Genomic DNA, 137840 nt, shown 5'->3' with positions numbered 1-137840 from the left:
TTTTTCTAAAAAACCCTTGATTCTTATCAAGGAATTTCCCTTTCTTATTTTCTTTAATAAAAACTTTAATCCATTTCAAACATATTTAAACTTTTTTCTTAAAACTGAAAAAACACTAAACAACTTTCATTTTGCCTTTTGGCTTTTATTTTTTAAAACCTTTTCAAAAACGATTAAAAAACATCGAACAAATCACTCGGCTTTTTACCCCGAACTACGTGATTTTAATCCTTCGCGGGTACGGAGGCAAAAGACTTCGTCTTTCCAAATCAAAAAATATAACAAAATATTTTCTTTTTTTGTTATCTCACTAATCTTTTTCGCAAGCAAATAATAATCAATTTTAGTCAAAAATAAAAAAATACAAGAAATTCATGTAGCATACTATAGACGTTTAGTGTACTAATACATTCACTTTACGTAACCAACCCCAAACCTTAAATCTCTTATTTTTGAGTGGCTTGAAGTGCATATAGTAAAGGGTAGACTCAAGAACACTTATATGAATGGATAACATTATTGTTTTTCAATGGTTAGGTAAGAAACAAAATTTGAAAGCTGGAAAGCAAAAGCTCAGCAGTGGTTAATATTTACTTTAGGAAAGTGATTCAAATATGCAATTTCTCGTTAAAGTCCTCTCATATACTAAAAATAAACGTAGCATATGTCATTTTTCTTATCACCTGTGTTAAAATTAAAAATAAATATATCTGAGAGTATGTTGATAACCTTTCTTATCTATAATATGTTGATAACCCTTTCTAAATGTAATAACTGATGAGTATATCATTACTGAAAATTATAGCATTTACTAAATGAAAGTTTGAACGTAAATGATATTTCAAAACACATATTAGAGATATAGATTAGTGGCATATTAGTTCTAGTAGAGAGTAGTATAAATAACTTGTAACCACCTTATTAGATGGTTACTTCCACTCATTTGTAATATTTCATTTCCATCAATACAAAAAGTTTGTTAGTTTTCTCTCCTTCTTTCCATGGATGCCATGTTTCCTAACAACACACTTTCAATTATTTCCTATAATATCTTCTAAATATTTTTTTATGATATTTTTTAAAGATATTTGAAAGTTAATATTTACCACAATGAAGATTCAAGGAGGAAAGAAAGTTAAGAGCAATGAAGATTCAAGGATATAGTAGTAATTGCAATTAAGGAGTTAAGACTCAATAATGGTAGTAATAACTAATAATAGTACTTGTTTGTTGGCTCAACAATGGTTGTAATAACTAATAATAGTACTTGTTTGTTGGCTCAATAATGGTTTATGGAACTACATCTGACAAAATAATAAATATACAAAGAAATGTTGCACGCATAAATTGCAACTTGCATCTTTGAAATATCTTGGACATCTTGTTATTAAATATGTGGTTAATTCATTTGTTGATAAAGTTGCACACGTAAATAGCAAAATTTTGAAGGTAATTAAGAGCTATGGAGATTGAATCTATATCTATATAAATTTAGGACCCATTTCATAGACATTTATGGAAATGAATTATTATTGTTTTGGTGTTGCCACAATTTCCTTTCTTTTTTACAAATGTTTTCACCATATTATTCCTCACAAAATGCTCTCACTACATTCATCCTCACAAATTTGTATTTAATGCTTATGAATAAAAGGAAGTTTTTCAAATTCAAATTCAATTTTATTTCTAATATTTCATATTAAATTAAAAATCAAACATTTTGAATTCAAATAATACAGATTTAAATCAAATAATTTTAAATTTAAATATTTAATTTCAGATATTATATTAAAACAAATAATAAAATTTAAATATTTTAATGTCAAAGAGATCAAACAATTGATATATGCCAAATAATAAAAATACGATTTAATATAGCTTATATAAGTTTTAAACTAAACAAAAAAAAATTGAAAAATAATATAACCTTATCAACTCATGTTTCTTTTTAACCAATTCACATTTTTATGCTTTTATGAATTAATAAAATTAACGAATTAATGAACTTAACTAATTTTTATTTTATTTTCATAATAATAATAATATTGTCAGACAATTTTAATTTTTTTTTAAATAACATCATATTTTTCATTGAAATCAATATCTTAATTTTTATTTTCATAATAATAATAATGTGATACAATTTATTTGTTTAATTTATTCAAAAAATATATATTTTGTTTGAAACTATGTCAAACATATTTTATATGTAATTGCATTAAAACAATTAAACACGATATGTTTTGATTTCCTTAACAATAGGGAAAAAAATTAAAGAAATATTTATTGAGGCAAAAAAAAAAGAAGAAGAAAAACTTCTAATTTTGATAGTCAACTATATAAAAATGTACAATCAAAAACGGATTTTCCAAAAGAGAAAATTTAGGTACAATTCCTTAGGTGCTTTTCGTATGGTTCTTAACTAAATTCATCATGATTTTCTCAAATCCATAATTTTTTCAAAGTTTGTTATATCCAAAAAAATATGTATTTTTAGTTAAGAACCATATGAAAAGCACCTAAGGAATTGTACCTAAGTTTTCTCTTTTTCCAAAATCAAAGTGATTTTTTTTTTTAGGGAAAAATCAAAGTGATATAAATGTGAGGATTTGTTGAGAGGCAAAGTTGTAACCGAAAAAAAATCAAAAATGGATGAAAAGCCAAAAAAAAAAAAAACAGTTAAGGAAACGTCCATATGTAAATGGTGAGGCAATAAAAGTAACCGAAAAAAAAAAAAAAAAAGTTAAAGCAAGACAAAAAAAAGTGTGAAATTAATGAATATTTGAAATTATATGTGATCATTTTACCAAAATATCCTGTAAAAATTACTATAAATTAGACCTATGGTTTAACAATTTTTTCACATCACAACTCCATATGTCTTTCTATTTGTTGTTTCTTCTTCTTATTTCTTTACAATCCAAATAACACCGAAAATTAATTTCATGTCTGATATTTCTCATTCGACTTTGTTATGTTTTTAGATCTTTTTTATATAGTCGATAGTTTGTTTGAATTAGTTCGTGGTATCTTCATTCGCATACGTTCCCAATATCTCCATTTGCATAAAGAAATTTAAAGAATCAATGGTCGAATCATATATCGATCATATAGTTGATCTTTTTTAAATCTTTTATATATATATATATATATATATATATATATATATATATATATATATCGTATGATTCAATTATTTGTATAAATAAAAAATGTAAAGATTGCATTATAAGCTTAAACATCTTAATTGGTTATTTATAACAATTGTAATCAACAATATAAACAAATGAATATATATTGATTTGTTCAAAAAAAAAATGAATATATATTGATTATTGTACTGTTAATGCTTCTCTAAGATTTTATTCAAAAAACATGATCGCATCATTTTGGTTTTATCTTACGAAGAATAAAGATGGCTCAAAATAAATTTCATGCAATTGCTAAAATAAGCCGAAATAAATCAAATCAAAGTTTCGCCACATAAGCCGAGATCAAATCAATCCATTTTTTTTTTTTGTCTTTCACAACGGTTTCTCATCCATCAAAAGTGGGTGATTAATCCGACTCGTGCGTAGCATAAGTTGTGCAATATAATTGTATATTGTGTCATCTCAAAATCATTGTAATCATACAATTCTTTGTTGTAACAGTGACCGATTGATACTCTATTAAATTGATTTTTTTTTCCAATCCATAAACTTTTTTTATGAACTAATGAAATCTATATTATATAAATTTAATAATTATTTTTCTAATACAAAATATTACTGTAACATTGCCCGATTGATACCCTATCAAATTGGTTTTTTTTGAACCAATAAAATCTATAAATTTAATAATAATTTTTCTAATACAAAATATTATTGCAACATTGACCTATTGATACCCTATCAAATTGATTTTTTTTGGCCAATCCGTGATTTATATTATATAAATTTAATAATATTTTATCTAATACAAAATTTTATTGTAACATTGATCGATTGATACCTTATCAAATTGTATATTTTTCTCATAGATGTGTAGCTTTTTTATTTGAAAAAAGGTTTTGGACTTTATTGGGATTAAAATCAGATTAAAACTTTTTAAACTCAACAACCTATGATTTTGATTTGTGTGGTTTATTGAGCAACTTTATTTGCAATCTGAAGCAATAAAAATAAAACATCATGACCCATTGATTTTTTATTTTCGGCTAAAATATTTTGGAATTTATTGATATTAAAATCGGATGAAAACTTTCTAAAACTAAATAACCTATTGATTTTGATTTGTGTGGTTTATTGAGCAACTTTAGGATGCAATCCAACACTTAATCAAAAAAAAAAAAGGATGCAATCCAACACAAAAAAAAAAAAAAAAAACCTAATGACCTATTGAATTTTTATTTTCGGCTACAAGCAGATTGATATCATTTATCGAATTGAATGTGGTTATTTTACATAATTGTCCTCTAAAAATTATTATAAATTGTATTGACAAACATTTTCCTCACACCACAACTCCAATTTTACAGTTGTCTCTCTATTTTATTTCTTTTTCTTTGCGTACTTTTTGTGTCTCTTCATTAAATCGAAATGGCCCCAAAGATTGACTTGATCTCTGATATATCCCATTACAAAGAAAACTGAAATATCAGGTTCGAGTCGTTCGCATTTGGTTTGTGACAGATATGAAAAATGACCAACTTCCTTTCTCCTTAGAAATGGTTCTAATGGACAATAAGGTTGATTAACTTAATTTTTTTTTGTTCATATTTTTATATCCCCTTTTCTATTATGTCTTATTTTTTTCAGTCTTTTTTTTTTTTCTTTTTCTATTCTTTTAACCACAGTTCTGCCATCTTACTGGTCGTAATGCAACTTCATCACCCATGGTTAAGATTTTTTATTTTAATACTCTCTCCGTCCCGTATTATAAGAAAAATAAAAATCACACTTATTAAGAAAACTAAAACATAGTAGTTTGTAACATAATTGTTTGTATTATCTTTGAAATAAGTTTTATAGGAAGATGTAAAAACAATTTTCATTGGTAGTTGATTATAGAGAAAATGAAAAATAGAGCAAATTGAATGCACTTTGCTTTTAATTTTCCTTTGGAAAAGATAATCTTTTGAAAAAACATAATTAAATATGATAAAAGTTGGTATTTTTTGCTTATAATTTGAGACAAAGAAAATGAATTTTTTTTAGTTATAATTTAGGACGGAGGGAGTATATTTTTTAATTGGTTTCTTCGTAATAGTTGATTTATCGACCCACCTGAATTACTAATATATTCTCTTTTATTGTATTAGAAGATTCTATATGATTTTATTTTTGGAGAATTCCTGAAAGAAACATGTCTTACATATCTCAAACTTTGTGGACCCTCAAGTTGTACCGTTCTTGTGAGGTTAATATATCCTGAAAAGCTTACGTCTCGAAAAGGGTGATGTACTAATCTTCAACCTTTTGCAAAAAGGGTTTGTCATCGTCTCGAAGCGTTCACAATAAGGATACCTTTTCGTATTAGGCCTAAGATTCATTGATGATGTGTAATTTATTTGCAATGTCAAGTTATATCATATATGAAATTCTCTATTAAGTTTTCATAAATAGAATATTTTTGGTTTTATCATATTTAGTGAAGTATTGATTGATGTACCGAAAAAATACAAGGCCTTTTTGTGGTCTAGAAAAAGAAAAAAAAAAGGGGGAATTTTCTGGTAGTACTTGAAATATTGTGTCAATAAATTTCATATTGTTTTATACCGTGACATTAAACATTTACAATATAATTGGGAGATTGCAATTCAAAAGAGATTTCATTCTTAACTATTTACACAGAAAAAGCTATTCAATAAATTAGTTTATGTGCACCAATCTTTCCCGAAGAGAAATTGCCATATGTGAATTTAAACAAGAAAATTGTCTGCATTAATCTTTCCCAAAGCTATTCATTCATCTCAATTGTTTTGTATTCCGAGTTTTCATCTATATCCCTGTTTATTCCAAACAAGAAAATCTGAGTTAAGGAATTGATTTCGTTGAGACGTTGCGAGTAAATCTTTCACTTTATACATCAATCATCTGTTTTAATGATCTAACATAAAATGAAGCTTTCTTAAAAATGTTACATGACAACAATTAACCCTGAAGATTTCTTAAACAAATTTAGATGAATATTTGTCAAAAAGGTTATATGACCTGTCTTTTTGGATGAAACAGAATAATATTCTAACAACCAGTGGCGGATCTTGCTCATGAGCAGCGAAAATTTAAAAATGGATTAACCAAATCTCAGTATTATACATACATAAAATATTTAAATATTTATATAGTGTTCATGTCATATAAAATGCATTGAAATAAAAAAGTGTCACTACGACGTGATCGTTTCACGTGATGGAGATTATGCTACAATTACGTAGTGACTTGAGAAGTAGGCTTAATGAGAGATAACATGTTCACAGTCGCAAAGGGTGAGCGGTTGAGTGCTGCATTTGTAGTAGTATACGAAAGTAATAAAAAATATTGGAGGGAGCAGCGGCTACTTTACGCTCCCGAGATTAATTTGTTCACATTTTCTGTTCTTTAATCGATTAATTGTATTGAATGCTACATCCAGCGGTATAACGGCTCTTCTATTACCAGGTCGAAGAACCGCGCACTCGACACTAACAGTCCCTATTGATATTAATGAGGCATATCTGGACCAAGTATATAATAGTGTGAAACTGGGTCAATGCGTAGAAGAAACACGTTGTATAGCTCAAATACAATGTTAAATGAGCAAGGATCGGTACATCACCGCCTGAATGCAGTAAAAATTAAGCAATGGTCTCCTCATCTTTGTGAACGAGTGTGGGTAAAGAAGTTAGTTAATGAGAGTATGATCCGTTTTAGAACATGGAATAAAGGTACTCTTACTTGAACATATATGAAAATAGTTTTTTTTTTTTTTTTGAGATCACATATATGGAAATAGTTGACGCTATGACTAAAATGAAGATTAATTTTATGTGCCAGCAAAAAACTATGTGGGTAGGTGAAAAGACGAAAGAATTAGATAGTTCAAGATATAAGCATTGATAAACTGGAAAAGTTAGATCGAGAAATGATGTGGGCATTATTGTGGATAAGGAATTGAAAAAGGATATTGTGGATGTAAAGAGGATGTGAGATTTGATTGTATCCCACAAATTTTAAGTTTAATAAGACATCTTTATTTTTTATTTTTTAAAGGAAATAAGACATCTTTAATGTTATGAGTGTTTATCCATCTTAGGTGGATTTGGAAGAATATTCTAAAGTTAAATTTTGAAAGGTTAAATTCAAGATATACCACAAGGAGAAAATGTTTTTCTAGGAGGGGATCTAAATGGGCATGTGATGGGATAAAACCGCAAGTGCACGGTCCTATCGAAGTAGTAAAATAAGAGTATCGTTCCGACAGGGAGTTATGAATTCAATTAACTTTAGATAATGATTAGACTAAAGTTTTATAAGGTAGAAAGTTTTGGGTTTTTAATTGAAAGTAAATAATAAAAGAAAAGATAAAAGCCTTGGGATCGTTGGTTTCATCTAAATAACAAGTCCTTCTCAAACCAAAACTATAAGCTTATAATGTTATGTTAGACCTAATTTCTCAAGACAGTTTCTCTTATGTTCCTCTAGCAACCAAGCCTATTTCGCTGACTTGATTACTATTAGATTTTGGTTCCTCTAACAACCAAGCCTATTTCGCTGACTTGATTGTTATTAGTTTCCTTGAAGATCGAAACTATATGTCTCAAAGATTGCAAAACCTATTTCGCTGACTTTACAATCCTTGTCTAAATTCACTTGTTCGAATATCAAAGCTCCACTTTCGTTTTATGAATTGATATTTGGAATAATGGATAAACAATTATCAAACCCTCCACTTTCGTTTCCACAGTTTGATAATGGTTGGTCCATGTTAAAGCGGTGAATTTAGATAAGAAATTATGGTTACATAAGATTAAGGCTTAGAGCTTGGCTTGATTAGGATTATGTCATTTAGACTTATCCAACAATCCCAAGACAAGATAAGTCTACTCACTAATGTTCATCGTAGACAAGGGGAAGAGGAGAGAAAGCATAAAAGTAAATAACAATAAACTAAAATGAACTTTTATTAGAAAGACAATTGCCACATATTGCATTCCAAGAAAAGATGAATATTTGTGATGGATGACTACTCTATTTATAGCATTCGATCGACTTAAAATCTAAGCTATTACATTTGGGCTAAAAATAGAGTAGCTTAAAATCTAAGCAAAAGCAACAAAAGGCACTCTAGAGGATGGCACGGCCGTGCCAAGGCTAGCACGTGTAACACCCCGTTTTCCCAACATAAAAATTTCGCATAAATAATCAGAGTCTTTCAACATAAACGGAATGTCACATTCTTTTCTTAAAATCATAAACTGAATAAATAATTATTTATCCTTTAAAATTCAAATAGAAGATCTTTAATACTTCGCAGCGGAATTTATTTCAATAACTAAAACAGTCTTTGGCACGAAGGACTCTTCATAAATGTCTCATAAAAATCCAATCTAAAAACATAGTCATAAATCTTCAAAAACAATACGTAAGGAATAGAAAAACAATAACAAAGTTCTCATCCCGTTACGTATCAGAGCACCTAAGACACACGAGAAGGAAAAGCTCACACGACATCAACTATTCTTGGTTACCTGTTAGTTACCCATGGTGGGCAAACAGAAGGGGTGAGATTTCACAAATAATAATATTAAGCATATAATTCATCAATTACATTTAACAACATAAGCATCATCAATCATAGTTTAACAACTCATAGACAACATCATGTAATCATCATAATATTCATCATAGATAATAATATATCATAATTCACTTCTTTAATAGTTCATATAAAGAATCACAGCTTTCAACAATTTCATGATTTAACAACTTAACAACTCGACAACTTGACAACTTAACCTCTTGACTATGCAACTTAATCTTCTAATCATGCATGTGGTACCAATCTTTGAGCGTAAATAGGCTCCAGGGCATCAAGCCCTCAACTTTATTTGAGCGTAAAAAGGCTCCCAGGGCATCAAGCCCTCAACTTAATTGAGCAAAGGCTCCAGGGCATCAAGCCCCCAACAATGAAATGCTAATGCATGGACTCGACCTCGTAATATCTTAAATCGACAACCTCTTGTATAATCCAATAATTTGGAACTTCATCATCTTAATCAACTTAGACCGACTCATACAGCTTAGTTAAATAACAACAGCAGCACAACAGTATACAAAAACAGCATGACATAATAATATCAAATGCAAGTCAACAACGTCTCAATTATTCACATATAATTCAAGTAATGCATATACAATTATATCACAATATAACAACATCAAATAATAATCAACATCTTAAAACATCATATATACATATAACACTTCATCAATCATGGACAATATCGTATTCACAACATATACATTCATATACTAGTTGATCCATCATATTCAATTATTCACTCTGACCTACGTGCAGTAATTTGAGTATAAATCAAGTTCTATAAATCATTTTGAAGTCAAACCAACGGCATTAGAAAGCTAACATTTATACCTACAACTTTCGTGTTTACACCTAAGACCAATTCTGTACCAATCAATACCAGTTTTCATTTCAAATTCGGACAAAGTTGTGCTGAAATTCATAAAAATTCACTAAGACCTCCGTGCAGTAATTTGACCATAACACATAAACCAAAAATCATTTTCAAGTCAAACCGACGCCACTGTAAAGCTAACGCAATTATCTACAACTTTCATGTTTACACGAAAGGCTAATTCAAAACAGAAACGTGTGAAAAAGACGCAAGAACATGAAACAAGACATGCTGTCAGAGAGCAACTCGGGAAAAAACACACTTTTCACCCCAAAATCCCAATTTTAACTTCCCTATGCCCAAATTTGATCCCAAAGTTTGTCTAAACATTTATATACATCAAAAGAGACTCGAAACCATATAAAATTTGACCCAAAATATTATTTTAGAAAATCATCAAATAATCACTTTTAACCCTAATTTCCAAATTCTCAAAAACTAAAACCTACAACATGTTAAATCCAATTTTCAGAATCAATGACTTAAGATTATTGAATGTTAGTCCCACCCTTACCTTATAGATGAAAATCGCAGCACTCCTAGGTCTTCCCCCTCCTCTCGGCTTTTTCTCCCTTTTCTCCAAAATTGATCGTACGTTATGTTTTTTCTAAACTAGGTTTCTCCTATTTATAACCCTTTTTCTATTTTATCTTATTTCTCTTTCTCCCCCAAAACTCTCTAAAATCTCATAACAAACTCTCAACTCAATCTTATTTCTATTTTCAAATCTTAATCTATTAAATAACAACATAAGCCACTTAATAAATCACATAATCAAATAAATATATTTTAAACTCTTCTTAATAAATTTTAGACTCAATTAAATAATTAAATAAATCAAATAATTCAAAAAGGGCGTTACAGCACGGGCCGTGCCAAGCTTCTGACTTGTGGGAGACATATTTTTGTCTCTCAATCTTCGTATTTTTGCATCCAATCGGCTCCAAGTCCCTTTCTTTTGCTCCAAGATTCAATCCATCCAATATTCTTTCCTGAAATATAATAAAATGCAATTTAAAGTAAACTATCCTAAAAAGGAAATAATACTAATATAAAATCATATAAAATCTAAATAAAACTAAACTAAAAAAGCATATTAAAATAGTCAATAAATGACTCATCAGCATGTAAGAAGTGCTTGATAAGTTATAAAGGCTTGAATGAGGGTATAGCCTAGGGGAGATAAATGCATTGGGTAAATTCATCCTAGATTTTTTTGTTGTCTTTTAATCTTACTTTAGGAAAATAAAAAGGAAATTTATTACATACAAGAGTGGGATTTCATGTTCTCAAATAGATTTATTTCTTATTAGGAATTATGACATAAATATTTGTTTGAATTTAAAGTTTTACATGGAGAGAGTTTGATCATCCAACATATAGTATTGGTTATGGATGTAAGGGTTAAGATAAGAGCGAAGATGAAGGCCATGATTGAGAAACAAGGATCAAGTGGTGACATTTAAAGGATCAAAACCAAAGTGTTTTCCTGCAAAAGATTTGAAGGAAGGTTGTGTGAAGCTACATAGAAGTGAAAATGATACGTCGAACAAGATGACATATGAGATTAGAAAAGTAGCAAAAGAGACACTAGAAGAATTAATAGGTTTTGGACCTAGCTAGGAGTAAAAAATCTTGGTGGAACCAAATAGTTCAAATTAAAGTGAGAATCAAAACAGTACTTCACTAATAAAAATTAGGGATAAGGGTGATACATATGAAGACTATTACACATTAAGAAATTTAACACATTCCAACCTTGATGACAGGGTTGTTTTCAAGGGGTGTGTTTTTTAGGATATAGTAAAGGCTGATTAGAGTAGTTTAAGTAGTTAAAAGATACTTTTTTTAGGATATAGTAAAGAAAAAACTAAGAGTTACTAAATCTACGATACCATTCAACATTTTCTACATTTTTTAGGCTGATAAGTTTAAATATAAAGGATTCTCATATAAAGCTAATATTTTTTCTTTCTCTTCAACGTGCACGCAAATGCATGCAAAGGTGTTAATATTAATTTCATGACTTTACATTTAATATACAGATCTGCGTATCGGTGACGATGACTTGAAGAACCTTTGTTTGATTGAAATTGAAATGCTGCTTCAGGAAAACGAACAGTCGCTTACTGACTTCAAATCCATACCCATACAAAACGCAGCAGACATGCCAACTTTCACAAACAAGCTTATCGTTGATGAGCTAAATTACAACAAAGATGAACTGGAAAAGACACATGCTGATATGTTACTGATGCTGATTGATGAACAAAGATATGTGCATGAAAAGATCATGGAGTCCGTTGGTTCTAACGACGATGGTTTCTTTTTCTTATATGGTTACAGTGGTATTGGAAAAACCTTTATATGAAAACATTGTCGGCTGCTGTTAGATCGAAGGGGTTAATTGTATTGAATGTTGCATCTAGCAGTATAGTGACTCTTCTATTAGCAGGAGGAAGAACCGCACACTCGACGCTGACAGTCCCTATTGAGATTATGAGGCATCATCTCTTACGATGTAAAAGGATAGTGTTGGAATATTTTATTATTTAATAATATTTCAATATCATTATGTGGGCAAATATCGTAATAATAATTATATTAGCTATTTATCAATTGTGAGCCTTAATTGATTAGTGTTCAAATTAAGTAATAAGGCTAATTAGATTTCTATTTTGGATAATTAATTATTTAATTAGTTGATATGGACTCAACATGAGTGGATGTCCGGATGGCCCATTAACGGAATAATGGGAAACCCTAATGGCCATCCAATATAAAAGAGGCTATGGTCCCCAATACACCGTACACGGCAATACTCTCTCTTCTCCCCATCTGAAGAGAACTTGAGGCATAAATGTACCGGTTGAGGAAGAACCAAATCAGCCGCCGCTAACTCTATTGTGTGTTTCATATCATCTCCTCTCTTTGGTTATCGTTGTTGATGAGAGGGCTGTCTTGAAAGCTTTATCCAGGTATTCCTAATAGCCTAATTCTTAATATCCTTGATAAATCAAACATGTCGTAGATCCGATCATAATCATGTTCAATGTTTTGTTTGCTTCCGCTATTGATTCATAATTGTTGAACATGTTTTATGAAATCTGTTTATATTAAGAGCTAAATTTCCAACAAGTGGTATCAGAGCGGTCTTCATGTTTGATTTATTAGGTTAAATTAATTTTTCGTTTGAACTTTGCTTTGGTAAGGAGTTTTATGTTCTTTCTCCAATCTTGTGAACCCTAATTTAATTTTGAGAACTATGAAATTCGATTGGCAGTTGCGCTAATTTTTATTCTGTTTTGGGTTCCGATTCAGAATTACAACTTACTTTTGTTTGAAGTAGAATTACAACTTACTTGAAAACACCATTTAATTTTGATGTGATGCAATTGTATTTTATTCTATTAAAATTGAATATATGTATGTGCATCAATTTCTTTGTTTTGTTTTGGGTCAAAACACATATAATGTGACCAGTATGGTTTCTCATATTACCCTACTGTCAATTGTTTGTGTTTTCAATTTTGAAAGGTGAATCGGTGCTAACGATTTCTCGCTACATTGAACTGATTAATCGTTTTAGGATTATTTTAAAATAATAAATTGATTCAAGTCTAATTTGTTTCCTAAACTTGAATTTGAAACAAATCCCAATATATTTGATTTTGTTTCCAAATATATTAGTCGGTTTATTTTATTTTTTTTATTCATTCCTAAATTAAGGGTTCTGGATGGCATTTTTCATTTACATCAAGAAATCACATTTATTTGATTTATTCAGATTCTTTTGACTGATTATATTTGAATATCACATTTGTAATTATTATTTATTTGTGAGTCATGATATTAAGATAAAGTTCAAATTTGTCTTCCACGAATAAGGATCATTTTTTATAAGGTTTATCATTCTCAGATTACATTTGTGATACTATGGTTTATAATTCGGAATAAATATTAATGCTATAATATTATAATTATATTTAGCATATTTGGATTTTATTAATGCTATAATATTATAATTATGTTTAGCATATTTGGATATATATATCAAATAAAATTTATATTTGATTTGACATGGTATTTTAAATATGATTATCAAATCTTGCAGCTTAATTTCTAATTAAAATTAGTTTTGATTCACAAAGATTTTGTACAATCTAATTTGAAAAGTAGGCACATAAAGGTTAAAATATATTTGTGATATATTTGTTGCCTTTTAATAATGAATCTCAAAATATTATGAACTTTTTTTTTTTTTTTTTACATAAGGTAAGAATTTAGTTCTTTAAAGTTTGAGAAATAATAATTCTAGTTTTGTTTATTTATTTATAAACATAAAGTATATTTCCTTATTTAGAAAATAATTGAGTCTAGAGTTATTCATTATTTTATCTAAAGAATCATTTGGTATATGTGAATCAATTGTGGCATGAATATTTTGGTGTATATATGATTCAATTTTCTTTGTTTTGAAATTGAATATTTTTCTTATAGCATGATTATGGTGTTAGAGTTTATTGTTATTAAGTTTTCTACAATAATATTTTTTCTTATCATGCATTTTGAATATATTTCATGCTATGTTTGTTGTTGCTTTTATGCGATATATGTAAATGTATTGTCATACACACATTGGTGTGATTTGTGACTTACATCTTCTTTCAAATTCGTGATTTTGTCTTCACACTTAAGTATTGCCATACACACATTGGTTTGATTTGTGACTTTCATCTTCTTTCAAATTCGTGAATTTGTCTTCACACTTAAGGGTTGTCGAGTGACCTTATGGTTACTTAGCAACATAATGGACTAATTCAGCCTACATTATGTCAGTAGTGCTTTGTAAATTTAAGATCATTCCCATTTAATTTGTTGTGAAATGTCTAGTAATTGCGGTTGTTTTGGTTGAAGCAACATGTTGCCAAAGTAACCTCTGTTGCGTAGATTTGATTCAACTGAACTTGCAACAGACGTAGTATGAAATTATCCATGTGCGTTGTTGTCGGCCCCAAGGAAGGCACAACTTGACCGGATAATTACATACATATGATAGTAAATGTATGGTGATTATAAAGTAATTATCCATGTGAATAATAGGATACCTCAATGTGACTATTATTTGACAGGCTTATCACCCAATTTAATATATATTAAGATTATCTAGTAACTGCAGTTGAGTCGGTTGAAACAATAATGTTGCCCAAGTAACCTCTGTTGCGTAGATTCGATTCAACTGAAGTTACAAAAGATGTAGTGTGTAATTATTTATGCGAGTTGTCGTCGGCCCCAAGGAAGGCACAACTTGGCCGGATAATTACATACATGTGATGGTAAATATGTGGTGATTATAACGTAATTATCCATGTGGATAATGGGATGCCCAAAGGTGACTATTATTTGACAGGACTTATCACCAATGTTTGATCATTACATTGAGAGTACCGCTTGCAGTTAATTCTTAGCAATCCAAAGATTGTGTTTTAATGGTGCGCTTGGTATCTTGTTAAGGTCTTTTATTTACAAATAAAGAAGCACGTTTCTTTAATATTTTACTGACATGTATGTTGATGTTGTGTTAGTGTAAACTTATTTAATTATTTAAGAGTTTACATTCACATATATTACGATAAACATATGACAATTATAAGAATTTATTCTTTGTCAAAGAAAATTGTCATTATTTGATCATTGTTATAAAATACCACTAGAAATTGATATTATTTTTAAAGACTTGATATTGATGATGCACTAGGTATTTTGGTGACTGCTTTTGCTACTCTTGTTCTCTTTAAACTAATATAGTTTATGTATTTGCTAATCTGAGTTGAATTTTTTTTTTTTTTTTAACTCTTAAAAGTTCAAACTTTTAGGAATTAAAGAATAGTATTAACATTATTCTTGGATCTAGACCTTAGATAAGGGTGGTGAAACTCACATTCTCTCACAAATTCAGTATCTAATGTGAGAATCAAGTTTGACAAGTGAGTATACACCAAATCTCATAGGTGAATGTGATCATAAAGTTAAAATCTCATATGTATTAGAAGTATTGTTTAAGATGACATTTTTTTGTCATATTTTCTTTGCTTAAACTAAGGTGCTTTTAAAGCAATATAGAGAAAGACAAACTCTCATTGGAGAGGGGGTATTTCATTAAGGTTATTAGGCAAAGAAAATGTTAGGAACACATTATGTAAACATTTAATCTTTCTAAGACGCTAAAAATTCGACTATCATATGACTTGTTCGAAAATTCAGTAATTTCGGCTATCATATGACTTGTTCGAGAATTCAGTATTTTGTATTATCTTTGCACAATTAAGTTTATAACTGTTACAGTTAGAAATGATCGTTTAAATGATCAATTCATAAAGTGTGCAAATAAGGAAAGGCTGAAGCAAGAGAAAATAAAATAGTGCTCATTCGGAAAATACCTCAAAAGATAAGGGCAAATAAAGAAAGGTAGTCTTGACTGACTTATGTCCAATGATGTTGAAAGATATATCAATTTAGAATGGACAAAGTCGATAAAGATTGCTTTATTCATTTTTTTGAACCAATTTTAGATTGTCGTTACTAGTTTTTTTTTTGTATTTAAAAGACAATTTGGTGAATCATCGTTTGAATTTTATTTATTTATTTATTTTTCTTTGAATAAGTCAAGATATTTTGAGTTGTATTTTCAATTGATGATTCAATGTGTCTTTAAAGTTCAATTATTAGAGTCAATTCAGTTATGACTTGTGACATTCTATATTGTTTAAGGTTTTGAATACTATAAGTTTTTCGTCCCACAAATTAAGAAATTTTTTTGAGACATAAATTGTTAAGCTTTCTTGAGGATATTGAGTTTGGGTGAGAGATATGGTTTTAGAACAAAATTGAATGAGGAAGAATTAGTTCTAAACTAATTCATATAGTTACTATTATTATAGTATATTTGGATCCTCGTGAGGACATTATTGTTCTTTCTCTCAATCAAGTTAAATTAATTCATATAGTTCAAACTCAACACCCTCAAGAACTAGAGCTTCTAGTGTCATAAAGAGTTGACTTGAAAGAGAAATTCTATTTAGTGTAATTGAAAGACTCTATTAGGACAGTCATGACACTAGTTTGCTTGTTATAGTTTTGAAGCTACATAAGATGGATGTCAATGCATTGTTTCTTAATGATGACATTAATGATGCAATATGGTGCAACTGAATCAAACTTTGAGTCAATTGATACAAAGTAGATGGTTTAAAACGGCATGAAATCCACTTATAAGTTAAGAAATTTGTCTTTTTTTAGTGTTACCACAAATTCTCATGAACCAATTGTCTCATTTGGTTTTGAGATAATATTATGGAGAGTTGTGGATTTAACAAGTTCAGTGGGAGTAAGTTTATGTTCCTAGTTTAATATGTCAATTTTATTTTTAGTCAACATTGATATATGTTTTTTATGTGAGACCAAGGAAATCTCTAACAAAAGTTAGTGATGAAAGATCCTTGGGACACCTCTTTTGTATTAGGCATTTCAATACTTAGAGATTTTTCTCAAGGTATTATTTGAATATCACAAAAGAGTTATTTCAATAAAGTTGAAAATAAAATGACATATTTTTTTGGATGACCCCAATCACCAAGAGAGACTTTTCAGTCTCAAATATTGCCTATTAGAAAATTTATGAATTCAAAAATATAAGTATTTTCTATGCTTTGCCTATATGATTTTTATGTATGATTTTATTATACACATTTAGAAATAACGTATATAATAAGATTGTTTGGCAGATATTTGAGCAATTCAAAGTTTGAATTGTTGAAAAGGCAACCATAAGGATTATTAAAGAGAACAAGAGAGCTTATGCTCATGCAAGAGATCTGACAATTTGGAGATCATTTATGTGTCAGACTTTGGCTTTTGGATGTAAGTAGATAATACACATCCTAACTCAAGAAATGACTGTAAGTATTTATGTCACTTGGTTGCATATTGTTAAAGGTATTGAAAGACCGCTCAAGTTATATAGTGACATAATTCAGTCGTATAGTTGTTTAACAACAAATTTTTAAAAATTCATTACCTTATAGATTATTGTTGTTAAATGATAGAACATGCAGAGACAAACTTTATGCTAGCTGATCCACTAATCAAAGACATGACACATAAGGTCTTTCATATGGTTGTTGTCATTAAGGATGTCTTGGATTAGTGGTAGTCTCTTATTTTATGTTCTATACTTTATTTTAGTATCGATACAGACTTTATGGTATGATTTTCTGCAGAAATAAAGTTCATAAGGTTATTTTGTTATAACCATTTCTGTATCATTTTGAGCAAATATTGAATTTGCAAACTTCAGTTTGATCTCACTAAAGTTTTCAGTTGGACCAGTTGGAAATAGACATGATTTAGAGATCACATTACATGAAATTTCCATGTCACTCATCCATATCGATCTATGTCATCAAGTGCATTGATATGGTGGTCGTCGGGGTTCCGTCATGTTATACGTCAGTGACGACAGCCGCGGTGGTCCCATTATTAATGTATGAGGTGGACCAGATTGTAAAGTTGAAATTTAAAGATAAATAGCATTCAGTTGCGCGCCTAAAGAATTCTGATATAATTATTAAGATATGTAGCCCAAGTGGGAGATTGTTGGAATATTTTATTATTTAATAATATTCCAATATCATTATGTGGGCAAATATCGTAATAATAATTATATTAGCTATTTATCAATTGTGAGCCTTAATTGATTAGTGTTCAAATTAAGTAATAAGGCTAATTAGATTTCTATTTTGGATAATTAATTATTTAATTAGTTGATATGGACTCAACATGAGTGGATGTCCGGATGGCCCATTAACGGAATAATGGGAAACCCTAATGGCCATCCAATATAAAAGAGGCTATGGTCCCCAATACACCGTACACGGCAATACTCTCTCTTCTCCCCATCTGAAGAGAACTTGAGGCATAAATGTACCGGTTGAGGAAGAACCAAATCAGCCGCCGCTAACTCTATTGTGTGTTTCATATCATATCCTCTCTTTGGTTATCGTTGTTGATGAGAGGGCTGTCTTGAAAGCTTTATCCAGGTATTCCTAATAGCCTAATTCTTAATATCCTTGATAAATCAAACATGTCGTAGATCTGATCATAATCATGTTCAATGTTTTGTTTGCTTCCGCTATTGATTCATAATTGTTGAACATGTTTTATGAAATCTGTTTATATTAAGAGCTAAATTTCCAACAGATAGTCCTAGGGCAGACCTGGTGCGTGCTGCAAAGTTGATAATTTGGGATGAGGCTCTAATGATGCACTGATGGTGTTTTGAGGCAGTTGACCGATCAATGTGTGGTATCATGTCCAGGAATGATTCCCTAAACGAGTTTAAACCATTTGATGGAATGACAATAGTTTTAGGTGGTGATTTCAGGCAGATATTGCTTGTTGTCCGAAAAGGAACGAGGCAGGATATTGTTGATGCATCAATCAATTCATCAAAGATATGGGCTTATTTTAATGTGTTAAGGCTTACTGTTAATATAAGATTGGATGCATCTTTGGTACCTGCTGAGCAGAAAGAAATTGCTAATTTTGGCAAGTGGATACTCTGAATTGGAGACGGCAACAACGCTTCGGAGGGAATGGTGAAATAACGGTAGAAATTCCTGAAGAATTGCTCATATCAGACGCAACAAATCTGTTGATGTCACTTACAGACTTTGTGTATCTCGATTTGAATGATAACCTTGGTGACCCGCTATTTTTTCAAGAAAGGGGAATACTCGCACCAACGCTTGATTCAGTTGAGCATGTTAACGAATATATGATGTTACTGATTCCAGGTGAAGAGAAAGAGTATTAAGCTTTGATTATGTTTGTTGATCGGGTGAAAATTCTGATGTCCAAATCAAGTGGTTCACAACGGAATTCCTTAATGATATTAAGAGCTCTGGAATTCCAAATCACCGGTTGAAACTAAAGGTGGGATGTCCGTTATGCTGATGAGAAACATCGATCGGGCCAATGGACTGTGTAATGGTACGAGGCTGACAGTTACACATCTAGGGAAGAGCATGATAGCTGCTACCGTAATTACAGGAAAAAGGGCAGGTACCAATGTAACACCCCGTTTTCCCAATATAAAAATTTCTAAACATTTATCAGAGTATTCAGCATAAACGGGATATCACATACAAGACATAATACAAAATTAGTTAAATAACAATTTAACTTTAACAAATATTTCAAATGTTGCAGCGGAAATTAGTTCGTAATCCATAAATCATTTTGGCACGTAGGCCCCATCAAAATATCTCAAATGAGTTAAATCAACTTCACAAAACATCATAATTGTTCAACGTCATAAAACATAAACATGATAGTCACGTAAGAGAATGAAGCATGCAAATAACCCCATCCCGTTACGTATCAGAGCGACCTAGACGACACAGTGAAGGCAAGGCCACTCACGACGACAACTGCACACTAAGCACGATCACCTGCAATTTACCCATACGAAGGGCAACATTTTCAAGCAGAAGGGGTGAGATTTCATAACAAAATAATGTCAATCAAAGTAATTCGAATCATAATTAACATTAACATCATAATCATTCTTAAATAACTTTGCATATTCAAATGACAAGTATCACGTATTCATATATTCAATCGTCATCAACAACATAGCATCATGGACATGACAATGTGACAATGCTCTTAGACTCCTTATATGCATGTGGTACCAATCGTCATCATAAGTATTAATATACTTTAATCGTGCGGAGGACAAAGCTCCTATAAATCGTGCGCAGGACAAAGCTCCTAATAATCGTGGTGAGGACTAAGCTCAATGAAATGCTATGCATGGACTCTTATGAACAAATCACCGTAATCAACATATCAACATGCATCCAATAATTTGGAGCTAAACGTCATCAGTTCATCATATAAATACACCATGCACTTAGTTAAATAACAGCAGCAGCATAAACAAGTCACATAACAGGATGATATCATTATATCAATAGCACATCAATTGTATCATAATTAAACTTTCATATCTTACATAATTGCACAATACATTAACCATACTCAATTAAATTCCAACATATCTTAAACAGCTTTACAGACTGCATTAAACGTCATCATTAGGTCTCATTATCATAAGGGGGTTCACTCTTGATCCAAACGTGCGACACAGATCGCACAAACACTCAAGACACTCAAAGCTGGAAGTGCTCGCGAGGCGAGAGTTCTTACTCGCCATGGCGAGTACCAAACATTTCCCAAACTAAAGTTGTTCTGGGTCCAATCTTGTCCTACATTCATCCTAATCATTACTAGGTATGTTCAGGCACTCATAGGCACTCAAGGTCCAACTAAAAAGTCGAAAACACAAAATCTATCATGCTCTATGCCTTAGCTCGCTATGGCGAGTAAGGTTGCTCGCTATGGCGAGCGATATCAAAAGAACTCACGAGGCGAAGGGAAAGGCTCGCGTGGCGAGCGATGAAGATCATCCCTCGCGAGGCGAGGTTCATAGCTCGCCGTGGCGAGCGATGAATGTCGCTACGGCCAGGCTTCCTATTTTCACAAAAATTCGACGATTCTCAGGGTTCTAAGCTTAGTATTGATTCCAAAGTTTTTCCTAAACATTATCTAAGGTCCAGGAACACTTTCTACACCAATTTAATCAATTCCTACCGTTTAATCATCAATTTTAGGGATTTGACCTAGTTTTCGTTTTCTCCAATTCAATCCTAATTCTTGCTAACTAATCATCAGAATTACATTCAATTAACAATATAGAGTTATTAGTCTCACCCTCACCTTTAATTGCAGAAAATCGCAGCTTTCCCTCTTGATTTCTCTTCCCTTGGCTTTTTCTCCCTTTTTCTCCAAAAATGTACGTACAACAATGTTTTTCTAAAGGTAGGTCTAACCCTTTTATATCTCCTCTTAATTACTTATCTTATCTCACTTTCTCCCCCAGAACTATCTAAAATATCAAAACAGCCCTCAACTAAATATTTTATATTATTTTCAAATCTTTATTTTATTTAACAATAAAATAAATCCCTTAATCTTATCAAATCTTCCAAAACTCATAACTTAACACAATATCAACCAAACCATCAATATAGTTGTCAATCATTATAATCATATCAAAATCATGCATATATTATATAAATATAATATAATCGCCTAAACTCGATTAAATAAGCAATTAACAAAAGTGGGCGTTACAACCAATGTATTCATTCCCAAGATGAATCTTATTCCGAGTGATCCCGGACTACCCTTCAAATTCATGCGCAGACAATTTCCATTTACGTTTTATTTTGCAATGACAATAAATAAAAGTCAAGGTCAATCTTTATCTCGAGTGGGAGTTTATCTTCCTAAGCCCGTGTTCACGCATGAGCAACTCTATGTCGTTGTCTCTTGAGTTACTTCTAGAAAAGGTTTGAAACTGCTCATCTTGGATGAAGATAATAATGTTTTCAAGGAGACCATAAATGTTGTGTATCGTGAAGTTTTTTAAAAAGTATGATCATTGGTTATGTTTTAGAATTGTTGTTGCTATAATTTAGAAAACTAAAGTTGCGTATTGATTGAAAGTTATTTTTTTTTTTAATTTCTTTGTAAGGCGTACTGGTCATTACAGGACATGCAATTTCTATATAAGCAGATCTTCTTGCTTTTGACTTTTAATTGATGCACTTTTCAGGTATAACAATACGCGGAACTTTTTTTTTACATCGTTAATACAATATTTAACTTAGACCATTGGTTTTGTAAAAAAGAAAAATAAATAACAATCGGCGTTTCTGTAACCCAAACTATATTTATATACACCCGTAAAAAATTTAACGTTTGCATTCACAAACTAGATGTATACATCTGACACTCACTATTATATATAAAAAAAATACATTTTTTTTTTTAGTTTTTATGATTAATATACATTATGTCAACAAATAATAATATACAGTACGTCGGCGTATTTTTGCAAAAATATTACATATGCTAAGTTTAACAATGAGTACATCTTATACTACAAATAATTAGTATAAATATAATAAATCCAAATACTTTAATCGCTATGTGCAATGTTTAGATATTTCAAAATATATACAAAATTAAGATGATATTTTTTTTCCATATCAAATGTAAATTATAACAACACTTATAACTTTAAGATAACATAGTATAAAATCTATACATTTGATCAAAAAAGATTTTTATTTCCCGTGCTTGGCACGGGTCATTATAGACATGCAATTTCTATATAAGCAGATCCTCCTGTCATTGACTATTAATTCATGCACTTTTCAGGTTTAACAATCCGCGGAACCTTTTTTTTTTTACATCATTGTTACCCTAAAATACAATATTTACATTAGACCATTTGTTTTGTAAAAATTAAAAACAAATAACAATCGGTGTTTCTGTAGCCCAAACTATATTTATACACACCCGTAAAAAAATTAAACGTTTATATTTACCGACTACGTGTATGCATGTGACAATGACTATTATATAAAAAAATACATATTTTTTAGTTTTTATGATTAATAAAATACATTTTGTCAACAAATATTATTACACAGTCCGTCGACGTATTTTTGCAAGAAAATTGCATATGCTAAGTTTAACAATGATTGCATCTTATACTACAAATAATTATTACAAGTATAATAATCCAAATATTTTTATCGTTATATGCAATGTTTAGATATTTCAAAATATATACAAAATTAAGATAATATTTTTTTCATATCGAATTTAAAATCTATACATTTGATCAAAAAAGTTTTTTATTTCCCCGTGCTGGCACGGGTCACTATATACTAGTTATAGAAATGATTGGAAGTAAGAGCTATGTGAATGCAATTAAGGAGTTAAGACTCGAGAGGATATTAGCATGTGCATATAGTAAAGACTCATATGTGAATGAAATAATGCTTGTTAATGGACCCACATCAGAAAAAATAATAGATATACAAAGAATAGTTGCACACTTTAAAAGCAATTGGCATTTTTGAAGTTTGAATGATAAAAAAAATTTTGACAAAAATAAAACGATATTCATTCATTCAAATCGATAGAGTACATCAAATACAAACATAGATAAAAACATAAAGGGTGAATGTACGAACAAACTCACAGCACCCAAGTTAATAGCATACAACGGCAAAATGCCTACAAATAATATGATAAAACTTAAGTCACCGAAATACTCATGTTTCTGGATCTGCAACGTTATCGTCTAAATCATTGGTTGAATTTGTAATTGACTGATGTAGATCTTTCAAGAGGAACTGAACAAACACCGCGACAAAACGCGAAATCAAACGCCGCACAAGACGACGAACAACACAACGCCGCACTTAGACGACGAAATCACAAAAACACAAAAGGAAAAACTTGATAGACGTGAAAACCACTTATTTAGATTGAAAGAAAAGGGGAAAAAAGATGTAGAGGGGTGATTCTAGGTCAAAAAATGACCTAAAACCACCCCTCCTTGATGAACGAAGGAGAAAGAAAGTTTAGAGAGAAGTTGGAGTTTCTCCCACTAGAAAACTAGGGTCGGCTAACACTTGAATGATAAATTTTATTGTGGAACATTTCAATATATAGTCTAACTATGGATCGGCTAGTATTTTAAAATTGTTCAAAACTCTAATGACCATAGTTATTGGGTTTTAGAAATAGAAGTTTACGATTCTCTTTGTCTTTACTGCTGAGATAATGACTTGATCGATATAAACTCAAACAAAAAAAGAATTAAATTAGTCCTTAAATTTATTTTCCCCTTGGCTATTCAAAATGAAGCTGAACTGCTGGACCCAATGATAATAATTGAGGGCAACCTCTTTCCTATTAATATACTCCCTCCGTCCCTTAATACTTGACCTATTTAAATTTTTTTAATTTTAACCTAAATGACTTTGACCGTATTTTTCAACTAATATACAAAGATAAATAACATCATATAAGTTGTCGTTAGATTCGTCTCGATGAGTATTTTCAAAATATCAAATTTTCATAATTTTTCCTAATATATTATTCAAGATATTTAAGTTCAAAGTTATGCATTGACATGCGTAATAAAGTCAACTGTGTCAAGTATTAAAGGACGGAGGGAGTATCATTTAAGGATATTTAGAACAATATGTTATCGTCAGTAACAAGTCATTGATGAATGGTTCCAATGTACAAATAACAAAAGAAAGACAAAATGAAATATTGGTGTGGAGACAAGATTTTAATATTTTGATGTGTTTCTCTGCCCTTGAAATTTCAGTTTAGTTTCACAAATCTAAATAAAAAATATTAAGAAAAGTCTTCGCTAAGGATTCTATATGATATTTAAAAACTTATGTATTAATGCCAAGTGATGTGAGCGGAAGGTTCAACCATTAATGTCAATTGTATTTGGCTAAGACAAGGATTGCAAAGTCAGCGAAATAGGCTTTGCAATCTTTGAGACATATAGTTTCGATCTTCAAGGGAACTAATAACAATCAAGTCAGCGAAATAGGCTTGGTTGTTAAAGGAACCAAAATCCAATAGTAATCAAGTCAGCGAAATAGGCTTGGTTACTAAAGGAACATAAGAGAAACTGTCTTGAGAAATTAGGTCTAACATAACATTATAACCTTATGGTTTTGGTTTGAGAAGGACTTGTTATTTAGATGAAACCAACGATCCCAAGGCTCTTTTATTATATTGCTTTTTTAACCGTTTAAAAACCCCCAACTTACAATTCTCTTCTCTCTTCTAATCATCTCTAAAGGTTAATTAAATTGAACTACTCCCTATCAGAACGATACTCTTTTATACTACTTCGGTAAGACCGTGCACTTGCGCTTTTATCTCATCAACTACCCTTCAAATTCATGCGCAGACAATTTCCATTGACGTTTTATTTTGCAATGACAATAAATAAAAGTCAGGGTCAATCTTTATCTCGAGTGGCAGTTTATCTTCCTAAGCCCGTGTTCACGCATGAGCAACTCTATGTCGTTGTCTCTCGAGTTACTTCTAGAAAAGGTTTGAAACTACTCATCTTGGATGAAGATAATAATGTTTTCAAGGAGACCACAAATGTTGTGTATCGTGAAGTTTTTTAGAAAGTATGATCATTGGTTATGTTTTAGAATTGTTGATGCTATAATTTAGAAAACTAAAGTTGCGTATTGATTGAAAGTTATATCTTTTTTTAATTTCTTTGTAAGGTGTACTGGTCATTACAGGACATGCAATTTCTATATAAGCAGATGTTCTTGCTTTTGAATTTTAATTGATGCACTTTTCAGGTATAACAATACGCGGAACTTTTTTTTTACATCGTTAATACAATATTTAACTTAGACCATTGATTTTGTAAAAAATAAAAACAAATAACAATCGGCGTTTCTGTAGCCCAAACTATATTTATATACACCCATAAAAAATTTAACGTTTGCATTGACAGACTAGATGTATACATCTGACACTCACTATTATATAAAAAAAATACATTTTTTTTAGTTTTTATGATTAATATACATTATGTCAACAAATTATAATATACAGTACGTCGGCGTATTTTTGCAAAAATATTACATATGCTATGTTTAACAATGAGTACATCTTATACTACAAATAATTAGTATAAATATAATAAATCCAAATACTTTAATCGCTATGTGCAAGTTTAGATATTTCAAAATATATACAAAATTAAGATGATATTTTTTTTCCATATCAAATGTAAATTATAACAACACTTATAACTTTAAGATAACATGGTATAAAATCTATACATTTGATCAAAAAAGTTTTTTATTTCCCATGCTTGGCACGGGTCATTATAGACATGTAATTTCTATATAAGCAGATCCTCCTGTCATTAACTATTAATTCATGCACTTTTCAGGTTTAACAATCCGCGGAACCTTTTTTTTTTACATCATTGTTACCCTAAAAAGCAATATTTACATTAGACCATTTGTTCTGTAAAAATTAAAAACAAATAACAATCGGTGTTTCTGTAGCCCAAACTATATTTATACACACCCGTAAAAAATTAAACGTTTGCATTTACCGACTACGTGTATGCATGTGACAATGCATGCCTATTGTATAAAAAATACATATTTTTTAGTTTTTATGATTAATAAAATACATTTTGTCAACAAATATTATTACACAGTACGTCGACGTATTTTTGCAAGAAAAAATTACATATGCTAAGTTTAACAATGAGTGCATCTTATACTACAAATAATTAGTACAAGTATAATAATCCAAATATTTTTATCGTTATATGCAATGTTTAGATATTTCAAAATATATACAAAATTAAGATGATATTTTTTTCATATCGAATTTAAAATCTATCCATTTGATCAAAAAAGTTTTTTATTTCCCCGTGCTGGCACGGGTCACTATATACTAGTTATAGAAAGTATTGGAAGTAAGAGCTATGTGAATGCAATTAAGGAGTTAAGACTCGAGAGGATATTAGCATGTGCATATAGTAAAGACTCATATGTGAATGAAATAATGCTTGTTAATGGACCCACATCAGACAAAATAATAGATATACAAAGAATAGTTGCACACTTTAAAAGCAATTGGCATCTTTGAAGTTTGAATGATAATTTTTTTTTGACAAAAATAAAACGATATTCATTCATTCAAATCGATAGAGTATATCAAATACAAACATAGCTAAAAACGTAAAGGGTGAATCTACGAACAAACTCACAGCACCCAAGTTAATAGCATACAACGGCAAAATGCCTACAAATAATATGATAAAACTTAAGTCACCGAAATAATCATGCTTTTGGATCTGCAACGTTATCGTCCAAATCATTGGTTGAATTTGTAATTGACTGATGTAGATCTTTCAAGAGGAACTGAACAAACACCGCGACAAAACGCGAAATCAAACGCCGCACAAGATGACGAACAACACAACGCCGCACTTAGAAGACGAAATCACAAAAACACAAAAGGAAAAACTTGATAGACGTGAAAACCACTTATTTAGATTGAAAGAAAAGGGGAAAAAAGATGTAGAGTGGTGATTCTAGGTCCAAAAAAAAGACCTAAAACCACCCCTCCTCGATGAAAGAAGGAGAAAGAAAGTTTAGAGAGAAATTGGAGTTTCTCCCACTAGAAAACTAGGGTCGGCTAACAATTGAATGATAAATTTTATTGTGGAACATTTCAATATATAGTCTGACTGTGGATCGACTAGTATTTTAAAATTGTTCGAAACTCTAATGACCATAGTTATTGGGTTTTAGAAATAGAAGTTTACGATTCTCTTTGTCTTTTTTTTTTTTTTTGGTAGATAGACGAAATGGCAAAGCCATTATAAACTCACACACACAAGTGGAGGTACCGGGGTTCGAACCCCGGTCATGACATTCGGCCTAACAATTTTGGCATTTTGCCAGTTGAGTTAAGACTTCTGGATCGATTCTCTTTGTCTTTACTGCTGAGATAATGACTTGATCGATATAAACTCAAAAAAAAAGAGAATTAAATTAGTCCTTAAATTTCTTTTCCCCTTGGCTATTCAAAATGAAGCTGAACTGCTGAACCCAATGATAATAATTGAGGGCCACCTCTTTCCTATTAATATACTTCCTCCGTCCCTTAATACTTGACCTATTTAAATTTTTTTAATTTTAACCTAAATGACTTTGACCATATTTTTCAACTAATATACAAAGATAAATAACATCATATAAGTTTTCGTTAGATTCGTCTCGATGAATATTTTCAAAATATCAAATTTTCATAATTTTTTCTAATATATTATTCAAGATATTTAAGTTCAAAGTTATGCATTGACATGCGTAATAAGGTCAACTGTGTCAAGTATTAAGGGACGGAGGGAGTATCATTTAAGAATATTTAGAACAATATGTTATCATCAGTAACAAGTCATTGATGAATGGTTCCAATGTACAAATAACAAAAGAATGACAAAATGAAATGAAATATTGGTGTGGAGACAAGATTTTAATATTTTGATGTGTTTCTCTGCCCTTCATATATTTCAGTTTTTTTTTTTGGTTACCCTTCATATTTCAGTTTAGTTTCACAAATCTAAATAAAAAAATATTAAGAAAAGTCTTCGCTAAGGATTCTATATGATATTTAAAAACTTATGTATTAATGCCAAGTGCTGTGAGCGGAAGGTTCAACCATTAATGTTAATTGTATTTGGCTAAGACCTTTAATTTCTTTCAAATGTTGTATAATGAACAGAAGTTTATAATGGTACTAGTGTTCACTTACAGATATGATTTGAGAATATTACAATGTAAGGAAGAAAGAAAGTTAAGAGCAATGAAGATTCAAGGATATAGTAGTAATTTGCAATTAAGGAGTTAAGACTCAAGAAGACTTAGCTTGTGCATATAGTTAAGAGTCAAGAAGACTCACATGTAAATGACTAGTAACAGTAATAACTAATAATAGTTGTTTGTTGGCTCAACAATAATGGTTTATGGAACTACATCTGACAAAATAATAAATATACAAAGAAATGCAACTTGCATCTTTGAAGTTTCAACCATGTACTATTTCGATATATTTTTTTTGAAGTAGTACAATTCTCCTTATCCTCTCTGTTAAAATAAAACATATTTATAGATCATTTTGATACATGGTTCATAGTAGACCATTGTTTTAAAACCATTTGAAACTCTAATGACTATACCGTCTTATTTGTCGTGTTAATTGTGGTTAATTCATTCGTTGAATTAACCACAATTTTGGTGTGAATTTAATTAATCGTCTAATCATTTGAATTAATCACAATTTTGAAACGTAATTGACCATATATCATGTGGGCGTAAGAAAAATTATCTCCATTTATCATTATTGTAATTAATATTAATGCATGAGCCCAAAACAAAGACTTGGCACAACTACCACAATGACACAATGATTGTTCAATAAACCCTTCAAACTATTCACATTTTCTATAGAGAAAATAAACCAATGGCCGCTATGACTTGATCGGATTTTACACACACAAAAAAAAAGGTCAGAGGCTACGAGCTAATCGGTTGAGAGACCTTTGAGCGATCTAAAGGGACTATTTTGGTGGTGTCCGGAGTTCGAACCTCGAATCTCACATATATTATTTAAGGGGTCTATTGAACAACCATCCAATGACATAGCCAAATATGGTGTCCAATAATAATAATAATTTGAGTAGGGCCATTTCTTTCAATTATTTGCGCGGTTCATATCTTTAAATGATCATATTTGAAAATTGAAAATTGAAAAAGTTTAGAACAGTATTCTTTTTTTAAGGAAATTAAGAGCTATGAAGATTAAAGGATAGAATTTTCCTTGAAAGTAAAGAGCAAAGACTCACATGTGAATTAATTGATAACAGTAATTTTGTGAATGAATTAAGTGCTCATTAATTGATAACATATAATTGATGAATAGTGCGGATGTACACATAAGAACGAAAATATTAAATTCTGGTGTGGAGGCATGATTTTAATATTTGATGTGTAGTACATTCTAAGCATAAATCATTATTTAAAATTTGGATATGATGACAGAGGATCTTTTATTTTATGTAATCTTTCCTAGGTTAAAAAACTTTGATCAAATAATTTTTTTTTATGGAAATATTTTTTAGCACTATAGTTCAATTGGAGAAAGTTATGTCTTTGAATGAGCTTCAGAAGTTAAAGTCCAATGAGAAAGTTTTTTTTATAAATCCGGATTATTATTATTTTTTGACATACTTAAAATCCAATCATAAAATTATTTGAGCTTATGTACTAACATAGACACTTCTAACACTATTTGGAGAACTTAAGGAAACAACTTATGACATGTTCAATTTATTCATAAGCACTTATATGGTAAGCGCTTATGCGATAAGGTGCAAAATAGGTTGTTTATCCAAACAGGGCCGTTTCAATCTGCATAAATTGTCTGTTAATGTTTAACAAGTGATTCTGCTATGAGTTTTCCGCGCTACTTTTTTCATCCTTGATATGAGTTTGGATGTATTTGTCTAAAGAAATTTATTAATTTTGTATCGTTCAGAATGTTGATATCATAGTCAGAGTTCTTCATTGAAATGTAAATTGTGAAAAAGAAATGTTGTACTTACATTCGCGAAAGAGTATTGTTCATGGTGGTAGATGAATGGAACCAGTCACCAGTTAGATAGAGCAATTCTCCATTTATTCTTTTTTTTATTCTTTTGTCCATTTCCTCGGAACAAATGAATTATGGTTGGTCTGAAGCCTGGATTAAAAGCATAATATAAATAAAATAAGTACTTGTTGTAAAAAATAGTTTATGAAAAGAAAGCGCTCTTAGTTCAGTTTGGTAGAACGGGTCTCCAAAACCCGATTTCGTAGCATGATTCTTCTTAGATTGAGAATGACATTTAAAATCTTAAATATTAAATAATGGGATAACAGTCTAATCAAAAGTTTTATTAGATAAAAGAAAACAGAGAATCTTGAGAACTATTCGAAATTCAGAAGAACTATTTGAGTTGTACCAAGTCTGAAACTATTTGAGATTTCAAGGGATTTTAAAAGACTTTTTTATTATAAAAAAGTCTTGTGCTATTCAATCAAGACTTTTATAAAATATAAATAAATCTTGTGGTATTCAATTAAGGTTGGTGTTTTGGATTGAAATTTCAAGGAATTTTAAAAAACTTTTTGATTATAAAAAAGTCTTGTGGTATTCAATCAAGACTTTTATAAAATATAAATAAATCTTGTAGTATTCAATTAAGACAATCAAGACTTTTTTTCAATGCAACGAAATCCATTGGTATTCAATTAGGATTTCTCACAACTTATAAAATGTCCTTGGGTATTCAAAAATTGATAGATTTCGATGAATTCTTTATGTGATGGATTTTGTGAGACTTCTTGATTAAAAATGTGAACAAAATGCTCATTCAACAAACAATCTCACAAATTTGTGAGACTCACAATTTTCTTATCCTTGCTGTCCAACGAGATTCATTTTCCCATTAATTAGTTTCAAGATGCATAGAACATTATTCCAGTTGAACATTATTTTGGGTGTAGAAAACTTTCAGTCAATATAGTTTGAGCTACCTTCACCGAAATAATGTTGGTGGATTGCGAGCTGTGAAGCCCTGATACTTTAAAATGGATGACGTATCGTATCCCCTGCGTATCCTGCACCGATACTTTCCGATACGTATCCGGAGAGTATCCAAATATTAAATTTTATTTTTTAAAAAAATAATTATCCGATACTTTTCGATACATACCGATACGCACGGATACTTGTGTTTTTTTTATATTATTTTTATTTATGTTTTTTTTTTAATAAAAAAAATAAGAATAAAAACATTATATTACTATAATATATATACATTTCTTTTATCTTTATTTGGTGCCAGTACGACCCACACCAAACCACACAACCAATTGCATCTTTCCCTTTCTAAGAAATTAGGGTTTCAACTTTTTCTTCCAAAGTGGTCGCCGTCCACTTTGGCCACCGTCGAACTATCCAAAAGCTTGCTTTAAAGCTTCTTGTGCAACCTTGTTCTTCCTCCTGTTGTAAGAGAAATTTGAGCACTTTCTCTTTTATCCATTCTTTGAAAAGAAATAAAATGGATCCAAAAAGGGTAGAAGATTTGGTTTATGTGCATACTAATCTTCGACTATTGTCAAGGAAAGAAGATGGATATATGAAAGGACAATCAAGAATGTGGGACATTAGTGGAGATGCGCATGAACCGCTTGATGGTGTTGGAATTGAGTTAGCAGAGTTGTCTTTGGATGAACCAGATTTGGAAGTTGATTTGTATCTTGATGATGGGAATGGAGGAGAAGAGATGTAAACGTTAGTTACTTGTTAGTGTTAACTCTTAGTTTCTTTTTTTGGATATAGTGATTCTTTTTTGGATCGATTTAGTATAACACTAACAAGTTCCTTTTGGATATAATGTAGCATTGATGTTTATTCCTGATGATGCTCTTTTTGGTATATATTGCGTATGTAATTGACTAATGAGCACTCTCTTAATTGTCAATATTATTTATATTTATGTTAATGTGCTACGAGCCTGGTTTCTTGTGTTTGTTAATATCGTTGCATATTAAAAAAATGGTTATAATTATATTGTACATATTGTACATTTAATTATATTATTTTTTTATTAACGTATCCCAGCCGTATCGTATCTTGATTTTTAAAATTTTTCCGTATTGACGTATCGATGTAGTATCGTATCCGTATCGTATCTCTTATCAAGGCTTCACAGATTACGAGGCTTATAAACTTTGAAGCAGTCTTGCATTTTTTTTGTTTTGTTTTGAAAGGACGGTCATTTTTAAATCACGATACTTTTTCAACCAAATCATTGTTATTATGGAAGGGAAAAAAAAAATGCAAGACTGCTTCAATGTTGGACGGATTAACTTTCATTCTCGTAAAATTTTAGCTATTTGCTCAATTTATTAGTTCTGTTTCAAACTAATTTTCTTTTAGGATGACTCCGTGTCTAAAACCATTTTTAATATGTAAGATGGCTTCAAAATTATTTCCTATAATATCCCTTAAATATTTTAGCTTGTAAAGGTTTTGTCGATGAAGAAGGATGCAGATTTCTTGCTTGTGAATGGTTGGGAGTGCATATAGGAAAAGTTAATATTGGAAAGAAACAAAATTTGAAAGCTGGAAAGCAAAGCTCAGCAGTGTTAATATTGGACACACATCCAAATCTTTAAATATCAGATACTTTATATACATTTTTACCTTAGGAAAGTGAGTCAAATATGCAATTTCTAGTTAAAGTCCTCTCATATACTAAAAATAAATGTATCATATTGTCATTTTTCTTATCACCTGTGTTAAAATTTAAAAATAATTTACTAGAGATTACGTTGATAACCTTTCTAAATGTGATAACTGATGAGTATATCATTGCTGAAAAATATAGCATTTACTAAATGAAGGTTTGAATGTAAATGATATTTCAAAACACACACTTTCTAAGAAAGTTAAGAGCAATGAAGACTCAAGAAGACTTAGCTTGTGCATATAGTTAAGAGTCACAATTGTTGCTGAATAGTAATAGTTGCACACTTAAATTGCAACTTGCTGCATCTTTGAAGTTTCAACGATGTACCATTTCCATAGATTTTTTCTGAACTAAGTGCAATTCCTCTTATCTTCACTATATTTTAAAGACTTGACACAACCACCACAATTAGGGGTGGGCATGGTTCGGTTAATCTAAAAAACCGAACCGAACCAAAATTTTGAAATGGTTCGGGAAAATCGAACCGTTTCAGGTATGGAGCTAACCGAACTGAACCAAAGTTATGGTTCGGTTAACCGTTTTCTTATCTAAGAACCAAATCGAACCGAACCAAAACCAATATTTTGAACCGAAATGTATTTTTTTTTTATCCTTTTGTGAATTTAATTGTGTTTTTTATCCTTTTTTTTATCCAAAAGGTAAAATATTTTTTTATTTACTTTTTTTTTAAGAATATAATTTTTTTTATTAATATTATTATTAGACAAACACAGTAAAATAATAAGTTTAATGCAAAATATATTAAGAAATAAAAATTATAGTATGAAAATTATTATCGATTATTTTTTGAAAGATATGAAGTAATAATAATATAGATTAAATTAATGTAATACATAAGATTAAACACGGTAAAAAAATATGTATTGATATTTACTTTCACGGTTAGTTTGCTTCGGATTTGAAACAATTTACTACGATCTCTTTTTAAAAATAGATTACTCAAAACCGCTTATTTTATGCGAAACACCTTATTTTAAAAAATAGATTATTCAAAACAGCTTATTTTATGAAAATACCTTATTTAAAAAATAAAAAAAAAACTTATTCAAAACAACTTATTCGATAAACAACTTATTTTCTGAAAAAACAACTTATTTTAAAAACAAATTATTCAAAACAGCATATTTTATGCAAAACACCTTATTTTAAAAAACAGCTTATTCAAACAGCTTATTTTATGAAAACAACTTATTTTAAAACAGCTTATTCAAAACAACTTATTTTATTCAAAACATGTTTTGAATAAGTTGTTTTTTTGAAAATAAGCTGTTGTGAATAAGTTGTTTTTAAATAAGGTGTTTTTGATAAAAATAAGTTATTTTTTAAAATAAGTTGTTTTTCAGATAAGCTATTTTGCATAAAATTAGCTGTTTTTTAAAATAAGTTGTTTTTTAAAATAAGGTGTTTTGCATAAAATAAGCTGTTTTGAATATTATTTTTTTTTAAAATAATCTATTTTGCATAAAATAAGCTGTTTTTTTTAAAATAAGTTGTTTTCATAAAATAAGCTATTTTTAAAATAAGGTGTTTTGCATAAAAAAGCTTTTTAAAAGAAGCTATTTTAAATAAGTTGTTTTTTTGGAAAGATCCAACAAAGAGTTCAAGTGGTTTCCTTAAAAAAAAAAAAGTTCAAGTGGTTTGGTTAGGTTCAAACGGTTCGGTTCGGTTCAAGATGGTTCGATTATGGTTCAAGAACTGTTAATAAATTAACGGTTCGGTTCGTGAACCATTATAATGGTTCGGTTGTTTTTTGTTCGGTTCGGTTCATGGTTCTTTTTGCCCATCCCTAACCACAATAATAAGATGATTGTTGAATAAACTCTTCAAACTATTTACATTTTTTTAAAAGAAAATAAACCAATCGAAAACTACGACTCGCTCGAACTTTACACATGCCAAAAAAAAAAAAAAGACTACCAGAGGTTACAACCTAATCCGTTGAGAGGCCTTTAAGCGATCCAAGAACCTATTGAACAACAATAAAATGACATAGTAAAATATGGTGTCCAATAATAATAATTTTGTGCATAGTTATTTGAGCAGGGCCACTTCTTTCAATCATTTGCGGTTAATATCTTTATACTGACGAGAGTTACTCATAGAGTGATTGGAGGATCGCGACCATACCCCTTACATTCCGAAGAGAGAGGATCCTTTAAGGGCACGGTCGACAGAAGCTGACACATCATGAGGTGTGTTGTTGATGAACAACATAAGAGTACTGGCAAGATAAACATATGCAGCAGCAAGTTTCATTTATTTTACTGTCATAAAGAAAGCTAAATGTAAGTAAAAACTAAATCTTATCAGAAATTTGGACAGAAACCGAAGTAAAGTTAAAAACTTCCAAATGAAAACAGAAAAAGAAAAAAGCTATTTTCATTAAGATAGTAGATATTTGTATTAAATATGTTTGTAATTACTATTGTTTTTACAATTTTATCCTTTAAGAGAGAATTGGTTTATGTTTTCAACATGATATTTATTGTTGATTGAAGAAAATTATGTATAATAAATAGGGGCATGCATATAAAGAAATAATTAATGTAGTTGGAAATAGCAAAGAAGTCTTATAAAAAGGGACAAAAAAATTCTCAAAAGGGTCTTATAATTAGGGACGGAGGGAGTAATTGATAACAGTAATTTTGTGAATGAATTAAGTGCTCATTAATTGATAACATATAATTGATGAATAGTGCGGATGTACACATAAGAACGAAAATATTAAATTCTGGTGTGGAGGCATGATTTTAATATTTGATGTGTAGTACATTCTAAGCATAAATCATTATTTAAAATTTGGATATGATGACAGAGGATCTTTTATTTTATGTAATCTTTCCTAGGTTAAAAAACTTTGATCAAATAATTTTTTTTTATGGAAATATTTTTTAGCACTATATTTCAATTGGAGAAAGTTATGTCTTTGAATGAGCTTCAGAAGTTAACGTCCAATGAGAAAGTTTTTTTTATAAATCCGGATTATTATTACTTTTTGGCATACTTAAAATCCAATCATAACATTATTTGAGCTTATGTACTAACATAGACACTTCTAACACTATTTGGAGAACTTAAGGAAACAACTTATGACATGTTCAACTTATTCATAAGCACTTATATGGTAAGCGCTTATGCGATAAGGTGCAAAATAAGTTGTTTATCCAAACAGGGCCGTTTCAATCTGCATAGATTGTCTGTTAATGTTTAACAAGTGATTCTGCTATGAATTTTCCGCGCTACTTTTTTCATCCTCGATATGAGTTTGGATGTATTTGTCTAAAGAAATTTATTAATTTTGTATCGTTCAGAATGTTGATATCATAGTCAGAGTTCTTCATTGAAATGTAAATTGCGAAAAAAGAAATATTGTACTGACATTCGCGAAAGAGTATTGTTCATGGTGGTAGATGAATGGAACCAGTCACCAGTTAGATAGAGCAATTCTCCATTTTTTTATTTTTTTTATTCTTTTGTCCATTTCCTCGGAACAAATGAATTATGGTTGGTCTGAAGCCTGGATTAAAAGCATAATATAAATAAAATAAGTACTTGTTGTAAAAAATAGTTTATGAAAAGAAAGCGCTCTTAGTTCAGTTCGGTAGAATGGTATGGTTAAGGAGTCAAGACTGAAGAGGACTTAGCTTGTGAATGAACCAACAACAGTACTGTTTTTGGATGGTTGGTTGGCAGTACATATGGTAAATAATGTAGACTCAAGAAAACTCACATGTGAATGAATAGTAATAGTAACAATTGATCTATGAAGCACGGGCATTTCTTGTATTAGGTGTGTTACACCGACACTTGTAAATAGTAATTACATTGAATTATATTATTTTTTTTAAACTATTAACTGTGTCGACGTATCAGTATCTGTGTCGTGTTTGATGTCTGTGTCCGTATCCTTGATTCATAATAACTAATAATGCTTGTTTGGTGGCAAAGATCAATGATGGTTTATGGACCATTATTAGTTCTATATTCCAAAGAAGATATCGGTCCTCAGAGCTTAAGTTTCAAAGGATTTTCACCTCCACAATAGAATTTGCTCGTAAAAGTATATGGAAAATGACGAAAATGTCATTGATAAAGTTGATTTCATAATTGATACAAAAATCTTTCATGGATATTTTTTGTCATACACTCGACACCTAGTTAGTCACTTATAAAAATGTTTAATTCAATTGAATAAATATTTAATTCAATTCATATTCGAAATTATGGTTGATTCATGGTTGAATTTTAAGTATAATTTTGACGATGAATTAAATTAATCATCTAATCAACTAAACTAATCATATTTTTTAACTATATCTCATGCAGGGCGTACAAAAAGTGGATGTCCATTTATCATCATTGTAAATTACTTTTTTCTCTTATAAAATTGTTCATTCCCACCGCAAAATTCCCCTTTTAACCCAAGTGCAAGTTAACCGTCCCTCGGTACCAGCAACCACTTCTACCATTGTATTTCAAAAAGAAGCGTTAAATATGTTTTTTATCCTTATAAAAAAATTGAGACTGTTTAAGTTAAGTCTTTACCTAATAATAGTACATGTTTGTGCATATAGTTAAGAGTCACATGTAAATGAATAGTGATAGTAATAACTAATAATAGTACTTGTTTGTTGGCTCAATAATGGTTTATGGAACTACATCTGACAAAATAATAAATATACAAAGAAATGTTGCACGCATAAATTGCAACTTGCATCTTTGAAATATCTTGGACATCTTGTTATTAAATATGTGGTTAATTCATTTGTTGATAAAGTTGCACACGTAAATAGAAAACTTTTTGAAGGTAATTAAGAGCTATGGAGATTGAATTATAGAAATGATTGGAAGTAAGAGCTATATGAATGCAATTAAGGAGTAAAGACTCGAGAGGATATTAGCATGTGCATATAGTAATTAAGAGCATGTGAATGAAATAATGCTTGTTATTGGACCCACATCAGACAAAATAATAGATATACAAAGAATAGTTGCACACTTTAAAAGCAATTGGCATCTTTGAGTTTGAATGATAAATTTTTTTGTGGAACATTTCAATATATAGTCGACTGTGGATCGACTAGTATTTTAAAATTGTTCGAAACTCTAATGACCATAGTTATTGGCTTTTAGAAATAGAAGTTTACGATTCTCTTTGAGATAATGACTTGATCGATATAAACTCAAAGAGAAAGTTAAGAGCAATGAAGATTCAAGGATATAGTAGTAATTGCAATTAAGGAGTTAAGACTCACGAAGACTTAGCTTGTGCATATAGTTAAGACTTAAGAGTCAAGAAGACTCACATGTAAATGACTAGTAACAGTAATAACTAATAATAGTTGTTTGTTGGCTCAATAATGGTTTATGGAGCTACATCTGACATAACAATAAATATACAAAGAAATGCAACTTGCATCTTTGAAGTTTCAACCATTTACTACTATTTCGATATATTTTTTCTGAAGTAGTACAATTCTCCTTATCCTCTCTGTTAAAATAAAACATATTTATAGATCATTTTGATACTAAAAATTATCAAAATTATCTCCATATGTCATTATTGTAATTGATATTAATGCATGAGCCCAAAACAAAGACTTGACACAACCTCCCACAATGACACAATGATTGTTCAATAAACCCTTCAAACTATTCACATTTTCTATAGAGAAATTAAAATAAACCAATGGGCGCTATGATTCAATCGGATTTTACACACAAAAAAAAAGATCAGAGGCTACGAGCTAATCAGTTGAGAGATCTTTGAGCGATCTAAAGGGACTATTTTGGTGGTGTAAGTAGTTCGAACCTCGGATCTCGCATATATTATCTAAGGGGTCTATTGAATAACCATCCAATGACATAGCCAAATATGGTGTCCAATAATAATAATAATAATTTAGTGAATAGTTATTTGAGTAGGGCCATTTCTCTCAATTATTTGCGCGGTTCATATCTTTAAATGATCATATTTGAAAATTGAAAATTGAAAAAGTTTAGAACAGTATTCTTTTTTTTAAGGAAATTAAGAGCTATGAAGATTGAAGGATAGAATTTTCCTTGAAAGTAAAGAGCAAAGACTCACATGTGAAAGGTTCAACCATCAGTGCCAATTGCAGTTTGGCTAACAACTTTCATTTCTTCAAATACAGATCGAGTAAACTAAGTAAGTCTTCTCTTGTGGCAATGACAACCATTTCATTCCTCTCAAACATTTTTACAGGAAGAATCATTACAATAACATGCTCCACTTTTGTTTTCAATTCATCACATCATTAGTTAAAATCATTAAAGGATAAGCATAAATCATTATTTAAAATTTGGATATGATGACAGAGGATCTTTTATGTAATCTTTCCTAGGTTAAAAAACTTTGATCAAATAATATTTTTTTATGGAAATATTTTTTAGCACTATAGTTCAATTGGAGAAAGTTATGTCTTTGAATGAGCTTCAGAAGTTAAAGTCCAATGAGAAAGTTTTTTTTATGAATCCGGATTATTCTTACTTTTTGGCATACTTAAAATCCAATCATAAAATTATTTGAGCTTATGTACTAACATAAACACTTCTAACATTATTTGGAGAACTTAAGGAAACAACTTATGACATGTTCAACTTATTCATAAGCACTTATATGGTAAGCGCTTATGCGATAAGGTGCAAAATAAGTTGTTTATCCAAACAGGGCCGTTTCAATCTGCATAGATTGTCTGTTAATGTTTAACAAGTGATTCTGCTATGAGTTTTCCGCGCTACTTTTTTCACCCTCGGTATGAGTTTGGATGTATTTGTCTAAAGAAATTTATTAATTTTGTATCGCTCAGAATGTTGATATCATAGTCAGAGTTCTTCATTGAAATGTAAATTGCGAAAAAGAAATATTGTACTTACATTCGCGAAAGAGTATTGTTCATGGTGGTAGATGAATGGAACCAGTCACCAGTTAGATAGAGCAATTCTCCATTTATTCTTTTTTTTATTCTTTTGTCCATTTCCTCGGAACAAATGAATTATGGTTGGTCTGAAGCCTGGATTAAAAGCATAATATAAATAAAATAAGTATTTGTTGTAAAAAAATAGTTTATGAAAAGAAAGCGCTCTTAGTTCAGTTCGGTAGAACGGGTCTCCAAAAACCGATGTCGTAGGTTCAAATCCTACAGAGCGTGATTCTTCTTAGATTGAGAATGACACCTAAATCTTAAATATTAAATAATGGGATAACAGTCTAATCAAAAGTTTTATTAGATAAAAGAAAACAGAGAATCTTGAGAACTATTCGAAATTCAGAAGAACTATTTGAGTTGTACCAAGTCTGAAACTATTTGAGATTTAAAGGGATTTTAAAAGATTTTTTTATTATAAAAAAGTCTTGTGGTATTCAATCAAGACTTTTATAAAATATAAATAAATCTTGTCGTATTCAATTAAGGATGGTGTTTTGGATTGAAATTTCAAGGAATTTTAAAAAACTTTTTGATTATAAAAAAGTCTTGTGGTATTCAATCAAAACTTTTATAAAATATAAATAAATCTTGTGGTATTCAATTAAGACAAGCAAAACTTTTTTTCAATGCAACGAAATCCATTGGTATTCAATTAGGATTTCTCACAACTTATAAAATGTCCTTGGGTATTCAAAAATTGATAGATTTCGATGAATTCTTTATGGGATGGATTTTGTAAGACTTCTTGATTAAAAATGTGAACAAAATGCTCATTTAACAAACAATCTCACAAATTTGTGAGACTCACAATTTTCTTATCCTTGCTGTCCACCGAGATTCATTTTCCCATTAGTTTCAAGATGCATAGAACATTATTTCAGGTGAACATTATTTTTACACCCAAAATAATTTTGGAGGAGAACTCGCACAGATCTGGAAAGTTTGTGAGAGGCAGACTGAGAAATTTGGGTTGTTTTGCGTTTAGAGCAATATTATTTGGGATTTAGTTTGATATATGTTTCTTTTATTTTTATTTTATTTTAATATAAAATATTTTATAAATGGGGTTAACCCTTAACCCATTTAATATGTATTGCAGTTAAAATCATTCTTCCGGTTGTAGTTTTTAAGTCAGGTGGATAACATCCCATTTAAAATCTCTGAGCTAATAAGTGTTTTTTGTATTAGTGAATATAGTTTGAGCTACCTTCACCGAAATAATGTTGGTGGATTGCAAGGCTTATAAACTTTGAAGCAGTCTTGAATTTTTTTTGTTTTGTTTTGAAAGGACGGTCATTTTTAAATCTTTATACTTTTTCAACCAAATCATTGTTATTATGGAAGGGAAAAAAAAAATGCAAGACTGCTTCAATGTTGGACGTATTAACTTTCATTCTCGTAAAATTTTAGCTATTTGTTCAATTTATTAGTTCTGTTTCAAACTAATTTTCTTTTAGGATGACTCTTTGTCTAAAACCATTTTTAATATGTAAGATGGCTTCAAAATTATTTCCTATAATATCCCTTAAATATTTTAGCTTGTAAAGGTTTTGTCGATGAAGAAGGATGCAGATTTCTTGCTTGTGAATGGTTGGGAGTGCATATAGGAAAAGTTAATATTGGAAAGAAACAAAATTTGAAAGCTGGAAAGCAAAGCTCAGCAGTGTTAATATTGGACACACATCCAAATCTTTAAATATCAGATACTTTATATACATTTTTACCTTAGGAAAGTGAGTCAAATATGCAATTTCTAGTTAAAGTCCTCTCATATACTAAAAATAAATGTATCATATTGTCATTTTTCTTATCACCTGTGTTAAAATTTAAAAATAATTTACTAGAGATTACGTTGATAACCTTTCTAAATGTGATAACTGATGAGTATATCATTGCTGAAAAATATAGCATTTACTAAATGAAGGTTTGAATGTAAATGATATTTCAAAACACACACTTTCTAAGAAAGTATGATATTATTGTATGGGCCCAAAAGAAGACATGACACATACTCAGTCAAATAAGTTTCAGAGAAAAATAATGTTGTGAATTGTTGTTATTTGTGGCCACTTCTTTCAATTATTTCCTATAATATCCCTTAAATATTTTTTTTTATTATATTTTTTGAAGATATTGGAAAATTAATATGTTACCACAAGTAACAGATAAGTAATGATTTGTAAAGTAAAGCAGGGAAAGTAAAAAAAGAATATGTAAATGAAATTGCATGAAAGGAGGAACAAAGTTAAGAGCAATGAAGACTCAAGAAGACTTAGCTTGTGCATATAGTTAAGAGTCAAGGATCAGGAGTCACAATTGTGGCTGAATAGTAATAGTTGCACACTTAAATTGCAACTTGCTGCATCTTTGAAGTTTCAACGATGTACCATTTCCATAGATTTTTTCTGAACTAAGTACAATTCCTCTTATCTTCACTATATTTTAAAGACTTGACACAACCACCACAAATAATAAGATGATTGTTGAATAAACTCTTCAACTCTTTACATTTTTTAAAGAGAAAATAAACCAATCGGAAACTACGACCCGATCGAACTTTACACATGCAAAAAAAAAAAAAAAAAGACTACCAGAGGTTACAACCTAATCCGTTGAGAGGCCTTTATGCGATCCAAGGACCTATTGAACAACAATAAAATGACATAGTAAAATATGGTGTCCAATAATAATAATTTTGTGCATAGTTATTTGAGCAGGGCCACTTCTTTCAATCATTTGCGGTTAATATCTTTATATGATCATATTTTGAAAATTGAAAAAGTTTAGAACAATATTTTTTATAAAAAGTTTTTTGTTTGTGGTGGCCGGGGTTTGAACCCTGGATTTTGCATGTATTATGCATTGTCCCTACCAACTAAGCCAAGCGCACGACGACATTTTTACAAAAAGTTTAAAACATGTTAGTACATGTAACAAATAATTGATTAACTGTGCAGATGTTCACATAAGAAAAGAACATGAAATTCTGCTGCGGAAAAGATATTAATATTTTGATGTGTAATTTGCTCTTGAAATTTCAATTTTTGTTTCAATCATCTAAAGAAAAAATTAGGGAAAGGCATTTCTTGAGGAGGTACTGATTGCATTTTGGAAGCTTGCTGAATGTAGGTATTCATTATTGCTTGAATATACTTTTCAAACAATATATACATTTTCGTTAAGATAATTCAACAGTTGAATCGATAAAATTAAAATCTAAAGAGCTATGAAACGGATTAACCGACGAGAGTTACTCATAGAGTGAGTGGAGGATCACGACCATACCCCAAAGCAAACATTCCAAAAAGAGAACGGTCCACAGAAGGTGACATGTCATGAGGCGCGTTGCTGATAAACAATCCATACATATATACGCATTCCAAATAAACATCTGCAGCAGCAAGATTCATTTATTTTATTGTCATAAAGAAGGCTAAATGTAAGTAAAAACTAAAGCTTATCAGAAATTTAGACAGAAACCGAAGTAAAGTTAAAACTTCCAAATGAAAACAGAAAAAGAAAAAAGCTATTTTCATGTTCTTTGTTTGGAAACATGCAGGTCAGATATAATCTAGAATATTCTTTCTCGTGATGGTGGATAATAATATTCTTACCAATTGCTTCGACCAGAGGCAGAACCATCTTTCCGGAGTGAACTCCTTTGACACAGCTTGACCAATAGACTTTGTATGCTTAAACACAGCCCTAAAATGATATATATATTTAGTCAAATATATGTAGGCTTATTCATGACATGAATAAGTTTATTAATATGACACTAGCTCTATTATTTCACCAATATTATCAGAAAACATTCTTAATCAAAAGTAAAATTATAACTATGCAAAAGAGGGAATGAATGCTCTCATGTTAAAATTTTACATTACCTTTTCACTTGAAAATTTTGTTTTAAATTGTCACTCTCATGTAACTACGAAATTTTCCATGTGAAGTAACATTTGGACCATTAGAGTTGTGGAATCAGTAACATGCAAATGCAATACAAAACTTCCGACTATAGAGTACAGACAAACAAAATGGGTTTGCTATCTGTTTTGTTAAAACCATAATTAAGTGCTTACAGAATAAGTTATTTCTATAACAAAAGATAAAATAAAGTTAAATTGTTTTCATATAAGATAAAAGTTGTTTTCATAAGCCCTCTTAGAGAGCTTATAGAAATAACTTGAAAATACTTTGATCACTATGAACTCAATTGGCATAAAGTCTTTTATTAAAAATTTGGATATGGTAACAAATAAATTTTTTGTGGAAATATTTGTATAGTACCTTTTGCTGTTAAGAAAAGCTCTGTTCTTGAATAACTTACAGAAGTTAAAGTCAAATGTGTACAGCTAACTGTTGTATATTTCAGTAAACTCACTCTGCTTATAGATTTTCACATAGCAACCAATCCTTCAGTTTCTCCAAAGGTCTACAGAACAAGGAGGAGTAATGAAGTATAACAGTTTTCAATTTGTTAGATACTACCTCAAAAAGAAAAAATTTAAGTATTAATATAAACTATTGTATTGAAACTTTGTGTCTAAGCATGTAAGTCATTTGTTTGATTGAATGAACTTGTAGACAGAACAAGACATAAATATGAATTTGAATAAGGGAAAAGAAATTTTTGATGACTGGAGTCCTGATCAAGAAAACTTCAATGAATAGAATTATGATCTATTCTACAAAAAAAAAATGATAAGGTAATTAATTTATAATGTCAGTTCATATAGTTTATAAGCAATACTCTTTCTTACATGTATTTCACATATAGTTTTTGAAAATTTGCCAACATGTGAGTTCCTAGTCAAACAAAGTGTTGTGAATCCCCGGACCTCCAAGACCCGGATCGAACCACACCAATACAGAGAATAATGATGTGTGGAGCGACGGAGAGTGGTAACCACCAATCAAAGCTTATTGAGCAAGCAAGAAACAACAAAACACCACCTAGATCCAATCTAGGAAACAAGTGTGAAACAAAGCAACAATCACAAGATAAACAAGGAGAGGGAAGATGAAAACAATAAACACAAAGAGATTGGTCACCCAGTTCGGTCCAAACTTGACCTACTCTGGAGGAGAGTTTGTACTCTCCAATCCACTATCAAATGAGTTCTTTACAAAAGGAATACAAGAGGTTACAAGAAATTAGCTTGACAATGTTCACTATGAACAAACCCTAATTTCTACCCCTTTCCCAATCTCACCAAGACACTCAATGATTCTCTCTACAAGGTGTTTCCCATGTTTTCAACCCAAGAGGTACTCTAATCAAAGAACCCTAAACCCTAGAGCTTTCCCTTTGATTTCCCAAGTCTCTCTCTTCCAACCTCTTTTACTTCAAATCTGCACAAGAACACTTAAGTACTAGTCTTCCTCTGTTCCAATCGTGTCACGATTTTCCCAATCGTGTCACGATTTGCGTCCGTCCCAAGGAACGACCAGTCCTTATCAAGGATACTTAACGAGCAAGTTTCTTGATCGTGTCATGATTTTCCCAAAATCGTGCCACGATTTGCACCCCTGCAACCCTAACTCACGGCATCCTAAATCGCGTCACGATACCAAAATCGTGTCACGATTTCCCTGTTCTTCCAAACCACAAATTTAAAGACAATCTCAACATTTCTCCACCTTGACTTCTAATTTGGTGATGATGCCACTTTAACCATCAACCACCCCCTTCTTTTCCCTTGCATCCAACTCTACACCAAGTTGCTCCACAAGTCTTCATTTTTCACCAAACCATCTTCAACCACGGAACGTCTCCCGCCTCCTTGAAGATCACCTTGCATCCGATCACCCTTGGCCTTTTAGGCAATCACACAAGCCACTCCATACATTCTTCAAACCCCGGAATACCATCTGTCCTCATGAAGAATCCACATGCTCACCACTAGAGCATAAACTCCCAAAGCCTCCATAGCCGTACCATTCTTGGAGTCACCAACTCCACCTCAAGTTGAGCTTTCTCTACCTCAACTTCCAAATGGGTACTTCCACTATGCTTCCGCCTTGCCACTCCACCTCAAAGGTTGATCACGAGTATTGTTACCACCGCCTCTCCAGACTAACCATGAGTATTCTCACCACCGCCTCTCCAGGCTGACGTTGAGTGTTTAACGTCTCTCCAGACGAACCACTCCGTCTACAAGGAATCAATACCAAGGTGAGAACCCTCACCTTCACCTTCCTCCCAACTCACCATCAAAGCACCCGCATCTCCATACTCCTCGGACACAACTTGCGCGGAGCTATCATCTTCCTCCGGACAATCCCTCTTGAAGTGTCCCAACTTGTGACACTTAAAGCACTTATACTTGTCCTTGTTTCCGCTCTTTGAGCTTCCCCGGCTGCCTCTACCTCCACCATTTCCTTTTGACACACTAAGGCCTTCACTGTTTTCATCCGCTCTCAAGTCTTTGGACTTGGTCAACTCCTTGGTTCTTAAAGCCGCTTGAACTTCTTCCAAGGTGACAGTGCCTTCTTTGCCATAGAGCATGGTATCCTTAAAGGATTCAAATGACCTCGGTAGTGCGCACAACAAGAGTATAGCCTTGTCTTCGTCCTCAAGTTGCACCTCAATGTTCTCCAAATCGTCAAGGATCTTGTTGAACTCCGCCAATTGCTCCATCACGGTCTTTGACTCCACCATCTTGAATGAGTAGAGTTGTTGCTTAAGGAATTGCCTATGAGCCAACGACTTGGTCATATACAATGATTCCAACTTAGACCATATCGATGCCGCGGTTGGTTCCTTCGCGACATCCCTCAAAACTTTATCCCCGAGGCACAAGACAATGGCGCTCCTCGCCTTGTCCACCATCTCGGTCTTCTCCTCTTGTGACATGGTGTCCGGCAAACCACCTTCACCCTTCAAAGCTTTCTCACACTTTTGTTGAATCAACACCGCTTGCATCTTCACCTTCCACAACCCAAAATCGTTGATCCCGGTGAACATCTCAATATCCCACTTTGAACCCATGGTACACACTAAACCAAATCACTACCCTTGCCCCACGGTGGGCGCCAATTGTTGTGAATCCCCGGACCTCCAAGACCCGGATCGAACCACACCAATACAGAGAATAATGATGTGTGGAGTGACGGAGAGTGGTAACCACCAATCAAAGCTTATTGAGCAAGCAAGAAACAACAAAACACCACCTAGATCCAATCTAGGAAACAAGTGTGAAACAAAGCAACAATCACAAGATAAACAAGGAGAGGGAAGATGAAAACAATAAACACAAAGAGATTGGTCACCCAGTTTGGTCCAAACTTGACCTACTCTGGAGGAGAGTTTGTACTCTCCAATCCACTATCAAATGAGTTCTTTACAAAAGGACTACAAGAGGTTACAAGAAATTAGCTTGACAATGTTCACTATGAACAAACCCTAATTTCTACCCCTTTCCCAATCTCACCAAGACACTCAATGATTCTCTCTACAAGGTGTTTCCCATGTTTTCAACCCAAGAGGTACTCTAATCAAAGAACCCTAAACCCTAGAGCTTTCCCTTTGATTTCCCAAGTCTCTCTCTTCCAACCTCTTTTACTTCAAATCTGCACAAGAACACTTAAGTACTAGTCTTCCTCTGTTCCAATCGTGTCACGATTTGCGTCCGTCCCAAGGAACGACCAGTCCTTATCAAGGATATTTAACGAGCAAGTTTCTTGATCGTGTCACGATTTTCCCAAAATCGTGCCACGATTTGCACCCCTGCAACCCTAACTCACGGCATCCGAAATCGCGTCACGATACCAAAATCGTGTCATGATTTCCCTGTTCTTCCAAACCACAAATTTGAAGACAATCTCAACACAAAGAATGTTAGAAAGATCTTTGGATGAAATTGAAGAGGCTCTATGAACTACATGCGCTAACAAGTTGTGGTGTTTGATGTCAATGCCGCTACCCCTACTGTGGAAAATCTATCACAAACCAATTGGCGCATAACAACATTCCCTTTGAAAGAACGTGACTTCGCAAAAGTGTTACTCCTTAATTTGTAGATTTTTGTATCAGGTTTTGTATTTTTCCCAATCAAAAATATTTTTGGCAAATTCTTTGTGAGAGTTAACTTAAAATCAGAAATCTGGAGTATCGTGCCACGATGGAGAAGCATCGCGCCACGATGGTTGAAGCAAGATTTCTGGGAAGACACTGGAAATTTCGTGCCACGATGAAGACTCATCGCGCCACGATGGTCGCGCTGAAGATAAAAATAAAACGTATTTTTCAGTTAGATTTGTTTTAGTTTTTTAAGGGTTTACTTTCCACTATAAATACAGCCTTGTATCAGATGATAAAAGTGTGTAGAAAAACAAGGTTTAGACCAACAAACAAACTAGGGTTTATAGAGAATCTCTCTTGGCAACAACTCTAGGGTTGGGATTGTTTTGATTCACCTTGAACAAAACACTATTACGATTGAGTCTCTTGGTCACGGGAAGAGGCTGGGACTTGGGTAGAATTAGGTTTGAAGACTGATTCTTGAAACTCATTATCTCTTTGTAAAGAAACTCATTCATTATAGTGGATCGGAGAGCTGCTCTCTCCCGCAGACTAGGTCATCATTAGACCGAACTGGGTAAACAAATATCTTGTGTTTTTCTCTCTCTCCCCCAGATTAGGCCACATTGGCTGAACTGGGTCAACAATCTTGCTTGGTGTTTGTTCTTTTCTTTTCATGGTTTATCTTGTTATGCTTGTTAGCTCTTAGTGTGGTTTTGCTATACATTAGGCTTAGGCTGTTTTGTTGTTGTTAGCTTGGAGGCCATTTGCACTCATAGATTATCTCTATCACTTGCTCCACACATCATTGGTTTATTCTCATTGGTGTGAAGGTTCATTAGTTGAGCCGGATTCACAACAATATTTGCATTTTTGTTTGGATCTTCATCTTGAAGATAACAATGAACATTATTATTCATTACTTTATTATAGAGATCATGATATTGTCTTGTACAAACATATCCAAAAATGTATTTCGTTCGCACTGGGTGTATCCAAATATCATGATTAAAACAAATTCCTGGATAAGGTCTATGCTATTAACCACTAACACTCTCGTATTAGATGTGTTCTGGCGTCGGACACGCGTTGGTGTTCGATACCGACATGACACTAACATATATGATTATACTAAATTGTCATTTTAAAATTAGTCGTTGTCGTAGAGTCAAAATGTTGCGGTGGATATTGCCTATGTCAACCAAACTTTGTAAGTGTAATAAAATTTCAAAACAAGATATCAAGGAATATTGGATAACCTGCATACTTAGAAAGACAAATAGGTCTACTTTAGGACACAAGGGCATTGTAATGAAGGGTCACACAATGTGGTTACTATTCCATTTAAAAATCATATAACCACCAAAGTTACGCAACAACCTCTCCACTCTAAACATATTCCTTGCAATATTATTACTTAAGAGTATAGGTTAATGAATAAAGAAAATATCATAATTAATGTGATGGAAGTGGAACCTATTTGAATGATATCTTATATGGGATAAAAGCAAAATAACTTCCATGAATGGCCATTTTCTAAAGAGAAATGATATTTGAACATCCATTTAGTGACAACTTTTGCAACAACTTTCTCTCTCATACTCACATTACTTTTTACTTTATCTCTCTGTTGCTATGGTTTCCGTGCCAATACCACTTTTTTCTTTGTAAAATATGGTTGTCAAATAAGTTGTCACCAAATTGGTTGTTCAAATAACACTCCTCTTTTCTAAAACTAGTCTCATTAACAATCGGCTCCTTTATCATATTAACATTTTGAAGAGTGTGTGAAAAGCACTCAAATATGCAAAACATTCATGGGTCTTCAATGTCCATTCAAAAGCATTCCTTCACAATATGAGCTGTAAAAAATATATATTTAACATAGGCAATAAAAGCAATAATTGAAGAAAACGATATACCTTTGTGAATTACGAGAAACATTGCTACCTTCATCAATTGCAACAAACATCATCGCTGTCACTTTCAAAATTTCGTGACTCGGAAATTTATCGAAAGAGTTTTAGAGATTTATGATTTCGTGGACTAGATAAGGGTTGATGAGAGGATACCTAATCAGAGCATAATATTCCACATAAAAAATGATTAAATTAATAATCGAATACCTAATTCTAAATATTCAAGAAATTGAAATTCTATAAAATAGAAATTCTACATAATTGACAATGAATAGCCAATCCTAATAGTTTAACACTAACAAAATCAAAATCATACAAAATACAACAAACAATACTAGATTATGAGTGTAAGCAATAAAAACACAACTAAAAAATACACTAGCCACTAAAAAACAAGAAAAACAAGATTGAATCAAAAAAATTAGTGGTATGAATTGGGAGTGGAAGAAGACTAACATGGAGAGATGGGGAAGAATAAGTAACTGTGAGATGAGATTGTTTGATTACCAAAACACTAGCCAGCAAAAGGTTAAGAGTCTCTTAAATGTCAAAGAAGGAAGAAAGGGCTTCTGATATTTTCGAATGGGTTGAAGTGAGAGATTGAGGGTTGAGGTCCGAATGATGAGATTGATGAATTGAGCGTTGAAGCGTTCGATTGAAGGTTGAGTTGAGGGGTTCTGTACTGATCGAAAGGTTCTCTAGTGATTGAGAAGTAATCAAATGAGAGAAAAGGGGTTTGATTTATGCGTTATGGTCGAGAAGAAAGAGGGGAAAGCGTGAGTTTCTTTCTTCTCTTATTAGGGATTTTTTTATTAATTAGTTTCTTTTTGGTGGCAGAGTGAAAATTTCGCAAAAGAGATTAATGTTTTATTGATATTTTTTATTAAAAATAATTAAGAATTAAACCAAAACAGTTATTATGTGTCTGACAAAAATAACTAATAAAAAGCATTCTAGTTTCCTAAACCACAACCCTTTTCGATCATTGCAAAAAAATTAAAAAAAATTCATACCCAACTACAACATAATCAGATAAGCGTTGTCTATATGACTCTACCAGAACAGTTTTTTTACCTTTCAAAATTTAGGTGTTCTCGTAGAGCCAAAATGTTATAGTGTCACAACAATTGGCGCCCATCGTGGGGCAAAGGTCAAGTCAATAACCAAGTATAATGGGTTCGAAGTGGGATATTGAAAAGTTCACCGGTAGTAACGACTTCGGGTTGTGGAAGGTGAAGATGAAGGCAATCTTAATTCAACAAAAGTGCGTTGAAGCACTAAAGGGAGAAGTACAGATGTCTGCACATCTAACACCTGCTGAGAAGACGGAGATGAATGATAAGGCGGTCAGCGCTATCATTCTGTGTCTTGGGGATAAGGTGTTGAGAGAAGTATCAAGAGGGGCTACTGCTGTGTCTATGTGGAATAAGCTTGATTCATTATACATGACCAAGTCTTTGGCACATAGACAGTGTCTGAAACAACAACTCTACTTTTACCGTATGGTGGAGTCAAAACCTATAATGGAGCAACTGACGGAGTTCAATAAGATTATTAATGATTTGGCGAACATAGATGTTAATCTGGAAGACGAGGATAAAGCCTTACACCTACTGTGTGCTTTACCCAGGTCCTTTGAGAATTTCAAGGATACTATGCTTTATGGCAAAGAGGGCACTATCACTTTGGAGGAAGTTCAAGCAGCTTTGAGAACCAAAGAGTTAACCAAGTTCAAAGAGTTGAAGGTTGATGATAGTGGAGAAGGCTTGAATGTCTCAAGGGGGTGACGTCAGAACAGAGGAAAAGGGAAAGGCAAGAATTCCAGGTCAAAGTCTAGGTCGAAGGGTGATGGCAATAAAACACAGTACAAATGTTTTATTTGTCATAATCCAGGTCACTTCAAGAAGGATTGTCCGGAGAGAAAGGACAATGGAGGTAGAAATTCATCCGTTCAGATTGCAAGCAAAGATGAAGGTTATGAGAGTGCTGGAGCACTAACTGTGACAAGTTGGTAACCTGAAAAGAGCTGGGTCTTGGACTCTGGGTGCTCTTATCACATTTGTCCAAGAAAGGAGTACTTTGAAACGTTAGAGCTGAAAGAAGGTGGAGTAGTTCGCCTTGGTAATAATAAGGCTTGTAAAATTCAAGGTATGGGTACTATCCGACTCAAAATGTTTGATGATCGTGATTTCCTTTTGAAGAATGTGAGGTATATTCCTGAACTTAGGAGAAATTTAATATCCATAAGCATGTTTGATGGTCTAGGCTATTGCACTAGAATTGAACGTGGTGTGATGAGAATTTCTCATGGTGCATTGGTTATGGCTAAAGGGTCTAAAATACAAGGTCTATATATTTTAGAAGGTTCTACCGTAATAGCAAATGCATCGGTTGCATTGTTGACACTCTGGACATAACTAAACTTTGGCATTTGAGGTTAGGTCATGTCAGTGAGAGGGGTTTGGTGGAGCTAGCTAAACAAGGTTTGCTAGGGAATGAAAAATTGAACAAGCTAGATTTCTGTGATAACTGCACATTAGGCAAACAACACAAGGTGAAGTTTGGAGTGGGGGTGCATAAATCTAGTAGGCCTTTTGAGTATGTTCATTCGGATCTTTGGGGTCCAACATCGACGAAGAATCATGGGGGAGGTTCATATTTCATGTCTATCATTGATGATTATTCTAGAAGAGTATGGGTTTTCATTCTGAAGAAGAAAAGTGATGCTTTTGAAAAATTCAAGGAATGGGATATACTTATAGAAAATCAGATTGGTACCAAACTGAAAGTGTTGAGAACTGACAATGGCTTGGAGTTTGTTTCAGAACAGTTTAATGAGTTTTGCAGGAAGAAAGGTATAAAGAGGCATAGAACCGTGGCATACACACCTCAACAGAATGGTCTTGCTGAAAGAATGAATAGGACTCTGTTGGAGCGTGTGAGATGTATGCTGTTGGGAGCTGGATTGTCCAAGAGTTTCTGGGGAGAGGCTGTTAGTACTGCAGCATATTTGATTAACAGATGTCCATCAATAGGGATAGATCTCAAGACACCTATGGAGGTTTGGAGTGGGAGACCGGCAGACTACTCTAACTTGAAAGTCTTCGGAGCTTTAGCGTTTGCCCATGTCAGGCAAGACAAACTTGATGCTAGAGCTGTGAAGTGTATTTTCATGGGTTATCCTGAAGGTGTGAAAGGTTATAGACTGTGGAAGATGGAACCTGGAGAATCAAAATTTATTATAAACAGGGATGTTACTTTTGATGAGACCCGCATGGGGATGAAGTGCAAAGACCTGGATACAAGCTCATAAACGGGGACAGAGAAACTTCAGTTTGAGGTGGAGCCTATCACTGATGAAAGGGAAGAGGAGGATCAAACTCCAGTACCTGATGAGGGTGAAGGCCAAGAGATAGTGAATCCTGACTATCAGCTAGCAAGAGATAAGGAGAGGAGACATATCAATCCACCTAAGAGATACGGTTATGCTGACCTTATTTATTATGCTTTGAATGCGACTGAAGAATTGCAAGACTCGGAACCAAAGAACTTCAGGGAAGCATTAGAAAGCAATGAAAACAAGGACTGGCTGAAGGCAATGAATGAGGAAATGCTTTCATTGGAGAAGAACCAGACTTGGAAACTTGTTTCATTACTTGAGAATCAAAGGGTAGTGGGAAGCAAATGGGTGTTCAAGATGAAAGAAGGTATACCAGGGGTCGAAGCACCAAGGTATAAGGCAAGACTTGTAGCAAAGGGTTTTACTCAGGTGGAAGGGATTGATTACAATGAAATCTTTTCACCGGTGGTAAAACATTGTTCTATAAGGGTACTTATGGCGATTGTTAACATGTATGATCTTGAGTTAGAACAAATGGATGTGAAGACCGCATTTCTACATGGAGAGTTGGAAGAAACTATCTATATGCAACAACCAGAAGGTTTTGTAGAAGACAATACAAAAGTGTGTTTGTTCAAGAAATATTTGTACGGGTTGAAGCAAAGTCCAAGGCAGTGGTATCGTCGGTTTGATGAGTTCCTAGTAAAGGCTGGTTTTGTGAGAAGCAACTATGATAGTTGTGTTTACATGATGAGAAGGAATGAGAAAGTCATTCTCTATCTTCTCCTTTATGTAGATGATATTCTTATGGCAAGTTCTGACATACAAGAGATTCAGAAGCTCAAGGAAAGATTGAATGATGAATTTGAGATGAAGGATCTTGGTAATGCAAAGAAGATACTTGGAATGGATATCATAAGAGACCGGAACAAAGGTGAGTTGTTCTTATCTCAGCAGGGGTACTTGAGGAAAGTGGTGGAGCGGTTCAGAATGAAAGATTCTAAAGTCGTTAGCACTCCTCTTGGTCACCACACTAAGCTATCTATAAAGCAGTGTCCTCAATCCGATGAAGAAAAAAGCAAGATGGAGGGTACTCCCTATGCAAGTGGGGTTGGAAGCATCATGTATGGTATGGTTTGTAGTAGACCGGACTTATCCTACGCAATCAGTGTGATAAGTCGGTTTATGGCAAATCCGGGTCAAGTACACTGGCAAGCTTTGAAGTGGGTTCTGAGATATTTGAATGGATCTTTGAGAGGTGGTCTAAAGTATACAAGGTCACAACCAGGTAGGGATGCTTTGGAGGGATATGTGGATGCGGACTATGCAGGTAACGTAGACACCAGAAAATCTTTGTCAGGTTTTGTGTTTACAATGTTCGGTACAGCGGTAACTTGGAAGGCAAATCAACAATCAGTTGTAGCCCTTTCAACAACTCAAGCAGAATACATAGCCCTTGTTGAAGGGGTCAAGGAAGCCATATGGTTGAAAGGTATGATTGGAGAATTGGGGATTATTCAAGGATGTGTGAGGATACATTGTGATAGCCAAAGTGCCATTCATTTGACAAATCATCAGGTGTATCATGAAAGGACAAAGCACATTGACATTCGTTTGCACTTCGTCAGAGACATGATTGAGACTAAGGAGATCATGGTAGAGAAAGTGGCATCGGAAGACAATCCAGCAGACATGTTCACCAAATCATTACCAAGATCAAGATTCAAGCATTGCTTGGACTTGATAAACTTCATTGAAGCATAGATGAAGGACTGGAGAGAGCAGCAAGGTGATTGATGGTTAAACTGGCATCATCACTGATTTGAAGTCAAGGTGGAGAATTGTGAGATTTAACTTAAAATCAGAAATCTGGAGTATCGTTCCACGATGGAGAAGCATCGCGCCACGATGGTTGAAGCAAGATTCCTGGGAAGACACTGGAAATTTCGTGCCACAATGAAGACTCATCGCGCCACGATGGTCGCGCTGAAGATAAAAATAAAACGTATTTTTCAGTTAGATTTGTTTCAGTTTTTTAAGGGTTTACTTTCCACTATAAATACAGCCTTGTATCAGATGATAAAAGTGTGTAGAAAAACAAGGTTTAGACCAACAAACAAACTAGGGTTTATAGAGAATCTCTCTTGGCAACAACTCTAGGGTTGGGATTGTTTTGATTCACCTTGAACAAAACACTATTAGGATTGAGTCTCTTGGTCACGGGAAGAGGCTGGGACTTGGGTAGAATTAGGTTTGAAGACTGATTCTTGAAACTCATTATCTCTTTGGAAAGAAACTCATTCATTATAGTGGATCGGAGAGCTGCTCTCTCCCCCAGACTAGGTCATCATTAGACCGAACTGGGTAAACAAATATCTTGTGTTTTTCTCTCTCTCTCTCTCTTTTATCTCTTGCTGTTTTTGTTTGGATTATTTGCTACCCGCTTGATTTGATTACTTGGTATTAATTTGCTCCATGCATCAAGTTTTTATTGGTGTGGTTTTCTCAACGAATTCACAACATTCTTTCTATAGCTTAAAACATATTAAAGTTCAATTGTGTGAAAATAAATATGCATGTTAGACCAGTTTCTATTTTCTGCTCTGCTGTTGCTTCCAAACTACATTCCTCTAAACATGAGTGTTCACTTACATATATACGAGCGGTATGAGCGGAATGTCCATCCGACGGTATCAACATCAATATTTTGGGCCATATGAGTGTTCACTTACATATATGAATTGAGAATATTACAATGCCTGCTGCATTCTACTCTTGCTTATGCAAATTAAGAAGGATTTACAACGCACCTGCTACTATCCAGTAAGTAGTGAGTTCAAATTCAATATGTGTCGGCAAACTTTTTCACATTTTAATTTTCGGACCATTTAAATTAATTAATGGCTAAAACACAAACAATGAGAGTAGGATTCAAAATCCAAATAGACAGGTAACTAAAGGAATTTGTTCCATTTATTTGTAGCATCCATTACTTCCATTGCTGTTTATGCACAGGTTTTATCAAAGGAGATACTATATGTAACAACCACATTAATTCAACAAAATGTTTATATGAATAGAATATTTATAACCAATAACATGGATTCTTCTACTTGTTCCATTTATTTATGCTTCATGTTTCCACATACTAACAAAGCAGTGGAACAGAATATTTCAAACAGTATCCAACATTCTGAATCATATGAGCATTTGCTTAAAGCTACAAAGCAAGAATATTACAAACCCTACTGCATTGTACTCTGTATGACTGGACCAAGCAGGTTATTACAAAACATACCAAGATACAACCAAAAGATAATAAAATACAAAGAGACTTGTGGCAATCAATGGCAACCATTTTTTCTCCACTCAAAGATTTATACAAGATGAATCATGAGAACAATAACCACATATCCCACTTTTGTCTTCAATTTATCAAATGAACTGAGTTCCATCCACTTAGGCCATCATCACCTGTAAAGAAAATAAGCATTTTTATTTCATTATCTCAGATGACCTTAATATCAAATTTTTATTGTTAAAGAAAATGGTCTTCAGATAATTCCATTTAGACTCCAGTTTACAGAAGAAGAAAAAAAATAATCTTGTTATGTACACGAAAAATATAATGAGTTATTACAGGTGAGTAATCATATCTCAAAAAAGATACTTTTTCTATCGAAGGACTAAGTTACTTGAAATCAAACCGTTCTCAATAGCTAACATTCTCAAAATTGTACCTCTTGTAGAAATCCTTTGATCTTTATGAAAATACAATTTTTTTATGATTTAAGCTTGAATTTAATGAAGCAAAGATTGTAAGATTTTTGGAGGTATTGTTTGTCAGAAAGGTAATTAGAGACTAAAGGGTAACCAAAGAACAGTCCTTAAAACAAATAATTCAATTTTTGAAAATAACATTGAAATGAGTGATCATCAAATCTCATACAGAGGATACAATTTGAACTTTTACGAAAGATAACATTGTTTTGGAAGGTAAAAGGAAAACATACCTGAAAACGGTAACACAACTTGTCCTCATATGGTGAGTAATTTTGGACCAATGAGAATTTGTCCTTCAAAACTACATACATAGCAGAGATTAATTAGTTGCCAATATGAAAATATTTTGAGATATCTTTGGATTGTTATCACAATCAATAACAGAGATTGATTATTGGCTTTGTGTTGATTATTGCATTTTAATATTGAATTATTGACCCATGAGATGATTTGAAAACGTACCTGAAACAGGAGCACAGCTTGTCTATCATATTGTGCGTTGGTTGTTTATTGTGATGACAGGGATGTGAGAAATTTTGGACCAATGTTCCTTCCTTTTATACCTTTCTTCTAACAATGGGCATCCCATAATGTACAGAGTGATAAGAGATGAAGGGAGGCTGTCTTCTGGTAATGAATCAAGCATTTTACAATCACTCAATCTAAGTGATTTCAGCGAGGACGGGAGGCAGTTGTCTGGAAATGACTCAAGCTTTTCACAATTCGCAAATCGAAGTGATTTCAGCGACAAAGGGAGGCAGTTTTCTGGTAATGACTCCAGATGATTACAACTTTGAAAGTCAAGGCTTTCCAGCGAGGAAGGGAGACAGTTTTCTGGCAATGACTCAAGCTCATAACAATCCACAAATCGAAGTGTTTTCAGCGAGGAAGGGAGGCAGTTTTCTGGCAATGACTGAAGCTGTCGACATTGACAGAAATCGAGACGTTGGAGAGAGGAGAGGTGTCGAAGCCCATTTCCATCAAAGGACTTCATCTTATAGAGATCCAGAGACACAAGGGAGATGGGTAGCAACGACTCCGTCACCAAGTTGTTAACTATATCACCTGCCTCTTTAATCATCAATTCGGAAAGAGTGGTTAGATCTTGGAGACCCCATTCCGTAACCGGCGGTGTTATTTTTTTGGAAAAAATAACAATCTTTTGTAATTTGGGAGGTAGACAAACTCCTTCACAAAATGACAACAGTCCTCGACATTTCAGAAACAACTTCTCAAGGGCGGTGAGCGCGTTCATCTGAAGCTTGACTTTAAACAATTCAATTGAATCATGGGATCTGATCTCAAGATATTGGAGGCTCGAGGACCGAGGTGAAGACATTTCTAAAACATTAATGGAATCCAGACTACTACAACCATCTATGGTAAGTGATTTGAGCGCAGGGAAACCATCAAGTGGAAAGGATGTAAGTGCATCACAGCTATGACTTAAATAAAGTCTCACAAGTGATGTGTAATTGCTCCACGTTTCAGGAGGTAGGAAGGATAAATTCAAACAAAATTCAATTTCAATTGATTGCAATGAAGTGGGTAGACCACTTGAGGGTAATGCGGCGATAGATGAAAGAGAATAGAGTTTCAAGTGTTGAAGACAAGTGCTTCTTGGAATCATTTTTGGCATAGCTAATAGCTTAGCACACTTTCGAATCACTACATCTTCCATCATACACGGAGAATCACTCTCAAGCAATGACAATTGGGTCCTTTCACCAAACCCATCGATATTAATTTTCTTTACTGACGACAACCAATGCAAAGTGTTTGGCTCTGTTTCCAATAGATGAGAACAACCTTTTATTACAATTTCTTTTATGCAAGGAAGGTTGCTAGGCAAATGTCCCCTTAGTTCTCGACAATTACGTAACTCCATAGCTCTAAGTCGAGGAAAAGCAAATTTTATGCCTTCATAGGGAAGCCATTCATTCCAATTTGGCATGTTGTCGAATTTTATACGCTCAAGGGTTGGAAATGGCTGGAAGGAAGAACAAGAACCTTCTTCTCCCTGGACATAATAGAACTCCGGACCAATTGTCTCCAACATGTTCATACCACATATTTTTAGGTCCTTGAGAGAAGGTAATTGACCTATGGGTGGAAGTGTCACACAATATTCACAATTACTGATACAGAGGGATACCATGTTAGAAAACGAAGAATTTCCCAACCAACTCGGAAAGCTTGTCCCACCATACAAGCAAATATTCAAGCTCTTCAGATTTATTGGAGGTTGCAACATATCGAGCACAACTTTCACTTTTTGCGAGTCTTCACTTTGCTTTCCCCATATCAGCTCTAACTCCTCAATTTTCTCTTTGCTTTTCAAGTTGGCATCACGTGCCTCCCAGGCATCAACAACATTATACAGGTTCTTGATGGTAAGTTTTCCTTGTAGGTTTGGGAATTTCCTTAGCTCTTTAATACTTAACCCTATGTGGCGCTTACCAACTAAAAAAAGGGTGAGAGTTTGAAGGTTTTCTAGTCCCCCAATTTCCAAAGGTAACTCATTAATGTTAGTCCCACTTATATCAAGGTGACGTAAACTGACTAAATTTCCAATATGTATTGGTAATTCAGTGAGACTCCAGCAATTTGATAAATTCAAGGTCTGTAAATTGTAAAGGTTACATATTGTATCAGGTAAGCTTTCGATTCCAGTGAAGGAGATATCTAGATACCGCAACAACACCAAATTCCCAATTGAATCTGGTAGCTTGGTGATGTTTGCATACCCTGATAGTGATAACAGACGCAACCTTTTTTGTGATGGTAGCAAATCATCAACCACCTTCAAGGATAAGTATTTATCATACGACGTTGTGGGGTAAATAGATAGGAAGCTTCGCAAGACTTTGAAGTTGAATAATTTCGCAAACTTCATGAAAATGTCATACAGTTCTTGATTATATGAAACATGACGAACCTTTTCAGGGATGTCACCACATCCAAGTCTGAAACAACTTTGTCCAGATATGACTGTAGCCAAATCGTTGACAAGGTCATGCATGACAAACTTTTCTCCACGAGCATCATTGCTTAATTGTTGAATTAACGATCTCGATAACAATTCAGCAAAGCAATCATCACCTAATTCCTCCATCGCTTTTCCCCCATGAGAACAATCAAGGAAGCCTTCTGCCATCCACAACAAAACCAATTGCTTCCTATCAAGTGGGTAATCCTTTGGAAAAATTGAACAATATGCAAAACATCTTTTCAAATGACAGGGAAGATATTGATAACTCAAATGCAAAGCAGGAAGAATATTATCATTTGATAAGTTCCATATGTCGCTGTTCAAAATTGAAGTCCACTCTGTTATTTCTACCTTTGAACGTAGAAGTCCTCCTAGTGTTTTAGCAGCTATTGGCAATCCTCCACACTTCCTTGCAATCTTCAGGCCAATTGCTTCAAGGGTTGTGTTTGTACTATGGGGAAACTTATCATTGCCCAATGCATGCTTTGAGAGTAAAGTCCAACAATCTTCATTTGACAGAAGTTCTAATTTATGTATAGGAAATGTGTGTGCCACCTCAGCTACTTTTTCTTGGCGCGTTGTTATAATCACCATGCTTCCAGGTTTTCCATCAATGAAGGGACTTACTAGTGCAATCCAATCATTATAATTGTCATTCCACAGATCATCCAACACAAACAAAAATCTTTTCTCCCTCGAGTTTTTCTTTAACTCAACTTGAAGGACACCAAGATCATTGCTATCCGAAGTTGTCGAAGTGACAGATTCAAGGAGAGACTTTGTTACTCTCATAATATCAAAATCCTCAGACACACAAACCCATGCCTTCAAATCAAAATGGTGTTGAACTTCTTTATCATTGTAAACAAGTTGGGCAAGGGTAGTTTTTCCTAAACCTCCCATGCCTAAAATTGCAACAACACCTATATTATTGTCGGTTGTTTCTCTCTTTGAAAGCAACATGTTCATTATTGTCTCTTTATCATCCTTTCTACCCACCATGACAGATTCATTTACCACTGAACTTGAAGGAGTTCTATGTGAAACCCTTGCGTTTTTAGTTTGCAGACCAAGTATATCTTTATTCTGTGCAAACAATTGCAAGCTTTCACACATGATCTTCATTTGAGAATTGATCTCTCTGTAGAAGCTATTAAAAGGAGATGAAAGGAAGTTCATCACCTGATAACTTTTGTTTTGAGCTTGTGCATTCTCCACCTTGCATCGAAGGGAATCATAACTGATTTCGCTGAACAAGTCCTCAGCATCAAAGACAGCATCTTTCAAGTCATCAAGCCATAGTTTGACAGCAGGATTGTTGATCTGCTTCTCCTCCGCATCATCCAGCACAACTTGAAGAGTGAGCAGTGTTGTTTTCAGCTGCCTCAAGAGTGAGACATTCAACTTGGTGTTTTTGATGTAATCACGAAACTCTGTTGAAGCAAGTTTCTCAACCAAGGTCTGAATAGTTGCAGAGAGAAAAGCACTTCCTATTGCAGCCATATCTTCTATCGGATATTGTTAGAGCAAATTAGCAAGTAAGGAACTTGTAGCTAATAGCAGAATTTTGATGGAAATTAAGAGCTATGAAGATTGGGGGATAACAATAATTGCAAGTAAGACTCGTGTATAATAGTTTATGGATCAGATCAAATTGCAAGCAAGGAGCAAAGAAAGAGTCATGAATGGTTAATACTTGTTTGTTGGCTCATAATGGTTAATGGATCTACATCTGACAAAATAATATACAAGGAAATGTTGCACGCGTAAAATGCAACTTACATCTTTGAAGTTTCAACCATGTACCATTTCAATATATTTTTTCTGAAGTAGAAGAGACAATTCCCCTTATCCTCACTGTTAAAGTAAAATATATTTTGAGGCCTTTGAGCAATCCAAGGGACATATTAAACAAACATCCAATGACATAGTCAAATATGGTGTCCAATAATAATAATTTTGTGAATAATTTATTTGAGTAGGGGCCACTTCTTTCAATTATTTTCATTTAATATCTTTGAATGATCATATTTAAAAATTGAAAAAGTTTAGAGCAATATTTTATTTTACAAAAAGTTTAAAACAATATGTTAGTACATGTAACAAATATTTGATTAATTGTACGGATGTTAAGCAAGACATTTTGATGTGTAATTTGCTCTTGAAATTGTCCTTAATAGCTTACATCTTCAAAATTTACTAGCATGATTTCTTCTTTTTCTTTTTTTAAGGAAAGTAGGATATATTTTTGTTATCTACAAATTTTAAGTTATGAAGCAGCAAATGAAGCAAAGGGTCGTGAAGCAGAAAGTTACTAAAGGGTCAATTTTTTTCTTTTTCTGTGGTAAAGAATGCAGACAAAAAAGAAATGAGTAAATCTGATAGGACTTCATTGTTGTGATTCTTGGAATTAATAGTTGCAGCTAAGACAAGTTGAAAAGTAGAATCAAGAGCATCAATCTTTATTATATTACTACATACCAACAAACAAAACAGTAGAACAAAATATTTCAAACGATGAATGTTATGAGCATCCACTTACACATAACTACGAATTAAGAATATTGCAAACCCTACTACACTCTACTCGGTCTGACCGGCTCATACAGTCGACGATAAGGAAACACAAACTGACTTTTGCTAACAGTTTGAACATAATGAACTAGTAACTGATAGGTAGGAGTTGGCAATTCAATTAATAAAATTGAAATTGGCGAACCGTTTGCACAGAATGAATAAACCAGGAAGTGAAATTGTTTGGCAGGGAATGTATACAAATCAAAAGATGGTGATTTAGAAAAAAGTAGTTGCACAGTATCAGCAAGGGACTAGTTAGTAACTGCTAGATAGGAGTTTATTGATGAACAAGAGAACAAACTTAAAAAAATACAGAAAACTGATTTTTATGAGTTATTCCAGCTGATTAACAAAGAAACTGATTTATGCAGAAAACTGGCAGTGTAAATTTATTCAAGATATGTGTATAAGATTTGATTTCTTGCAATCCTTACAATAATTTATTAACAAATAGTCGAACAGTCTATGACGTAAGTAATTAAATGATGTGGAGTCCAGTTTTGATCAGTGTGTTAATCATCATATGAACCTTAAAAACCTCAAAGATCATCATTATGGAAGTGGACTATGTTATGGTTATTAATATCTCTTTGGACTGTGCACACACAAATGATAAATCATTTTCGACGAGGCAAGTAAATGAAAAACGTACCTGAAATAAGAATGCAACTCTTCTCTCTCATCAGTACTTTAACATGGCTCATATTGTGATTTCGCCATTTATTTTTATGACAGGAATGAGAGAAATTTTGGACCAATGTTCCTTCCTTTTATACCTTTCTTTTAACAAAGGGAAAAATACGATGCTTAGACGCTTCAGAGAATCAGGGAGGCAGTCTTCCGGTAATGATTCAAGTCTTTCACAACTCCAAATTTCAAGTGATTTCAGCGAGGAAGGAACGCAATTTTCAGGAAATGGCTCAAGTTGTTGACAATTACGAAAGTGAAGATTTCGAGAAAGGAGAGGTGTTGAAGCCCATTTCCATCAAAGGACTTCATGTTATAGAGATCACCAATATTCAGAGACACAAGGGAGATGGGTAGCAACGGCTCTTTTACCAAGGTGTTAACTATATCACCATCCTTTTCAATTACCAATCTTGAAAGAGTGGTAGGCAAACTCCTTCACAAAATGACAACTCTCCACAATTCAAAGCCCACTGTTCAAGAGCAGTGAGCGTCTTAAGCTTGACTTTAAACAATCCAATTGCTTTATGGGATTTGATTTTAAGTGACTGGAGGCTTGACGACCGACATGAAGGACTTTCTAAAATAAAAATGGAATCCAAACACCTACAATCACGTATGTCAAGTGTTTGGAGCAAATCTTCAGCATCAAAGAAAACATCTTTCAAGTTATCAAGCCACTGTTTGACATGGGGATTACTGATCTGCTTCTCCTTTGCATCATCTAGTACAGCCTGAAGATTGAGCATGGTTGTTTGTGTAAGAGTTAACTGAAAATCAGATTTATGCGGAATCGTGGCACGATCGCAAGGCAACGTGGCACGATGGAGGTTTCAGTTTTGAGGCAAGGCACTGGAAAAATCGTGGCACGATGGGATCGCATCGTGTAGGGATGGCAATGGGTACCCAATGGATAGGGTACTACAGTATCCATCTCCATACCCGCGTTTGTAAAAAATGTCTGTATCCGTGCCCATACCCTCGTGGGCAACAACTTTAGTGCCCTTCCCCATACCCTATGGGTACTTAAGTGCTCATACCCTCACCTATTACCCGCACTTTAGCCATGAAAAGATAATAAAAATCACCACACTTGAAATAAAACTATGATGCAAATTTTTTTAAATCAACTTACGAAATAATATGAATCGTAATATTTAACCAAATAAAAAAACATCCAAATTATTCCTGGAAAGAAAAAAAAAATAGATACCTTACATCAGTTATACGTTAAAAAGTTCTAGTTGCATGTTAAAATCATAATAAATTGTTACTAAAGTTTTTATTAATTTGATTTAGGTTTAAGGTTAGGCTTAAATAGTTAAATTTATTAATTAATTGTACACCAAAAATAAATAAATTATTTATAATATTATATAAATACATAGATGCGGGTTGCGGGGCTGGGTAGTACAGTGCCCATACTCGTGCCCATACCCATATAAATTTGCGGGTAATTACCCATACCCAAGCTCGGACCCATGAAAGCGGGGTTTTACCCTACCCATAGCGGGTATTTTTTGCGAGTGCCCATAGAATCTGGGTCTAATTGCCATCCCTCATCGTGGCACGATGGTGCGCTGGCAGCGAAAAACAGAAACATATTTTTGAGTGCAAATTTGTTCCAAATTTTAAGCGATACTTTTACTATAAATATAGACCTTGTATCGGAGCAAACTTTGAGAGAGATAAAGGGGGCTGGAACAAGGGTTTAGAAAGGCAATAACAAAACTAGGGTTTTTATAGAGTTTGTCTCTTTGGAACAAACACTAGGGTTTGTGGGTTGATTCACCTTGGGAAACACTATTAGGATCGAGTCTCTTGGTTACAGGAAGAGGCTGGACTTTGGGTAGAATTAGGAGGGAGACTTATTCTTGTAACCCGTTCATTTCTCTTTTGTAACGTTACTCATCATATAGTGGATCGGAGGGCTGCTCTCTCCCTAAGACTAGGTCAATTTGGACCGAACTGGGTCAACAAATTATTGTGTTCTTCTCTTCTTTGTGTTCTTCTCGCCGTTGTTTTCTACTTTTGGCTTGTATTTAATTGTCCCATACACTTTGTTTTGGTTGCTTGATTATCCCTTGCTCCACACATCAAGTTGTTATTGGTGTGATTTTCATCAGATTCGCAACAGTTTGTATGACTACCTCAAGAGTGAGACATTTGGCTTGGTGTTTTTGATGTAATCAAGAAAATCTGTTGAAGCAAGTTTTTGCTAATGTTATACGAGATGTTCTTGACATTAGGTCTGCTTTTTCTATCCATTTTGCTCAGGATATTGTTAAATTGTCTTCCAAGAAGCACCATCTCATGAGATATTCCTTCATCAGTTTCAAGGTCACCTTGAGTTTAACCCATTTGGGGTTGGCTTGGGATCTTGGAGTTTGCTCCTCCAGAGGGCTCAGGTTTGATTCCCTCTAGTGCCAATTTCGGTGGGCTAAGTCCATACAGAGCTTGCTCTGGCTTTAAACGGGGCCCCCGCAAGTGGACGGTGGGATTGGTCCCCTCGGATTAGTCGATTCTTGGATCGGATACCGAGTTTTCAAAAAAAAAAAAAAAGGTCACCTTGAGTTTGATCATCACTGGTATTAGACACAAAAGCAACGCTTTTGTTTTTCTCTTTTCAGACTTATCACTGATAGCCATTTCGAAAGTTTGAAGGCTTAATTACTGTTTTGCCCCCTAAGTTTCCAAATGTTGTGATTTTTCCCCCTAAAAAAAACAATTTTTTCCAAGCCCTTTATGTTTACTTTCTGTTCCAATTTTAGCCCCCTAGCCTAATTTTGACCCAGTCAATACATACGTGGCGCACACATGGGCGCCACGTGTGTAATTTTTTTTTTAAATAAATAAAAATGCCACATGTAAATGTGTAAAATAAAAAAAAATTAATATATATATTTTTTAAATTAAAAAAACAAAAAAAAAATTACACATGTGGCGCCCACGTGTACGTTTACTGGGTCAAAATTGGGGGGCTAAAATTGCAATAGAAAGTAAACATAGAGGGCTTGGAAAGAGTTGTTTTTTTAGGGGGCCAAAATCACAACATTTGAAAACTTAGGGGGCGAAAACAGTAATTAAGCGAAGTTTGAAGTGACTCAATAAGTTCTTCAACTTTCATGTTCTTAATATCTTGGGCTTCTTCGATGGCAGTTACTTTCATATCAAACTTCTTGGGAAGAGACCTAAGAATTTTTACGACAAGCTTCTCTTCAGTCATCTTTTCTCCAGAGCACCAGAAGCATTTGCAATATCCAGGATCATGTGAAAGTCTTGAATGGATTCATCATCTTTCTTCTTAAAGTTTTCAAATTTAGTGGTAAGTAGCTGCAATTTTGACATCTTAACCTTAGATATACCTTCATGTGTAGTTCTCAAGATGTCACAAGCATCCTTGGCCACGGTACAAATATTTATCAATCTAAACATATATTTGTCTACTCCATTAAAAAATTTGTTCAAGGCTTTGGAGTTTCCAAGAGCAAGCTCATCTTCCTCCTTTGACCATTCCTCTTCAGGTTTCATCTCAGTTGTGTCCTTACCATCATTATCATTAACTAGAGGATGATCCCAACCTTTTACAACAGATTTCCAAGTCATATTGTCAATAGACTTAAGGAATGCCACCATGCGCACTTTCCAATAGTCATAGTTGGACTCATCCAAAACAAGTGGTCTGTTAACTTGTCCTCCTTACTTTTCCATTGTACCAGAAAATATTTTCCCTGGAGCTCACCCAGAAACAGAATAGGGTGTCTGCTCTGATGCCAATTGAAATTCTAGCACGCACTAAAAATGTTATACACGATCTTAGGACAAGCGAGATGTCAAGAATGACGTCAGAACGTCATGACAACACATATAACAAACAACAATCGTGAATAATAAAAGCAGGAAGTAAAATGCACAAGTTGTTTGTTAACCCAGTTCGGTGCAACGTCACCTACATGTAGGGGCTACCAAGCTAGGAAGGAAATTCACTATGATAATATTAATTTGAAGCATACATAAAAACTATCTTCAATTTAAGACTCTCCTAGATATGAGATCCCTCTATCCCTTCCTCTCAACCACAGTCCCAATGATTGACTCAATAATAACAACTGTGATGGAGACACACTCCTAACAGAGATTCAACTTGTGCTTAGAAGCTTTGAGTGATTCATAGTTTACAACTCAACTACAGTCCAACTGTATGCATCAACGCGTGATACAAGAGTGGCTCACAAATAACAAGGACAAACTAAAACCCTAAAAATGACACTTTTTGAACTACGGCTTCAATGGTGAATTAGGTCTTGATTCTTCCTTTATATAGCTTGAGTGCAGAATGAGCTTGGTGCATAACTCGTGCCAAACAATCCGCTGAACCACACGATTTTCAACACAAAGTTCTGAAGAAAATATATTGTTTCCTTAAATGTTACAACATCACACTTAAGAAAACGTCAAAGCAAAACTACCTATTATTGCTTCTAGAAACCACATGCTTCTTGGTCAACTCCACATGAATCAAATCTTCAGAGAATCTTCATGAATCTCACGTTTAAAATACAGTCTCCAAGAAAGCAAAACAAGACACGCTATGATGTCGCACCAACATGTCAAGACATCTTGTCCGACATCTTGTTAGAACTCTTGTTTTAACAAAATGCAGCCAATACAAATCTACGAACCCCACACTCCTGAAAAAATCAAATAAGCATTAACAAAAGATACTCAAGCTTTTCACAATTATGAAGTGTTTCACAAAGATAAGAAAGTAATTGAAGATACTCAAAGAGGAACAACAGAAAAAACTCATTAAATTAATTTTGATAATCCAAAGCTATTAACATTAGCAATTTGAGCAGCATCTTTAACACAATTGATATCAAAAACACTTATTTTCACAAAGAATATTTGTACCTCATTTTCTAAATCCTGCAAAATACTTGAAGAGAGACTAGAATAAATACTAACAACAAATAAATCTACACAAGGGACAACTTCTGAACAAGAACTTGTAAAATTTAAACTGGGGAGGGGGAAAACACAATACTGATGTGAAAGTAATTTGGTTGCAGATTTGAAATTGAGTAAACAAGATTTATTGAAGGACCAATAACAAACAAGAAAGAAGATAAAAAAAGAAATACCATGTTATTGATGGAAAGAAATAAGAGAATTAGAACATGCATGTACTAATATCTAAATTTGTACCTTAGATTCCACTGCTGCCATCTTGTTGCAAGCCATCAATCTCACTTGATGCCCTTGGTCGATCTGCAAACAGGGCAGAGATAAAATAAATTGAAAATAAAAACTAAGTCACCAAATCTGGTTGATGAACTGGCAAACAACAAAACATAAAGTCCCAAAATCAAAACATAATTTAGAATCAAATAACTTTCTTAAGCATCTTTATCTGCCATACAAAGCAAAGGGTAGAAGAATAATCACAAGGAACCAACACAAGGAAGCAATATTAAGTAAAGACAGTTGGATAATGCATAAATGATATTCTATGAACACAAAACCAACTCATTCAAATATATATGACATCACAACTCACAAACAAAAAAAGTATCTAACTTATTTGTGGTCAGCTGTTATTTCTCATTTACATCTGTTCCTGGTCAATAAAACAGTTCTTGTGCAGAAGCAGGGGTGATACAGAATTTAATACTATGATTAAAAAAATTCAGTTAGAGTTATAATTTTGTATTTTGATGTTATTATTGAATTAATAATATTAATTGACCCTTACATAATAAGAAAGAAACAAAAAGAAGTATTTCAGAGACTCACCAAGATATGAAACTCATGTGATTAATTTGTCATCAATAATTATGGCAGGTATGTGAAGAATCTTATGCCACTCTTTCCCTTGCTTGCTCTGCAACCCTGCTTCAAGTAATGGACAGCGAGTTAAACTTAGTACAGAAATAGAGGTAGGCAATCCTTCGTTTGGCAACGACTCGAGTTTGGGAGCGTTAACAATCTCAAGGTTTCGGAGAGAACTGAGATGTAAAAACCACTTCCCATCCAAGTTTGTATCAGTAAGACCACAAACGCGTAGTCTCAGAAGAGATGCAGGTAGCAATGACGCCATTAGCGAGTTCACCATATCATTACCGCTTATTCGCAACACTGAAAGACAAGTGAGATGTTCCCAAGTTGGCTCAGTTTTCCACATAATCCCTCCAACAGAGCCAACAGTCAGTTCCTGTAAACTGCTAGGCAAATCATCTATGACAAAAGATTGAACATTTGGTAGATTATCAATTTCCATTTCTTTAAGGCCAGTAAGATCGGTCATTGCTTCTGGCAGTGAATGAAGCTTCTCACACTTCCACAATGCAATATAAACAAGGTTTGGAGTAGCCAATCCACCTGAGGGAAATGATTCAAGTTCATTACAGTCCCATATTTTAATGCTTCTAAGAAATGAGAGACTCTTCTCTGACGCGTCTTCTGCAATTGATATCGATTTCAGATTTTTACAACCCTCAAAAAACATACTCTTGAGGATAGGGAGAGATCCCAAGGTAAATGATATCATTGAATTACAGCTATAAGATATTGTTAATTCCTCAAGATATGTGGAATTGTCCAAGTATTCATGAGGAAGGAACTCTAGATTCTCACAGTTACTAATTATGAGAAATTTCAAGGTGTTTGGAAGACTGCCTATTGGGAAAGACATCGGAGATGAAAAACCGTCTATGGTCAATTTTTGAAGAGAGTAAAAAGGGAACATCATACTTGAAGCATCACTCCCAAGACCATTGATATTAATTTTTTTTACTGACGGCAACCAATCCAAAGTAGGTGGTGTATCCAATAGATTCGCACAACCTTTTATCATAATTTCTTCTATGCAAGGAAGGTCACTAGGCAAATGCCCCTTTAGTTCAGGACAATCATCTAACTCCATAGTTCTAAGTCGAGGAAAAACAAAATTTATTCCTTCAAAGGGAAGCCATTGATTCCAATTTGGCATGTTGTTAAATTTTATGCGCTCAAGGGATGGAAATGGTTGGAAGAAAGATTCAGAGCCTTCTTCAATCTGGACATAATAGAACTCCGGGCCAATTGTCTCCAACATCTTCATTCCAAATATTTCTAGGTCCTTGAGAGAAGGTAGTTGCCCAAGTGGTGGAAGTATCGCACAATATTCACAATCAGTGATTACGAGGGACACCAAGTTACAAAACGAAGAATTTCCTAACCAACTCGAAAAGCTTGTCCCACCATACAAGCAAATATTCAGACTCTTCAAATTTATTGGTGGTTGCAACATATCTAGCAATACTTTCACTTTTTGTGAATCTTCACTTTGTTTTCCCCATATCATCTCTAACTCCTCAATTTGGTCTTTGCTTTTAAGGTTGGCATCACATGCCTCTGTGGCATCAACAATATTTTCCAAGTTCTTAATAATAAGTTTTCGCCGTAGGTTTGTGAATCTACTTAGCTCTTTGATACTTAACCCTACATAGGGCTTACCCACTAAAAAAAGGGTTAGAGTTTGAAGGTTTGTTAGTTTCAGCATTTCCATAGGCAACTTACTTATGTTAGTCTCACTTATATCAAGGTGACGTAAACTGACTAAATTTCCAATATGTAGCGGCAATTCAGTGAGACTCTCACAACTTGATAAAATCAAGGTCTTCAAATTGTAAAGGTTGCATGTTGCATCCGGCAAGCTTTCGATTTCAGTGAAGGAGAGATCTAGATACTGCAATTGTACTAAATTTCCAATATGTACTGGCAATTTAGTGAGACCCTCACAACTTGATAAAATCAAGGTCTGCAAATTGTAAAGGTTACATGTTGCATCAGGCAAGCTTTCAATTTCAGTGAATGAGAGATCTAGATATCGCAATTGCACTAACTTGCCAATTGTATCAGGTAGCTTGGTGATGTTTTTATACTTTGATAGAGATAACACGCGCAACCTTTTGAGTGATGGTATCAAATCATCAACCACCTTGAAGGATAAGTAATTGTTGCACCTCCAAACGTGAATAGGTAGAAAGGTTCGCAAGCATTTCAAATTGTGGAAAGGCTTAAACTTTGTTACGATGTCATACTCTTCTTGAATATATGAAACATGACGAACATTTTCAGAGATATTACCACATTCAAACCTGCAACAACTTTTTCCAGATACGACTGTAGCCAAATCATTGACAAGGTCATGCATGAAAAACTTTTCTCCACGACCATTATCATTTGATTGTTGAATTAAGGATCTGGACAATAATTCAGCAAAGCAATCATCACCTAATTCTTCCATCGTTTTCTCCCCATGTGAATAATCAAGAAAGCCTTCTGCCATCCACAGCAAAACCAATTTCTTCCTGTCATGTGTGTGACCCTTTGGAAAAATAGAACAATATGCAAAACATATTTTCAAATGAGAGGGAAGACATTGATAACTCAAATGCAAAGTAGGAAGAATTTTATCATTTGGTAAGTTCCATACATTGCTATTCAAAATTGTTGTCCACTCTATTATATCTACCTTCGAACCTAGAAGTCCTCCTATTGTTTTAGCAGCTATTGGCAATCCTCCACACTTTCTTGCAATCTTCCTGCCTATTTCTTCAAAGGTTGAGTTTCTAGTACGGTGAAACTCACCAACTCTCAATGCATGCTTTGAGAGTAACGACCAACAATCTTCATTTGATAGAAGTTTTAGTTCATGTATAGGAAATGTGTGTGCCACCTCAGCTACTTTTTCTTGGCGCGTTGTTATAATCACCATGCTTCCAGGTTTTCCATCAATGAAGGGACTTACTAGCTCATCCCAATCATCATAACTGTCATTCCACAGATCATCCAATACAAACAAAAATCTTTTCTCCCTTGAATGTTTCTTTAACTCAACTCGAAGGACATCAAGATTATTGCTATCCCAAGTTGTGGAAGTGACAGATTCAAGGAGAGACTTGGTTACTCTCATAATATCAAAATCCTCGGACACACAAGCCCACGCCCTCATATCAAAATGTTGTTGAACTTCTTTATCATTGTAAACAAGTTGAGCAAGGGTAGTTTTTCCTAAACCTCCCATGCCCAAAATTGCAACAACACCTATAGCATTATGGGTTGTGTCTCTCTGTGACAGCAACATGTTCATTATTGTCTCTTTGTCATCCTTCCTACCCACCATGACAGATTCATTTACCACTGAACTTGAAGGCAGTCTATGAGAAACTCTACCACTTACAGTGTGTTGCAAGCCGATGGCGGTGCTCTGCTGGACAAAAGTTTGCAGCCTTTTATAAATCTTCTTCATTTCAGAATTGATCTCTTCATTTGAGTTTGTAGTTGAAAGCAAGTTCCGAAACTGATCTGTAATATTCTGATCCATTTCAGAATTGATCGCTTGTTTCTTCTCCATCTTGCATCGTAGGGCATTGTAGCTGATTTGATTGAACAAATCCTCAGCATCATAGATTGCATCTTTTAACCGATCCAACCATTGTTTGATTCTGGGTTTGAGGATCTGCTTCTCCTCTGCATCATCTAGTACAACCTCAAGAGTAAGTAGACTTGTTTCCATCTCATCTATCAATGATTCATTCAACTCTGTTTTTGTGATATAATCACGAAACTCGATTGAAGCTAGTTTGTCCGTTAAGGTTTGAAGAGTAGCAGCCAGAAATGCACCTCCAATCAAAACTGCAGCCATCTCTGATTGGTTATAGTAAACCAGCAAGGATAAAAGTTTTAGATGAAATTTTGAAGGAAATTAAGAACTATGAAGATTGAATGATAGAAATAATTGAATGGTTGATTGTGCATACAGCAAAGGTAGACTCAAGAAGACTTATTTGTTGGGTATGAAACTAAATTTGAAAGCTGGAAAGCAAAGCTCACATTGTTTAAAGAAAAAGAAAAAGTTGCACACTCAATTAAAGCAATCGGAATCTTTATGTACACTTTTACTCCTTTACCATCATATTATCAGTTTTCTAATCACCTGTGTGAAAATTAAAAAAATAATGTAATATTATTGAGAATGTGTTTATAAATGTAGTATTACCTGTTTAATATATGATTGCTGAAAAATATTACTTCTGTAAGTGGGACCAAATAATACATATTTCATTATTCTTTTAAACGTAGGATCTGTTAGTTGCTTAGAAGAGGGAGAATCTTTATATAATTGTTTGTTCCTTAACGGGGACTCATTTTTTCTTCTTTCAATGAGTGTCCTTAACAAGGAGTGGTCCTTGTTAAGTAAGGACGTCGTATTAGAGAAATGGGAAAGGAGTTAAGACTGAAGAGGATTTAGCATATGAATGAACCGACAACAGTACTGTTTTTGGATGGTTTGCAGTACATATGGTAAAGGTAAGACTCAATAAAACTCACATGTGAATGAATAGTAATAGTAATAATGCTTTGGGTTAATTAAGTTTTTGGTCCCTATAAATATCTGTAGTTTTGTTTTTAGTCCCTATAAAAATAAATCACACTTTTTAGTCCCTACAAAATTTTCTGTTAGTGTTTTTAGTCCCTGTTAAATTAAAATTTGTTTAATTATGCTTAAACTTCTAAATTTTTGAAAGATTTTTTACAGACATGTTCATAACATCGTAAGACACTCTTTTGTAAAAAAAATTTAGTTTTTTAACATGTAATGAATTAAATATGAATTTTTCTAAAAGCCAAATTTTCAAAATTATATTAATGAAAATTTGGACCTAATAATAAAATTTTAAATTACTTTTTTTGCGGAGGAACTTTGTATAATATTCTAAGTAAGTATGTGAAAAATATGTTACAAATTTAAAAGTTTAAGCACAATTAAGCAAATTTTAATTTTACAAGGACTAAAAGTATGTGTTGGTCCCTGTTAAATTGAAATTTGTTTAATTATACTTAAACTTTTATATTTTTAAATGATTTTTAATAGACATGTTAAGAACATTATAATAATCTCTTATATAAAAAATTAGAATTTTTTAACATGTAATGAATTAAATATAATTTTTTTAAAACGCCAAAAATTCAAGATAAAACTAACGAAAATTTGGACCTAAAAATAAAATTTTGAGCTAATTTATGGTAGCGGAACCTTTTATAATGTTTTAAACAAGTATGTAAAAAATCATTAAAAAATTTAAAATTTTAAGCATAATTAAACAAATTTTAATTTAACAGGGACTAAAAACACTAACGGAAAATTTTGTAGGGACTAAAAAATGTGATTTATTTTTATAGGGACTAAAAACAAAACTGTAGATATTAATAGAGACCAAAAACTTAATTAACCCTAATGCTTTTTTTTGAGAGAATAGTAGTAATAATGCTTGTTTGTCGGCAAAGATCATTAGTGGTTTATGGACCATTATTTCAAAATTATTTAAAACTCTAATGATCATGTTTCTTAGAAGAAAAAAAAATTCTAATTTATAGCCTTACTCAATTATAATTTGACTCAAATTAATTTATTTGTAAATACATTATTTTTTAATCTTCCGTTTAAAAATTTAATAGGTCCAGCTCATTCTCAATAATTTTTTAATTTGAAAACATTTTTTTTTTTAAATTTGAAAACATAGACATGTTTAAATTTGGGCTAAAAAAAATATGGCGTAAATATATATTTACTACATTATTTATAAAGAAATAAATTTAGTTTGTATCTTAATATTAATCCCATCCACAAAACTTTTTAATATTAATTAGGGTTAAATATATTTTTAGTGCTTATAAATATAACTAAATTTGTTTTTAGTTCTTATAAATAATGACATTTTTGTCCCTTCAAAATATTTTAGTCTCCGTTAAATTAAAATTAAAACTGATATATTATAAATGAATATTGTTATAAATTGGAATATAAAAATTCAGGATGTACAACTAATAGTAAATAAAACAAAATTGATCTAAGATGGAGCAATTTGACAACTGCCCCATGCTAAAACTCGCCTAGAAATAAAACCTCACTTTCCTCCTCTTGACTCTATGGCCATTGACAATATGAAGACCGTAAACTTCTATATTCCAAAGAAGATATCAGTCCTCATGCACATATTTTGTCATACACTTACGACACCTAGTTAATCATGTATAAAAATGTGGTTAATTCAATTGAATAGATAATTAATTCAAGTCACGTTGAAAATTATGGTTGATTCATGTAGTTGATACAAAAATTATGGTTGATTCACATATAAAAATGTAGTTGAAAAGCATAGACTTTGATGTCTTTGGCACTCAAAATGATTGATCCATATTTTGAAAAGTTCTGTATGGATCCAATAATGCTGATCACAACTACTCAATTTCAAAAATAGACTTGTCAATATTGGATTCAATGGTACTTAGGACTCAAAAACTTCACTTTCTCATATTAGGTATGTTTAATCCATTTTAAACATATTTAAACTTTTTTCTTAAAACTGAAAAAACACTAAACAACTTTTCATTTTGCCTTTTGGCTTTTATTTTTTAAAACCTTTTCAAAAACGATTAAAAAACATCGAACAAATCACTCGATTTTTTTACCTTGAACTACATGATTTTGATCCTTCACGGATACGGGGGCAAAAGACTTCGTCTTTCCAAATCAAAAAATATAACAAAATATTTTCGTTTTTTGTTATCTCATTAATCTTTTTCGCAAGCAAATAATAATCAATTTTAGTCAAAAATAAAAAAATGCAAGATATTCCAATAGAATACTATAGACGTTTAGCGTGCTAATACATTTACTTTACGTAACCAACCCCAAACCTTAAATTTGAGTGGCTGGAAGTGCATATAGTATGTGAATTAATGAATAACAGTACTGTTTTTCAATGGTTAGGTAAGAAACAAAATTTGAAAGCTGGAGAGCAAAGCTTAGCAGTGGACAGTGGTTAATATTTACTTTAGGAAAGTGATTCAAATATGCAATTTCTCGTTAAAGTCCTCTCATATACTAAAAATAAATGTAGCATATGTCATTTTTCTTATCACCTGTGTTAAAATTAAAAATAAATATATCTGAGAGTATGTTGATAACCTTTCTTATCTATATAATGTTGATAACCCTTTCTAAATGTGATAACTGATGAGTATATCATTACTGAAAATTATAGCATTTACTAAACGAAGGTTTGAGAACGTAAATGATATTTCAAAACATATATTAGAGATATAGATTAGTGGCATATTAGTTGTAGTAGAGAGTAATATAAATAACTTGTAATCATCCTATTAGAGGGTTACTTTCACTCATTTGTAATATTTCATTTCCATCAATACAAAGAGTTTGTTAGTTTTCTCTCCTTCTTTTCATGGATGTCATGTTTCCTAACAACACACACTTTCTAAGAAAAGATGATATTATTGCGGATTCCACTTGTGTACCATTAAAGTACCAATGGTATATACCATTGGTCAATTAGAGTGTGCCACCTACCAAAACAAAGTCATAACACATCCTCAGTCAAATATAGTTTCAGAGAAAACTAATGTTGTGAATTATTATTATTTGAGGCCACTTCAATCAATTATTTCCTATAATATCTTCTTAATATTTTTTTATGATATTTTTTAAAGATATTTGAAAGTTAATATTTACCACAAGTCGCAAATAAGTGATGATTTGTTAAGTAAAGCAGGGAAAGGGAAAAAAAACACTGTAAATGAAATTGTATGTAAGGAGGAAAGAAAGTTCAAAGCAATGAAGATCCAAGGACATAGTAGTAATTGCAATTAATGAAGACTCAAGAAGACTTAGCTTGTGCATATAGCTAAGAGTCAAGAAGACTCACATGTTAATCTATATCTATCTATCTATCTATATCTAATCTATCTATCTATCTATCTATCTCTATCTCTATCTCTATCTCTATCTCTATATACATGTATTCTAAACTACACTTTGCTTACATGTCACCACACCAATGCCCCCTTTTCTAACTAATTTTCTAAGCATTCACCAAGTGGCTTTCTCTTTTTCTTCATTTTTTACATCTTTATTATGTAACTTCCTATTAATTCATTTGCGTGACTCCTTCCACTACTCATCTTTTATTTATAACCTACAAATTGAATAAATTATTATGTAACTACCAATTAATTTGTGTAACTCATTCCTACAAATTAAACAAATTTAGTGCATAATTTTTCACATTCCCTTTCACCCTTTATAAACACCACTTACCCCACATTCATTTTCTACTCTTTTATGCACATCTCCACCTAGAGAAGTTTTTTCATTGCTCAATTATTTGTCCATTGGTTCACCTCTTTAGGTTCATCAAATACTACTTTTCGTTTACCTATGTTTGTTCCCGTTCAATCATATTATTTCTGATTCATCTTCCTTTATTTAGAGTTTATTTGAAGTATTCAGCCTATTTGTAATTTGTTTTTACGTGGTTTATATCCTTTTGTTTTCTTAGTAGTCAATCATTTGTATCTGGTATGAGGCACCTTTAATCATGTCATTCAATAAATATTGTTCCTATTAGTGTTTGGTGACCATGATATTTAGAGTAAACATAAAAAATTGTTAAATGAATTTCTACCCGTTTGTGTTGTGTGTTTATTGCCTTCTCAACATTTAGCACATTTTGTTAACTATATTTGAAGCGCTGATGTTAAGGAAAATTTCATAGCAATGATGATAGACAGCATATACCTAAGTGTGGTTCTTAATTCAGGAAATTCTTATTAATATATCTTCAACTTATATAGCTTTGGGTAGTATTGTTTAATTTGATAACATAATTTTTCTTATGCAAATCGGAATGTAACAAACTCAGTTTTTTTTTTTAACTAAATGTTTTTCTCCAAAAAAAAAAAAGGTTCGACTCCATGTTTTTATAGTTGATGTTGTTATCTTTATTAGGTTCTGTTGATCCAAGTGTAATCGTCTTGGTTTTTATGTTGTCTTCTGAAAGGTTGGGCCTGATGTTTTGTACGCCAAGTAAATCTCAGAGTGTTTCCTCAATGGTACTATTTCTGCTATCATATACAGTTGAACACCTCTCTTAACTACTTAACTACTACTCTAATTCATTTTTGTGTAGTGTTATATCCAGCGAAGGATATGCATAGCGACTGTCCCGAATTAACACATTGTGTTTTAATTAACAGTCAAACATTCAACTTCCTTTTTTAGTGGAAAATATGAGAGGAAAGTGAGGAAATTAAACAGCAAATGCACCTTCGCTATATTTCACGAAAATTCCATTCACTATATCCAGCATTACGCTTCATTTTTTAATGTCGGCCCATTCACGTTGAACCTTCCATTAGCTTGAATTCAATACAACATAAGGTCATTTTTGTTATAACTAATCGGTTACAATTTATTGGATTGGTTGATACATATTCACAACCATATGTTAGGCTATTAAAAGGACTGATTCACCACCATAGCTTACCCTATAGTGTTAGCATACATGCATGGAAAAAAAAAATCACATTTTGTCTTCATTTTCAATTAGTAGAAAATAAAGTTGATATTGCAAAAATAAAGCGATATTTAGCAAAGTTTTAGTCTCAAATAAAAAATCATAAACTGAGTCAATCACCTCTTTAAAACTCTTATTAAAGTATATACACTATCCAAATCATAAATATTTTATTTTAATTTTACTATTGTGCTAAATATTTTTGTTATATATAAATTTTTGTTTGAGTTATCATCACTTTCTCCAACCCCTCTTCAATTTTATAATAAGGTATTTGTTTATCTTTCTTACTTTTCACACATATCTTAGACTATTTATTGTTTTTTGTACGAGAAGATATATTCAAATTATTCTATTATACAAATTTTTCAGATCCATAGCACTACTCTTCAAATTCTTATAGGGTTAAATATGTTTTTGGTCCTTATAAATGTAGCAATTTTTTGTTTTAGTCTGTCTAAAAGTTTTATTTGACTTTTAGTCCCTCAAAAGTTTTTCATCTTCACTTTTGGTCTCACCTTTTAAGCAAACTTATAGGTAAAATTCATATTTTTGAATAAAAGTTTATAATATTATAAGAATGTCTTCCTAAAAAAAATTAGAATTTTTGAACAACACATGAATTAAATATGAATTTTTATATTTTTTTTTGCGTTAAAAATTCTTAATTAATTCATGTTTTGTGAAAAAATTCTTTTTTTAATTGAGTTTTTTTACAATATTCTACACATTAATGCACAATTTAATTAAAAAATACAAAATTTACGCATGAGTTGACATAAAAATAAGGGCTAAAAGTGGTGATTAAAAATTTTATAAGTCGAAGGAAAAATTTAGAAGAACTAAAACAAAAAGTTAGTATATTTTATAGAGATAAAAAACATACTTAATCCCCGTGAGGTTAGCTCAGTTGGTAGGGATATTGCATATTATATGCAGGAGCCGGGGTTCGAACCCCGGACACTCCACTTCTCCACAATTAAATTGTGTGAGCTCTAGCCACTATGCTACTTGACCAACAAAAAAAAAAACATACTTAACTCATCCTTATATATTCTAAATAAACCCGTGCAACGCACGGGTTATAAACCTAGTCTATACATGTATTCTAAACTACATTTTTCCTATGTGTCACCTTACCAATGCCCCCTTTCTAATTATCTCTTTGTATGCATTCTCTCTCATTCTAAACTACACTTTACTTATGTGTCACCTAACCAATGCCCCTTTTCTAATTTTTAAACTTCCCTTGCCTTTTTAAATTTTCCCAACATTGCCGGTTACGATTGTGCAAAATATTTAGGCCAGAATATATGTTTAGGTCTATATTAGATTAGATACTAAATTTCCATAAAAGTAAATTTTCACGGTCATATGGGAGACCCCTAAATTTTAGTCTAAAGTTGGTCTATATTTTTTATTTTTATATTTGCCAACTGAAATTGGTCAATGTTAAAACCCCTAAAATTTTATCATCGATATTTTTGTATATTTATATTTATTTTTTATGGATAAATGAAATTGTTTTATATTAAGATGCCAAAAATTTTATCATCGAGATTTTTTTATATTTATATGTTATATATTTATTTTGTATACAATGAATCTATTATGGCAATCTATGTGTAACCCCATTTACCAAAAATCATTTGCTTATTTTTTTTATTAATGATGATTGCCAACACTTGAATGATTATGTTGTAGTGATGATCAGTTACACCTCTTACTTATTACTTTTATTACACACGGCTGGCAATTATATGTGTAACTTCTTTTTACCAAAATTGTGTGCCAGTCAATTATTTCTTATTGTAACTCCTTATAGAGGTTAATTAGTCATCATGCAATGTTTTCCAATTCTTTATTCTTAAGTTACAGATTTAGTATACCGGTTCATACAAAAATAATGGTCACAATGAAGAAGGTTCACAATATTTTTATTTATGACTAAAAATAAAAATAAATAATAATCAGTATAGACCATTTCAATGATTATATAAAATAGCATCCGTAACAACATAAAGCCTAGGGATACAATTACAATTTGGGTGTGTCTCTTTACATTCTTTCTCATAAAGCCTAAAAAATATGTTGCGGTTTAGACCATTTCAATAACATATTTTCCTAACAAATATATAATCAGCACTGGTGTCATTCATTTTCTACTCATTCTGTCGCATATATCTTCATTGATTCGCTCATAATCTCTAGGCTTCCCTCCCATGTCTGCCATTGATATCACCAAAACCATGTAAACCACTTTCTTGTAGTTTTCCTCTGCCATGTAAGCTAACTGTTCTGGTCTAATCTAATTTCATGTTCTTTACTTTTGAAGGGTCGGAAAAGTCAACGACAGTGGTGTGCATACCTTTCTCAACGAACTCTCCAATGCTGCCCCTGATGCCAGGATCAAAGTTAGGATAGCACGCATGTGGAACACACTGAATATAACAAAGAAAAAAGAAATGATTAGTACAGATATGGTGCTAATTGATGAGAAGGTGTTTGTCATGGCTCTTATTATATTGTTGTTCCTTCACAAATAATCTTAGACTAATTCCTATTTAGAAATGTTTTCTAGGAAAATTGCATCCATGCTACAATACCAATGAGGTTCTCACCTTCATTGAGGAGAGTCTTGCAAGAAGGCAAGGTATATGTCATTTCGCGCTTTGAGGTCTCAAAAAACAAGGAGAAATATGTTGTGGCCGGAAAAAATTCCTCGATGCTTCATTTCTATGGTGGCACAGTTGTGACTGAGGAGGGCTCGGAAGACAACACAATCCCTCGCCATATCTTTGAATTTTTTAATTTCAATGATCTGCCCAAATGTTGTGGGAAAGAGGTGTTAGCAGGTTGGTTTATCAAAATATATTAAATGTCATGCACATCTATTATATTGTGTAAAACATGTAACATTTATATGCGAAACAGATGTGATTAGATTTATAATTGATGTAGGTCCAATTGAGGAGAAAACAACTGTCAACGGGAGAGTTGACATGCTGACACTTCATTTGGGAGATGGAAGGTACAACATAATTTTTTCCCATAATTTAATTCTCATTTTGTTATTAAGTTTACCGGAAAAATTAGTTAACAAACTTTATAATCCTTTGAAAATTTTGGCAGTGGGAATATCTTGAAGGTATCACTATGGGATGACTATGATTCGCTTCAATGTTTAATCAAAAACTAAAAGATCAAATGCATGCTGCTCCTAAGCCAAATGTGGCAATTTTTACCTCGACTTTGGTGAAACAGTACCAAGGTAACAAATCATACCATATCATTTAATATCCAACTGACCCTCTCTTCAACCGTTGAATATGTGATGTATTGTTGTAGGTGAGTTTTATGTTTCGTCTTCAAGATCCACAACAATTTATATCAACATAGACAGACACCCCTGAAGTTGCTGATCTTATTTGTTCATCCAAGTGTGTCGCTTTACTGATGTTTAAATGCTTAAGTTTATATTATGTTGCATGTTTTCTAATTATGTGTTGTTGTTGCATCGTTGTATGGGAAAAACCAGTGTTGTGAAAGAAATTGAAGATTTGGCTTTTACTACTGTTGATTTGAAGACTATATCTGAGCTTTTATCAATGGCAGTTTCGGAAGTAAATCAGGTCAACACTTGGTTAAATATTCTCTAAACCTTAATTTTTGTTTTATCGCAATGTGTGTCATACTTTCAACTTTACTTGCAAGGTGCTGCTGTCTATAACTGTGTTGCAACAGTTGATGACATTCTACTAAAAAATGGATTGTTTTATGTTTCTTGCTCTCATTGTAGAAAAATTGTGTCTGCCACTGAGACAGACTTCAATTGTGGGCATTGTAAGAAAAAAGTCGACTATCCAAAGACTATGTGAGGTCATTTGAAGTGATTATTTTTTTCCCCAAAATTCAATACATGTGGCTTGAAGTAATGATTAAATAATCTCTATAGGTACCGTTTGGAGCTCCAGGTCAACCACTCTACGAACTCAACAATATTTGTATTGTTTGATGAAGTTGCAGAACAATTGACACGACTGAAGTTGGATGACCTCACCTCAAATTTAGAAAATGTGTGTATTAAATTCTATCTTAAATTTAATATGTTGTTTATCTGCGTTTTTTTATTTATTTCAAACATTGAATAAAAGTTAATTGTTTTCTCAAGTTACATTCCATTCCTTTTTGTTTGGATAGCAAAATGGACGTGACAACATTGACACTGAATGTTCTTCCTCAATTGGATCTCTAACCATTAAAACACCATATTTGCAGAAGAAGAATAGAAGGATAATGTAAGATGTATCATTGTCTAATGCATTTAACCATGTAAGTATGTAAGCTAAATCAACACTTGCGGATTTCTTCAGATTGCACTCTGACAACGAATCAGGTCATAAGGACCAAACAGACCAAACTGAAGATGTGGAAGATTTAGAAGATTGAAGAAAATATAGAGCAAGATTTATGTGTCACCTCACCAAAGCCTCCACTTTTCAATTAATCTGACATACTTATGCCATATGATATGACTCTTTTTTCCTTTATTTTTGACTTCTTTGTTATGTAACTTTCAATTAATTTGTGACTCCTTCCACTACTCATTTTTTATTTATAATCTATTTTGAAAAAATTATTATGTAACTTCCAATTAATTTGTGTAGCTCTTTCCACTACTCATTGTTTTATATTGATAACCTACGAATTGAATGAATTTAGTCCATAATTTTTCACATTCCCTTTCACCATTTGTAACCACCACTTACCCCACATTTCCCCTTTTTAACAAATTTTCTTAAGCATCCATCGTTCATTCATAAGCTTCTTACTGCCTATTGATTTGAGTAACTCTTTTTACCGTATTCATATTTATTTTTAAGGCTTTTTCTACTACTCATGATGATTATCATTAGACTATGAAATCACTATATTTTTAACTCTTTTACTTGCACACTTTCAACCTTATTGCCATTCTTTTTATTGTTATGTTGTTATGGCCAATTTAAATTCTATGACTCTAACAATTCAAACTCAATCCATATGAAGGAAATAAAAAGGAAATTAAAGTAGAATACGTTTAGATTTGTACCAAAAGAATCATATGGTTAGATAATGTAATTTTCTCTACTTATCCTCTTTCATTTGCAATGCTCGGTTTATTCTCTTATATGGATATGATGTTATTTCTTAATTCTTTCAAGTGTTTGTTTCTAATATTTTTCTCTATGACTCTAAGAATTCCAACTCAATGCACATGAAGGCCAAATTTGTACCAAAATAATCTCATGGTCAGGTGATGTAATTTTCTACTTCTTCTGTATTGAATTGAGTGATGGCAACTTATAATACTCTTTAACATATATATCATTGCATATGGATTTGTCATGTAATTGAGTGATGACAACTTATATTAGTCCAACACAAACCGTTACATGTGAATTTCTTTATTTATATATTTTGTGTCTTCTACAAGAGGAATCACATGTTGTATTTTTTTTTTTTTAAATTGGCAAAGATGTACTAAAAGAACTCAAATCCAAGCACAAGATGTACCTGAATAATAGTGATGATAACTTATATTAATCTAACATAAATTTATTCATGTGGATTTTTTTCTCTATATATTGCGACTTCTACAAGAGGAATCATATGTTGTTTTTTTAATCAACAAATATATTTTAAAAGAACTCAAATCCAAACACAAGATGTGCCCGAATAAGAGATAAAGAGATACAAAAATGATACTTTAGCAGGAAAAATAATTGAGCTTTAACAGCGATCAAAACAAAAAACCATATAGCCAAAATAAGAAAGCGACTAAGCAACAAATATGGGAGTTGGTATGGCGACAATAAAACAACCCAACGGGATAAAATGGTATGTTATTTTGAAGTTTTTTCTTGAGTCTTTCTTTTTATTGCTTATCAAATGACTGAGAAATATATTGATGTTTTTTAACATTCCTCATTTTAATTATATCGGTAATTGAACAATTATAGTTTTTATTTTTGAAATTTTAAGATGTGAATCACACATATTCTATGATAAAATAAAAAAAAAGATGTCGAACCACATTTGATTATAAGTTAATTTTTTTAATCACAAAGTCAGACATAGGCATAGTTCAAATGATCTGAGAGAAAGAAAAAGAAAAATTGACAAAGTTGCCTCATGGTGGAGTGGGTGTGCGAGAATACATCAGTCATGCTATTATTGGTCATTGAACAATAGATTCATTATATGCAACTTCTTGCAAGTTTTTTTTTTTTCATCTATTGATGTTATGCTGTAACGAATCTCTGAAACTGTTTACATTGATTTTTGATAAACAATCGCTGGTTTCAATGATGTTTACTTGCAAGATCAACCAGTAAATCTTAGGAGCATATTGTGCTTTTTATGGTATGAAATGAATGTAATACTTGTTCGTAAAGTATTTTGATAAAGTAAAAGACAAGAACAAAGTGTAAATAACTGAATCCAATCCGTGTTGAATTCAATCGAAAATCTATAAAGAATAGCAGTAGAAGAAAATACTTCGAAAAAGGTTAAGTAAATTGCAAAGGTGTTTAAAGAACTGTATTGAATTTGTAAAGACTTAATGAAAATTGGTGCACATATTCATACTTTGCAACTTGTGACTCGTTTGTCGCTTCCATACGGACAGTATTGAGTGTAAGTTTTTAGTATGATTGAATTGTGACCCGTTTTTCCTAAGAAAAACTACTATTTACACAAATAGTCCTATAACTACTTAATCATATCTGTTCGATTTCAAAATCGAAACTAGCCGTTGCTAACTGCTTGATCTCATCCACAATCTGAAGGCGCTTCGATAACTGCCTTTATCCATCGAATTAGAACCGGTTTCTTCGACTCCTGCCGAGGATATATTTTCGATAAATTCCTTCACAAAGCTAAATCCATTTCTTCAGGTCAAAACCTTTGACTGCATTAAATGATAGCATTTTCACAAATATCGGCTAACAAATTGCCCCCCAGAAACGTTATGTTTAAACTCTTTTTCGATCAAGAGAAACTTGACGTTTCTGAAAATTTTCGATAAAGTATGACTCTTCCGCGTGACGTCACTCTTTTGAAAAAAATGGCACTTTAAAGGTTTTATCTTTTAAACTGTCTCCATCATAGCTTAGTGGGCCATGTTTGTTATTGGGAACTATCAAAAAACAACTGTTCCATGCGATGGTTGACATTTGTCAAACATCAAAGGCTATATATAACCCTAAGTCATACTTTTACTCTCACTTTGCCTCCTTTTAGTATTTTTACTCTTTTCACCGTATCCTCCTTCTTCCTTACGATTCAACACTGTTCATCGCTCTTTTAACCAAAAATTTATAACTTCATGACGTGCGCTGAAGGTTCTTCTTCTCAATCAACAAAACAGCATGAACCAAATGTCAATCTTCTCGGAAATCCTCAATTTATGGAAGAACCGGATGTTAAAGAAGCTGAAGACAAAATATGGAAATCCCAGGTAATCATCTCATGCCCAAATTCATCGCATGCATACCTAAGGCCTTTGCCGGATGACTCCGACGATCAGAAAAAACTTAACACTGTTTTTCCTTGTAGCGAGGAACAACTGCCTCTCATTTTCTCAAAAGGTCCATATGACCTAAGCTTTTTGAAATCCAAGTTTAGAACCGAACCCAAGATAGAAAACAATGAGAAATATCTTGATTGGCTGGATAAAGTGGAAAAAATCAAAAGTTCCTTCTGGAAAGAAATGGGAATTTTTGATCTCATTCAGCTATCCCGTCAGGGACCTAAATATCATAATGAGATGATCATTGTTGCCCTTCATTTCTGGAAATAGGTTTACACCTACCTTACTAGACGTTGCCGGTCTAGTTGGTTTGAAACCTATAGGCCAAACTTTCGATCCTGACACCCATTCATCGGAGATATCTTTCGATTTTTCGAGACCTGCTTATGGCAATTTCATCATTGACCATTATAACACTTCTAGTACTACAGCGTCTGATCAAGAGCATATCGCTTTTCTGACTTATTGGTTGTCTATATATATTTTCTGCTCAAGATCGATTCAGATCCCTAAGAAGTTTACAACCTTAGCAATCCAATTGCATGAAGGGAGAGATATTTGCTTGAGTAAGCTCATCTTAGGATCTTTATATGAGAGTTTGAACCACGCAGTATCCAGCATAAAAGATTTCCAACCTGGTAGCAGCCTTATTATTCCTGGCCCCATCTGGTTGTTTCAATTGTGGCTTTTAGCCAATTTCAGAACAAAATTAGCAGTACACCTGTCCCCCTGCTCTTTCGAAAGCCTATGATAATAGGTCAGTCGAAGGTTTAGGTTTGGCCATGCTCCAGTACGACAATAGGAGTTCTCCAGATTTGTTTGCAGTGGCTTACAATGCCTTTCTAGGTTGCACATCTTTCACACCTTCGATGGCTCCCTTTACCACTAGATCTCATGGGCCTACATGGTTTACGGCAAAGTTCCCAACTGATTCTACTGAAGATGAGGTAGATATTAATGCCATCTGGGAAGCTTACCTCACTCCCACCTTTCTGTCCAGTAGGGTGACTGCTGGAAGCCCGTATGGAGTGTACGGCTATCAACTTAACCATGTGGCCAGACAATTTGGCTTAGTTCAAATTAAGCCAAATTCATTGTACAAGTGTTTAGATGATTTGAGGCAACCTCTTATAGAGCATGTCTGGAGGTCTACCTTGCGTCGGGCTCAGCGGCAAAAGCTTATTTTCGAACTAAAGCCATATACATCATCTTTTGCATGCATAGAAACATTCTATCGATGGTGGCAGTGCTATTTCAAGCGCCAAACCGATCGTATAGATCCTGTTACTTTGCTTCCTGAATTGATCCTTGCTTTTCATACTGTGCAGAGGAAATCGAAGAAAAACAAAGGTACGCATATTCGAGAAATTCAAGCTTTTCAAAACTTCTTTCAAATTGTATATGATCCTCTCCATCTAAAAAGGACAGTTTATTATGCGGCTAAAACGTTAAGGGATAAGATCCATGACAAAATTCCCTCAATGTCTTTTCCTCCTTTTACCCCCAGTAAATACCTTTTTGCACTTCACTTTAAAACGAAGTTTCCCGTTTTGCCAACTAGTCCATTGGCATTGGCCTTTAGGCCACCCTATCCCAAATGGTTATTTTGTGATAGTCTAATGGGAATGAAAAAAAAAAATTATAAAGAGGGAAAAAGACAGAGTAACCGCGACCAAGCACAACTTGTACACTTTTAGATGGCATCTGCACTTAAATCATCCTCATATTCGAATTTTATCCGAAATAGGGTTAGGTACGGAACCTTTCGATTTTCTTTTGTAGAAACCATCCAAATTTCGAATCTATTATATTAAATAAAAGAGGATACTTATTTGTTTTGTGTTTTATGGCTCGTACCTCTACCTTTGGCTTCAGGGGAAGTAGAATACCCGGAAGAAGATACCTCTCAAAAGACATCCAAATCAAAATCTGACAAAACTTCTCAGAAAAATAAATCTTCAAAAACGGACAAAAAGAAGAAATCTGAAAAACCTTCCAAAGGAGAGCAATCCCGCACCACCGAGGATGAGATAAGTTATTTCTTGAGTCGTCTCGACCATACTTTTCGTAGGGGATCTTTGAGTTTAAACTTCCTTGTAGGTTGAAATTTCTCCCAATGCTGCTGAAAGACCTGCTGTATCTGAACCTCTCAAACTGAAAGAGGGTCGTAGGAAGAGAAAACATGATTCTCCGGCCATCGAGATAGATGCAGTGGAAGAATCCTTAGGCCATCCTAGCCCAAAAAGGATGAAAACTCGCAAAGATTCGAATCCCAACAGTGCTCATTCTTGCATTGGTGACAACGCTTTAAAGGTGTTTTTCATAAACCCTTTGTTTTCTTATTTTAGCTATGAGTATCGAAATGCGTTTCTCACAACAGTGTTTCTCTTGCAGACTATCCAAATCGATATACCCCAACACGCTCAAGTTGGTCAAGCAGAGGCTTCGCCTATTGCTGAAGAGGATGAAGGTGTTGAGACCAGTATTCCTACACCTGATGTGGAGATCACTTCTTCTAATCAGATTGCGGTAGAATCAAGTGGTCGTCAAGGTGAAGCACCTGAAGGGGGTAGCGACGTGGAAGCGGAGCTCGATGCGGATCAATTTATCGTAACTCCTAGAGAAGGTCACATCGCTGAAAATCTTTCAATCACTTGCGCCCCAGATTCGATAGGTAACGCTGAACCACTTCAAATTGATCCAACCTTGGATCCAATAACCTTAGGTCAACTTGAGGAAGCCAATCCTTTGGATGCTTTTGACCTTTTAGCCAAAGACATTCTCCTATCTAGGAGCACCGGAAAATCCTCTAATGTGTCTACTGGGGATCCTTCTCAAGCTTCGACCGAAAATCTCTTCGCAGAGTTTTGAAGCAAAGTTTTAAGGGCTGATCTATTTGAGGTCATAGAGCAAGACGAGAATGTTATTCTCGAAATAAGGGAACTATCACACAAACTCATAGACCTCCCTTTAGGCTTGAAATTCTAAAAAAAATTCAAAGCTCTAGAGCCTCTTTTGGATAACATCAAGCAAGGGTGTCTTCGAAGAAAAGATGGTAAGGTTAAACTTGAAGAACAAACCCTTCGATATGATCAGCTTTTGGATGAAATTGCTGAATTCAAAACCAAGCTCGAGGCTTTTCGACAAGAAACCCCTCTAATCCAATCTCAAGTGGCAGACATTGATTCATCAATTACCCAGTATAAGGCCAAAATTGAGCAGTTAGAGGATCAGAAGGCCCAACTTTTGGCTAAAGAAGGTTTAATGAAGTCAGAGGCTCAAATTGCCATCAAGAAGATCAAGGAATCGAAATCTTCCCAGCAAGAAATAGTACTCCTCACTGATCATGGCAAAGCCCAAGATGTACAACTTGATGATTTAAAACAGCAACTGTATCAACTCACCTCTGGTTTTAAGATGTAAACCATTTTGTATCGAACTCATTATGGGAGTCTGATGAGTCATTTACATGTTATTGTAATATGCTTTTTAGTTTAGATTTTATATAATTTTATATTAGTATTATTTCCTTTTTAGGATAGTTTACTTTAAAATGCAATTTATTATATTTCAGGAAAGAATATTTGATGGAGAGAGTCTTGGAGCAAAAGAAAGGGATTTGGAGCAGATTGGACACAAAAACATGAAGATTGGGAAGCAAAATATATCTCCCACAAGTCAGAAGCTTGGCACGGCCCGTGCTAGCCTTGGCACGGCCGTGCCACCCTCCAGATGCCTTTTGCTGCTTTTGCTTTGACTCCAAGCTATTCTATTTTGGCGCACAATCTACCGAGGAATATTCTAGGAATATACTTGCTTAGATTTTAAGTCAATTGTGTACTATAAATAGAGTAGCTAGCCATCACTAATATTCATCTTTACTTGGAATACAATAAGTGACATTTGCTTTTCTAAATAAAGTTCTTTTCCTTTATTTCTTTGTCTTTTACTTTCATGCTTTCTCTCTTCTCCCCCATGTCTACGATGAACATGAGTGAGTAGACTTCTTCTTGTCTTGGGATTGTTGGATAAGTCTAAATGACATAATCCTAATCAAACCAAGCCCTAAGCCTTAATCTTATGTAACCCTAATTTCTTATCTGAATTCACCGTCTTAACATGGATTAACCATTATCAAACTGTGGAAACGAAAGTGGAGGGTTTGATAATTGTTCGTCCATTATTCCAAATATCAATTCATAAAACGAAAGTGGAGCTTTGATATTCGAACAAGTGAATTCAGACAAGGATTGCAAAGTCAGCGAAATAGGCTTTGCAATCTTTGAGACATATAGTTTCGATCTTCACGGGAACTAATAACAATCAAGTCAGCGAAATAGGCTTGGTTGTTAGAGGAAGCAAAATCCAATAGTAATCAAGTCAGCGAAATAGGCTTGGTTGCTAGAGGAACTTAAGAGAAACTGTCTTGAGAAATTAGGTCTAACATAACATTATAAGCTTATGGTTTCGGTTTGAGAATGACTTGTTATTTAGATGAAACCAACGATCCCAAGGCTCTTTTATTATATTGTTTTTAACCGTTTAAAAACCCCCAACTTACAACCTCTTCTCTCTTCTAATCATCTCTAAAGGTTAACTAAATTAAACTACTCCCTGTCGGAACGATACTCTTTATTACTACTTCGGTAAGACCGTGCACTTGCGGTTTTATCTCATCAAGTTTTTGGCGCCGCTGCATGGGAGTAAACTAATTTAATTAACTCTTTCTTAGTGATTAGAACTCTCTTCTCTTTTCTCTTCCTCTTCTCTTCTATTTTTCTTTCTTTTTGTTTTTACCACTAACTTCTTGGGTTCTCGGTTTCTTATGCGAAGAAGTAAAAGTCTCGGAGAATTTATTCCTGAGATCGAAAGGTTTTTGCATAAGAAAAAGAAAGAGGCACAAAATAATACCGCTATGGCTGAACGTACTCTCAAAGAGTATGCTACTCCTTCAACGGAAGAGCCACAAGCTATTATCGTGTACCCAACGGTTGCGGGTAATAACTTCAAAATCAAGCCTGCACTACTCAATTTAGTGCAGCAAAACCAGTTTTCTGGATCACCCACTGAGGATCCAAATCTCCATATTTCTTCCTTCCTTAGACTCAGTGGCACCATAAAAGAGAACCAAGAAGCCGTAAGACTTCATCTCTTTCCCTTTTCCTTAAGGGGTAGAGCTAGCGCTTGGTTCCATTCCCTAGAAGTCAGTTCCATTACTTCATGGGACGATATGAGGCGAGCATTCCTCGCCCGATTCTTTCCCCCATCCAAAACAGCTAAGCTTAGAGACCAAATTACGCGTTTCAATCAAAAAGATGGGGAATCTCTCTATGAGGCGTGGGAGCGTTTCAAGGAAATGCTTAGACTTTGTCCCCACCACGGCCTAGAGAAGTGGCTTATAGTCCACACGTTTTATAATGGCTTGTCTTATACCACTAAGATGTCTGTTGATGCAGCTGCAGGTGGAGCTCTAATGATCAAAAACTACACGGAGGCTTATGCTTTGATTGAGGACATGGCTCAGAATCACTATCAATGGACCAACGAAAGAGCCGTCACCACTCCTACTCCCTCTAAGAAAGAGGCAGATATATACGAAGTCTCTGAATATAACCACCTTGCTGCTAAAGTTGAGGCATTAACACAAAAAATAGAAAAACTTAATGTTAATACTGCCTCACCTTCTCCTGCATCCCCTACTTGTGAAGTCTGTGGTATAACTGGTCATACAGGTGTTGATTGTCAGTTAGGTAGTGCTGCCAATATTGAGCAACTAAATTACGCTCAATACAACCAAGGAATGAGGCCAAATCAAAATTTTTACAAAAATCCTCAAGGTTCCTATGGGCAAACAGCACCACCTGGCTATACAAACAACCAGAGAGTGGCTCAGAAATCTAGTTTGGAAATAATGTTAGAAAATTGCATGATGAATCAAAATAAACAACTTCAAGAGTTAAAAAACCAAACAAGATCTCTGAACGACTCTCTCTCCAAGCTCAATACCAAGGTTGATTCCATCGCCACACACACCAAAATGCTTGAAACCCAAATCTCCCAAGTAGCCCAACAAGTGGCCACCTCTTCTCAAACACCAGGAGTCTTTCCTGGACAAACTGAAACAAACCCCAAGGCCCATGTCAATGCCATTTCTCTTGGGGGCAATAAGTTAGAAGAGACCATTACCAAAGCCAAAAGTGTCAAGGGAGAGAGTGTTAAGCTTCTAGGTGAGAAGGATGTAAGGCTCACTAAGCTCAACTTGGAGGCCGAGTTTGCTAAATTCTTAAACATACTTAAAAAGATTTGCATTAAGATCCCCTTTGTTGAAGCTCTATCTCGTATGCCTCTATACGCCAAATTTTTAAAAGAAATTTTTTCAAAGAAAAAGGCTATAGATCACAAGGAGACAATAGCTTTAACTAGGGAAAGTAGTGCAATCATCAAGACGCAACCCCAAAAGCTTAGAGATCCAGGTAGTTTTTCCATCCCTTGTGTGATAGGAAAAGAAACCGTTGACAAAGCCTTGTGTGACTTAGGAGCTAGTGTAAGTTTGTTGCCTTTATCCCTCTTCAAAAGGATGGGAATAGGAGAGCTTAAACCGACCGAGATGATCTTAAAACTAGCAGACCGTTCTACTATCCCCCTAGCTGGCTACATAGAGGACATACCCGTTAAAATAGAAGGGATATATATCCCGACGGATTTTGTTGTGGTCGACATAGAAGAGGACCTTGATGTCCCAATAATCTTAGGACGACCCTTCCTAGCTACTGCAGGTGCTATAATAGATGTTCAGAGTGGAAGGATAGTTTTTCAAGCAAGTGATGCAATGATTGGGTTCGAGCTGGAAAATGTTATGAAAGGTCCCGCTCTTTATTCTTGTAACATAATTGTAAGTACACAATGTGAAAGAACGCTTTCTAGCGTCAACTACACAATATGACCTCTTTGATCCTTTCTAAGGACACTTTCCTAACGTCAAGCTAATGACAATAAACGAGCGCTTCGTGGGAGGCAACCCACGCATTTAACTGCTTTTGTTTTTGTTTTTGTTTCTTTTAAACTATTTTGTAGGTTATTGTCCGAGAAAAATTCAAGAAAACAGAAAATTTTGAAGCCTAGCATTCCAGAACCTTGGCACGGCCCGTGCTGACACTGGCACGGCCGTGCCAGACCCTCATAGACCAAACAAATGGCCAAGGTCCAGAATATTGGCACGGCCCGTGCCAAGCTTGGCACGGCCGTGCCCGACACCAGGTGCCTATAACCCTACCTTTTGAACTTCTTCTTCCTTCACTCTCCAACACAAACTTCTCTCTACTTCCCACCTTCTCTCTCAAAACCTCCATAACCATACAACTACAAACCTTCACAACTACCCTCAAATCACACCCATTCACAAAATTTCTCCACCCAATCAAACCCTAACACCATTCCAATCATAACCCACCATTCCAAAACAACTTTCATCCACCAAAACCACCATCACCCAAATTCGTCACCCTCCATAACCTAACCCAAAAACCATAAATTTTTCACCAACCTCCCTAACCCAACCCCAAAAACTCACCTAAACCTTCACCACAACACTAATCCAACCTCTTTCCACCAAAACAACCCTTAACCAAACCACCACCCCAAAGGCAAGGTCTAGGCAATGACTTCAAAAAGAAGTGGAAAGGAAGTTGCAAGCTCATCCGGAGGACCTCCCCCAAAGAAGAAAGCACAAGCAAAAAATCATGGCATCATCTTCCGGGACAACAAGCAAAGGGATAGGTACAAACTTCTAATCTCTAAACCTCTACAACCTTGCAGGTACCTTGATAACCATGATATGAATAAGCTAGGTATTAAGGATAATGTGTTAAAATTGCTAGAAAGGCTAGGATGGGTTGATATGTTGAAACCTATGCGAGGGTATGAAAACTTCACCTATGAATTTTTAAGCTCTATTGTTTTTACAAAAGATAGGTTGAACTTTGATAACCCCAACCATAGAGTTTCTTTCCGGCTTTTGAATATTGATTATGAGATGTCTCTTCAGCACTTCTGTGATGAGATGGGCTTCGCAAATGGGGGGTTCATCCACGACTCTTGGGATCAAAATTTAAAACCGGTTAACTATCAACCCGCCGCCTTTTGGGAGCAAATCACCGGTCTTGACCAATTTAACACTCGTGCCAACAAAGCTAGCAACATTCACAACCCCGTACTTAGGTACCTTCAAAGGGTTATAGCTTGTACCATTAGGGGACGGAAAGAATTAGGGAACACTAGGAATGATGAACTCTTCATGATTTGGGCTATGTTGCACAACCAACCCATTAACACTTGTTTTTACTTGCTTGACTACCTTTCCCTTATAGGAAATAGGTCCGATAGTAGGGGAGAAATAGTAGTTGGTGGTATCATAACATACATAGCTGGGCGATTCGGTGTGAGTGAAGACCTAGGGATAAACAAGATAGAGGGTAACAATAGACTAAACATAGAAACTCTCATCTCTATGAATTTCATAAAAACTCGAGTCCCCTATGTCTATACACTCCAACTCAATGTGCCCATCTTGATTTTATTGCCTAACCCATCTCGCACTAACACCGAGGTGGAAGCAAATTTGTTGTATGTTGCTGATGACCCACAGGTGCACATAGAACAACCTAATGAAGAAACAGAGGATGCACACTTGCATCCGGAAGAGGAAGGTGCACAACTGCACCATGAAGAGGCATACCATGACCATAATGAAGATGAAACAAATGCGGATGCAAGATGGGCATGGATGACTACCGAGGTTGAAAGAATAAACACCGAGCAACAAAGGCAAGGTGTTGAACTCATGAGCATAAGGCATGATGTCCAAAAGGGCAACCGCATATCCGAAGAAAATAACCAAATGCTTCGGAACATGATGCACCACTTTCACCTCCAAGGTCCTCCATATGGACCTCAATGATAAAAATGTGAGCTTTCCTCTTCCACTCTTCCCTTCTTAACTTTCTCCTCCTTCTTCTGCTTCTTCTTCTTCTACCTCTACTTCTCTTTTATTTTTCTTTTTATCTTGAATCATTGAGGACAATGCTTCTCCTAAGTGTGGGGGGAGCCTAATAAAGTGTCTTTAGTCGTAGTGTTTCCAAACTCCCTTGAACTTTATTCTTTTGTTCTGTTTTATTGTAAAAGGCATAGTTAAGTAGCTAATTTTTATTGAAGAAAAAAATCAAGACACAAAAATTTTCATTGTCTCCTCTTATTTTGTTGATTCTTGTACATGAAAGCAAACTCTTGTGTTTTAAGTCTTCTTGATATAACCACATCTTGTTTTAAAGTGAATAAAATTCTCCAATGAGAAAAACACAAAGTTGCTTCCCTTGAGTAAATGAATGAATAGGTATTTTAAGGAAACACATTCTAATCTTAGTGGTGCATTAACCTTTAAAAATTCTCAAAGCGCCAGTAGTATAAGTGAGTATAAGGGAGATCATAAAAAGCCAAAAAGCCAAATAATTCCAAGGTCTCATCACTGAATCTAGATTGGGGAAGGAGGTAGGCCCTCCGACTTCCTACGTGAAGGTGATTGTTATCTTGAGAAAAACTTTAAAAAGCATTGTTGAAACTAGATTGGGGAAGGAGGTAGGCCCTCCGACTTCCTACGTGAAGACGATGTTTTAAGGAATATCATTGAATCTAGATTGGGGAAGGGGGTAGGCCCTCCAACCTCCTACGTGAAAATGTTGTTCCTTAAATAAAGAACTTAAAATGTGCATATGGCAAAAGAACAAAGATTCTCAAAAACTCCCATCTCTCTTATATGAATTGTAGAAGGAATTTTTCTTGGTTAGTTTAGTGCTAGGATTAGACCATGTTTCCTCATTATACCTATCTTATACAAGAGCAAGAAAAGGGTTGGACTTCACACACACACTCACTTGAAACTTGATTGTTGGGTAGAATAAAGATTTCAAGAAATACTTGAGTTTGTGATTAGTGTACATTTTGGGATTAAAGCCCTTGAGGAGACATGTGCTTTAATTAACTGTCATTCGATTTAACTATTGATGCTACTATGTTTATGCCTTTTGCTTGAGGACAAGCAAAGATTCAAGTATGGGGGAGTTTGATGAGTCATTTACATGTTATTTTAATATGCTTTTTAGTTTAGATTTTATATAATTTTATATTAGTATTATTTCCTTTTTAGGATAGTTTACTTGAAAATGCAATTTATTATATTTCAGGGAAGAATATTTGATGGAGAGAGTCTTGCAGCAAAAGAAAGGGATTTGGAGCAGATTGGACACAAAAACATGAAGATTGGGAAGCAAAATATATCTCCCACAAGTCAGAAGCTTGGCACGGCCCGTGCTAGCCTTGGCACGGCCGTGCCACCCTCCAGATGCCTTTTGCTGCTTTTGCTTTGACTCCAAGCTATTCTATTTTGGCGCACAATCTACCGAGGAATATTCTAGGAATATACTTGCTTAGATTTTAAGTCAATTGTGTACTATAAATAGAGTAGCTAGCCATCACTAATATTCATCTTTACTTGGAATACAATAAGTGACATTTGCTTTTCTAAATAAAGTTCTTTTCCTTTATTTCTTTGTCTTTTACTTTCATGCTTTCTCTCTTCTCCCCCATGTCTACGATGAACATGAGTGAGTAGACTTCTTCTTGTCTTGGGATTGTTGGATAAGTCTAAATGACATAATCCTAATCAAACCAAGCCCTAAGCCTTAATCTTATGTAACCCTAATTTCTTATCTGAATTCACCGTCTTAACATGGATTAACCATTATCAAACTGTGGAAACGAAAGTGGAGGGTTTGATAATTGTTCGTCCATTATTCCAAATATCAATTCATAAAACGAAAGTGGAGCTTTGATATTCGAACAAGTGAATTCAGACAAGGATTGCAAAGTCAGCGAAATAGGCTTTGCAATCTTTGAGACATATAGTTTCGATCTTCACGGGAACTAATAACAATCAAGTCAGCGAAATAGGCTTGGTTGTTAGAGGAACCAAAATCCAATAGTAATCAAGTCAGCGAAATAGGCTTGGTTGCTAGAGGAACTTAAGAGAAACTGTCTTGAGAAATTAGGTCTAACATAACATTATAAGCTTATGGTTTCAGTTTGAGAATGACTTGTTATTTAGATGAAACCAACGATCCCAAGGCTCTTTTATTATATTGTTTTTAACCGTTTAAAAACCCCCAACTTACAACCACTTCTCTCTTCTAATCATCTCTAAAGGTTAACTAAATTAAACTACTCCCTGTCGGAACGATACTCTTTATTACTACTTCGGTAAGACCGTGCACTTGCGGTTTTTTCTCATCAGAGTCTTAGTTTCTATTTTGTTCCTTCTTATTGTGTATGTATTTATTTTGTAACGGTTTAGCAACCTTTTTAATATTAACACAATGTTTCATTTTGATTATTTATATATAATATATATATATTTTAATTGCTCTCTTAATTGAACAAATCTCAAGACAATTATAATGATGAGAAACTAAAATGTCTTTTCCTAACTTGGTAGGATTAGCTTGTCTTGGAAACCGTAACTCTTCCAAAAAATATAATTATGAGATTCTTTTTAGGGAAGATAAAACATAAAGATTTTTACAACTTCCTCCCCAAGGCTTTTGAATCACGGCATCAACTGACGCCACGTGTCTTCTTATGATCTATGATGATCAAGAAAAGAAACCGTCGCTTATGTTTCAAAGAGAAAAAACCACTTTTCAACTTCCCACTTATTTTATAAATACCATCCTTTTTGTCTTGTGTTTTTCATCTCTCACTTATCTTTCTTTGTGTTCATTAAACACTTTTCCATAAACAAAATTTCTTCATGGAGTTCATAAGTTGCTTGAGTGATGATCTGATCATAGACATTGCTGCAAGGGTCGCCAAGTACAGCATGCTTGATCTTTTTTGTTTTCAAAGACAAAATAAGAGAATTGCTGCTCTCTGTGGAGATCGTAAGGTCTCAAGAGCCTTTGGTGAGGATTGCATCAGGATACTCACCGATCTGAAACCTACCCATCCGAAGTTGGATTTCAAGCTTCGTTTATGGGAACATGGGAATCCCATGTTTTGTATTTTGAGATGTACTCAACACATGCTAGATGTTGAGCCATGCATTCCTACTGTCAAGTATTCGCTCAAGAATGCTATGGATGATGGCTCCGTGAGCGCGCTTTACTTTGATGTAATGTTGAGGGCGCTTGACGGTATCTCTCCTGATATAACTGAACTTTTCAATGACTTTTGGTCTCTTTTGGAGACGAAGAATGTTGCGCGTTATCGCAGGGAGATAACGGGAGGGGACTCCCACTTTCGCTTCGTTTCAGGCTGGTACAAAAGGTTGCTGCCCCCCCCCCCCCCAGTTGATTCGTCGTCGATTCTGCAACAACTGGCACAACTGCCCTGGATATGGGTTAAGGCGCAACTATCGAGGATTTCATCCTGCTGAGGACGAACTATATAATCTTCAGCGTTTCTGCCTTAGGTGTTGTCTCGATAGTGAGCTTCGATGGTTTCTCGACCTTTTTGGCTTTGGCCAACTTATGTAGGTCATTCCATCGAAGAAAAATCATTTTAGAATTTTCTAATTTCCTTTTGTAGCATTTCTTTTGTAATGGTTTACTTTGCGCTCTTTAGAGCCCATTTTGAAGTTTATTTTGTGTAAACCGCCCATTAGTTGGCCTTATGAAATGCCATGTTTGAACTTTTCTTTTCGAATTACTCTTGTATGATCTTAATTTCTTGTAATGTCGGTTTATACTTTTTCAAGTACTTTCCGTTTATTCATAAGATCCTTCGATCTTCATTTAATTCTTCGATCTCATATGCATTGTTCGAAAAGACTCTCAATATCTACCATGGTCCTTCCCAACCGGATGACCATTTTCCCAAAACTCTATCTTTCTTATCCATTGGTAAAATGACTTTCCATACCAAATCTCCTTGGGTGAAAAATTTCGATTTTACCTTTTTATTATATGCTTTTGCTACCCTCTCCTTTTGTCTTGCAAGGATTTCTAGTGCTGTTAATCTTTCTTCATCGAGATCGGTCAACTCGTCTATGACCATGTCCCAATAATGATTAACTGGTATTTCGCATTGCCTTTGGATTCTGACTGATTGAAGCAAAAACTCTACGGGTAACACAGCATCATGACCAAATGTTAGCCTAAAAGGTGTGGTGTTTGTCGATTCTTTTGGAGATGTTTGACATGCCCACAAAGCTTTGCCTAGAACTTCAGGCCAATTCTTTGGCTTTGCCTTTATTTTTCGTTTGATAATGGCAATGATATTTTTGTTTGCTGCTTCAACCTGACCATTTGCTTGTGCTTAATATGGTGTCGAGGTTAGCAATTTAAAACCTATATCTTCGGCGAATTTCGCCATTTTTCGACCAGTGAATACGGACCCTTGGTCTGTGGTAATGGTTTCCGGAATACCGAACCTATAGATGATGAACTTCTGGATGAAACTTATAACTTCCTCTTGAGTGACATCTTTTAAGGGAATTGCTTTTATCCATTTTGTGAAATAATCTATTCCTACTAAGATGTATCTATATCCTTTCGATGAAGTGGGTTTGATTTCCCCTATCACATCCAAAGCCCATCCTCTAAATGGCCAAGGTTTGATTATCGCATGAAGTTCACTTGCTAGGACGCGCTGAATTCCAGCATATTTTTGGCATCCTTTTGCGAATTCTATGCAATCTTTGAGCATAGTTGGCCAATATAACCCTTGTCGAAATAAAAGCCATTTCATTTTATGGCCCGCTTGGTGCGTTCCACAAGTTCCGTCGTGTGTATTCAAAACAGCCAGATATGCATTTGTTTCGCCTAGGCTCTGTACTTCACTTTTCGACAAGTGGTTCCATCTGGATTTTCCAGATATTTCACTATAGGTCTTCGCCAATCATTTTCATTTAAATCGTTAATGACAAAAATTTCGACAAAAATATGTACCTTTTATGGACTTTTGGCCTGCTTCAGTCCCCCCAAGTTTTGGCGTTAACGATTTGCAAGAGAACGATTCCATCGAATTTCGTCTGTTTCTAATTTATATCAGCTCTTGCATCTGGTCCTTCGGTATTTTGTATCCAGAGGCCCTCTGTGCCAGATCATTTGCATCTTGGTTCTCCATTCGAGGTATGTGCCGAATTTCCACGTGGGTGAACTGTTTTAACAACCTGCCAGCTATTGCATGATAGGTGACCAAACTTTCCTTAACGCACCTATATTCTTTTGTCATTTGTCTAAGGATAAGTTCAGAATCTCCTCTGATTTTGATGCATTTTTCCCCCAGTTCGAGTGCAATTTCTAGACCTGTAATTAAGGCTTCATATTCAGCCTCATTGTTAGAGCAAAGTTGATTGATTCGAAGCATGTATTTAAATATATGGTGTTTGGGCGAGACTATCACTATCCCCACGCCAGTACAACTTTTATGACTAGAACCATCGAAATATAAATTCCATGGATGATTTTCCATTTCAGTTGTCAAAACTTCATCTACTGAATGATCTACAATAAAATCGGCCACAATTTGGCCTTTGACAGCCTTTAATGATTGATAAGTCAATGAATATTCTGTCAATGCTAAGGCCCATTTTCCGACTCTGCTATGTAGAATTGGTTTTGACAACATATGCTTAATGATATCAAAATAGGAATAAACATAAACGTCAAAAGGCTTTATATAATGCTTAAGTTTTGTACATGAGAAGAATAAGCACAAACAAAGTTTTTCACTAGGATGATATCTTGTTTCAACATCATTAAGTACACGACTTAAATAGTAAATGGCCCTTTCCGTGCCATGTTCGTCCTCTTGTGCTAACATACTTCCTATGGTGTCATCTGACGTTGCTATATATAACTTCATTCTCCTGCCTTTCAACAAAGGAGAAAGAACCGGAGGGTTTACCAAATATGACTTGATTTCATCGAAAGCTTTTTGGTGCTCTGGTTCCCATTTGAAAACATCATCTTTCTTTAGTCGGAGTAATGGTGAGAAAGCTTGTGTCTTACCACTTAGGTTTGATATAAACCTCCGGAGAAAGTTGATCTTCCCTAGTAGAGACTGCAACTCTTTCTTGGTAGAAGGAGCCTTGGTCTCGATTAATGCTTTGGTTTTGTTCTGGTTGATTTCGATTCCCTTTTTATGCAAGACGAACCCTAAGAAATCACCTGCACAAACCCCAAATGCACATTTTAAAGGATTCATTTTCAATCCATATTGCCTCATTCTTTCGAATGATTGGCGTAAATGTTCCAAATGTCTTTCTTCCGAAGAAGATTTCACTACAATGTCATCGATGTAAACCTGCATAAAATTTTCTATGAAATCATGGAACATTAAATTCATCGCTCTCTGGTACGTGGCACCAGCATTTTTTAGACCAAATGGCATTACTACCCATTCATAACATCCTAATGCCCCTGGGCATCGAAATGCGGTCTTAGCGATATCTTCTTCTGCAATAAAGATTTGATTGTAACCAGAGTATCCATCTAGCATACTCAAGTAATCGAAACCTGTAACACCCCGTTTTCCCAATATCAAAATTTCTTAAAACATAACATTTATCAGAGTAAGCTTCAAAACAACGGGATATCACATATAACGTAATCCAACAGTTAAATAATAATTTAACCAATAACTTAAACATTGCAGCGGAAAATCATAATCATAATTCATAAAAGGTTTTGGCACGCAGGCCCTAACAAAGTATCTCAAAAGAGTTAATCAAAACAGAAATTATCATAGCAGTTCACGTAAAAGAATGAAGCATGCATAACATTAAACCCCATCCCGTTACGTATCAGAGCGACCTAGACGACACAGTGAAGGCAAGGCCACTCACGACGGCAACTGCACACTAAGCACGATCACCTGCAAGTTACCCATACGAAGGGCAACATTTTCAAGCAGAAGGGGTGAGATTTCATAACAAAATAACATTAATCAATGTAATTGCGAATCATAAATTAACATCTTAATCATTCCTTTATCAACTTTGCATAAATGCTAAACAGTTATCACGTAATCATATATCCAATCATCATGAACAACATAACATAATCATTAAACACTTATCACGTAATCAAATATTCAATCATTATCAACAACATAACATAATCATTAAACACTTATCACATATTCAATCATTATCAACAAGGCATCTTAATCATGACAATGTGACAATGCTCTTAGACTCCTTATATGCATGTGGTACCAATCGTCATCATAAGTATTAATATACTTTAATCGTGCGGAGGACAAAGCTCCTATAAAACGTGCGGAGGACAAAGCTCCTAATATTCATGGTGAGGACTAAGCTCAATGATATGCTATGCATGGACACATATGAACAAAACAACGTAATCGACTTATCAACATGCATCCAATAATTTGGAGCTAAACTTCATCTTATACTTATGCACTTAGTTAAATAACAAAAGCAGCGTAAACAAGTCACATAACAAGATGATATCATTATATCAAAACACATAATTTGCATCATTAACACATCTTCTTATCTTGCATGAATATACAATATAATAGTTCATATTCAATTGATATTAATATAACTTAAACAACTCTACAGTCTGCATTAAATGACATCACTAGGTCTCATTACCAGTTAGGGGTTCACTCTTGATCAACAAGTGCGACACAGATCGCACAAACACACAAACAAGTTCATCCTGGTTGTGCTCGCGAGGCGAGAGTTCTTACTCGCCGTGGCGAGTACCACTCAACTCCCAAACTAAGCTTGTTCTGGGTTCCCTCTGATCCTACATTCATTCCTAATCAATACTAGGTATGTTCAAACACTCAAAGGCACTCAAGGTCCAACTAAAAAGTCGAAAACACAAAATCTAACATACACTCTGCCTTAGCTCGCTATGGCGAGTAAGGTTGCTCGCAGTGGCGAGCTGCGTCGCACAACTCGCGAGGTGAAGGGAAAAGCTCGCCATGGCGAGTTGTACCAAACAACTCACGAGGCGAAGGGGAAAGACTCGCGTGGCGAGCGATGAATGTCGCTACGGCCAGGTTTCCTAAAATCACAAAAATCCGTCGATCCACATGGTTCTAAGCTTGTTTTTGATTCCAAAGTTCATCCTAAACATTATCTAAGGTCTAGGAACACTTTCTACATCGATTGAACCAATTCTCAACGTTTGATCATCAATTCTAAGGTTTTGACCTAGTTTTCGTTTTCTCAATTTAATTCCTAATTCTTGCTAATTACTCATCAGAATTACAACAACTAATATTACTGAGTTATTAGTCTCACCCTTACCTTAAATTTGCAGAAAATCGCAGCCCTCTTGGTCTCTTGCTCCTCTCTAAGCTTTTCTCCCTTTTTCCAAAAGTTTTCACGTACAATCAGTTTTTCTAAAAATTAGGTCTTCCCTATTTGTATCTTTTTTTTAATTACTTATCTTATCTCACTTTCTCCCCCAAAACTATCTAAAATATCAAAACAGCCCTCAACTAAATATTTTATATTATTTTCAAATCTTTATTCTATTTAACAATAAAATAAATCTCATATCCTTATTAAATCTTCAAAAACTCATAACTTATCACGTCATCAATCAAATCACCAAAATCATCTTAAATCATCAAAACATATCAAAATCATGCTTATACTATATAATTATAATATAATCGCCTAAACTCGATTAAATAAACGATTAAACGAAGGTGAGCGTTACAAAACCCGCCGCTGAATCTACGAGCATTTCTGCTACAGGCATTGGGTATTCGTCTTTAGGGGTAGCGAGATTCAAATCTCTAAAATCTATGCATACCCTTATGGTTCCATTTTTCTTTTTAACTGGAACTACATTTGCTAGCCAATCTACATACCTTGCAGGCCTGATAAATCCGCATTTCAGCAGTCTATCGATCTCTTCTTTGATCTTTGGTAGGATCTGTGGAGCGAACCTACGAGGAATTTTCTTGACTGGCTTTTTGTCTGGCCGAATTGCTAATTTTAATTCCACCACTTCTCGATTTAAACTAGGCATTTCATTGTAATCTCATGCAAAGCAATCTTTGTATTCTTTTAGTAGCTCTGCAATTCGATTTTTGAATCCTTCAGGGATTTTGGCACTTACATAAGTAGGTCTTTTGACAGTACCATCTCCCAAGTCGATTTCTTCGAGGGGATCTTGCGCTTTCATTTTTGTAGTGGATCCCATAGGATCCTCTTCGAAGCCTAACGGTTCATCATCGTAAATGCAATCCAATTTCTGGTCTTCGACACCGTCGTCTGTGGATTCGTCCACGAGCTTCTCGATCACCTCTTGCTTCGAATCTTCGGCCTCTTTGGCCGTTTGGAGTTTGTTTTCGGCCAAGTAGGCCGTAATCTTCTCCCAAATATTGGGCTCAGTCATAATTTCAATTTTTTACATCCCCCCCAGTTGGTGGGGTAGCATACTTAGGAATGTTAGGTACAAGGCTATCAGCAACCTTTTTGTATGCTTGGGCTCTAGTTTCGAGCAGATCTTCATTTTCTATCTGAACTTCCTGTTGGTTGACCATTACAAAGTCATGGTCTCTCAATTCTTTCTCCCACACAAATCCTGCTTCTGGCTGCAGTTTCATGGAGTACATCTCGTCATTTGAAATCATGTTTTTGGGTCCTGGAGATGTGACTGGGGCTATGTGTGCCAGTTGCTTATCGAAGTTTTTCTTGGTAATAGTGTTTACTTCAGCTAAGAAATAACTTTGATCGGCTTCAACGTTCTCAACTAGCCCATCTTCTTTCCATATGGCAATCCTTTGATGCACCGTAGAGGGGACTGCACCCACGCCATGTATCCATTCTCTACCCAGCAGTACATTAAAGTTTGCTTTTGATGGGACTATCATAAATGTTGTTATCCTTCTTGTGCTACCCTCCACTAATTCCAGTTCGATAGCACCCAAAGAATTTCCTGAAGTGCCTTCATAGTTAGTGAGAATGACATTATGAGGCTTCAAATCAGAATCATAGAGTCCAATCTTTCCCAGGAACGATTGAGGGAGCAGGTTGACTGTGGCTCCACCATCAACTAACACGTTATTTACCCCCACACCATTGATTTTAGCCTGAATAAATAAAGGCTTGAGATGTAACTTCATCGAAGTGTCTGATTTTTCAAAGACTGCATGTTGCTCTTCTACACAACCATTATTCATGACATAATAGCATAGTGGCTTGTGAATTGCCATTTCATCGATGAAATCACTTTCAACTTCATTAATTTCTGACGGAACGTCATATTCCACAGGTAGTATAGAAACCACATTGCATACTATGTCAAGACTGGGGTCAGATCCAGTGAAATTTGAAGTCATTTCTTCATCCTCTTTGGGATGATCTTTCTTCAAAATTGACAATGGGGGTGAGATTCTCTCTGTGACTGGTTTTTTAACCATTTCGAACACATCTTTTCGCTTGCCCTCTCCTTTGTCAACATTGGTGATATCTTGTAATGTTGATGCTTTTTTCTGGCGTTGATACCTGCGCCATTGAGTTCGTATCATAGGTTGCTTACCTTTGTAGTTATTATTGTAAGCATACCTGCTAGGCACTTCTGGCGCCTCACATGGAGGAGCAGGAACTTTTCTTTTCACCCATTTTGCTGGAGGGGCAGAATAGCCAGATTTCCTTCCTCCTGAAAAGACCCAAGTGTCAGTGGGGGACTTCGCAGACGGATTGAAGGTTCCTCTCCAATTTCTCTTTTGAGAATTTCGAGCGGATTGGTCTTTGTAAGGGACACCCCTTTTGTTGAAATTGAATTTAGGGCGATTATCTTTCTTTTTCCCCTTCCATTTTGTCTGTGGCTGAGAGCCTTCGATTGCTTTTGCGGCCTCTTTATCGAAGACTGCGCTACACCTTGGACAAAGCATGGCGTTGGTGTTTAAAACTTTGCAGTGGTTCAGAAAATCAACTAGATCTTCTTCAGCTTTAGGATATGCCCTTTCTACATTCTTCTGGAGTTGGTCCTCAGTGACCAGATTGGCATTTCGAACATGGTCTTCAGTAACCATCTCAGTATCATCAGGTAAAGCTTTTCCCGATAATAGTTTGTCGTCGCTTGACTCTGTAACATCCACCATGTTTATACCAACCACTTCAGTGTACATGGAATCAGCCTTTTTGGAAGATTCGACATCAGGCTTAGTTGTTACTTTAGCCTTTTCTCCGAATTTCAGTCTTCCTTCATCAAGAGCCTTCTGCACAGAATCCCTGAAACGAGTGCAACGGGATAAGTTATGGCCCAAAAAACCATGAAATTTGCAAAAACCCCTTTTCTTCCTCTGATCTAGAGGAGGGAGTTTCATATTATCTGGCACTAAAATTATGCCATCAGCAACTAGAAGATCAAATATTTCTTCACATTTAGACACATCAAAAGTATAAGTTTTTGGGGGATATTTATCATTTTTTGGTTCTTCTACGTTTTTCCCATTTGATGGCCTTAACAATTTACAAGTGTAAGGCGGCCCATCTTTTAATTCTGCAAGATTTATTTCGTTATCTTCTACAGAATCTGATCCCCAATCGAATTCTGGCTCACTATCTCTAGTATCGATATAAGCAACTTTCTCTTTCTTAGGGAACCTATTTGTTTTGGCTTTTTCAGCCTTAAGTCTCTCGACTTGGCGAACCCTATCTGCTAATTGCGCCATGTCCCTAAGATATTGTGTATCTAATTTCTTTCGAACAGAATAATCTAAGCCACCCGCAGCCATTTCGACCAACTTATGTTCTGGCACGGCGGTGAAACATCGGGCTTTAAGGAGTCGAAATCTGTTCAAGTAATCATCTATCGACTCATGCGTCTTTCGTCTAACGCTAGCCAATTCTTTCAAACTAATTTTAGATTGGCCCATATAAAACTGCTCATGAAAAGCCTTCTCTAATTGATTCCAACTAACTATGGAGTGTGGACGCAACGTTGTGAACCATGTCAATGCATTTTTTGTCAGAGAACTTGGAAAATATTTCAATTTCAAATTCTCATTGTTTGCTAAGTCTCTGGCCTCCATAATGTATCGAGCAACATGTTAGATAGTGGATTCATTCGTTTCCCCAGCAAATTTAGTGAATTTGGGGACTTTGTGCTTTCTAGGCATCTCCGTTTCTAAGACAAATTCGGACGACGCCGAAACGAAATTTGGATGGTGCAATCCAGTATTGAAACCATTTTGGGCCAGCAATGCTTCGACTATATTGGCTATGTTGTTATGGCCCTCCTAATTATTTCGACGGGCCTGCATGACCACTTGGTCCGCATTTTGGTTTATGTTCACCATTATAGGAATCCTAACAGGTTCTTCCGGTATTTCAGGTTGTGCCTCTTGCGCTTGGTTTTCAAGCATTTGGTTTGTCTGTTCTTCGACAAGCGGTTCCCTCTGCCGAGGATTCGTATTTCGCACAGCCGGCGTAATGCGCACTTGGGGTGCACCTAGAAAATCCGCTATTCGCCCCATTTGTTGCGATAAGGCTTGATAACTATTATTGGTTTCTTGGATTAAATGATTGATAACCGTCGTGACTTGTTGAGTCACCATATTGACCATATCGTGATTAATATCTGCCATGGTTTGCCTTAACGCATTCATCGAGGCGTTGGTCAACGATTGTTGAGGCGAACCAAATGGAATAAATGTTTGTTGGGATCTACCAAACGAGATATTCTCCCCTTGGTTAGACAATGGCGGTATGGTCATATTTGAATTATCAGGAAGTACTATAGTACTCATGGGTGAAGTTTGGGTCGAAGAGGTTGGCATCCCATAGGGTCCTCTGATGAGATAAAACCGCAAGTGCACGGTCTTACCGAAGTAGTAATAAAGAGTATCGTTCCGACAGGGAGTAGTTTAATTTAGTTAACCTTTAGAGATGATTAGAAGAGAGAAGAGGTTGTAAATTGGGGGTTTTTAAACGGTTAAAAACAATATAATAAAAGAGCCTTGGGATCGTTGGTTTCATCTAAATAACAAGTCCTTCTCAAACCGAAACCATAAGCTTATAATGTTATGTTAGACCTAATTTCTCAAGACAGTTTCTCTTGTGTTCCTCTAGCAACCAAGCCTATTTCGCTGACTTGATTACTATTGGATTTTGGTTCCTCTAACAACCAAGCCTATTTCGCTGACTTGATTGTTATTGGTTCCCTTGAAGATCGAAACTATATGTCTCAAAGATTGCAAAGCCTATTTCGCTGACTTTGCAATCCTTGTCTGAATTCACTTGTTCGAATATCAAAGCTCCACTTTCGTTTTATGAATTGATATTTGGAATAATGGACGAACAATTATCAAACCCTCCACTTTCGTTTCCACAGTTTGATAATGGTTAATCCATGTTAAGACGGTGAATTCAGATAAGAAATTAGGGTTACATAAGATTAAGGCTTAGGGCTTGGTTTGATTAGGATTATGTCATTTAGACTTATCCAACAATCCCAAGACAGGAAGAAGTCTACTCACTCATGTTCATCGTAGACATGGGGGAGAAGAGAGAAAGCATGAAAGTAAAAGACAAAGAAATAAAGGAAAAGAACTTTATTTAGAAAAGCAAATGTCACTTATTGTATTCCAAGTAAAGATGAATATTAGTGATGGCTAGCTACTCTATTTATAGTACACAATTGACTTAGAATCTAAGCAAGTATATTCCTAGAATATTCCTCGGTAGATTGTGCGCCAAAATAGAATAGCTTGGAGTCAAAGCAAAAGCAGCAAAAGACATCTGGAGGGTGGCACGGCCGTGCCAAGGCTAGCACGGGCCGTGCCAAGCTTCTGACTTGTGGGAGATATATTTTGCTTCCCAATCTTCATGTTTTTGTGTCCAATCTGCTCCAAATCCCTTTCTTTTGCTCCAAGACTCTTTCCATCAAATATTCCTTCCTGAAATATAATAAATTGCATTTTAAAGTAAACTATCCTAAAAAGGAAATAATACTAATATAAATTTATATAAAATCTAAACTAAAAAGCATATTAAAATAACATATAAATGACTCATCAAACTCCCCCATACTTGAGTCTTTGCTTGTCCTCAAGCAAAAGGCATAAACATAGTAGCATCAATAGTTAAATCAAATGACAGTTAATTAAAGCACATGTCTCCTCAAGGGCTTAAATCCCAAAATGTACACTAATCACAAACTCAAGTATTTCTTGAAATCTTTATTCTACCCAACAATCAAGTTTCAAGTGAGTGTGTGTGTGAAGTCCAACCCTTTTCTTGCTCCTGTATAAGATAGGTATAATGAGGAAACATGGTCTAATCCTAGCACTAAACTAACCAAGAAAAATTCCTTCTACAATTCATATAAGAGAGATGGGAGTTTTTGAGAATCTTTGTTCTTTTGCCATATGCACATTTTAAGTTCTTTATTTAAGGAACAACATTTTCACGTAGGAGGTCGGAGGGCCTACCCCCTTCCCCAATCTAGATTCAATGGTATTCCTTAAGACATTGTCTTCACGTAGGAAGTCGGAGGGCCTACCTCCTTCCCCAATCTAGTTTCAACAATGCTTTTTAAAGTTTTTCTCAAGATAACAATCACCTTCACGTAGGAAGTCGGAGGGCCTACCTCCTTCCCCAATCTAGATTCAGTGATGAGACCTTGGAATTATTTGGCTTTTTGGCTTTTTATGATCTCCCTTATACTCACTTATACTACTGGCGCTTTGAGAATTTTTAAAGGTTAATGCACCACTAAGATTAGAATGTGTTTCCTTAAAATACCTATTCATACATTTACTCAAGGGAAGCAACTTTGTGTTTTTCTCATTGGAGAATTTTATTCACTTTAAAACAAGATGTGGTTATATCAAGAAGACTTAAAACACAAGAGTTTGCTTTCATGTACAAGAATCAATCAAAATAAGAGGAGACAATGAAAATTTTTGTGTCTTGATTTTTTCAATAAAAATTAGCTACTTAACTATGCCTTTTACAATAAAACAGAACAAAAGAATAAAGTTCAAGGGAGTTTGGAAACACTACGACTAAAGACACTTTATTAGGCTCCCCCCACACTTAGGAGAAGCATTGTCCTCAATGATTCAAGATAAAAGAAAAATAAAAGAGAAGGAGAGGTAGAAGAGTGAGATAGAGATGAAAGAGATAAGGTGAAAAAAGAGGAAGAGGAAAGCTCACATTTTTATTGAGGTCCATAGGGAGGGCCCTGAAGGTGTAAATGTTGCATCATGTTCCGAAGCATTTGGTTATTTTCTTCGGATATGCGGTTGCCCCGTAGGACATCATTTCTTAGCCCAGATAATTCAACACCTTGCCTTTGTTGCTCGGTGCTTATCCTTTGTACCTCGGTTTGCATCCATGCCCATCGTTCATTGTCGTCGTTATGGTCATGGGGCTCTTCTTCATGGTGCATGTGAGCACCCTCTTCGTCACCTTGATTATGCTCCTCGTGTACCTGTAATCCATCACCAACATACAACAAATTTTCCTCCACCTCGGGGTTAGTCCGAGATGGGTTAGGAAGTAAAAACAAAAGTGGTATGCGAAGTTGAAGTGCATAAGTCATGGGTGGATGAATTTTAATGAAGTTCATAGCAACAAGGGTTTCAATATTAAGTCTATTGTTGCCCTCAATTGGATTTATCCCCTCCCCTTCACTTACTCCAAACTTTCTAGCGATGAAGGTAATGATACCACCGACTACTATCTCAGCTCTATTGTCAGGTCTAGCTCCTATGGAGGAAAGGTAGTCAAGTAGGTAGAAACAAGTATTAACGGGATTGTTATGAAGCATTGCCCAAAGCATGAAAAGTTCATCCGTCCTAGTTGTTCCTACTTCTTTTCTACCCAAAATGGTACAAGCCATGACTCTCTGGAGGTATCTAAGTACGGGGTTGTGAATGTGACTAGCCTTGTTGTTGCGAGGATTGTATTGCCTTAACCCGGTAATGCGTTTCCAAAAGAGAGCGGGGTCATAGTGTTCCGACTTTAAATTTGGATTCCAAGAGTCATGGATGAACCCCGCATTTGCAAAGTCCATCTCTAAACAGAAATTTTCAAGAGACATCTCAAAATCCATATTCAAAAGTCGGAAGGAAACTCTATGATCGGGGTTGTCAAAGTTCACCTTATCCTTCGTAAATTCAATAGAACTTAAGAATTCATAAGTGAAATTTTCGAAGCCCTTCATAGGTCTAAGCATATCAACCCATCCTAAATTTGCTAGTAAGCTAAACACATTATCCCTTAGTCCTAGCACACTCAAGGTATAAGGATCTGGATATCGACAAGGATGCAAAGGTTTAGAGAGAAGAATTTTATACCTGTCCCTTTGCTTGGTGTCCTTGAAGATTATTCCATGATTCTTGGCTTGAGTTTTCTTCTTTTGTTGTGGTCCTCCAGAAGAGCTTGCTCCACCTTTCCTAGATGCCATTTAGCCGGAACCTTGGGTGACCGTTTGTGTTTTGGGTGAGGGTTGTGGTTTGGGTAAGTGTTAGGAGTTGGATTGGGTGAATGGATGAAGAATTTGTGGGTTTTTGGGTAGGTTTATGGGGGCTACGAATTTGGTGATTTTTGGGAGGGATGGAGGAAAGGTGTTTTTGATTGATAGGTTATGATTGAAATTGGTTTGTGATTGATTGGGTGAAGAAATTATGTGAAACGGTGAAGTTTTGGGGGAGATATGGAAGTTTTGAATAGCTATGGTTATGGAGGATTTTTGAGAGAAGTGTAAATGGAGAGAGAGTTTGTGGTAGAGAATGAGGGAAGAAGAAGATGAAAAGGTGGGTTTATCCTTACCTGTAGTCGGGCACGGCCGTGCCAACCTCAGCACGGGCCGTGCCAACATTCTGGAGGGAAGGCTGGTTTTGGATGGGTATGGTCTGGCACGGCCGTGCCAGTGTGAGCACGGGCCGTGCCAAGGTCCTGGATAGTGGCCTCAAAATTTTTCTTGTTTAGCTTGAATCACCTTCGGACGATTACCTACAAAATAACTTAAAAACAAAAACGAAAGCAGTTAAATACGTGGCTTGCCTCCCACGAAGCGCTCGTTTATAGTCATTAGCTTGACGTTGGAAGAAAGTGTCCTTAGAAGGGATCAAAGAGGTCATGTTGTGTAGATGGTGCTAATAAGCGTCCTGTCACTTCATGACCTTTAATCATATTACAAGAGTAGAGGGCGGGACCTTTCATATAATTTTCCAGCTCAAATCCTATCAACTCATCACTCACTTGAAAAACAATCCTACCATTTTGAACATCTACTAGAGCACCCGCAGTGGCGAGAAAGGGTCGTCCTAAGATTATAGGGCACGCATTGTCGTCATCTATGTCGAGTATCATGAAATCAGTTGGGATTTCTATCCCTTCTATTTTGACGGGGATGTCCTCGACATATCCGACAGGTTGGATATCAGAACGATCAGCTAACTTCAATGTTGTTTCGGTAGGCTTTAGCTTGCCCAACCCTAGCCTTGTAAAGAGGGGTAAGGGCAACAGACTAACACTAGCTCCTAAGTCACATAAGGCTCGGTCGAAGGTTTCATTCCTTATCATACAAGGGATGGCAAAACTTCCTGGATCTCTCAGCTTTGTAGGTGGCTGCTTGATAATTGCATTATTGTCCTTTGTCAAAGCTATTGTTTCATTATGGTCTATAGCTTTTTTCTTTGAAAAAATTTCTTTTACAAACTTGGCGTATAGAGGCATACGAGACAAAGCTTCAGCATAGGGGATTTTAATGCAAATCTTTCTAATAGTGTTAAAGAGTTTAGTGGATTGAGCCTCCAAGTTGAGCTTAGCAAGCCTAAAGGGTGTTAGGGCTTTGTTCTTATCAAGCGGTTTCTCACGGTTTATCACACCATTCTTACCTAGACACCTGACACTCTCCCTCTTGACATTTTTAGCTTTAGTAACAGTTTCTTCTATCTTACTACCCCCCAGAAAAATAGCGTTGACATGGGCTTTGGGGTTTGTTTCAGTTTGTCCAGGAAAGACTCCTGGTGTTTGAGAAGAGGTGGCCACTTGTTGGGCCACTTGGGAGATTTGTGTTTCAAGCATTTTGGTGTGTGTGGCGATGGAATCAACCTTGGTATTGAGCTTGGAGAGAGAGTCGTTCAGAGATCCTGTTTGGTTTTTTAACTCTTGAAGTTGTTTATTTTGATTCATCATGCAATTTTCTAACATGATTTCCAAACTAGATTTCTGAGCTACTCTCTGGTTGTTTGTATAGCCAGGTGGGTGCTGTTTGCCCATAGGAACCTTGAGGATTTTTGTAAAAATTTTGATTTGGCCTCATTCCTTGGTTGTATTGAGCGTAATTTAATTGCTCAATATTGGCAGCACTACCTAACTGACAATCGACACCTGTATGACCAGTTATACCACAGACTTCACAAGTAGGGGATGCAGGAGGAGGTGGGGCAGCATTAACATTAAGTTTTTCAATTTTTTGTGTTAATGCCTCAACCTTAGCAGCAAGGTGGTTATATTCAGAGACTTCGTATATACCTGCCTCTTTCTTAGAGGGAGTAGGAGTTGTGACGGCTCTTTCGTTGGTCCATTGATAGTGATTTTGAGCCATGTCCTCAATCAAAGCGTAAGCCTCCGTGTAGTTTTTGTTCATTAGAGCTCCACCTGCAGCTGCATCAACAGACATTTTAGTGGTATAAGTCAAGCCATTATAAAACGTGTGGACTATAAGCCACTTCTCTAGGCCATGGTGGGGACAAAGTCTAAGCATTTCCTTGAAACGCTCCCACGCCTCATAGAGAGATTCCCCATCTTTTTGATTGAAACGCGTAATTTGGTCTCTAAGCTTAGCTGTTTTGGATGGGGGAAAGAATCGGGCGAGGAATGCTCGCCTCATATCGTCCCATGAAGTAATGGAACCGACTTCTAGGGAATGGAACCAAGCGCTAGCTCTATCCCTTAAGGAAAAGGGAAAGAGATGAAGTCTTACGGCTTCTTGGTTCTCTTTTATGGTGCCACTGAGTCTGAGGAAGGAAGAAATATGGAGATTTGGATCCTCAGTGGGTGATCCAGAAAACTGGTTTTGCTGCACTAAATTGAGTAGTGCAGGCTTGATTTCGAAGTTATTACCCGCAACCGTTGGGTACACGATAATAGCTTGTGGCTCTTCCGTTGAAGGAGTAGCATACTCTTTGAGAGTACGTTCAGCCATAGCGGTATTATTTTGTGCCTTTCTCTTTTTCTTATGCAAAAACCTTTCGATCTCAGGAATAAATTCTCCGACACTTTTACTTCTTCGCATAAGAAACCGAGAACCCAAGAAGTTAGTGGTAAAAACAAAAAGAAAGAAAAATAGAAGAGAGGAGGAAGAGAAAAGAGAAGAGAGTTCTAATCACAAAGAAAGAGTTAATTAAATTAGTTTACTCCCCGGCAGCGGCGCCAAAAAACTTGATGAGATAAAACCGCAAGTGCACGGTCTTACCGAAGTAGTAATAAAGAGTATCGTTCCGACAGGGAGTAGTTTAATTTAGTTAACCTTTAGAGATGATTAGAAGAGAGAAGAGGTTGTAAATTGGGGGTTTTTAAACGGTTAAAAACAATATAATAAAAGAGCCTTGGGATCGTTGGTTTCATCTAAATAACAAGTCCTTCTCAAACCGAAACCATAAGCTTATAATGTTATGTTAGACCTAATTTCTCAAGACAGTTTCTCTTGTGTTCCTCTAGCAACCAAGCCTATTTCGCTGACTTGATTACTATTGGATTTTGGTTCCTCTAACAACCAAGCCTATTTTGCTGACTTGATTGTTATTGGTTCCCTTGAAGATCGAAACTATATGTCTCAAAGATTGCAAAGCCTATTTCGCTGACTTTGCAATCCTTGTCTGAATTCACTTGTTCGAATATCAAAGCTCCACTTTCGTTTTATGAATTGATATTTGGAATAATGGACGAACAATTATCAAACCCTCCACTTTCGTTTCCACAGTTTGATAATGGTTAATCCATGTTAAGACGGTGAATTCAGATAAGAAATTAGGGTTACATAAGATTAAGGCTTAGGGCTTGGTTTGATTAAGATTATGTCATTTAGACTTATCCAACAATCCCAAGACAGGAAGAAGTCTACTCACTCATGTTCATCGTAGACATGGGGGAGAAGAGAGAAAGCATGAAAGTAAAAGACAAAGAAATAAAGGAAAAGAACTTTATTTAGAAAAGCAAATGTCACTTATTGTATTCCAAGTAAAGATGAATATTAGTGATGGCTAGCTACTCTATTTATAGTACACAATTGACTTAGAATCTAAGCAAGTATATTCCTAGAATATTCCTCGGTAGATTGTGCGCCAAAATAGAATAGCTTGGAGTCAAAGCAAAAGCAGCAAAAGACATCTGGAGGGTGGCACGGCCGTGCCAAGGCTAGCACGGGCCGTGCCAAGCTTCTGACTTGTGGGAGATATATTTTGCTTCCCAATCTTCATGTTTTTGTGTCCAATCTGCTCCAAATCCCTTTCTTTTGCTCCAAGACTCTTTCCATCAAATATTCCTTCCTGAAATATAATAAATTGCATTTTAAAGTAAACTATCCTAAAAAGGAAATAATACTAATATAAATTTATATAAAATCTAAACTAAAAAGCATATTAAAATAACATATAAATGACTCATCATCCTCTTCCATTGTTTCCTAGATTTCTTTGAGAAAACATATTTCCCGTAACCTGGGTAGTTTGAGCGGCCGCAGTAACCGCCGGGCTGCCTTGCGAAGTAGTGTTGGCCAAAGTATTCGATGTACTGGCCTGTAACGTTTGCGAAGTCACATTTTCATCCGCTAGGGTGTATACAGGCTCTAATACGTGCACCATGTTACTAGTTTGGCTAAGTTGCGTAGACCCTGTCGGAATGTTTGATTGGTCGTTGTTCCTGAAGCGGAAGCGGCGTTCGATGCCGCTGTGCCAGAAACGATAGGAGGGCGCGTCATTTCAGGAAGTACTTTATTGTTCCTCAAACGCATGCACAAACATCGACCAAAAGTTTAGAATTGAAAAAAAAATTCAAAGTAAAAAGCACAAAAGGTCCCACTTGGCGTGCCAATTTGTTTCCACTGATTTTTGGTAAACAATCGCTGGTTTCAATGATGTTTACTTGCAAGATCAACCAGTAAATCTTAGGAGCATATTGTGCTTTTTATGGTATGAAATGAATGTAATACTTGTTCGTAAAGTATTTTGATAAAGTAAAAGACAAGAACAAAGTGTAAATAACTGAATCCAATCCGTGTTGAATTCAATCGAAAATCTATAAAGAATAGCAGTAGAAGAAAATACTTCGAAAAAGGTTAAGTAAATTGCAAAGGTGTTTAAAGAACTGTATTGAATTTGTAAAGACTTAATGAAAATTGGTGCACATATTCATACTTTGCAACTTGTGACTCGTTTGTCGCTTCCATACGGACAGTATTGAGTGTAAGTTTTTAGTATGATTGAATTGTGACCCGTTTTTCCTAAGAAAAACTACTATTTATACAAATAGTCCTATAACTACTTAATCATATCTGTTCGATTTCAAAATCGAAACTAGCCGTTGCTAACTGCTTGATCTCATCCACAATCTGAAGGCGCTTCGATAACTGCCTTTATCCATCGAATTAGAACTGGTTTCTTCGACTCCTGCCGAGGATATATTTTCGATAAATTCCTTCACAAAGCTAAATCCATTTCTTCAGGTCAAAACCTTTGACTGCATTAAATGATAGCATTTTCACAAATATTGGCTAACAGAAACTAATATTTTAATTTGTCCCAAGTGAATCTAAACTTAGGGGGTGTATTGAATCATGATTCTAAGGGATTTTAAAATACTTTTTTATCATGAAAAAGTCTTGTGGTATTCAATCAAGACTCTTTCCAATTTAAAAAAAGTCTTGTGTTATTCAATCAAGATTCCTTATCATTTAAAAAAAGTCTTGTGGTATTCAATCAAGACTCTTAATCACTTAAAAAAAGTCTAGTGGTATTCAAAATCATTCAAATTTCGAAGGATTGTTTAATAAATCAGATTTTGATGGATTTTGTGGGATTTTCTAGTGAAATTTTAGCATGAAAAAGTCTTTCATGAAAACATGAGATTTCTTAGGATTGTTTTTTTCTTTTAAGATTTTACTATCTCTCCCTCTCTCCTCCCTTCTCTCCCACTCTCTCTTTTCCTCTCCTCTCTCTCTCTCCTCCCTTCTCTCTCTCTCTTTTCCTCTCCTCTCTCCCGTAAAAAATAAATAAAATAGTCTTTATTGAGATTTTGTGAAGGAGAGTGTGTTATGATGTTTTTTTCAATTTTTTTTTTTTGAAGGATGATATTTTTTTCAATTATTTCTTAAAATTCATAAAATCTGTTGAAATCCATAAAATCATTTCAAATCCTTTATAATCTTATGAATTAAATCCATTGAAATCCTTAATAATCTTTTAAAATCATCAAATTAATCAAAATCCATCAAAGTCTTTTAAAATCCTTAAGAATTTTTTAAACAAAAATTGTCCTTTAAAATCCTAATCCAATACACCCTCCTTATTTCACGAGACCGGTCCTAATAAATTTTTTTCTTCAAGAGAGACCAGTCCTAAACATAAAAGTGACTATCTTTTATGTTTGGCCATATTTGTATTGGTAAAATATTTCTGAAACATAAAACTCAAATTATGATAATCTATCGATAGTTTTTTTCTACCTTATATAAAATAAAATTTATCTTAAAGTATAGTTCAATTTGTGCACCTTGAAAAAATGAACTTATATTTAAATTGTATATGCACAAGAAAAAAATTCAAATTACTTGATAACCATGACTTTAATTAAACAATCATAAGCTCAATCCAAACGGGGTCTTAGTGTTGTTATAGCGGTGAAAACAATATTGAACGAGAAACTAAGATTGTTTAGAGATACAAGGGCATATAAAGTTCTAAACATGTTTTAATTTTTAAATTATGATTTGAACTCATTGTATCCGATTGACATGTTTTATTTACTATAAATTTTACTTTTTAACATGTATCCATTTGATTTATTTGACCTGTTGTACCAAAAAGTTTAAATTATATAAACGAATCCTAATAAAACCCGTGCAACGCACGGGTTATATACCTAGTGAATAGTAATAGTAATAACTAATAATAGTACTTGTTTGTTGGCTCAATAATGGTTTATGGAACTTGCATCTGACAAAATAATAAATATACAAAGAAATGCAACTTGCATCCTTGAAGTTTCAACCATGTACTATTTCGATATATTTTTTCTGAAGTAGTACAATTCTCCTTATCATCTCTGTTAAAATAAAACATATTTATAGATCATTTTGATACATGGTTCATAGTAGACCATTACTTTAAAACCATTTGAAACTCTAATGACTAATGTCTTATTTGTCGTGTTAATTGTGGTTAATTACTAACCACAATTTTGGTGTGAATTTAATTAATCATTTAATCAACTGAATTCATCACAATTTTGAAACGTGATTGACCATATATCATGTGGGAGTATGAAAAATGATCTAATTATCGGTATTGTAATGCATGGGTCAAAACAAGGACTTGACACAACCACCACAATCACACCATGGTTGTTCAATAAACCCTTCAAACTATTCACATTTTCAAAAGAGAATAAACCAATCGAGCGCTATGACTTGATCGGATTTTACACACACAAAAAAAAAACACACGATATGAGGTTACGACCTAATCAGTTGACGGGCCTTTGAGCGATCTAAGGGACTTATTGAACGACCATCCAATGACAGCAAAATATGGTGTCCAATAATAAAAATAATTTTGGGAATAGTTCTTTGAGCAGGGCCAGTTCTTTCAATTATTTGCGGTTACTATCTTTAAATGATCATATTTGAAAATTGAAAAAGTTTAGACCAATATTTTATTTTACAAAAAAGTTTAAAACAATATGTTAGTACGTAACAAATAATTGATTAACTGTGGATGTTCACATAACAAAAGAACATGAAATTCTGTTGTGGAAGTAAGACATTAATATTTTGATGTGAAATTTGCTCTTGAAATTTCAATTTTTGTTTCAACCATCTAAAGAAAAAATTAGGGAAAAGCATTTCTTGAGAATTTTATGTGATATAAAACCTAATGAAGCATAGCATACGAGTTACTGATTGCATATTGGAAGCTTGCTGAATGTAGGTATTGATTATTGCTTGAATATACTTTTGAAACAATATATACATTTTCGTTAAGATAATAGTTGAATCGATAAAATTAAAATCTAAAGAGCTATGAAACGGAGCAACTGACGAGAGTTACTCAAGGAGTGAGTGGAGGATCGCGACCATACTCCCTACATGATAATAGGGTTTATGATTACCTTCAAAGCAAACATTCCAAAGAGAGAGGATCAGAGGCACGGTCCACAGAAGGTGACATGTCATGAGGCGCGTTGGTGATAAACAATCCATATATACGCATTCCAAAAATCAACATAACGGTACCAGCAAGATAAACATCTGCAGCAGCAAGATTCATTTATTTTATTGTCATAAAGAAGGATGAATGTAAGTAAAAACTAAATCATATCAGAAATTTGGACATAAACCGAAGTAAACTTCAAACTTCCAAATAAAAATATAAAAAGGAAAAAGCTATTTTCATGTACTTTGTTTGGAAACATGCAGGTAAGATATGATCTAGAATGTTCTTTCTCATAATGATGGAGAATAATATTCTTACCAATTGCTTCAACCAGGCGTAGAACCATCTTTCCGGTGTGAACTCCTTTGACACAGCTTGACCAATAGACTTTGTATGCTTAAACACAGCCCTAAAATGATATATATATATATTTAGTCAAATATATGTAGACTTATTTCCTTAAAAAAAATGTAGGCTTATTCATGACATGAATAAGTTTATTAATATGACACTAGCTGTATTATCGGAATTTGGAAGGATGACTGGATGCTAAACCTCAAAATTTTGACATCGAAGATCGATAACTGTTCTTTGAGGGAGGAAGCCTTGGTGGAAGCTGAGACTGTGAAGCTGAGACTGTGGCACATTTATTTTGACACCTCCGGCCCTTTATGTCATTCTGAAGCTGAGACTGTGGCACATTTATTTGATGAACTGTAATTTGTCCAAACTAGCTATGTTTGCATCGCCTTTGGGTTGCCATGCTCCCTTTAATATGGACCTGCATAGCTAGTTGTTAGATTGGCTATCTTGTGCTGATAAGGATGGCTCGCAGCTGTTCTGCACTATCCTCTAGAAGCTTTGGTACGCTAGAAATCAAGCTGTTTTTAATGGGGCCGATACAGACCCCGTTAATTTTGCTCACACAACTGTTCAGTTTATTCAGGAGTTCAATGCAGCTAATTTCAAGCAAAGGCCTCAACCACCCCGCCAAAGGATGGACAATGCTGGCACGTTCCAGGATGTATCCCATCATATGTTTGTGGATGTTAGATGTTTTTCAAGCGCACAAACAGGATGGGGGCTGATTCTGAAAAACAAGACACAGACAGGAATAGTTACTCATAGCAAGTGCAAATTGGAATCGATGGAGGTAGACCCTTGCTAGGCCGAAGCACTAGGAGTTAGATGGGCGCTTCGAGAGGCAGTGAGGTTAGGCATCTAAAGCTTGAAACTGTGATGCTCTCATTGTGGTGAATTGTGTCAACAGAGCTGGTGTAGTAGCATCCATTGAACCTGTCATTGTTGATTGTTGAAATTTAATAGAGCAAATCTCATTTGTAATGGTTACTCAGGTAAGTAGAGCTCTTAATTTAGAAGCTCACAGTTTAGCCTCTTTGACAAAGACTGTAGGAACTAGATGCTGGCAGGGGAATGCCTCTCCAAGTCTGTTCACTTCTCCTTTTTGTAACATTGTTGTAAGCCGTGTTCAGGCTCCTTCGTTTGTTTAATCAAAAAGTTGGAACTTCAAAAAAAAATAAAAAAAAGTAATCATGTGGATAATGACCTAATCCAGACAAGCCCTTGATCTTTCTATGGAAACATAAAAACAACAGTATAGCACCTTTCTGATCTTTAATTAAAGGTGTTGAGAAACTATGCATACATACATTTAGAAAGCAGAGGAGTGAGCCAGCCAAGGAACCTCCAACAGCAAGGAATGCAAAGAAACGAAAGTCGAAAACGATCTGATCACGCAATCAAAAAGTTTTAATCAGAAAATGGAGTATATCATTTTTTTTTTTTAGAATAATGAAGATGAAAAAATCTAGTTATATAATAAAAAAATAAAAATGAGTGACCCATGTTCCAAAATACTTTGATCACTGTGAACTCAATTTGCACCAGCGTAAGTCTTTTATTAAAAATTTGGATATGGTAACAGATAAATTTTTAGTGGAAATATTTTCATAACACTATAGTACCTTTTGCCGTTACGAAAATATCTGTACTTGAATAAGCTTCAGAATTTAAAGTCAAATGTGAAAGTTCTTTTAATTAATTATTACATAATGAAGATACAAATTAAGAATCACAAAAAAAAAAAATTACAAATTAAGAATATTACAAACCCTACTGCATTTGAAATTGTAGAAAGGCTTGCATTTCATGAAAATGTGTTGGTTATTTGATGAAATACAGTGGTTATAACAAGAATGAACAAAGAGAAAATATGAATGCAAAAGGCTTGTATATTATTTAGCAGGAAAGACTGGTGTACTTATACAGCCCTAAGGAAAGTAGAAAGGCAAATACATTGCCACTAATTAACATAGCTGATGCCTAAATAAAAGGAAAACAAATCAGCCACTTATTCTTTATTGCCTGGAATTTAGGAGAATTAAAACTGACTGAAAAGCTTCAAGGGTCATTCATTAAACACTCCTCCTTGACACTGGAGCTGCATATTCCAAGCCTTTTTCTCATGAACTCAAATCTAGCTTTAGGAAGTGCCTTCGTTAAGATGTCTGCATTCTGATGTTCTGTTCTACAATAGACAAGTTGAACTTCTCCATCCTTCTGAACTTCTCTTAGATAGAAAAACTTGATCTTTATGATTACCTTCAAAGCAAACATTCCAAAGAGACATGTCATGAGGTGTGTTGCTGATAAACAATCCATAAAAGAACATTCCGAAAATCAACATAATGGTACCAGCAAGATAAACATCTGCAGCAACAAGACTCATTTATTTTATTGTCATAAAGAAGGCTAAATGTCAGTCAAAACTAAATCTTATCAGAAATTTGGACAGAAATCAAAGTAAAGTTAAAACAGAAAAAGAAAAAAGTTATTTTCATGTTGCTTGTTTGGAAACATGCAGGTAAGATATGATCTAGAATGTTCTTTCTTATAATGATGGAGAATAATATTCTTACCAATTGCTTCGACCAGACGCAAAACCATATTTCCGGTGTGAACTCCTTTGACACAGCTTGACCAATAGACTTTGTATGCTAAAACACAGCCCTAAAATTATATATATATTTAGTCAAATATATGTAGGCTTATTCATGACATGAATAAGTTTATTAATATGACACTAGCTCTATTATTTCACCAATACTTATCAGAAAACAATCTTAAGCAAAAGTAAAATTATCACCAAGGGGATTTAATAACAGAAAATAAGAAAAATCAATTCACAGTTCATATCACTATTAATAAGGCACTAGTAATAGGAATGAATGCTCTCATGTTAAAATTTTACATTACCTTTTCACTTGAAAATTGTGTGAAATTGTTTCTCTCATGAATGCTCTCTGGAAGCTTTGGTACGCTAGAAATCAAGCTGTTTTTAATGGGGCCACTACAGACTCCGTTAATTTAGCTCAAACAGCTGTTCAGTTATTCAGGAGTTCCATGCAGCTAATGTCAAGCAAAGGCCTCAACCACCCCGCCAAAGGAGGGACAATGCTGGCACGTTCCAGGATGTATCCCATCATATGTTTGTGGATGTTAGATGTTTTTCAAGCGGACGAACAGGATGGGGGCTGATTCTGAAAAACAAGACACAGACAAGAATAGTTACTCATAGCAAGTGCAAATTGGAATCGGTGGAGGTAGACCCTTGCTTGGCCGAAGCACCAGGAGTAAGATGGGCGCTTCAAGAGGCAATGAGGTTAGGCATCCAAAGATTGATGCTCTCATTGTGGTGAATTGTGTCAACAGAGCTGGTGTAGTAGCATTAGCATCCATTGAACCTGTCATTGTTGATTGTTGGAATTTAATAGAGCTAATCCCATTTGTAATGGTTACTCATGTTAGTAGAGAGTTTAATATAGAAGCTCACAATTTACCCTCTTTGGCAAAGATTGTAGGAACTAGATGCTGTAGTAGCATTAGCCTCTTTAGCAAATGCAATACAAAAACTACCGACTATAGAGTACAGACTAACAAAATGGGTTTCCTATCTATTTCGTTAAAACCTAAATTAAGTGCTTATAGAATAAGTTATTTCTATAAAAAAAAGATAAAATAATGATAAATTGTTTTTATATAAGATACAAGTTGTTTTCATAAGCCATCTTACAGAGCTTACGGAAATAACTCAAAAATAGCTTATATACATGTCATAAGTTGTTCCCATCAGCTGTTTCCAATAGTCCGACCAAATGCATATGCCAGTGGATAATGACCTCATCCAAACAAGCCTTTGATCTTTATATGGAAACATAAAAACAACAGTATAGCAACTTTCTGATCTTTTATAAGGTGTTGAGAAACTAGGCATACATTTAGAAAGCAGACGAGTGCAAAGAAACGAAAGTCGAAAACGACCTCATCACACAATCAAAAAGCTTTTAATCAGAAAACGAAGTAGAAAACTTTTTGTTTTAAATAATGAAGATGAAAAAATCTAGTTCATATTATAAAAAATCTAGCTAACTGTTGTATATTTCAGTAAACTCACTCTGTGTATAGAGTTTCACATAGCAACCAATCCTTCAGTTTCTCCAAAGGTCTACAGAACAAGGAGGAGTAATGAAGTATAACAGTTTTCAATTTGTTAGATACTACCTCAAAAAGAAAAAGTTACCTGAAACTCCAAGGGGTACAATTTCTTGGAAAAATTTAAGTATTATTATAAACTATTGTATTGAACCTTTGTGTCTAAGCATGTAAGTCATTTGTTTGATTGAATGAACTTGTAGACAGAACAAGACATAAATATGAATTTGAATAAGGGAAAAGAAATTTTTTATGATTGGAGTCTTGATCAAGAAAACTTCGATAATTTGTAATGTAAATCCATATAGTTTATAAGTAAGACTCTTTCTTACATGTATTTTACATATAGTTTTGAAAAATTTGTCAACATGTGAGACGGAAGTCGAACAAAGAATCTCTTAGTTGGAGATATCTTTGGATCAAATTAAAGAGGCTATAGTGAACTACATGCGCCAACAAGCTGTGGTGTCTGATGTCGATGCTTCTACCCCTAATATAGAAAATCTATTACAAACCAATTGGCGCATGCATAACAACATCTCTTTGAAAGAACATGATTTCAAAGGGAATGTTGTTTTGGGACAATTGGTTTGTAATAGATTATCCAGTGCGGGCAGCGGTGCTGACATCAAACAATTGGCATCTTGGATTTGTTAAAGGAGTTAGAAATTTTTAGGTAAATATTTTACGAAATAATTAGATTCAATTAAAAAAAATGCCACATGATTTCAATTTACTCATAAGCACTTATACGGTAAGCGCTTATGCAATAAGATGCAAAATAAGTTGTTTATCCAAACAGGGCCGTTTCACTCTGCATAGAGGGTCTGTTAATGTTTAACAAGTGATCCTGCTATGAGTGTTCCGCACTACTTTTTTCATCCTCGATATGAGTTTGGATGTATTTATCTAAAGAAATTTATTAATTTTGTATGGTTCAGAAGTATACTTCTAAAACATAGGGAATTTTAGTTACGAGGTCGGGAGAAACATCAGAGACAATAAGCCACACCGTGTCCAGGAATGAATCTAGTATTTTCTTCGGTGTACACGAGTTTCGTTATGAAGCCTGAAACAAATATAATGTTGGTGTCGATGTTCTAAACATTTAAGTGAGTTAGAATGTTGATATCATAGTCAGAGTTCTTCATTGATAAAATTCTAACAAAAATACTTATAATAACATAGTTTAATAAAAAATCAGAATCTTCTTTAATTTCATAAAACCTATATAGTTGGGACATTGTTTTATTTTACCTGAGTCACAAATACTTCACAATAGCAACCAATACTTCATAAAAAGTAGTTTTTCACATAGCAACCAATACTTCACAATTTCTCTAAAGGCCTACAGCACAAATAGTATGTTTATTCAATATATCAGGAACATCAATATTCAAGTTACTCAAACAAATTTCGAATATTTAGAAACAATAACAACTCACATTCTTCCACTAAAAGCTACAAATTAAGAATATTACAAACCCTACCGCATTCTAATCTATTAGACCAAATCATGCAGGTTATTTGGAAGAAACAAAACTGTTAATTCAACAAATGTATATAGGAATATGAATATTTAGAACCAATATTAATTCAACAAATGCATGGTTTTATCATATGAGCATTCACTTAAAGTTACAAATTAAGAATCACTTGAGGAAAAAAAAGTTACAAATTATAAATATTGCAAACCCTACAACATTGTATTTTGTCTGACCAGATCATACAAATGAGTAAATTAAATCTTGTGGCAATGAATGGCAACTATGCATATGGCTTCAATTCACCAAATGAGCTAATTATCATCCACATAGCTGGGCCTTTGATCTCCTGAAAAGATGAAATAAGCATTTTCCTTTGATTAGCTCCGAAGATATGATTGTTAAATTTTTATTGTTGAGATTAATGTAGCAGTTACAGCTTTTTCCAAAGATAGTTTTATAAGCCCAAAAATAAATAAGAAACCAGTTTTCCGGCATGACTTATGTAGTTATATATCAAACTGCCCGAGCTACATTAATTGATTCTAGAAATAAAATAAAAAAAAAATTAAAAAAAAATATTCTGTGCAAAATGTATACAAAAATTGGTCTTTAAAAATTCATCTTTTATAAAAAGACATACGTAGCAGAGGACCCATGAGATGATATGAAAATATTAAGAGGTGTGTCGTACAGAGGATTGATTATTGGCTTTCTGGTAGGAACTAGGAGCATACCTGAAATGGGAACACAACTTGTCTATCATATTGTGCCTTTGATATTTTTGAAAGGGATGTGAGCAATTTTGGAGCAATGTTCCTTCCTTTTATACCTTTCTTCTAACAATGGACATCCTTGAATGCACAGTTGCATAAGAGAATCAGGGAGGCTGTCTTCTGGTAATGACTCTAGCTTTTCACAATCCCAAAAGTCAAGTGATTTCAGCGAGGAAGGGAGGCAGTTTTCTGGCAATGTCTCAAGTTGATGACAATTCCAAAAGAAGAGATGTTGGAGAGAGAAGAGGTGTCGAAGCCCATTTCCATCAAAGGACTTCATTTCATCGAAATCCCTGATATATAGATACACAAGGGAGATGGGTAGCAATGACTCCTTCATCAAGGTGTTAACTATATCATCACCCTTTCCAATACTCAATCTTGAAAGAGCGGTCAAATCTTGAAGACCCCATTCTGTCACAGGCGGTGCTGTTCTTTTGGACTGTATCTCAATTGATTGTAATTTGGGAGGTAGACAAACTCCTTCACAAAATGACAACTCTGCACATTTTAGATTCAACCTTTCAAGAGCTGTGAGCATGTCAATCTTAAGCTTGACTTCAAATAATTCAATTGAATCATGGGATATGATATAAAGTGATTTGAGGGACGACCGAGGTGAAGACCTTTCTGAAATATAAATGGAATCCAGACTCCTACAATTATGTATGGTAAGTGTTTGGAGCGCAGGGAAACCATCAAGTGGAAAGGATGTAAGTGCATCACAACTACTCCGTAAATCAATACTCACAAGTGATGTGTAATTGCTCCACGTTTCAGGAGGTAGGAAGGATAAATTCTCACATTTTTCAATATGAAGTGATTGCAATGAAGTGGGTAGTCCACTTGAGGGAAATGCAGTGAGAGAAGAAAGAGAATAGAGTCTCAAGTGTGTAAGACAAGTGCTTTTCAGAATCAATTTTGGCACAGCTAATAGCTTAGAACAGTTGTGAATCGCTACATGTTGCATCATACACGGAGAATCACTCTCAAGCAATGACAATTGGGAACTTTCACCAAGCCCATTGATATTCATTTTTTTTATTGAAGACAACCAATGCAGAGTAGATGGTGTTTCCAATAGATGAGAACAACCTGATATTACAATTTCTTCTATGGAAGGAAGGTTGGTGGGCAAATGTCCCCTTAGTTCTGGACAATTCCATAACTCTATAGCCTTAAGTTGAGGAAAAGCAAATTTTATGCCTTCAAAGGGAATCCATTCATTCCAATTGACCATGTTGTCGAACTTTATATGCTCAAGGGATCGGAATGGTTGGAAGGAAGAATTAGATCCTTTTTCAATCTGGGCATAATAGAACTCCGGGCCAATTGTCTCCAACATCTCCATACCACGTATTTCTATGTCCTTGAGAGAAGGTAACTGCCCTATGGGTGGAAGTGTCATACAATATTCACAATTAGTGATGCGCAGAGATACCATGTTAGAAAACAAAGAATTTCCCAACCAACTCGGAAAGCTTGTCCCACCATACAAACAAATATTCAGGCTCTTTAGATTTATTGGTGGTTGCAACATATCGAGCACAACTTTCACTTTTTGCGACTCTTCACTTTGTTTTCCCCATATCAGTTCTAACTCCTCAATTTTCTCTTTGCCTTTCAGGTTTGCATCGTGTGCCTCTCTGGCATCAACAACATTATCCAGGTTCTTGATGGTAAGTTTTCCTTGTAGGTTTGGGAATTTCCTTAGCTCTTTGATACTTAACCCTAAATGTCTCTTGCCCACTAAAAATAGTGTGAGAGTTTGAAGGTTTTCTAGTCTCCCAAATTCTACAGGCAACTCATTTATGTTAGTCCAGCTTATATCAAGGTGACGTAAACTTACTAAATTTCCAATATGTACTGGTAATTCAGTGAGACTCGAACAACGTGATAAATTCAAGGTCTGTAAATTGTAAAGGTTACATGTTGTATCAGGCAAGCTTTTGATTTTAGTGCAGGAGATATCTAGATACCGTAACTGCACCAAATTTCCAATTGAATCTGGTAGCTTGGTGATGTTCATATACCATGATAGTGATAAAACACGCAACCGTTTTTGTGATGGTAGCAAATCATCAACCACCTTGGAGGATAAGAAATTGTAATTGTTCGTCGTGTTAATGGATAGAAAGCTTCGCAAGCATTTGAAATTGTATAATTTCTCAAACTTCATGAAAATGTCATAGTATTCTTGGTTATATGAGAAGTGACGAACATTTTCAGAGATGTCACCACATTCAAGCCTGCAACAACTTTTTCCTGATACGAATGTAGATAAATCATTGACAAGGTCATGCATGACAAACTTTTCTCCACGAGCATCATCGCTTAATTGTTGAATTAATGATCTCGATAACAATTCAGCAAAACAATCATCACCTAATTCCTCCAACTCTTTTCCCCCTTGAGAACAATCAAGGAAGCCTTCTGCCATCCACAACAAAACCAATGTCTTCTTATCAAGTGGGAAATCCTTTGGAAAAATTGAACAATATGCAAAACATCTTTTCAAATGAGAGGGAAGATATTGATAACTCAAATGCAATGCAGGAAGAATATTATCATTTCGCAAGTTCCATATGTTGTTGTTCAAAATTGAAGTCCACTCTGTTATGTCTACCTTTGAACGTAGAAGTCCTCCTAGTGTTTTAGCAGCTATTGGCAATCCTCCACACTTTCTTGCAATCTTCCTGCCTGTTTCTTCAAGGGCTGTATTTGTATTATGCTGAATCTCATCACTTCCCAATGCATGCTTTGATAGTAAAGACCAACAATCTTCATCTGATAGTACTTTTAGTTCATGTATAGGAAATGTGCGTGCCACCTCAGCAACTTTTTGTTGGCGCGTTGTTATAATCACCATGCTTCCAGGTTTTCCATTAATGAAGGGACTTACTAGCTCATCCCAATCATTACAATTGTCATTCCATAGATCGTCCAACACAAACAAAAATCTTTTTTCCCTCGAGATTTTCTTTAACGCAACTCGAAGGACATCAAGATTATTGCTATCCCAAGTTGTGGAAGTGACAGATTCAAGGAGAGACTTTGTTACTCTCATAATATCAAAATCCTCAGACACACAAACCCATGCCTTCAAATCAAAATGTTGTTGAACTTCTTTATCATTGTAAACAAGTTGGGCAAGGGTAGTTTTTCCCAAACCTCCCATGCCCAAAATTGCAACAACACCTATATTATTATGGGATGTGTCTCTCTGAGATAGCAACATGTTCATTATTGTCTCTTTGTCATCCTTCCTACCCACCATGACAGATTCATTTACCACTGAACTTGAAGGCAGTCTATGAGAAACTCTACCACTTACAGTGTGTTGCAAGCCGATGGCGGTGCTCTGCTGGACAAAAGTTTGCAGCCTTTTACAAATCTTCTCCATTTCAGAATTGATCTCTCCATTTGAGTTTGTAGTTGAAAGCAAGTTCTGAAACTGATCTGTAATCTTCTCCATTTCAGAATTGATAGCTTGTTTCTTCTCCAGCTTGCATCGTAGGGCATTGTAGCTGATTTGATTGAGCAAATCCTCAGCATCATAGATTGCATCTTTTAACCGATCCAGCCATTGTTTGATTCTGGGTTTGAGGATCTGCTTCTCCTCTGCATCATCTAGTACAACCTCAAGAGTAAGTAGACTTGTTTCCATCTCATACATCAATGATTCATTCAACTCTGTTCTTGTGAAATAATCACGAAACTCAGGTGAAGTTAGTTTGTCCATTAAGGTTTGAACAGAAGCAGACAGAAACGCACCTCCAACCAAAGCTGCAGCCATCTCTGATTGGTTATAGTAAAGCAGCAAGGATAAAAGTTTTAGATGAAATTTTGAAGGAAATTAAGAACTATGAAGATTGAATGATAGAAATAATTGCATGTGAATGAATGGTTGATTTGTTGGGTATGAAACAAAATTTGAAAGCTGGAAAGCAAAGGTCATCATTGTTTAATATTGGACCCACATCCCTCAAAATAATTGATACAAAGCAAAAGAAAAAGTTGCACACTCAAATCGGTTTAATTGTACACTTTTATTCCTTTACCATCATACTATCAGTTTTCTAATCACCTGTGTGAAAATTAAAAAATAATGAAATATTATTGAGAATGTGTTTATAAATGTAGTATTACCCAACAAAAGAGATAAATGTAATAATCATTTGGTGATAAGTATATGATTGCTGAAAAATATTACTTTTTTATAAGTGGGACTAAATAGTGCATATTTTATTACTTCTTTTAAACGTAGGATCCGTTAGTTGTTTAGGAAAAGAAAGATTCTTATATAGTTGTCTGTTCCTTAACGGAGACTCGTTTTTTTTTCTTCCAATGAGTGTCCTTAACAAGGAGTGATCCTTGTTAAGTAAGGACATCGTATTAGAGATATGGTAAAGGAGTTAAGACTGAAGAGGATTTAGCATATGAATGAACCGACAACAGTACTGTTTTTGGATGGTTTGCAGTACATATGGTAAAGGTAAGACTCAATAAAACTCACATGTGAATGAATAGTAATAGTAATAATGCTTGTTTGTCGGCAAAGATCATTAGTGGTTTATGGACCATTATTTCAAAATTATTTAAAACTCTAATGATCATGTTCCTTAGAAAAAAAAAAATTTCTAATTTATAGCCTTACTCAATTATAATTTGACTCAAATTAATTTATTTGTAAATACATTATTTTTTAATCTTCCGTTTAAAAATCTAATAGGTCCAGCTCATTCTCAATGATTTTTTAATTTGAAAACTTTTTTTTTTTAAATTTGAAAACATAGACATGTTTAAATCTAGGCTAAAAAAAATATGGCGTAAATATATATTTACTACATTATTTGTAAAGAAATAAATTTAGTTTGTATCTTAATATTAATCCCATCCACAAAACTTTTTAATATTAATTAGGGTTAAATATATTTTTGGTGCTTATAAATATAACTAAATTTGTTTTTAATTCTTATAAATAATGACATTTTTGTCCCTTCAAAATATTTTAGTCTCCGTTAAATTAAAATTAAAACTAATATATTATAATTGAATATGGTTATAAATTGGAATATAAAAATTCAGGATGTACAACTAATAGCAAATAAAATAAAATTGATCTAAAATAGGACAATTTGACAATTGCCCAATGCCAAAACTCGCCTAGAAATAAAACCTCACTGTCCTCCTCTTGACTCTATGGCCAGTGACAATATGAAGACCGTAAACTTTTATATTCCAAAGAAGATATTAGTCCTCATGCACATATTTTGTCATACACTTACGACACCTAGTTAGTCATGTATAAAAATGTGGTTAATTCAATTGAATAGATAATTAATTCAACTCACGTTGAAAATTATGGTTGATTCATGTAGTTGATACAAAAATTATGATTGATTCACATATAAAAATGTAGTTGAAAAGCATAGACTTTGATAGTCTTTGGCACTCAAAATGATTGATCCATATTTTGAAAAGTTCTGTATGGATCCAATAATGCTGATCACAACTACTCAATTTCAAAAATAGACTTATCAATATTGGATTCAATAGTCATCTATTGGTACTTAGGACTCAAAAACTTCACTTTCTCATATTAGGTAGTTTACGGTTTCCTCGCGCGTTAATCGTCGTTATTTTCAATTTTTATTTCTTTTAGGCTTTTATTGAAAAATCAATAAAATATTCAAGTAGTCGCAAAACAAATTTAAAAAAAAAAAGAACTATTTTTTTTTTCTTCTAAAAAACCCTTGATTCTTATCAAGGAATTTCCCTTTTTTATTTTCTTTAATAAAAACTTTAATCTATTTCAAACATATTTAAACTTTTTTCTTAAAACTGAAAAAACACTAAACAACTTTTCATTTTGCCTTTTGGCTTTTATTTTTTAAAACCTTTTCAAAAACGATTAAAAAACATCGAACAAATCACTCGACTTTTTACCCCGAACTACGTGATTTTAATCCTTCGCGGGTACGGAGGCAAAAGACTTCGTCTTTCCAAATCAAAAAATATAACAAAATATTTTCTTTTTTTGTTATCTCACTAATCTTTTTCGCAAGCAAATAATAATCAATTTTAGTCAAAAATAAAAAATACAAGAAATTCCTGTAGAGTACTATAGACGTTTAGTGTACTAATACATTCACTTTACGTAACCAACTCCAAACCTTAAATCTCTTATTTTTGAGTGGCTTGAAGTGCATATAGTAAAGGGTAGACTCAAGAACACTTATCTGAATGGATAACATTGTTTTTCAATGGTTAGGTAAGAAACAACATTTGAAAGCTGGAAAGCAAAAGCTCAGCAGTGGTTAATATTTACTTTAGGAAAGTGATTCAAATATGCAATTTCTCGTTAAAGTCCTCTCATATACTAAAAATAAATGTAGCATATGTCATTTTTCTTATCACCTGTGTTAAAATTAAAAATAAATATATCTGAGTATGTTGATAACCTTTCTTATCTATAATATGTTGATAACCCTTTCTAAATGTGATAACTGATGAGTATATCATTGTGAAAAGTATAGCATTTACTAAATATAAGGTTTGATCGTAAATGATATTTCAAAACACAAATTAGAAATAGAGATTAGTGGCATATTAGTTCTAGTAGTGAGTAGAAAGTAGTATAAATAACTTGTAACCACCTTATTAGAGGGTTACTTCCACTCATTTGTAATATTTCATTTCCATCAATACAAAGAGTTTGTTAGTTTTCTCTCCTTCTTTTCATGGATGCCATGTTTCCTAACAACACACACTTTTTAAGAAGAGATGATATTATTGCGGATTCCACTTGTGTACCATTAAAGTATCAATGTTATATATCAATGGTCAATAAAAGTGTGCCACCTACCAAAACAAAGTCATGACACATCCTCAGTCAAATATTGTTTCAGAGAAAAATAATGTTGTGAATTATTATTATATGAGGCCACTTCTTTCAATTATTTCCTATAATATCTTCTAAATATTTTTTTATGATATTTTTTAAAGATATTTGAAAGTTAATATTTACCACAATGAAGATTCAAGGAGGAAAGAAAGTTAAGAGCAATGAAGATTCAAGGATATAGTAGTAATTGCAATTAAGGAGTTAAGACTCAATAATGGTAGTAATAACTAATAATAGTACTTGTTTGTTGGCTCAACAATGGTTGTAATAACTAATAATAGTACTTGTTTGTTGGCTCAATAATGGTTTATGGAACTCCATCTGACAAAATAATCTTTATACTAACAATTTAGAGTTCTTAGAAATAGCCTATTTTAAATTCCTTTCCTTTAAAGATGTCCATCTCATCAAAAGCCTACTTGGCATATGTTCCCGAAATTCCTCCTAATTTTTAATACAACCTTAATAATTTTAATTATTATTAAAAACCGTTTTTTATTTAACATTAAATTGTACATAAAGTAAATAGTTGGTTACAATCAGATAATGATTAATATAATTACTGTTTCGATTAAAATTTATATTTTACAATAAAAATTTGAACGTTACAAATCAAATAATTATTAATCTAATTAGTATTCAATTAACATTTATATGTAACATTCAAAATTTGGTTGGTTATAAAATTATAATAAATAAACTGAATAAATTATATTTTGAATTTTGGGACGTTACACTAAGGCATTAACCTACTAATTAAAAAATTAATTGTATTAATTAGTTTTTAAGGTTATATAATTAATTTTTGTTTGTTACAAAACTATATTACATAATAATTTATAAGATCTTAATAAATATCAAATTAAATTTCAAATGTTATGAAGTTAATTTTTTGTACGTTACATGAAATATAATTTAATCGTTTAATGCACGTTTTATAATATTAAAGACGTTGATAATATTAATTTTAAAACGGTTAAATTGATAATTAATTTATATTAACCGTTATGGTACTATTTTTCTATATAAATAGTAGAGATTTTGGGTATGAGTACACAACAATCACAAAATATAGTTTTTCGTTTTCTGTTCTTTGGTGCTTTGATATCTATATTCTAAACTATTTCTGTAATTTTTCTATTGCAAATGAAAATGTCTACGAAACACGACTTCATCTCTGATGTTTCGCCAAGAAAACAATCGTGGACATTGGTTGTGAGGGTTGTTCGTGCTTGGTTTGGTCAAGACTACAAAAATAAAAAACTACCATTTTCCATGGAGTTTGTTCTAATTGATCAAAAGGTACCTTTTTCATATCGTTTTTCTTTTTTGTTTTTTTAGTATTTTTTTGTTTAAAGTATAGTGTTCTCATCTTTTTTATCTAGGGTGATCAAATTGGTGCGTCTATACGAAGAACATTGATCTACAAGTTCAAGGAGCAACTCCAAGAGGGAATGGTGTTCACGATTTCCTCATTTGATGTTGCTAGCAAACAGTGGTCCGTATCGACCATCACGCAACGAATACAAACTGAATTTCACAAAAGTCAAACTATCTAAAACTGTTTTGGTCCCAATAAACGTGTATTCGTTTACACCTACACCTGATGTTTTCAATGAATCTTACGACAACAACTACTTAGTTGGTAAGTGACTATAATTTTCTTCATGTAGATTTTTTTAAATATTATTTTTTTCTTACAAAAATAACACAATAATTTATATATTGAATTAATAAAATGTTTTATTTAATATGATTCAATTGTACGTTATATTCTTTTAATAATAAATAATAATTTGATCGAAATTTTAATGTGTGTTATATATGCAGACGTAATTGGAGTCATGATTGGAGTTGGAGTTGAAAGAGAGTACGAAAGAGATGGTGTAAAAACTAAAATGAATGTCATTGAATTGGATTCAAATGGGTAGGTTTGATTTTTTTTTTTTTTTTTTTGTAATTGTAATTTTTTAAGACCTATTTTATAGTATTTTTATTAATATTTGTATAATCTTTGACAATTTTAAATAGGTACCGTTTTAAATGTACTCTTTTTGGAGAGTATGTTGAAGAGTTGAACTCTTTTCTATCGTCCGATGAATCTCAAAATGTTGTTGTAGCCATTATGTTGACAAAAGTTAAATTGTTTTAAGGTAATAATTTATGACTAGCAATTGTGATTGTTTGTTTATACGAATATATATATTTGATTCATATACTTTTGAATCTTAATGATAGGAAAACCAGCATTGCAAAATGCATTTTCTTCCACTAGAATCACATTCAATCCTGAAATTGGTGAAACAAAGGAACTAAGGAAAAGGTATATATATTTTTTCTTCTTAAGTTATAATATTATTGATTGATACTTTTTATTATAGCTTTCTTAGGGGAGTAAATAGTCAATTTCTCCTCTGAAATTGTAAGTTTCATCAATTACCCCCCTGAAATTAACAAAACTTCAATTACCCTCCCTGAAATTTCACAACGTTAGTCAATTTACCCCATCCGTCAAATTTTTCTGTTAGTGAACATGACGTTTTGCAAATACTCCCCAGAAGTTTTGCACTTATGTGCAAAATGCCCCCCAAACTTAAAAATTTATATTATTTTTTTCTTAAAAACAAACAGTTAATAGTTAAATATTAAAGCTAACTCTTAATTTTGGAGTTTGGAAAAACTACATACATATTTACATCAAAATAGGGAAAAAAGTGTATTTTTAAAGTGACAATAATAGTTATTTCTAATAGACAAATTATTATTTTTAGAGGTTTATAAACAAATTAATAATCAGATTTAAATTTATATTTTCTCCTTCACCATCTTAGTCTTTTAACTCCTCCAACTCCTTCAACAATTTGCTCAAACCATTTAAACTACACAACCCTCAATATTAATCCACAAATCATCCCATTATTGTCACTTTAAAAAATACATATTTTTTTTCCATTTTGGAGCCTATTTTGATGTATATATGCATGTAGTTTTCCCAAATTTCAAAATTAATAGTTAGTTTTAATATTTAACTATTAATTGTTTTGTTTTTAAGAAAAAAATAATATAAATTTTTAAGTTTGGGGGCATTTTGCACATAAGTGCAAAATTTCAGGGGGGTATTTGCAAAACGTCATGTTCACTAACAGAAAAATTTGACGGAAGGGGTAAATTGACTAACGTTGTGAAATTTCAGGGGGGTAATTGAAGTTTTGTTAATTTCAGGGGGTAATTGATGAAATTTACAATTTCAGGGGGGAAATTGACTATTTACTCTTTCTTAATGCAAATACAAACTCTCCTGCATCGGGATTGATCCAGTTACCAAATTCATCTCACATACCTGTAAATGAGGAGTTTCTCTTACTTACTCCTAGGACCACTATTGAGGAGTTGAAGAATGTTAATACGGTTTTTTTATTTTATTTTTTATTACAGATCTATTTTGGTAAAGTTTGTACACCTTTTGGTATAATGTTATTTTGTATGGTGATGCAGGGCACCTCTTTTATTGTCTTGGGAATTTCAATTTCAATTGAACAAATTGTTTTTGTTGCATGTATTGACACTTCAATAAAAAAAATATACAGTTTCCATATTTACAATTTACTTATGTCTTAAACTTTACACAAATTCTAAAGTAAATACAAAAATTAAGTTTCCCTAAGTGTGAATAATTAGCGATAACCTATTATTTTAAAAATATTGTTTTTGTGTTTTAAACTTATTTTTTGTTCACAAATATAAAACCAAACATGATTTGTTAATGCTTTTTTTATATTCAAAATTTAACATAAAAATTCAATTTTTTTTAATGAAATACAAAATATACATATATTTATGAGGTAAATTTTATTCAAAAATGTGCTTATTTTGATAAATTAAAAAAATAATGTCAATGAATATTAT

The 137840-nt window shown here is 33.9% G+C and overlaps 3 protein-coding genes, 1 long non-coding RNA gene, 2 other non-coding genes and 1 pseudogene across 6 annotated transcripts; 1 reads left to right on the top strand and 6 right to left on the bottom strand.

Moving 5' to 3' along the window:
* Positions 1-43482: 43482 nt before the first annotated feature.
* LOC120579689 (uncharacterized) lies at positions 43483-51265 on the bottom strand. The gene is made up of 5 exons (XR_005645433.1): positions 50900-51265; positions 50447-50596; positions 44789-44933; positions 44113-44203; positions 43483-43889 (listed from the first exon to the last, which is right to left on the bottom strand). It is a non-coding gene; the product is annotated as an uncharacterized lncRNA (long non-coding RNA).
* A 5606-nt stretch (positions 51266-56871) lies between these two features.
* On the bottom strand, positions 56872-62348 carry LOC11410814 (putative disease resistance RPP13-like protein 1). The gene is made up of 3 exons (XM_003599322.4): positions 58029-62348; positions 57797-57867; positions 56872-57257 (listed from the first exon to the last, which is right to left on the bottom strand). The coding sequence occupies exon 1, from the start codon at positions 62059-62061 to the stop codon at positions 58054-58056; it is 4008 nt and encodes a 1335-aa protein (XP_003599370.1). The 5' UTR covers positions 62062-62348; the 3' UTR covers positions 56872-57257; positions 57797-57867; positions 58029-58053.
* Positions 57128-124026, bottom strand: LOC25488782 (uncharacterized; annotated as a pseudogene).
* On the bottom strand, positions 67298-73678 carry LOC11415350 (putative disease resistance RPP13-like protein 1). Its single transcript, XM_003599320.4, has 3 exons — positions 69619-73678; positions 69031-69093; positions 67298-68513 (listed from the first exon to the last, which is right to left on the bottom strand). Exon 1 carries the CDS (start codon positions 73511-73513, stop codon positions 69632-69634), a length of 3882 nt encoding a protein of 1293 aa, XP_003599368.2. The 5' UTR covers positions 73514-73678; the 3' UTR covers positions 67298-68513; positions 69031-69093; positions 69619-69631.
* Positions 92096-92202, bottom strand: LOC112420614 (small nucleolar RNA R71). Its single transcript, XR_003010787.1, has one exon. It is a non-coding gene; the product is annotated as a small nucleolar RNA R71 (small nucleolar RNA).
* Positions 114562-114668, top strand: LOC120579828 (small nucleolar RNA R71). The gene has a single exon (XR_005645571.1). It is a non-coding gene; the product is annotated as a small nucleolar RNA R71 (small nucleolar RNA).
* Positions 124027-126329: 2303 nt separating the features above from the next.
* Positions 126330-131018, bottom strand: LOC11415409 (putative disease resistance RPP13-like protein 1). The gene is made up of 2 exons (XM_003599315.4): positions 126989-131018; positions 126330-126600 (listed from the first exon to the last, which is right to left on the bottom strand). The coding sequence occupies exon 1, from the start codon at positions 130821-130823 to the stop codon at positions 127014-127016; it is 3810 nt and encodes a 1269-aa protein (XP_003599363.1). The 5' UTR covers positions 130824-131018; the 3' UTR covers positions 126330-126600; positions 126989-127013.
* Positions 131019-137840: the final 6822 nt, after the last annotated feature.

This window comes from Medicago truncatula, chromosome 3 (genome assembly GCF_003473485.1).
Source record: "Medicago truncatula cultivar Jemalong A17 chromosome 3, MtrunA17r5.0-ANR, whole genome shotgun sequence".
Lineage (NCBI taxonomy): Eukaryota > Viridiplantae > Streptophyta > Magnoliopsida > Fabales > Fabaceae > Medicago > Medicago truncatula.
The sequence above is the reverse complement of the archived record's forward strand: the minus strand, read 5'-3'. Positions and strand labels throughout refer to the sequence as shown.

Bases quoted from the DNA above. Each gene is read 5' to 3' on its own strand.
- LOC11410814 (XM_003599322.4), bottom strand. From the start codon at position 62,061: ATGGCTGCAATAGGAAGTGCTTTTCTCTCTGCAACTATTCAGACCTTG.
- LOC11415409 (XM_003599315.4), bottom strand. From the start codon at position 130,823: ATGGCTGCAGCTTTGGTTGGAGGTGCGTTTCTGTCTGCTTCTGTTCAA.
- LOC11415350 (XM_003599320.4), bottom strand. From the start codon at position 73,513: ATGGCTGCAGTTTTGATTGGAGGTGCATTTCTGGCTGCTACTCTTCAA.